This window comes from Fusarium pseudograminearum, chromosome 4 (genome assembly GCF_000303195.2).
Source record: "Fusarium pseudograminearum CS3096 chromosome 4, whole genome shotgun sequence".
NCBI lineage: Eukaryota > Fungi > Ascomycota > Sordariomycetes > Hypocreales > Nectriaceae > Fusarium > Fusarium pseudograminearum.
In genome coordinates this window covers 3,543,227-3,676,323 of record NC_031954.1, presented here as the reverse complement: position 1 = coordinate 3,676,323, position 133,097 = coordinate 3,543,227, and the positions used below count along the sequence as shown (strand labels likewise).

General features: G+C 49.0%; 50 protein-coding genes across 50 annotated transcripts, besides 8 other annotated features; 21 read left to right on the top strand and 29 right to left on the bottom strand.

Annotated features, from left to right (window-relative positions):
- Positions 1–1,954: 1,954 nt before the first annotated feature.
- FPSE_09412 (uncharacterized protein) lies at positions 1,955–2,869 on the top strand (the record flags this gene model as incomplete). The annotated part of the gene is made up of 1 exon (XM_009262529.1): positions 1,955–2,869. One exon carries the CDS (start codon positions 1,955–1,957, stop codon positions 2,867–2,869), a length of 915 nt encoding a protein of 304 aa, XP_009260804.1.
- A 1,088-nt stretch (positions 2,870–3,957) lies between these two features.
- FPSE_09411 (uncharacterized protein) lies at positions 3,958–5,472 on the bottom strand (the record flags this gene model as incomplete). Its single annotated transcript, XM_009262528.1, has 1 exon — positions 3,958–5,472. One exon carries the CDS (start codon positions 5,470–5,472, stop codon positions 3,958–3,960), a length of 1,515 nt encoding a protein of 504 aa, XP_009260803.1.
- Positions 5,473–6,774: 1,302 nt separating this feature from the next.
- On the top strand, positions 6,775–7,461 carry FPSE_09410 (uncharacterized protein; the record flags this gene model as incomplete). Its single annotated transcript, XM_009262527.1, has 2 exons — positions 6,775–6,995; positions 7,056–7,461. 2 exons carry the CDS (start codon positions 6,775–6,777, stop codon positions 7,459–7,461), a joined length of 627 nt encoding a protein of 208 aa, XP_009260802.1.
- Positions 7,462–8,939: 1,478 nt separating this feature from the next.
- On the bottom strand, positions 8,940–9,193 carry FPSE_09409 (uncharacterized protein; the record flags this gene model as incomplete). The annotated part of the gene is made up of 2 exons (XM_009262526.1): positions 8,940–9,041; positions 9,128–9,193. 2 exons carry the CDS (start codon positions 9,191–9,193, stop codon positions 8,940–8,942), a joined length of 168 nt encoding a protein of 55 aa, XP_009260801.1.
- Positions 9,194–11,380: 2,187 nt separating this feature from the next.
- Positions 11,381–11,400: a microsatellite.
- A 466-nt stretch (positions 11,401–11,866) lies between these two features.
- Positions 11,867–11,888: a microsatellite.
- Positions 11,889–13,082: 1,194 nt separating this feature from the next.
- Positions 13,083–13,823, top strand: FPSE_09408 (uncharacterized protein; the record flags this gene model as incomplete). The annotated part of the gene is made up of 2 exons (XM_009262525.1): positions 13,083–13,103; positions 13,206–13,823. 2 exons carry the CDS (start codon positions 13,083–13,085, stop codon positions 13,821–13,823), a joined length of 639 nt encoding a protein of 212 aa, XP_009260800.1.
- Positions 13,824–14,650: 827 nt separating this feature from the next.
- FPSE_09407 (uncharacterized protein) lies at positions 14,651–18,575 on the bottom strand (the record flags this gene model as incomplete). The annotated part of the gene is made up of 3 exons (XM_009262524.1): positions 14,651–14,754; positions 14,816–17,822; positions 17,895–18,575. 3 exons carry the CDS (start codon positions 18,573–18,575, stop codon positions 14,651–14,653), a joined length of 3,792 nt encoding a protein of 1,263 aa, XP_009260799.1.
- Positions 18,576–19,911: 1,336 nt separating this feature from the next.
- On the bottom strand, positions 19,912–21,262 carry FPSE_09406 (uncharacterized protein; the record flags this gene model as incomplete). The annotated part of the gene is made up of 2 exons (XM_009262523.1): positions 19,912–20,999; positions 21,058–21,262. The coding sequence occupies 2 exons, from the start codon at positions 21,260–21,262 to the stop codon at positions 19,912–19,914; spliced, it is 1,293 nt and encodes a 430-aa protein (XP_009260798.1).
- Positions 21,263–21,863: 601 nt separating this feature from the next.
- Positions 21,864–22,428, top strand: FPSE_09405 (uncharacterized protein; the record flags this gene model as incomplete). The annotated part of the gene is made up of 2 exons (XM_009262522.1): positions 21,864–22,165; positions 22,266–22,428. 2 exons carry the CDS (start codon positions 21,864–21,866, stop codon positions 22,426–22,428), a joined length of 465 nt encoding a protein of 154 aa, XP_009260797.1.
- A 274-nt stretch (positions 22,429–22,702) lies between these two features.
- FPSE_09404 (uncharacterized protein) lies at positions 22,703–23,411 on the bottom strand (the record flags this gene model as incomplete). The annotated part of the gene is made up of 2 exons (XM_009262521.1): positions 22,703–23,131; positions 23,199–23,411. The coding sequence occupies 2 exons, from the start codon at positions 23,409–23,411 to the stop codon at positions 22,703–22,705; spliced, it is 642 nt and encodes a 213-aa protein (XP_009260796.1).
- A 301-nt stretch (positions 23,412–23,712) lies between these two features.
- On the top strand, positions 23,713–24,704 carry FPSE_09403 (uncharacterized protein; the record flags this gene model as incomplete). Its single annotated transcript, XM_009262520.1, has 4 exons — positions 23,713–23,807; positions 23,870–24,201; positions 24,256–24,516; positions 24,568–24,704. The coding sequence occupies 4 exons, from the start codon at positions 23,713–23,715 to the stop codon at positions 24,702–24,704; spliced, it is 825 nt and encodes a 274-aa protein (XP_009260795.1).
- A 364-nt stretch (positions 24,705–25,068) lies between these two features.
- Positions 25,069–25,527, bottom strand: FPSE_09402 (uncharacterized protein; the record flags this gene model as incomplete). The annotated part of the gene is made up of 2 exons (XM_009262519.1): positions 25,069–25,266; positions 25,342–25,527. The coding sequence occupies 2 exons, from the start codon at positions 25,525–25,527 to the stop codon at positions 25,069–25,071; spliced, it is 384 nt and encodes a 127-aa protein (XP_009260794.1).
- Positions 25,528–25,868: 341 nt separating this feature from the next.
- FPSE_09401 (uncharacterized protein) lies at positions 25,869–26,849 on the bottom strand (the record flags this gene model as incomplete). The annotated part of the gene is made up of 4 exons (XM_009262518.1): positions 25,869–26,011; positions 26,133–26,284; positions 26,344–26,470; positions 26,525–26,849. The coding sequence occupies 4 exons, from the start codon at positions 26,847–26,849 to the stop codon at positions 25,869–25,871; spliced, it is 747 nt and encodes a 248-aa protein (XP_009260793.1).
- A 589-nt stretch (positions 26,850–27,438) lies between these two features.
- On the top strand, positions 27,439–27,913 carry FPSE_09400 (uncharacterized protein; the record flags this gene model as incomplete). Its single annotated transcript, XM_009262517.1, has 3 exons — positions 27,439–27,441; positions 27,497–27,541; positions 27,602–27,913. The coding sequence occupies 3 exons, from the start codon at positions 27,439–27,441 to the stop codon at positions 27,911–27,913; spliced, it is 360 nt and encodes a 119-aa protein (XP_009260792.1).
- A 213-nt stretch (positions 27,914–28,126) lies between these two features.
- FPSE_09399 (uncharacterized protein) lies at positions 28,127–29,751 on the bottom strand (the record flags this gene model as incomplete). Its single annotated transcript, XM_009262516.1, has 4 exons — positions 28,127–28,703; positions 28,757–29,129; positions 29,179–29,391; positions 29,448–29,751. The coding sequence occupies 4 exons, from the start codon at positions 29,749–29,751 to the stop codon at positions 28,127–28,129; spliced, it is 1,467 nt and encodes a 488-aa protein (XP_009260791.1).
- A 1,129-nt stretch (positions 29,752–30,880) lies between these two features.
- Positions 30,881–32,303, top strand: FPSE_09398 (uncharacterized protein; the record flags this gene model as incomplete). Its single annotated transcript, XM_009262515.1, has 5 exons — positions 30,881–30,998; positions 31,064–31,560; positions 31,612–31,678; positions 31,730–31,965; positions 32,025–32,303. The coding sequence occupies 5 exons, from the start codon at positions 30,881–30,883 to the stop codon at positions 32,301–32,303; spliced, it is 1,197 nt and encodes a 398-aa protein (XP_009260790.1).
- Positions 32,304–32,717: 414 nt separating this feature from the next.
- FPSE_09397 (uncharacterized protein) lies at positions 32,718–33,620 on the bottom strand (the record flags this gene model as incomplete). Its single annotated transcript, XM_009262514.1, has 1 exon — positions 32,718–33,620. The coding sequence occupies one exon, from the start codon at positions 33,618–33,620 to the stop codon at positions 32,718–32,720; it is 903 nt and encodes a 300-aa protein (XP_009260789.1).
- Positions 33,621–38,067: 4,447 nt separating this feature from the next.
- FPSE_09396 (uncharacterized protein) lies at positions 38,068–40,757 on the top strand (the record flags this gene model as incomplete). Its single annotated transcript, XM_009262513.1, has 3 exons — positions 38,068–38,295; positions 38,403–39,843; positions 39,898–40,757. 3 exons carry the CDS (start codon positions 38,068–38,070, stop codon positions 40,755–40,757), a joined length of 2,529 nt encoding a protein of 842 aa, XP_009260788.1.
- A 550-nt stretch (positions 40,758–41,307) lies between these two features.
- Positions 41,308–45,281, bottom strand: FPSE_09395 (uncharacterized protein; the record flags this gene model as incomplete). The annotated part of the gene is made up of 6 exons (XM_009262512.1): positions 41,308–43,379; positions 43,484–43,709; positions 43,762–44,145; positions 44,204–44,400; positions 44,463–44,581; positions 45,202–45,281. 6 exons carry the CDS (start codon positions 45,279–45,281, stop codon positions 41,308–41,310), a joined length of 3,078 nt encoding a protein of 1,025 aa, XP_009260787.1.
- On the top strand, positions 45,217–45,858 carry FPSE_09394 (uncharacterized protein; the record flags this gene model as incomplete). Its single annotated transcript, XM_009262511.1, has 1 exon — positions 45,217–45,858. One exon carries the CDS (start codon positions 45,217–45,219, stop codon positions 45,856–45,858), a length of 642 nt encoding a protein of 213 aa, XP_009260786.1.
- A 678-nt stretch (positions 45,859–46,536) lies between these two features.
- Positions 46,537–51,072, bottom strand: FPSE_09393 (uncharacterized protein; the record flags this gene model as incomplete). The annotated part of the gene is made up of 8 exons (XM_009262510.1): positions 46,537–46,552; positions 46,611–47,125; positions 47,182–49,267; positions 49,479–49,546; positions 49,721–49,977; positions 50,320–50,359; positions 50,652–50,971; positions 51,027–51,072. The coding sequence occupies 8 exons, from the start codon at positions 51,070–51,072 to the stop codon at positions 46,537–46,539; spliced, it is 3,348 nt and encodes a 1,115-aa protein (XP_009260785.1).
- Positions 48,961–48,991: a microsatellite.
- Positions 49,098–49,130: a microsatellite.
- A 2,756-nt stretch (positions 51,073–53,828) lies between the features above and the next one.
- On the bottom strand, positions 53,829–55,346 carry FPSE_09392 (uncharacterized protein; the record flags this gene model as incomplete). Its single annotated transcript, XM_009262509.1, has 5 exons — positions 53,829–54,066; positions 54,130–54,189; positions 54,271–54,659; positions 54,712–54,918; positions 54,969–55,346. The coding sequence occupies 5 exons, from the start codon at positions 55,344–55,346 to the stop codon at positions 53,829–53,831; spliced, it is 1,272 nt and encodes a 423-aa protein (XP_009260784.1).
- A 429-nt stretch (positions 55,347–55,775) lies between these two features.
- FPSE_09391 (uncharacterized protein) lies at positions 55,776–57,161 on the top strand (the record flags this gene model as incomplete). The annotated part of the gene is made up of 2 exons (XM_009262508.1): positions 55,776–56,133; positions 56,341–57,161. 2 exons carry the CDS (start codon positions 55,776–55,778, stop codon positions 57,159–57,161), a joined length of 1,179 nt encoding a protein of 392 aa, XP_009260783.1.
- A 71-nt stretch (positions 57,162–57,232) lies between these two features.
- Positions 57,233–58,375, bottom strand: FPSE_09390 (uncharacterized protein; the record flags this gene model as incomplete). Its single annotated transcript, XM_009262507.1, has 6 exons — positions 57,233–57,516; positions 57,573–57,781; positions 57,838–58,020; positions 58,073–58,148; positions 58,199–58,239; positions 58,296–58,375. 6 exons carry the CDS (start codon positions 58,373–58,375, stop codon positions 57,233–57,235), a joined length of 873 nt encoding a protein of 290 aa, XP_009260782.1.
- Positions 58,376–59,866: 1,491 nt separating this feature from the next.
- FPSE_09389 (uncharacterized protein) lies at positions 59,867–62,299 on the top strand (the record flags this gene model as incomplete). The annotated part of the gene is made up of 3 exons (XM_009262506.1): positions 59,867–59,924; positions 60,010–61,572; positions 61,623–62,299. 3 exons carry the CDS (start codon positions 59,867–59,869, stop codon positions 62,297–62,299), a joined length of 2,298 nt encoding a protein of 765 aa, XP_009260781.1.
- Positions 62,300–63,000: 701 nt separating this feature from the next.
- On the bottom strand, positions 63,001–63,942 carry FPSE_09388 (uncharacterized protein; the record flags this gene model as incomplete). Its single annotated transcript, XM_009262505.1, has 3 exons — positions 63,001–63,350; positions 63,414–63,861; positions 63,913–63,942. The coding sequence occupies 3 exons, from the start codon at positions 63,940–63,942 to the stop codon at positions 63,001–63,003; spliced, it is 828 nt and encodes a 275-aa protein (XP_009260780.1).
- Positions 63,943–65,111: 1,169 nt separating this feature from the next.
- FPSE_09387 (uncharacterized protein) lies at positions 65,112–66,694 on the bottom strand (the record flags this gene model as incomplete). The annotated part of the gene is made up of 4 exons (XM_009262504.1): positions 65,112–65,942; positions 65,996–66,112; positions 66,163–66,291; positions 66,350–66,694. The coding sequence occupies 4 exons, from the start codon at positions 66,692–66,694 to the stop codon at positions 65,112–65,114; spliced, it is 1,422 nt and encodes a 473-aa protein (XP_009260779.1).
- A 1,055-nt stretch (positions 66,695–67,749) lies between these two features.
- FPSE_09386 (uncharacterized protein) lies at positions 67,750–69,039 on the top strand (the record flags this gene model as incomplete). The annotated part of the gene is made up of 2 exons (XM_009262503.1): positions 67,750–67,972; positions 68,021–69,039. The coding sequence occupies 2 exons, from the start codon at positions 67,750–67,752 to the stop codon at positions 69,037–69,039; spliced, it is 1,242 nt and encodes a 413-aa protein (XP_009260778.1).
- A 177-nt stretch (positions 69,040–69,216) lies between these two features.
- On the bottom strand, positions 69,217–72,178 carry FPSE_09385 (uncharacterized protein; the record flags this gene model as incomplete). The annotated part of the gene is made up of 3 exons (XM_009262502.1): positions 69,217–69,280; positions 69,349–72,025; positions 72,082–72,178. 3 exons carry the CDS (start codon positions 72,176–72,178, stop codon positions 69,217–69,219), a joined length of 2,838 nt encoding a protein of 945 aa, XP_009260777.1.
- Positions 72,179–73,025: 847 nt separating this feature from the next.
- FPSE_09384 (uncharacterized protein) lies at positions 73,026–75,077 on the bottom strand (the record flags this gene model as incomplete). The annotated part of the gene is made up of 6 exons (XM_009262501.1): positions 73,026–73,123; positions 73,193–74,117; positions 74,309–74,636; positions 74,705–74,785; positions 74,883–74,902; positions 74,988–75,077. The coding sequence occupies 6 exons, from the start codon at positions 75,075–75,077 to the stop codon at positions 73,026–73,028; spliced, it is 1,542 nt and encodes a 513-aa protein (XP_009260776.1).
- Positions 75,078–76,712: 1,635 nt separating this feature from the next.
- On the bottom strand, positions 76,713–79,122 carry FPSE_09383 (uncharacterized protein; the record flags this gene model as incomplete). Its single annotated transcript, XM_009262500.1, has 3 exons — positions 76,713–78,222; positions 78,274–78,567; positions 78,638–79,122. The coding sequence occupies 3 exons, from the start codon at positions 79,120–79,122 to the stop codon at positions 76,713–76,715; spliced, it is 2,289 nt and encodes a 762-aa protein (XP_009260775.1).
- Positions 79,123–81,219: 2,097 nt separating this feature from the next.
- Positions 81,220–81,996, top strand: FPSE_09382 (uncharacterized protein; the record flags this gene model as incomplete). The annotated part of the gene is made up of 4 exons (XM_009262499.1): positions 81,220–81,270; positions 81,374–81,589; positions 81,684–81,805; positions 81,876–81,996. 4 exons carry the CDS (start codon positions 81,220–81,222, stop codon positions 81,994–81,996), a joined length of 510 nt encoding a protein of 169 aa, XP_009260774.1.
- Positions 81,997–83,032: 1,036 nt separating this feature from the next.
- Positions 83,033–84,940, top strand: MID1 (the record flags this gene model as incomplete). Its single annotated transcript, XM_009262498.1, has 2 exons — positions 83,033–84,206; positions 84,258–84,940. 2 exons carry the CDS (start codon positions 83,033–83,035, stop codon positions 84,938–84,940), a joined length of 1,857 nt encoding a protein of 618 aa, XP_009260773.1.
- Positions 84,941–85,220: 280 nt separating this feature from the next.
- FPSE_09380 (uncharacterized protein) lies at positions 85,221–85,644 on the bottom strand (the record flags this gene model as incomplete). Its single annotated transcript, XM_009262497.1, has 3 exons — positions 85,221–85,288; positions 85,345–85,471; positions 85,525–85,644. The coding sequence occupies 3 exons, from the start codon at positions 85,642–85,644 to the stop codon at positions 85,221–85,223; spliced, it is 315 nt and encodes a 104-aa protein (XP_009260772.1).
- Positions 85,645–86,113: 469 nt separating this feature from the next.
- FPSE_09379 (uncharacterized protein) lies at positions 86,114–86,401 on the top strand (the record flags this gene model as incomplete). Its single annotated transcript, XM_009262496.1, has 2 exons — positions 86,114–86,267; positions 86,337–86,401. The coding sequence occupies 2 exons, from the start codon at positions 86,114–86,116 to the stop codon at positions 86,399–86,401; spliced, it is 219 nt and encodes a 72-aa protein (XP_009260771.1).
- A 475-nt stretch (positions 86,402–86,876) lies between these two features.
- On the bottom strand, positions 86,877–88,084 carry FPSE_09378 (uncharacterized protein; the record flags this gene model as incomplete). The annotated part of the gene is made up of 3 exons (XM_009262495.1): positions 86,877–87,602; positions 87,655–87,959; positions 88,051–88,084. The coding sequence occupies 3 exons, from the start codon at positions 88,082–88,084 to the stop codon at positions 86,877–86,879; spliced, it is 1,065 nt and encodes a 354-aa protein (XP_009260770.1).
- Positions 87,278–87,344: a repeat region.
- A 1,039-nt stretch (positions 88,085–89,123) lies between the features above and the next one.
- Positions 89,124–89,949, bottom strand: FPSE_09377 (uncharacterized protein; the record flags this gene model as incomplete). The annotated part of the gene is made up of 2 exons (XM_009262494.1): positions 89,124–89,485; positions 89,538–89,949. 2 exons carry the CDS (start codon positions 89,947–89,949, stop codon positions 89,124–89,126), a joined length of 774 nt encoding a protein of 257 aa, XP_009260769.1.
- A 3,357-nt stretch (positions 89,950–93,306) lies between these two features.
- Positions 93,307–94,050, bottom strand: FPSE_09376 (uncharacterized protein; the record flags this gene model as incomplete). The annotated part of the gene is made up of 1 exon (XM_009262493.1): positions 93,307–94,050. The coding sequence occupies one exon, from the start codon at positions 94,048–94,050 to the stop codon at positions 93,307–93,309; it is 744 nt and encodes a 247-aa protein (XP_009260768.1).
- Positions 94,051–94,472: 422 nt separating this feature from the next.
- FPSE_09375 (uncharacterized protein) lies at positions 94,473–99,017 on the top strand (the record flags this gene model as incomplete). The annotated part of the gene is made up of 3 exons (XM_009262492.1): positions 94,473–94,545; positions 94,768–97,938; positions 97,993–99,017. 3 exons carry the CDS (start codon positions 94,473–94,475, stop codon positions 99,015–99,017), a joined length of 4,269 nt encoding a protein of 1,422 aa, XP_009260767.1.
- A 707-nt stretch (positions 99,018–99,724) lies between these two features.
- On the bottom strand, positions 99,725–100,651 carry FPSE_09374 (uncharacterized protein; the record flags this gene model as incomplete). The annotated part of the gene is made up of 3 exons (XM_009262491.1): positions 99,725–100,013; positions 100,065–100,510; positions 100,589–100,651. The coding sequence occupies 3 exons, from the start codon at positions 100,649–100,651 to the stop codon at positions 99,725–99,727; spliced, it is 798 nt and encodes a 265-aa protein (XP_009260766.1).
- Positions 100,652–100,669: 18 nt separating this feature from the next.
- Positions 100,670–100,734: a repeat region.
- Positions 100,735–101,544: 810 nt separating this feature from the next.
- On the bottom strand, positions 101,545–102,946 carry FPSE_09373 (uncharacterized protein; the record flags this gene model as incomplete). The annotated part of the gene is made up of 4 exons (XM_009262490.1): positions 101,545–102,273; positions 102,334–102,503; positions 102,543–102,568; positions 102,699–102,946. The coding sequence occupies 4 exons, from the start codon at positions 102,944–102,946 to the stop codon at positions 101,545–101,547; spliced, it is 1,173 nt and encodes a 390-aa protein (XP_009260765.1).
- A 721-nt stretch (positions 102,947–103,667) lies between these two features.
- Positions 103,668–105,315, bottom strand: FPSE_09372 (uncharacterized protein; the record flags this gene model as incomplete). The annotated part of the gene is made up of 2 exons (XM_009262489.1): positions 103,668–105,070; positions 105,120–105,315. The coding sequence occupies 2 exons, from the start codon at positions 105,313–105,315 to the stop codon at positions 103,668–103,670; spliced, it is 1,599 nt and encodes a 532-aa protein (XP_009260764.1).
- Positions 105,316–106,992: 1,677 nt separating this feature from the next.
- FPSE_09371 (uncharacterized protein) lies at positions 106,993–108,895 on the top strand (the record flags this gene model as incomplete). Its single annotated transcript, XM_009262488.1, has 6 exons — positions 106,993–107,138; positions 107,219–107,300; positions 107,350–107,452; positions 107,503–107,899; positions 107,953–108,144; positions 108,196–108,895. 6 exons carry the CDS (start codon positions 106,993–106,995, stop codon positions 108,893–108,895), a joined length of 1,620 nt encoding a protein of 539 aa, XP_009260763.1.
- Positions 108,896–109,272: 377 nt separating this feature from the next.
- FPSE_09370 (uncharacterized protein) lies at positions 109,273–109,982 on the bottom strand (the record flags this gene model as incomplete). The annotated part of the gene is made up of 3 exons (XM_009262487.1): positions 109,273–109,551; positions 109,604–109,618; positions 109,671–109,982. The coding sequence occupies 3 exons, from the start codon at positions 109,980–109,982 to the stop codon at positions 109,273–109,275; spliced, it is 606 nt and encodes a 201-aa protein (XP_009260762.1).
- Positions 109,983–111,060: 1,078 nt separating this feature from the next.
- On the top strand, positions 111,061–112,709 carry FPSE_09369 (uncharacterized protein; the record flags this gene model as incomplete). Its single annotated transcript, XM_009262486.1, has 3 exons — positions 111,061–111,848; positions 112,025–112,613; positions 112,662–112,709. 3 exons carry the CDS (start codon positions 111,061–111,063, stop codon positions 112,707–112,709), a joined length of 1,425 nt encoding a protein of 474 aa, XP_009260761.1.
- Positions 112,710–113,045: 336 nt separating this feature from the next.
- FPSE_09368 (uncharacterized protein) lies at positions 113,046–114,086 on the bottom strand (the record flags this gene model as incomplete). Its single annotated transcript, XM_009262485.1, has 1 exon — positions 113,046–114,086. The coding sequence occupies one exon, from the start codon at positions 114,084–114,086 to the stop codon at positions 113,046–113,048; it is 1,041 nt and encodes a 346-aa protein (XP_009260760.1).
- Positions 114,087–115,701: 1,615 nt separating this feature from the next.
- FPSE_09367 (uncharacterized protein) lies at positions 115,702–117,689 on the bottom strand (the record flags this gene model as incomplete). Its single annotated transcript, XM_009262484.1, has 3 exons — positions 115,702–116,550; positions 116,603–117,382; positions 117,543–117,689. 3 exons carry the CDS (start codon positions 117,687–117,689, stop codon positions 115,702–115,704), a joined length of 1,776 nt encoding a protein of 591 aa, XP_009260759.1.
- Positions 117,690–118,778: 1,089 nt separating this feature from the next.
- FPSE_09366 (uncharacterized protein) lies at positions 118,779–119,672 on the top strand (the record flags this gene model as incomplete). Its single annotated transcript, XM_009262483.1, has 5 exons — positions 118,779–118,830; positions 118,920–118,972; positions 119,089–119,162; positions 119,222–119,556; positions 119,662–119,672. 5 exons carry the CDS (start codon positions 118,779–118,781, stop codon positions 119,670–119,672), a joined length of 525 nt encoding a protein of 174 aa, XP_009260758.1.
- A 711-nt stretch (positions 119,673–120,383) lies between these two features.
- FPSE_09365 (uncharacterized protein) lies at positions 120,384–121,309 on the top strand (the record flags this gene model as incomplete). Its single annotated transcript, XM_009262482.1, has 4 exons — positions 120,384–120,498; positions 120,819–120,822; positions 121,030–121,079; positions 121,161–121,309. 4 exons carry the CDS (start codon positions 120,384–120,386, stop codon positions 121,307–121,309), a joined length of 318 nt encoding a protein of 105 aa, XP_009260757.1.
- Positions 121,310–126,367: 5,058 nt separating this feature from the next.
- Positions 126,368–126,388: a microsatellite.
- A 613-nt stretch (positions 126,389–127,001) lies between these two features.
- Positions 127,002–127,057: a microsatellite.
- Positions 127,058–127,669: 612 nt separating this feature from the next.
- Positions 127,670–128,908, bottom strand: FPSE_09364 (uncharacterized protein; the record flags this gene model as incomplete). Its single annotated transcript, XM_009262481.1, has 3 exons — positions 127,670–127,734; positions 127,795–128,052; positions 128,125–128,908. 3 exons carry the CDS (start codon positions 128,906–128,908, stop codon positions 127,670–127,672), a joined length of 1,107 nt encoding a protein of 368 aa, XP_009260756.1.
- A 3,074-nt stretch (positions 128,909–131,982) lies between these two features.
- FPSE_09363 (uncharacterized protein) lies at positions 131,983–132,799 on the top strand (the record flags this gene model as incomplete). Its single annotated transcript, XM_009262480.1, has 4 exons — positions 131,983–132,144; positions 132,199–132,280; positions 132,557–132,726; positions 132,785–132,799. 4 exons carry the CDS (start codon positions 131,983–131,985, stop codon positions 132,797–132,799), a joined length of 429 nt encoding a protein of 142 aa, XP_009260755.1.
- Positions 132,800–133,097: the final 298 nt, after the last annotated feature.

Below are 133,097 nucleotides of genomic sequence, written 5' to 3'. Positions count from 1 at the left end.
CCCCAGGTATGGAAATATCAAGTTCAAAAGACGAGAAGAAGAAAAGCAGTTAAATCATCTATGCATTCTGGTTCACATATGCGTTGCCTAAATCTGTCATTTATCTTTCAGCTTCCATGGAAAAAGAGCCCAACTCATTTCATTTCCACCTGACATTGCCATGCTTGCTTGATATTTCTTTTTTCCCTTTGACCTTCTTTTCTTCTTCCTCACCCTTTAAATTACCCAACCTCCTCGAAATCCCTGCCCCGCCGCCTCTTTGCACCTTTTCCCATTTCGATTCTTTCTATTCATCTGTTGGTTGGGTCCGTGTTGTTTTTTTAGATTCTTTTTTAGATTTGCCTACAGTCAAGGTTCAGTCTTGAGCGTGCTCGCGTTGTGCCGCGTCGATCAAACCCTCGTGAGGCGCGTATTTCTTATTCTTTTTTATTTTTATTTTTATGCGGTCTTACCTTGCGACTTGAATTCATTAATCTTCAGTCGTACTACCACGGATTGGACTCGATCTGAGTTGCGCATATTCTCGTGTGATTCGATATCAAGATCGAATCTTATTTCGGCGACTCCCACCTTGAAAGAGACAAAAATAGCACTGCGATATCCTCGGGCTAAATCGACTTGGCGGAAGTGAGCTCTGTTTACCCCTGCAACTCGGCAAACGGTCACAATCGAGTCAATTATTCATAGAACCATCTCACTCACCAAACACCGGCTACATTGTTTAAATAAAACACCAAACCGTCGACTATCGTCACTGCCAACACCCGTCAGTCAGCTCTCATCACCATCTTCAAACGAGCTCCCGATCAGACTAGACTAGATCCCTCTACCCCGGTCAGCTTCCCTCTCAGCCTTCAGTGGTGCATTTGGGTTCAGGGTCCCCGGTCTAGCTTGGTCGGCCATCTCACAGACCTGCTCTTGAAGACAACCCTAGTCGATAATCCACTGACCGTCTTGTTAGACCTACTGTCCGCTCCCTCCGCTCACCGCCTGCCCTTGTCATTCGCTGAACCTGGAGGCGCATCAGCTTTCCCTCACGTCCCCATATTCGACAGCGCGACTGGACTGGCCTGGCCCTATAACAACTTTCAGACTGTCGTTTCTCCCGTCATGCTCTTCGGTGTCGCCAGCATTGCGTCTGTTTCCTGCTGCTAGTCTTTCGTTTGCTATTGAGCGTTCTGCCTGTAGTCTTGCGGTTCTTGGCACTAAAAATCGCAATTTCGCGTTTGCTCGCTCTGAGTCTGCGTCTTATTCGTCGTCATTGCACTTGGATCAACGCTGGGTTCTTGGTCGTTCATGCGCATGCGCCTTCGTTTGCTGCTCGCCTCTCAACTCGAAATAAGTCAATTGGTTGCAAAGGCTTTCTTTGGTCGACATTGCGCCTTCTAACCCTCATTTGTCACTCGTTCCTGTCCCAGCGCTGTCGTTCTGGATCTTTCAAATCTCATCTCATCGTTACCATCCGAATCGGCCATCACCAACACGCATCGGACCCAATCACAGCTTGCCAGCTGTCGCGCGCGCATTCACTTTGACTCGCCGACCCCGTAGAGTCGCACCTTTGCAGGCCAAGCGATAGGCCCTCGCCTCACGGTTCCTGGTTTCCTCTGGCTGCCTCTCATCATTCTGCATCGTGCGAGCTGCTGCAACAATTTGCGCTTGCAGCTGTGGAGCTCAGTAACGGTTAGTTCAACCAACCTCCTTCTACTTGCCTCCATAATCTCTTACCTCCCTGCTTCTCCTTCGTCGCATGTCTTGCCTTTGTCTATGACGCCTGTCACCCGTGCTCATATTCATATGCGAGGCCATTCCCTTCCCCTTCCATGGCCCCTCTGTTGCCCTAGTCGCTAAATCAAATCGAAACTAAAGCAAAGTCCCTAGTCTCACTCGTGGATCATTCTGCATCTCGCTCATCCGTACCTCAGCCCTACCTTGGAAGTGGCAGTTGGTCTGCATGGCGTCCTCCGAGGTTGACCAAAAGTTTCTCGGCAAGCTGGCCAAAGCTGTCGAGAATGATAACCCTCTCTTGGCCAACATGCTCTTCAAGATTCTGGGCTTGTCTCTGAACCTTGCCGAACAACTTGTTGCTGCGAAGAAGCAGCGTCGACCTGACTATGAGCCATCGCCCAACGCGATACGGCGTGTGCTACGGATCATATGGCTCTCTCGAGAAGGCAAAATAATGCTCGAGCAATATGTCCTACCGATGGTCGGAAACTATGTCGAACTCAAGGTCCTTGCCTACAAGCTCCGTGCTTCTTTCTATCACATCTTTGCTCTCTTTGGTAACTTGCCCTCAGTCTCGCACCTTGGCAGGCAAACGCCGGATGTAACGGCTGCATTGGCATCGCGCATGGACAAGGGAAAGGGACGCGCCGCCGACCTGGAAGCTGACTCAAGACCTTCGTCTGTTCAGCCAACTCACCCCCTAGAAGGAGGGCCTGTGCTGCCTCCGCCAGGCTTCGAGAACATCCCTTTGTCGCCAAATTTCCTCATTCCAGCCAAAGACTACCTGCCCGAAGCCAAACAGCACTTTCAAGAGGCCATACAGCTAGCTGATTCGATGCTATGGGGATCCCATTCTCTTCGACTGTCAGTCAAAACCGAATATGCTGCGTTCTTGTATGAATGCGCCCACGACGCTGAGGGCAGTCGGAAAGTCGCCAAAGATACCATTGCAGAGGTATACGAAGCCACGGAGGGAATGGACGACGACATGTTTGGCGATGCTTGCGAGCTGGTCACTGTCCTGGGCAAGATGATGAAGCGTGGCCTCGGTACCAGCGGCGCTATGCGCAAGGCCCCAGCTATGAATCAGAACTTGGTGCCGAGGGCTGTACCTCCTCCCGGGATGGAGAACCCAATATGATGAGGCTCAACTAATTTTACATGAAACTTAATTGCCATCCACGAAAGTGGTAATACCGATGGTCGTGCAAAGACGCTTGGAGTTTGATTTTGAACCACCTTGGCGGCGCCGCCCACTCTTTTAAGCAGATACAGGTTACTTTTCCCGAATCACGAGAGACACTAAGAAGAGTCTGGGCACATCCATACCTGACGGCCCGTTCCGTACCGTGCCGCGTTACATCCCATCCCTTGTGGGATCTTGGATGTCGACAAGAACATCACATATTTGATCTGGCGCACTCCTATCACAGGCTACATTGTCGACAGGGTATCGGCGCCATCTATAAACGGATCTACTTCGAGAATGGAAAATCGTATCGACTGGCGTCTGGTGCTTACAAGTTCTTCCCAGATTTGTCGGCCAGCTTGGGGTCTTGGTCAGATCAGTCGCATCTCGGCCAAGACTGGCTGAGAGCGCACTTCGTTATTTCACTTCTGCCCTGTTATTTGATACCCCATTATTATTGTTCTTGGATTCTTGTCTGCATCTGCATCGGGCTGTTTATATGGCCCTTGATTATCTGCTTTTACATAAAGAACACTGGCTTTTATGGTTGTGCTCGTCTAATTTGCATTCGATCGACGGCTGGGGAAAAATAGAAGGGAGTTTGACGTTGAGAAACTAGTCGCATTTGCATTTACCAGGTCGCACCTAATAGATGTATCAGTATCACCAAGGTAGCATTGCACTCTTTTCTTAACAATTATACAGGATGATTCCCCTGTTTATTGATTTCTATCTCCCTGATTCGCAATATTCTATGGCCGAGTGGCTATGAGATTGATCCCTGTCTAAGTTATCAAGACCAAATTCAGCCATGCTCTATCCATCCCGTGTTGTTTACTCCCCAAATGTCAGAAAACAGAAAACAGAAAAAAGACAAAATCCCCCAGCGAATGCGTGCGTCAAATGACTTCCTTGACCAAACCCAGTTGTCTCCCTTTTCTAAGAGACTCGGCAACAGGTTGAGTCTATCCACTTCTGATTCGGTCAAGAAAATCCATGGAACAAAACCTTATCGTGGCATGAGTTGCTCAACCTCTCGCTTAGTCTGACGACTCTTCATCAACCTGCTTTTCCATCCAAGTCACGACTCTCTTGATACGTCGCTCAATCTTGCGAGCATCGGAGCGAGCCTCCTTCTCGGCCTCGGCGCGCTCGCATCGGTCTCGAATCGCCTCAAGAGGCACCATGCGGCCGGTCACGTTGTAGAAATTAGCCTGCATTTCAAGCCAGCGAGAGCGCTTGTACTTGCTGTCAATGGTGGCCAGCAGAGCACAATCTTGCGCGTTGAAATAGCCATTGGGCTGTGGGTGGATGTCGGCCGGGTACATCTCGTCGTAGATTTCCTCGTGCAAATATTTCATCTGCTTCACTTTCTCCAGATCGATAAATTCGAGACGGTACTCCAATGAATCGTCGGAGACCTGGCCTGACTCCATAGGGGAGTCATCGTTGTCCTGGACCTTTGCTTTGGCACGAGCCTTGGCATACTTGTTCTCGATGGCGACCTTGCGGTTGCGAGGACCTCGGTGCCACTTGTTTTTGACCAGCATCTGGGCCTTGCCCTTGGCCTTGGGAACGAAGTCAGTCTCTTCTTCAGTGTCTTCGACCTGCTCCTCATCATCCTCGTCATCATCTTCGTCTTCGTCGTCCTCCTCACTAGACTCCTCGGATTCTTCATCCTGGTCACCAGTCTTGTTATCGGAGGTAGTCTCAGCACCGCTGGCTACCTCGGCGACAGCACGATCGGATTCTTCCTCGGTAGCAGCTTCGCCAGCTTCAGGCTCGGTAGTGGTCTCACCAGACCCGGGCTCAGTGGTGACTTCAACAATCACGGGCTCGGGCTTAGTGGGCTTTGAAATAATAGTCTGGTTCTGGAGGATCTTCCAGCGAGCTCGGACGTCGCTCTTGGACTTGCAAAGAGTTTCGGTAATAAACTTCCACGATTCGCCGTTCTCCTTCAGGCCTCGCAGACGGTAGTCTTCGGAGATGGACCAGGTGGGGTCTTCTGCAGGAGGATTCGTGTACCGGACAGAGGTCTCGAGGTCAGTCGAGCCTTCGCCAGTCTGTGTATCGGTCTCCGTCTCAGATGGGATCTGGGTAGCTTTACCCTTGCCCCTGTTGTTCTTCTTGAAGTTGAATGAAGACTTGGCTCTGGAGGTGGTTGCATCATCAACTGACTCGGCAGCCTCTGCGTTTTCGGATGAATCAGCTTCTGCGTTCTCGGATGACTCAACCTCGCTGGAGGTTACAATCTTGACACGGAGATCCTTGGCCTTTCCTTTGCCCTTGCAACAGGGCTTGGTGCACTTCAGGGTACGGTTCTTGTTGCAAGTGTTCTCGTGAGGAAAATAAAAGGTGCCGGACTCGTATCCAGAAGAAGTATCGCCAGCTGACGAGCTGACGGGCGCCCGGAGAGCTTTGTCACGGAGAGCTTTGTCACGGAGAGCTCTGTCACGGAGAGCTCTGTCACGCGCTCGGGACGGCGGAGGGGGAGTCATGACGATGATGTTTTGGATGTCTTGGTGGAAGCTTTGGGGGGAGAGTGGAGCGACCATGACGAGAAGACAAGATCGTGATGAGGTGGTTACTCGAGGGTGATGACAGTGATGACAGTGATACTGATCTACAAATACGCGTTAAATTTTGATTCTCAGTCGGCCGCGATAAAGTTTTGACCTACGATGGGATCGTGAAGGCTGTGTCGAGTCAAAATGGAGAGGCAAGATGATGTGGCTCTAGAGTGTGGTGTGTTGACAACAAGGAGTCTATCGCACTCGGCTGGTGCCTGATATCGGAGGGAATGATAATAAAAGGAAGAGAAGGGGAAGAGAAGAGAAGAGCAAAGGCAGATGTATTGTGCCGCTGCTGTGCAAGATGATATCAAGGGCTGATGCAGGAGATCTTGGTGGTAGAGGAGAGGGAAGCTGCACGAGGTGTTGTGGTAGGAGGAAAAGGAAGGGAAAGCAGAGGAGGCGAGAAGGCGAATATAAACAAGCCTAGCGTTTTCTCGAAGTGCGGGCAGATTCGAGTATTCACAGAGCTGCACTGCTGGTGCAGAAACGATGTATGTTGCCAGTGCCAGTCAGTGCTCGGCAAGTTAATAGAAATCTGCGTCGATTAGTAGCCAAGGGGGGTATGGTTTGCTCCAGGCGGGCTTGTGATAGAGAATTTAGAGGGATCAGTGGCATATACTGCACTATAACCCAAGCGAGGCACCTTTGTCAGTGCGTAGAAGAGTCGAACAATAGCTTAGTACCTATTTGACGCTTTTCGTGCACATATGTAGTTGAACAATATGGCTGTGATATAGAACAATGTCTGGATACAATTGTTCACCAGCATGCAGAATAACACTAACACTGACATTTGGACCAGGATCAAATTCAAGCATCACCTAAAATGAATTCATTTGATATCTAGCTAGTGTTCATATTCATTGTTGTTGTTACTCCTATCTATGTATCGTGATATTACAATCAGCCTCGGAGATAATCTTGTAGGTAGCAGAAAAGTTAGCCTCCTAAGCCTTAGGGTATAGAAATGAATAAATAGTCTAAGAAACATAATCTAAGTGGCATAAGCTACCCTAATAATTTTATCTCTTATGCTCATATCGGTCAATTTTTCTAATACCCTGAGGATAGTCTATCCAGCTCCAACTGCGCTTCAGTTCAGACCCAATGGGACCATAGTCAATCGTGCTGACTCATCGCACAACCAATTCGAGACTTAGCATCGAACCATTACTTCCATCGTCACTCTTACTATATCACTGTTGACTCGCCGTTTTTCAGAGAACCTTTGTCTATCGACATTTCGAATACCATACAACTTTGAGTTACAGATTAGCATACGCGATGGCTGATATTCTGCCTCCCCTCCCAGCCGAGTATGCTCGCGGCCTTGAGCTTATCGACGCCGCTCATGCCCAAGACTCCAGAACAGCTGAGGGTCCTGATGGAACAACGATTCCTTATGAGCTCAAGTACGCCCAGAAGATGACAAAATGGCTCGCCCGTCTATGCCCCGAAGCAAGTCCTGTTCTTCAACTCGCCTGCCGAGCACAGCACTTTCGAAGGTAACTAACTATCTCCATTTCCTACTCGTGCCCAGCTTTCAACTTACGCAACTTGTATAGATGGGAGATTCCTCGGAGCAGCTACCCCATGACTCGCCCAGGTTACTTAACTTGGCGAGCAAAGCTCAAGGCCCAAGCCGCCTCTCAGGTTGCAGAGCTTCTGGCTTCTCCGGAGATTCAACCACCGATCCCTGAAGAAGCCCGGTCTCGCATAGCTGCCTTGATTCGCAAGGAGAATCTCAAGGCAGACGAGGAGACCCAGGTTCTCGAGGATGCGGCATGTCTGGTCTTCCTTGACGACCAGTTTGATGACTTTGAGAGCAAGTCAGACCTTGACGAGGCAAAGATGATAGGCATTCTTCAAAAGACATGGGGCAAGATGGGCGAAAAGGGGCGACAGTTGGCTCTCGAGATGAACCATAGTGACCGTGCCAAGGAGTTGATAGGAAAGGCACTTGCAGGCTGAGCAAGTACGTACATATCTAACGTGGAACTATGCACCCTATACCAATCGACCAATTCAATACCCGCCAATAGATCTTTTGCGGTGCGTAGCGCTCAGCGCTTTGAAACACGAAGACTTTGCCAAGACGAACCTGTAATCAAGGGATCGCGGGAGATCTAGATTCATGCCGAGATCCTGCACGAAGGAGATCGAGGAGGCGGATGCGATCCAATCGTGGTTCGCCAGAGCCATGTCGTACGTACACTGACCGATTTCGCATGCTGGATCAACCTACCTCATTGCGCCGTGTTAGTCAGGAAAACCCTTGCGCGATCAGTATGTGAGGCGAGGCAAGTCAAGATCAAGACCAGATTAGTCGTCTCACAAAAGCCGATGAGGAAAAGGGGGCACAACTCGAGATATCGCAATGCCAAGGGCGAAGAGCCTCGATGGAATTGCGCGCCCTGCGTCTTCGATAGGCGTTCACGTACGGAGTAATTTCAAGAGACACTGGGCGTGTCCGCGATTCTTCGGCCCCGGATCCGATATCGATTCGAGACATTGTGACAGCTGTAGATCATCTCAACAGGGGCGCAGAAGATCTTGGTCAGAAACAGGCGTTTGTGACACAGAAAAGGGTCCCCGTTGTGGCGTTACCTACGACAGAGACCAATCTACCGTCATGTTTGCCAGCCACTATTATGAGAAACATCATCCCTGCAGCCACCCACCAGCCCAGCACAAACCAGTCCAGCCTTATACTGAACAAATTGGTTTCCATTCTGTCATTCTCTTCCACTAAGATCTCACGTTAGTTCGTGTCACACCCGGGTGTCTCAGATTACCTCGACTTGTGTTGTTGGTTGGTAGCACATGAGATCCTGCGTGCTGCCGATCCAGCACGTCGTAGGATATCACAAACATTGCTATTAGATTCCGACCCCCTGGAACCCCAACCTTATTCCGCCTCGTTTCGTCTTTCCTCTTCTTTGACTCGTCAGCCAACAATGCGAATCTCGGAAGGGATTTCGTCCGCGGCATGCTGTTTCTTGGTGATAGTTGATTACTGATATTCGATATTCTGATCCATGGATAGTTGCTTCAACGACATTGCAATGGTGACATTGTCACCCTAGATCAATAGACCGAAGCAAGAACATGCTCGTTTTCAAGTTAAGAAAACTTGTCTAAATCACAACTCTTGTCGGTATGTGTATATGCTATATGTATTTGCGTTTCTTGTGGTCTCTTACGATCATAGCGACCAAGGCTTACCATAGTGTAAGACAATCGTTCACATCTACTAATACATGGTACCCCTCAGGGTATCAGAAAAATTGACTGCTATGAACATAAGAGACAAAATTATTAGGCCAGCTTATGCTACTTAGACCATGCTTCTTAGACTATTTATTTCTATACCCTAAGCTTAGGAGGCTAACTCTTTTGCTACCCACCAGGTACCATGCAGTGAGTTGACACTGACCATTGACATATTCTCAGTCGTTCTGCCTGTCAACCTCTTGTGGCCGCCACATTATCTGCTGTTCAAATGACACCGTCAGATCATCTTGGCACCATGCAAGGGAGGCTGTCAAACCCTTTTTTCGGTAGTTTAACAAATTATATCCGACTCCCACACCCAATTAGGCATGCCGGCTAAAATATTGGCTAAAGAGTTACTCACAGTGCAGCTCTGATACCAACTGGTTGCATTGGAACGCTGCCCTGCTTGCGACTTTTCAGCTGGCATTGTGCTCAGGCAAGCAAGGCATGGGCGGATTCAACAACGCTGCGAAGATCGTGTGGATCACAAGTCCGCGGCCTGGACAGTGTAAATATATCGATGTGATAGGAGTTCGACCAACACAAGGGATACATAGTAACTACGACTGTGTACTTGTGACTAGCATGGTTTATATACTGTCGCGGCGACCGTGGGTCGTGACAAGGTTGTCGTTGCTTTTGCGAACCAAGATCCGATAGAGCTGAAAAGAGCGCTGATGGAGATGCTCTTGTTGTCAAAATCCGAAGGGGTGGTAATAATTGAACTACCAGATGGTTGCATGTAGATCCCATCTTCAACTTTCCGCACAGACATTAATGAGCGTCGTTACTAACCAATAACCTCGGGCAGCCTATCGCCCGTATTTTCTTTTCTCGGGCTCAAGCTGCTTTACGTTTGAGATATCTCCTTGTGGCAGGCCGCCCAGGAGCCAAGACGTCGCAAGATTGTATTCGATCAACGGGCAGGCGATAATCGTATTTCGATGGGTTGAACCATGGCTACTACATGTCAAGACTAGTCTAATTGGCCTTGCAGCTCTTGGACCTGGCGCCTTTCGAATTCATAAATCAAGTTAACTGCCATATAATCCGCCAATGCCAGTGGAGGTCTGAAGCCTGGCAACAAACCATGACTACTACCTTGCATGGCTAGAGGAGCTGAACTGGGCCCACCGAGTGTTTCTCGTTGAAATCATGTGGGCCTGCCATTGTGTCTAACATCACGATGATCCTTGAATTCGATGGCTGTGCAAGTTGCCGGTAGATTGTTTTTTCAGCTGGTTTGGTATCAATCTCGTTACGAGTCATGGCCAACAAGAAACTCCCTTGAATTATATGTGCCGTCATCCGGGGAGTACGGGGTTTTCAATGGACAGATACCTTACTGTATGGCTGAATGTTATATCGTCATGTTTAGTTTCGCCTCTAGGAACGAATACAAAGTCAATGTCATTGTTGAAGAACGGCGCGAGCCGGCCAAGCCATCAAAACCTTCCCGTTGAGCCAACTGGTACAGAAAGGTGGAGTGCTCTAGGGGCTCAAGATCCTAGAACATGGTTGATGGGTTCACGTCAATCTAGAAAGATATTAAAATATGAGAATTGATCAACCGCATTGTCGGAATCAAGAATGTACCCCTGTCGCGCGCATCTCAGCTTGAGAGGGGAAGACTAATAAAACGAACATGTTTCTTTCCGAGTACCCGTTGAATGTCTTGGAATTTGGTAGACTCGCACCCAACCATATACTTTGAGGAAGAGAACTAACTGTTGAGCCACAATAGAAAGGCTGGTCGTTACAGTGTAGGTATTACTCAAATGTTAGCCACGAGGTCACAGCAACCCTCGGCTGCTGTGGGTTATGAATGCAGTCTCTGTTGCTTCTTTAGCGCAGTTGACAGAGGCTGAACAACACGGATTAATGGCCCGACTGGGCAACATTGATGTTCAAGCGCACCGAACGGCAACGCCGTCAAATCTGGCTAAGTCGAAGAGAGCAAAGATTGCCCTTTTTGATGACACGCAGTTGGCAGAATACAGGCCGTCCAAGGGTGCGCTATCATGAATGGGCGCAAGTCTCCCGAGCACGGGAGACGATCGACCGGGATGTGAGAACCTGGGACCTGGGTGAAGTCTGCGGCAGCCGAGACCAAAATATGCATACGATGCGGTACTACTGCATGCATGACGAGTGCTTTGATGGGTTCCTAGAACGCATGTAGGTGTCGCGTGTGACAGACAGGGCGAGGCTGACTCCTGGTGGGTAGTTTCTAATTGTAGACTGAATTAGATATGTGGCTTCGTAGGTTCTCTTGCCATAATGGTCAGAAGGGGATAGATGGTTGCACTTTGTGCTATCAACCGTATATTCTGAATTTTGGACTGTGGTTTGTGCTGTTGGAAGAGACGAGGACGAGTTTGTGGGCTGGTACAGAGTAGTAGCCGTACATTTACATAGATAGATACTAACTACAGTAGTGCCGTAACTACTGTAGACTAAGACACTCTAGTCCAGTACTGTAGACTCGACCGGACGTGGGTCTGCTCCAGAGGAAGGGTATCGAATCGGCGGTTTTGAGGACAATGAATTGGATTTTGAATACCGGTATACGGTATTGCACGGTACGGCACGGCACGGGTGCCACTCTCGAGTCGGCGAGGCGAGGCGAGGCGAATGAATGAATGGATGACGGATGTTTGGAATACCCTCCATTGTCTGGATGTTGTTGTTGAAGAACCCAAGAAATAAGGTCTTGTTTGTCGGTACTGTGCAGGGCACCTAGGTAGGAGAGTTGAGACAATGACAGGGGTACGCTCTAGGGTCCTCGCTTACCACTATCACTTGTCAGCTCCAATTCTACACACCCTGGGGAGTTGTGTTTCGGCTTGGCTGGGCGCAGACAAATTGGACAAGAAGGAGGAAGAGGAAGAGGAAGAAGATAAATGGTATCCATTTTTTGCACAAAAACATCACTTCAGGCGGATATGGATATTGGGGTAGGTACATACCAGGGCAGTGGAGGGGAGGCAGCAGGCATGCCCGTAGGTAGGGAAGGTACTACTGGGTACAGACTTTAAATTGAGTTCGTGTTCATGGAAACATAGAGGAGCAACAAATGAAAGGTACCGCCTTCCTTTCTTCACCTCACCTCACCTCACCTCCTTCTACCTATACCCACTACCTACCTACCTCTAGGAGGTAGCTTAGTACCTGCCTCTGAATTCCCAACTGACAACTTCCATTTTCGCCTCAGCCTTGACTTTGACCCATGACTTCCTTCCCCTTTATTGCTTCTTTCAAGCAAATCAACACGCCCTAGACACCTTTCTTTCCTTGCCTTGACATATTGCAGGCATCGTGTTTTTGCCTTCCTCTCCCAATATATGATACCTGCTTAAACCCCAGCTCATCCATACCTCATACCTCTTACTTGACCTCTTACAGCACTTTTTGTGTCCGCACCGTACTTATAGTTTCATTGATATCAACACCTAGCCCAACCCGACTGTCTGTTTATCGTCTGGTTTTGTGTTCTGCTCTTCTGGTTCTGTCTCTTACTTGCTCTACTTCCAATATCTTATTCCAACCTCTCGACTTTCAGCGCCTCGTTCCGCCGAGCCACAAAATTATACCAAACACACCACCTATCATTCGCAAGACAGTCGTTGATGCTCACATCGCTGTTGACTACCTAAAGGCTATCCTCTCGAGTCAGGATCCGATCTATGCCTAGCTTGTTCTGACTATATACTTTGGATCTACAACTACGTTTGTCCTGACGTATTACACTACAGTGCTTATCTGTCTCGTCCTCCGGTACTTCCACAACCGTTTCACAGCTTGACTTACACCAGGCTCCATCTACCACCCACTCAACTTCGAGCCGGTTGCCTGTCTCAACCAATCACTAGCCTCAGAGTTCCAACCCATTGTTTACTCTCCATCTACACTATAGTACTGGCCCCATTGTATCGCTGGAACTATCTCTGGTAGCTTCCAGGCCCGGCTTATACACAACTTGACGCTCGCTCCTCTCGTCACCGGCCGCGGCTGTTTCAACTCAACGGTCTGGTACCAAGTGAGCTAAGGTACCCGCCATCCGACTTACCCTTTCCTGACCTGAGTTCCAGTTCCTATCAGGGCTGGAAACTGGGGCTCGACAACATACCATACCTACTTAGTACCTAGGTACTTATGCCAGGTTGAGGCAGCCGGGTTACGGGAGTCACTCGTTCTCTCCTTTTACCGCATCTCTTTCGCAGCCACCTCTGATACGAGCTTACTGAACGACCTCAGTCTTGGACATCTGCAGCACAGCGGATACATTGACTCAGACCACATATCGAGCAACTGCCATGTCTTTTCAATTTCAAAGCGTACGTCTTTACTCATCAACCCCGCTTGGTGGCCTCTTGGCCTGGACCTTGCTTGTGAACCCTGCCAAACTCGTTTAGTATTGGACTAACATATAAGTACAGCCATTTCAACAAGAACAGTTCGATATATTCGAATGGCACCCCAAGTTTTTGTCCTGCCTTCGATACTTTATCGACCATGCTCAGTATAGCCCTGCAGTTCAAACTGTAGCTGCTTGCGTGAACATCCACCTCCCTTTTCAGAAGGGCAATCCACTACCCGTAACACCCACACGTAATGGCCCTTCACCTTCTTCGTCATCCTCTCGAGCATCTGGGTCCAGTCACCTCCACTTGAGTGCCCCTGCAGCTTCTTCAATCACTCTAATTCCTTACATTCGCCGTCTGATAGTCACCGGGTTTGATACGCCCGCAGTTCTTCACGGTTTCTTTGGCGACGACTGGATACAAGGTATCGGGCGCATACATGAGAGTGAGCGCAGGAATTACTTGTTTGCTGCAAAGAGTGACACTTGGTTGAGAGTCAAGACCCAGTATGACATGGAAGATGGACAGACAGTCCCATTCCTTAGACCGCTGCAAAACGTTACTGAAGACGAGATACAAGCTGCCGAATCGAATTGGAGCGAGTGGCTAGCTATGCAAGATTGGATGCTTGGGCCGAGAGCTCCGGACGACCCCAATGAACGTTTTGTGAGGATCAAGAAGGAACGCGATTAGTACAGCGACTTCGAACGGAAATGGATATGCTGTGTTGGTGGAAGATGGCAAAAAATTTACACATAAAGCGAGGTTCAAATATCAGTTGGTGTAATAACATGTGGACTATATCCTGAAAATAGATGAGAGGGATGAGTAGTTGGATCTAGGGGAGAAAGACAGGGAACCAGCACTTATACTTGGACCTTCAGCGTAGCGTTGCCTTTCACTTGGTAGTTTGGACACTTATACCAATCTTCCGACATTTGCTGTCAGATTTTATTCCTTACGCCGGTGTCGCCATCAAGTTCCTAACTATACCGTCTATCCGTGTGAGGTTCCTTCAATATATACAGAGAGCATCTGTCAGGTGGTCCTCGACCTGACTGATCTTGAGGCAGAAGATGCAAAAGGACCTATAGCACTGGCCGGTTGAGCGCCCCTTCGAAGCTAAAATGCCCACGCCTTCTCCTTGATTTCCATGCAGTGAAAAAGAAAGAAAAAGTCCAGTCACCTTTTTCAGCCGCTTCATAAATCAAACGAGACCGCCTAATGAGTCTCGCCCAGGATACACTCTCTCTCTCTTCCTACTCGGGCGTCTTCATCCCCAAGTCTTCTCTGGGTTGACCAAATAGATCTCCTGGGCCGCAAATAACACATCCTCTTTTCTTTCCCCAACGCCTTGATGAGAAATATGATGACCGTTCCCAACCCATTTTCTTTCCACTCCTCTTACGAAACAAATGCTTACTATGCCCAAAGACGGTGGTAGTAGTACGAAGGTGATGCTCGAGTCGAAAAGAAGAGGCAGGAGAGATATAAAGGAAAATTGTTGTATTATAATAGTATCAGTTGAGGAAGCCCTTGCAGGCCGCAGTGCCGCAGAGACAAGGAATGCGGTCAGTACTGCCGATTTCACGCTCGAATTTATAATCATACGTCAGCTCTTCGTCTGTGATATTGGTTAGCGGTGTGTACTTGAATCAAGGTCAAGGCAGGGGAGGGTAACGTACTCAGGGCAATATCGCGCAACGCGTAGATGACAATGCGCTTGCTTCCCTCAACTTTGATGATCTTGGCAGTACAGTTGGGCATACAACTGTGGTTGATGAATCGCGCAATGCCACCCTTCTTGGTTGCGTCGATGACAGTGTTGTCGTCAATGCGGAACAAATAGCTGCTTCCAATGCCACTTTTGAGATATCGGTTCTCGCGGATTTCGGAGATCTGCTGTCGAACTTGCTCACCGACATACTCGATAATCATGTCGTCCTTTGCAATGTTCTCCATGGCGTATAGACCCCAGTTATGAATAGCCGAACGAGCAAACTTGACGGGCTTCTTTCGCTTCTTGAGCTGGTTGAATTTGAAGACATCAGAGTCCTGACCGAGAGTCTTCTTCTGATCGTTGAGGTCAGCAACGTAGCGACGGTTGGTAGCGCGATTCGCTCGTGAGTTTCCCTTGGCGACCAGTTTCTCGGCAGCGATTCTGGCGGCATCCGCGGCTTCTGCAGCGGCGTCTCTGCCCAACTTGTTGCGGGCCTCCCGTTCTTGTCTTGCCTTCTGCACCTTGATATGGTGAGGGAGGTACTTCGACTTTTCCGAGTTGAGAATCTTCTTGACACCTTCCGTACGGGCACAGCCAGTAGGATTGGGCACGTAATATCCTCCAATAGTAACAGGAGAGTCCAGCGTGCGTCTTGCAGAGTTGAGCTCCCTGATGCGGTTGCGTGTCCACAACCACAACTCCGCATTCCCGATGTCCTTAGTATTAAACCTCCTGGCAAGTCTGGTCAGATCAGGTATATCTTGGACACTGACTGTCAAGCCCTGGAATGTTGGTAAGTCGGGCTTAGCGCCGTCCGGTAACTCAAGGGCAGGTGTCAAGGGCTCGGTAGCAAAGAGCTTCTCGTCAAACTTCTCCGGGATTAGTTCTTCCATAGACGTTTTCTCCGCCTTCTCTTGCTTAACCTTGGAAGGTTCTGTGGCTTCATCGCCGGGCTGTATCTCTGTCCCTGGTTGAATTTTCGAGGCCTCGGGCTCTTCAAATGACGCTTTCTTCGTCTTTTTTCCCTTCCCAGGCCTCTTCTTTAGAGGCTTGCTAATGGCCGAGGCCGGGGTCTCAGAACGGGAAACTCTACTTTCCACGTCGTCGCCCGTTTCTGGCTCGGGAATGATGTCGACAGAGTCTTCGCGCCCCTTGAATTCCGAATCAAGTGTTTCAAGGTTGACGCCAAATAGTTCCTCATCCGATTTCTTCTGGCGCTTAAAGACCGATTCAAGTGAAGCGACTAACTTTCGTTTTCTAGTGCTTGCTGTGTCTGCTATGGCGAAACTGGCCTCGGTCATCGAGTCATCCTCGCCTTGTTCCCAGGGTACGAAATCATCCTTGGAAGCCTCATCATCGGTGCTCATTCGGCTACGTGGGCGAGAATCGGCCTCTTCTGTCTCTCGAGCTAATAGTGCACGGGTATCCGTGTCGTCGTCGGATTCAGCATCGCTGTCAAGGCTTCTCAGGCGGTGATGGAGAGAGCGGAAGGCGTTTCGGGCAACAGGTGGACGCTTTCTAGCAAACGGATCAACAAAGGCACTCTTTTGTGCCTGGCCCTTGACCTTGGTCTTGCGAATTCTTGGAAGAGCCTTTGGTTCGAGACGACCAGTTCGGCGCTCAATTGGGTCAGCACGAGAGTTGGGTGTTCCCACACGAGAGCTGTCATTGCCGTCCTCGATGCTGGGTATCTCTTGCAAGTCGTCGGGATGCTCAATGTTCAGCTTTCGTCGCTTGGCAGCATGGTTGGCGGGGTCCAGGAAGTCCGAGAGAGCAGGCGCTGCGACCTTGGTGCGGATATGCCGTATAAGATGTTCCATCATCTCACGTCGAACAACTTCTACCGCCTCGATCACAGGGTCAAAGTTCTTAGCCCTCTGCTTTTTCTCCTCTTCAAGATCCGCTTCTTCCTCTCGGCGTCTTCTATCCTTTTCGTCACGATACCGTGGTTCGGCGTGTGTATGTCGGTCGAGGCTCGCACTAGATCGCCGACGACCGGAGCCATCCTCTCGACGAGGACGAGGTAAGCAAAGCTGCATGGTCATATCATAGTTGAAGAATTCGGTGTGGTTAACAGCGCGGAAACATCGCTCAGCTTCCGAGCTGCCAGTAAACGAATTGCGGAAGACAATAAAATAACCCGACTTGTCGACACGGATCTCCTCGAAGCCGTAACTCTTAAGTCGTTTCTTCATGTGGGGAAGGATACTGGGTAAGACTGGGACACTGTCGCCTGTAACGTAAATATATGGATCGTCCGTGAGCTTTTGTGCGAGATTCGACGGTTCTAGGTTGAGCCCTTGGACTTGCGTGCCAAGCAAAGGTATTTGTGGTGCACTAGTTGGTATAGATTGTCGCTGGGCCGATGGACCTTTCGGGGCCGTTGGGGGAGGTCTCGTGAAGGCAGGAGCTGTTCCAGATTTTGGGCCGGTCGGTGGTGCTTTGGCTGCAAGAGCGAGTCGTTCCTGTTCGATTTTCTCAAACTTTTCCTTCTCTCTCTTAAGGTGTTCTTCCAACATTCGCCGGCTCCTACGACCTTCGGCATCGTACTCTACACGAACGATGTCTGCATCGACCTTGATTCCACGGGCTCGCACCGCACGGCGAGCTGCATCAATACCAGAGACAGGCGGACGATCGGGTCGCTTAGAATCTCGATATCGAATTGTCGCAAATCCAAGATAGCTACCTGTCTCCGGGTGCATCTTATTGCTGCTTTCTGCTATCTCGCCGAAACTAGCAAAGATAGCCGTCACCTTGCTGAAGGGAATGAGCGGATTGTATCTTGTCACGACAATCTGTGTGGGTGGGCCAGGGCCAATGGAGGTCTTGGGATCGTAGGGATAGGGCTTGATGTTCTCAGGCGCTGTTCGTAGCCGTGATTTGGGTAGGTAGTAGTCGGTGTTGATATAACCGAGGCGACCATCCGACCTGGCCAGTCGGGGGTCTTTAGGAGGGGGGGCGTCATCTTCCTAATCAATTCATTAGCCATGTTCACCACAGATGACGCCCCCCCTGGGGAGGGATGTTATAGTTATACGTACTCGACCGAACTCTTTATATATTGGTTTGGCGCTTTTGCTGACGCTCTTATTGTGTACTCGATCGAGGAGCGGATCATAGGTGCATCTGAGGCCCTTGACGGAGGGCAAAGGATCTCGAGCCGGAATGCGCTCATTGGAGGGAAGTCCGTTTGATATCGAGACATTCGGGCCAGTGGCCAGTGAGTTTCGAGAGGACTGTCTCGTGGCCCGATCGGAGGTCTGATACGTAGACATATCTGGCTTTGCGGCGGCTGGAGCCGAGTTGGGAGATTCTTTGAAGGCGCTTGGAGTGAGGCTCGAAGTGGGAAGACGGGACGAAGCTGTAGTCGCCGCGGCACCGTGGCGGGTGGATGTGCTGAATATCGATGAAGCCGCGCTGCTATATGAGCTGGCCGAGTCGACGGTGTTGGGGATATCTGTGAATGGGGATTCGGTGTCGTCAGGTTGTGTTGGCATAGTATCCGACGCTGAAACAATGCCGTTAAGGCTGATATTCGCGTCGGCTTCTAGCACAGCTGTACCTGTTGTGGAGTCGATGGTGCCGTTGATAGTGGCTGGTGTCGATGCTGTTTTAGAGCGATCGCGATCCCTAACCTGGTCTGCGCGAGTCTGAGCCTGAGCTTTTACCTTGGGAGCAGTGGGGAAGAACTCCGCGAAGCTCGCGCCTGGCGGGCGAGTCATCGTGACGATGCGCTCTTCCTACTTCCTCCCCCGTGCTCCAACCATGATATACTTGCGTTGAACCGTCGAAAATACACCGATCAGTGAAAATCCTGACCTAGCGGCGATTCCAGGCGGATTGCGTGGATTGAGGTAGCGGCTGTGTGGGCGGAATTGAGGTATTGAAACAGGCTTCACTCACGCGACAGAGCGAATGTGAAGTTGGATGTGGCAGAGGGGCGTCATTCACCAACTCTGGGCGCAGGAAAGGAGTAGAAAAAGGATCGTCGACGGTCAGACTGGTAGCCTTGACCAAAGTATTTGATGCGCGCGACGAAGGTGGAGGCGATAAGTGATAGCAATCTCCAAATGCTGGAATGTAATGAAGGGGGGGGAATTGGTGGGAGAAGGGAAAAAATGGCTGACGACCCAAGGAAGTTGACGATTGATCTGGCGTCCAGTCCAGTTTGCTTTGACTTTTGGTTCAGGGATGAATAGCGTTAACTTTTAGCGGTAAGGCCATGTCAAAATGAGAGAAGCGACGAGCCACACTTTAGGTGGCTTGGAGGATAAATAGTGCTGTGATTGGCAGTGGTGTTTGGTGTAAATACACGGTTGACGGGGTATCGTTGGTTGCCAATTAACGCGTCCCACTCAAGAGGTACTGACTGACAGTGACAGTATAACCACCATCCAATCCAATCCGTTCGGGTGACAATATATGCTCGAGGTTTGTTCATCTCTTTGCCTGCAAATACCCTCGTGTCCAACAGGCATGTTATTCTATTTAAAAACATGCGTGGTGCATGTCTTGTTCCTTTCTTCGGAACCACTCACCTGTACAGTGCCTCACTCGGCAAACCTGACGATGTCATTGTGCATGAAAGTAAGGCTTTGTTCAAAACTCGCAGTTGTCACGAGACAACAAAGACAGGATATTTGACACCTTTAAATGGAAAGGGACAAAATTAGTACCACCTCTCTCTTTAATTTCTTCCCTTGGATACAACGAATGTCTAGAACAGGGTATCTTTGTTTGTGAATATTTTTGGCATGCTCCTAACCTGTAGTGCATGGCATGCAAAGAAGGGATTAAACCGTCGCTCTGCCCGAGTTCACCTGAACAATTAAACTTCAGATGATAGGTCTTTACAAAGAAATCTTTTTCATCTACGAGATGTGGTGGATGCAGCTAGTACTCGATAATTAAAAATATCCGATTGGCAGGCATGCAGTCTTAATATCATAGCCTCTGTGACTCTGTACCAATTCTTCAAACTCCGTCTCATCGACTCGAAATCCATTTCGATGAGTATTCCCGAACGCCAACTGTTATTAACAATACAATACACGAGGCTCAAAAGTCGAATTTGAGCTCAAACTCCTCATCCTCATCATCGGATATGTGGAGTGGCTGGCTCAGTGGGGGAAGGTCATCATCATCACCATCCTCGTCAAAAATTGACATGAATTGAGGTAGAGGCTTGATCTCTTGGTCCTTCTGGACGGCCTGACTGAAACGTGCTGGCGTAATAGTGAGATCTGACTGGGTAGGGCTCACCGTACCCGAAGGCTTGACTAGACGTTGTGTTCCCCCACGGACGTCAGTTCCACAACGTCGAGCGCTGATCAGAGATGATGCTGATCGGCCACGATTGTAGCCAATAGTGGTTCGTGACGCAGCCTCGCCAGTAGCGCTTTCAGCGTGTGATCTCTTTGCAGGAACGATATTCCGACCAGCAGGATTTCTGCCCTGATATGAGGAAGTAAGAGGCTTTCGAATACCCGTTGGCCGCGCCATTGTAGGGCCCTTGCTGTTGCTACTAGTATCTGAGTGAATCGACAAAGCAGAGGCAGCACGTCTGGAAGCCAGGCTGGAAGGTTGCTTGGTACGGATACCGTTGGTCTTGCGCTCAGAAGCGTCTAGAAGACTAGTTTTGGACGCAGGCTTCTTCACCTGTTCTTCGTCGTCTGATAAGTCGTTGATGTTGAAAGTTAAGGCGTCTGTCTCTCGTTTGTTCTTCTCCTCAGCCCTGGCTGCCACCTTCTTCATCGTCTCCGCGAATTCTCGATCCTGTCGAGAGATACCCTCATCGTCGACTGGGTTATAAAAGTGTTGGTAGTATCCCTTGAGCAGGTTGCCCTTCTTCAATCCGTCCAGAGTCAACATATCTTTCGGAAAGCAATCTGATTCATAGGGGAGATCCTTTGGCTTTGGTGGAGCATATTCAGGCTCCTCCTCTTGTGGTTCGATAGTCTTTTGCTCTTCTTTCAGTCGAATTTCGAGAGGTGCAAGATCGACTGGTCGTTGCTTGGGTTTCTGTGCGGTTGGCTTGAGTTGCGTCTGCTCGATGTCCTTAACAAGGTTCTTAACACCACCCAACTGCCCATTCTTAGCTTTGGCATTGGTGGTTTTATTGCCCAGAGGAGCTCGACTACGGGTTCCTGTGACGCAAAATTGTATTAGCCTACTGCTCCTTGTTTCCGGAGACGTCATCAATACCCATAGGAGTGATCATGGCCTGTCGAGTTCCATTGCCTTTGTTGATAGTCTTCACCCCGTCTTTGCCCGTAAAGGCGGCTGGAGCGTTCTCATCACGTTGAGGAAATCGAGAAGGCGTCTTTGGAAATCGTGAATTATGTCCCTGCTTCGTTGGAACCTGCTGGCTCAGAACTAGGTTCTCTTGGTCACGATGCGCCGCCAACATGATGGCTGCAATAAGCGAATCAAGAATTCAGAATATCGTCGTCTTGGAGTAGAATTAGGCAGATGCTGATCTCGTCATTAGAATTTGATTTAATCAAAGAGGTAATTACGCGTGCAAGATGAAAAGGCTCTCGGCTCATCTACCTGGACGTCAAAGGCCAGGATGTTTTGGTCGGCCTGTGCTGGCTGGCGGGGCAACAGCCACCTTTTTGGCTGCTTTCCCCTGGAAAGTGCCGGCATGTGAGCTTTGAGCGCCACACACGAGCGACCGCCACAAGCCAATGAGGCTGGACACGACGGTGACCTCCACCGTAGTTCAATTGTGGAGGAACATCACTCCTCCCCTTTCTTGATAGGTACTTAACCGCCTCATCTTACATCCGAACAACACGACCTTTGTCCCATCGCCAGTTTCCCTTCCGCTTTTTTCTACAACCAAACGTAATCTTTCGTCGCTCATCAAAATGGATCGCATCAAGGAGGTCAGTCACTAAACAGCTCTTATGGCACCTACCCCGCCATGCAACCCCAAAAGGAAGGGACCGTTGTGGAGGGGTAGACTTATCGTCGACCCATGCTAACGTGGTGATGGTGGATAGAAAATGAACCAGCTTCGTCTGGAGGCCGACGAGGCCGCTGGCAAGGTCGAGGAGCTTCAGACCAAGGTCAAGGTCCTCGAGCAGGAGAACCTGTCCAAGGAGCAAGAGATCACCTCCCTGCAGCACAAGAACAACCTCCTCGAGGGTGAGGTCGAGAAGCTCGAGAACACCGTCAAGGACTTCAAGAAGGCCGCCGACGAGGGACAGCAGCACGGAACTCAGAACGAGACCCTTCAGCGAAGGCTGCAGCTCCTCGAGGAGGAGGCTGAGGATGCCGACAAGACTCTTCGTGAGGCCAACGAGAAGTACGCTCAACCCCCTTAGCGAGACCCTTTACCGCCATTTTGGCAACCATCAAATTTCCGCACAATAAATGGTATATTGGCTAACAAATCGATTTTACAGGCTCCGACAGACCGATGTCAAGGCTGGACACTTCGAGCGCAAGGTGCAAGCTCTTGAGAGCGAGCGTGACCAGTGGGAGACTAAGTACGAGGAGATGTCGCAGAAGTACACTTCTCTTCAGAAGGAGTTGGAGGAGCTCCAGGCCGAGATTGGCAACATCTAATCGAACCCCGACCTTTATACACTTGCGCCGGATGCAGGATGTTTATTAGCATGTCCCTCAGCCATCAGTATACTCGTCCAGTTGCATGATGCTTTGGTTGAAGGGATCTTTGAGTGTTGGCCAGATGAGCGAATGAAGCAGTTTCCGTATATCATGTTACTTTTCTACTAGCTGATTGAAGCTGGCCTTTCTCATTTCTAAAGGGTATCTTTTGTAAATGGTGCGCCTGTTTGCATCCCTCTCTGTTGTCCAAATCCATCGGTTCTCAACAAATTTAGCCCGACCTTCTTGCTGCCTTTTTGGCCCTCAGTTTCCTTTCTGTGAGCTGCCTATCGAACTTGGAATCGTATCGGAACTTCTTCTTCTTCTTTTTGGGTTCCCGTCGTGCTTTTTCTTTCGTATCATCCTTGTTTTCTTCTTCTTTCTTATCTTGACTCTTGTCTTCGCTGTCGATCTGCGGTTTCTCGAACCCATCCCTTGTTACCGAAACGGATTCGACTTTGACTGTTGTATAACGGTCCTCGTCGATGTACTCTTCTTCGTGATCGACGATGTCAAGCTCAGGTTGATCAGCAATACCACCCCATTCTTCGTCTTCTTCATCCGATTCTTGCTCGACGGCACCGGCGGCTTCCGACTCTCGTAGCAATCTGTTTACGGTCTGTACGTGCTCTTCAACGTCGCGCTTTCGTTCTTCTCGAATCTAGACAATACATGTTAGCATAATTTGAATCTTGAAACCGATTAATTCGTATGGTATCGTGACGCACCTGCTTTCGCATGTCAAGCTTTTCCTGACGAGCCCTCTTTGCATTCTCCTCCTGCGCATTCTTGATGCGTTGCTGCTTGCGCTTATGAAAGCCTGTCAGGTATTCCTCTCGCGCATCGAAGTCGAAATTGACTTCTTCAACTCCAGATGTCGCCTTCCGCTTCTTGTGCTGTATAGGAAGAATATTCTTCTTGGGTCTCGGCTTGGCGAACATGGTTGCGTGTGCAGACGAGATGTCCGAAATGCAATTGTAGTTTGGATTTTACAACGAGTAATCTATTTTGTCGGTTGGCATCTTTCCAAAGCATACAGAAAATCCACCGTCGCGAAAGTTTCCAAGGGTCGCCCCACAGCGGAGGCTCACCGAGGTGTGCACCAAGCGGGTCTTTGCGTCTATCAGAGCGATTACGTAAGGCAGTTGTTACTGCATAAGCTCTCTTGATGCTACCATTATCATCACAAGCTGGTATCGACAGGCAGACTCAACGCCCAATATCCAGCAAATACCATCCGTGATGCGTCTCCAAATTCTAGCCAGCGCTCTTGCGCTCAGTGTTTCAGCTGCTGCTTTCTCCGATTCATGGCCTCTTGTCATGTTCTCTACCTCCAAGTATGACGCGCGCCCCCCGTGTCCTATACTTCGAGCTCCCTGCTGAACGATGACGATAACAGGTTCTCCGATGCGACCAGCAACAACCAAATCCAGACGCGATCTCAGGCTCTTGAGCAAGTCAAGGACCTTTTGACTTCATGTCCGACCGATAACTACGTCCTGATTGCTCAGGAGGGCGCCAACGCTGCCGACATTCGACGAACGAACGCCAACTCCAACCTTCACCAGGCCATTGCGCGCAAGGAAATCCAGGGCAAGTTCATTGTCTCTGAGGTTGTTGGTGAATCCATCGATGCGGATGCTATTCAAGATTATATTCAAACGGCGTGTTATGAGCAGGCGAAGAAGGTCGAGCCTCATTTCACCCTTATTAAGGCGGGAGACGACAAAGGTTGGTCTCCTAACAAGCTTGCCGCATAAGATTCGATTATTGACAATGTTGTAGAAGCTACCGAGAAGTGGATTTCAAACGAGCAGTGGATGAAGGATTCATACACTGTCATGTTCGTCGGTACACCCTCGACCAAGGCCAAGGCTGCCTCTGCATCGAAGAAGGTCTCTGGCTCCGAGAAGACAATCTACGAGTCCGAATTTATCGAGCCTCTGCACATGGACCTGAAGCGCGACGTTTCAGAAGGCTCAAAGGCTGGCAACACTACCCGTGACACCCGTGGCTTGTTTGAGAAGTACCAGTTCTTCACTCCTGGTAAGCACCCATTTCTCCACCAGCCTCGTATGCTGTACTAACGTTCCCAAGGTATCTTTATGGCCATTATCACTGCTATTGTTTTGTTCTCCATCCTTGGTGTCGGTCTTCGGGCTCTGGCTAGTCTCGAGGTCTCCTACGGCTCCTTTGAGAAGGACATGGGACCTGCTGCCCAGAAGAAGCAGTAAATCACTTGTACATGATCAATGAGCGCTGTTCATGTATCAATATTCCATGCGGGATGATGCTTGTATATCGGATTATGGAGTTCGGGTTTCTTTGGTGTGACTTGATGGGAGGAATAGTATCGGCATACAACGTTGCGAGCATCAATTGCAGACAGATCATAGGGACGAGGACCTAATTTTATGGGTCTCGATCCAAGTTTATTGAGTGCTTTTCTAGATGCGATTCGAAGCTGTAATAAAGATTCAACGCCAAACTCCGTCGTGACACCTCCAGTCATGAACACTAGATTCCTTTACTAGTTGTTATGCATCCTCATAAGATTTTTGCATCTAAAGACTTTTTCAGAGTAAACCTTGTTCGTCTCTATACCAAGTGGCTGGGCAGAAGGAAGTTGGCGATGCCCTCCTTGACGGCATACTCATGCCCACAGCTTCCACAAACGAGCTTTCCCTCAGACATTTGCGTCTCAAGGAGGAGATGGTGAAGATCCTTGAGAGTCTTGTCATCACCCTTGAGCTCAACTGCGGTAGGAGCCTGCTCAGGGAGTTGAGGGAAACCCAGCTGTAACATAAAAATGTCAGGAATGTGTTTCAAAACGCAAATCAAGTTTCATCCGGGTCAAAGCTGAAAACTCACCTCGGAAGCTGTCGTGCGAAGAGCCTCCCAGTCCAGACGGGGCAGCACGTTGATGATCATGTCAGGGTTCAGCTCAATATCGTCCTGGACGAGTTCTGCGTCCTTGGGGTGAAGAGGATATGAGTCCTTGGAGGACTTGCAAGCCTTGGCGGCGCAGGTGAGGAAGTTAAGACTAAGGACCTTCATTTTATCGTCTTATAAGAGGTAGTATCGTGTAAATGGGGAAGAGCCGTATAAGATATCAGAAGCCTTTTTTGTCGTTGTCTTGAACTTACACAACTTTTTTTTCTTCTTTGGCGGGGGAGACTCTTGGTGGTGAGCCACCAGCCCCACGTGACAGGGGTCCTGTAGTGGTGGTCCAGTTATACATTGCTACGAGAATGCTAGAGTTTACTAATTGGAGTTGGTTCGTCACATTGAAAGACATGGCGAGATTGGAATTATCAAACAGTATTTGAGTCTGGATTGTAAGGTATTGCATTGTCTTGTCTTGTTCTTTATGTAGGTAGTACCGGGTCTCGAGTCGTTTAGAATCGAGAGTGCTGTCGGGCGCTGCGGAGACCAACAAAGAGGACACCAGCAAAGATGACAAAGAGGCCAGCCTTCTGCATAGGAGACCAGCCAGCGGAGGCAACCTCTTCGGCAGCGAATTCAGATGTGCCGACAAGGCCTAACGGGACAGAGGCTACGCATCAGCAAATTCCGCCTTTTTGGAAGTTTATCAATGGTGGCGAGAGCGGACTGGACAAGTGCAAAACGGATGTTGCCTCTTTAGAGCTCAACGTGAATACCTTCAGGGGGGACATCAAGCTCGCCGCTCTTGGCGATCTTGACAGCCTCGACGGGTCGGTCCGCCGCTCCAGTCTTGCTGTTCTCGATCTTCTCGATAAACTCGTAGCCCTCAAGGACCTCGCCGAAGACAACGTGCTTGCCATCGAGCCAACTGGGGGTTTTTGTTAGCATTGTATAACAATTGATGCGCTGGGGATGGGTTTCGCTTACGAGGTGACGACGGTGGTGATGAAGAACTGGGAGCCGTTGGTGTCACGACCAGCGTTAGCCATGGAGAGAAGACCCTTCTTGGTGTGCTTGAGCTTGAAGTTCTCGTCCTTGAAGCGGTCGCCGTAGACTGAAGTTTTTGTTAGCCATTGACCTATTGGGTCGAGATGAAGCCATCGCATACTGGACTTGCCACCAGTGCCATCACCCTTGGTGAAGTCACCACCCTGGATCATAAAGTTCTTGATGACACGGTGGAAGGCAGAGCCCTCGTAACCGAAGCCCTTCTCACCAGTAGCAAGGGCGCGGAAGTTCTCAGTAGTCTCAGGGACAGTCTTGCCATAGAGACCCATGACGACGCGGCCGAGAGGCTGGTCGCCCTGAGTGATGTCGAAGTAGACCTTGTGGGTGATCTTGGGACCCTTGGCAGCCTCGGCCGTCTGGGCGAGGAAGAGGAGGCCGAGCCCAAGGAACAGGGCCGACGCGAAAAGGCGACGAAGGTTGAACATGATTGTTGTTTCTCTGCCAATTGATGATGGTGCAAAGAATACAGAGCAGGAGCAAAGAAAGGTTGGGAAGACGAAGCTCGGAGGAGGGGACACTTATACCACAGACCGCTGACAGGGGCCGGGGGGTAGCTGGACTGGCCCGCGCAATCCAGTATGGATTGGGGGACCTACCTAAACTGCGTGCAGATAATCACCCCCCGCCACGGCCGGACTGGGAGTGGAGAGCTCACCCAGCGTTCCAGCACGTTTCGGCGGCTAAAGCCACCGCTGAAGCAAGTTCATTCATTGGTGCCCTGCTCTTTGTTGATGGATGCAGTGACAGGAAATGATAAGATGTCTACAATTACTTCATGATCAAAATGTGTGCTATCTTTTATGTCCGACGTCCTTTGTCGCATAACTCACCTCGCCAATTGACCCCACTCCCATCCACTCGAGCTTCTCAGTGGACTCTCTCCGTCTTGTACCTCCCCAAGAGAGATTAACCCGAGTTTTACCGAATTGCCCATCTTTTTCCAATCGCATGTCAGGTCCGCTTGGAATTCGAGATCGAGGCATGCGATTGTGATACCCACGATAATCCGTCACCATGGTACGTTTGCGCAAGTCCTTTCTTTTCTAAATCAAATGTCATTAACAGCGCATAGGTCTTCCTTCTTGGCGTCAACTTCGGCGAGCAGAAGCTCGTCAAGGTAAGTCCTTAACAATCACCACCGAATGCTCTTCATATCCTTACACGATCCCTCCGATAGAAAGCCCTTGAGTCTTTCTACGCTCTTGGACCCACGACATCTGCCCGAATCATGGCGAAATACTCGATTCACAAGCTCGCCAAGGTCGGATCTCTCGCTCCCAGAACTGTCACTTCCATCACAGCCGAGTTATCACAAATGACGATCGAAACGGATGCTAGGCGATTGGTGCAAGAGAACATTCGACGACTAAAGGATATGGGATCATACCGTGGTAGACGTCACGCAATGGGTCTGCCAGTACGTGGTCAGCGAACAAGGACGCAGACGGCATCTGCCAACAGGCTCAACAGGGTCGAGCGACGAGGTTAAACGAATTATTGCAAGAATGGGCTATCTGGCTTTGGGCCTGAGAACTGGCCTGGATGTCAAAACCACAATAGACTGGCATATGGAAATGCTATATCCCAAGGAGAATAAGAAAGTCTGGCTATCTCCTTGTTGTACAAGACTTGTATATACAGTGTACGATCAGATGAAAACGAACTCTGGATCACCGTGTTATTAAGCGCGGTACTATGAACTTTACGCGTCCTCCAAAGAAGCCTCTCTCGCCTCTTCGAATTTCATCTTGGGCAGATCATCTTCCAGCGGCAGCTTTCCCTTGGCCTGTAGCCGAGCTGCAACAGTGTCTACGTCTTTCCATACTCGTAGCAGGTTACCGCCAACAACCTTGGCTGCGTCAACATTACTGACACCCTGTCGAAGCAACTCTGTAATCAAATCAGGGTACTTGGTAACATCTTCAAGACCCTTAGGCACTGATGGAATGCCATCAAAGTCGGTCCCAATGCCTACGTGATCATATCCAATGAGGTTACCAATGTAGAGGATATGCTGAGCTGCGTGTGCAAGAGTAGAATTCTGAGGGTAGAACTCAGGAATACCATTCTCCGTTCCAGTATCAACGCAAGAAATGAAGTCAGGGGCGATGTTGACCATGACAATAGAGTTACGCTCCTTGACGAGCTGCAGGACATTGTCCTTGACATTTCGAGGATGAGGACAGACGCTATAGGCCGAGCTGTGAGAGAAGATGATGGGGGCTTCGGAACCACTCCAATCCTTTCCACCACCGAGGACATCCAGCATAGTATCCTCGCTATTTATATGCGTTAGAGATATATTTGTATATATGAGATACTTGCAACATACCTGACATGTGACAGATCAACAATCATGCCCATGCGGTTCATCTCGTGAACGAGCTTGCGACCCAGAGGACTAACGCCTCCCCATAGAGGCTCAGCCTTGCGAGTTGGGTTTTCCAAAACGGCGGCATCAGCGAACTTGTTGTGGCAGTTATGAGTCAAGGTAGCATAGCGAACACCAAGCTCATAGAACTTGCGAAGGTTGGCTGCTTTGTTGCCAATCTGGTGCAGTCCCTCAATGCCGAATGGCGAGATCAGCTGACCCTTCTTGAAAGCCTCAAAGGCGTTGGAGCTGTCGACCTTTTCGGAGAAATGGCTGGGATAGGCTGCCTGCAGCCTAGTCATGACATCGATCTGATCCAACGTGAACTGAACGCCTATGGTTTGGTTAGGAAAGTTTCCATTGCTAGCAAAGAAAAGACTCACTGGAGGCATAGTTTCCATCAGAGAAGTCAGAGTCATTCGACGGGCAAGGAGCGAAGAGACTCCAGAATGCACCGCCACTTTGGCCTTTACGAAGGCGATGTAAATCTACATGTCCAAAAAGTCCACCTTGCTCAAAAGGCTGAGTAAAGTTCTCATCATAAATCTGATTGCCATAGGCGAAACGCAACACTATTGGGAAATCGACATGGCCATCTAAGCGTATCTTGTTAGTACAAAGTTGATCGCAGCCAAGTGAGAGATAGTCGTACCTATCAACGGAGTGGTTGTGAGAATATGACGTGCTCGCTCTTCAGGCGATCGGAGACCATTGCCATAGCGAGGAACGCCATTGTAGCGATTGCTAACCGGCCGATGCAACAAGCTGAGACCCAGAAGGGCAAGAAAGATAGCCAAAATGGCTCTTCGAGGTGTCAATTTCGGTGTCGAGGGGGGCTCATGATACGAATTGTTGTGAAGCTGAGAGAGTAGTCCTCCCTTGACTGATCGGTTTGAGCCCCTGGACCTCGAAGGCCGAGTGGTGTTGTATGATAGGAGAGGTTCCTGCCGCCCCATTGTGAATATGACAAATGAAACAGAATTATGCGATGAACAAGACTGATGAGAAAGGTGAGCTGGTAGTGTTGGCTTCCTAGGGAAACAGGTATGTTGAATGAAGTAGAGATAGCGACATGACAGGGATGGGATGAGACGAGAGGTTGACGCCCTGGAACCTCGGGCTGACAAATATGGTATGCTTCAGTTAAAGTTTAACTTGCAGTTTCCAAGAAAGTATTTAGAGATGGATTGAACTTACGGCCGTTGAAGCCAGAGAAACTACGTGGATCAATTAATTGACATTATATCTATCACGTTAATTCGCATCTGCCGGGTGATACGGGATGGCCTCACACGCTCAGCGTTACTTTGATAACTTCCCTGCTTGGAGATGTCTGTTAAGGTCGAGCCTGCGCTAGCCCAGGTACAGCGCCACCGCCCCATGAGATGGACAGGGGTCTTCTAGTCATGATGCACAAACATTGTGCAGTCCGCATCTGGACCACCGTTCTGTCATACCGTTTTGGACAACAAGACCGTTTTCACTGAGCGCCGGTCTTCGGAAAAAATGCATGCTTCTTTCCGGCGGGGAGTCAGGCTCTGATGATCTGTCAGTACAACTTTTTGGAGGGGCACTAACACGACAGAAACGCGACTGTACCTATGCCCAATTCTTTGACTTCCATCGACCTAGAAAGACTATTTAGGTGGCTTTAGGAAACGAACAAGACTAATTATACTAAGCTTATGAAGTTCCAGGTCTCTTTTGATCAGGTATTCCTCTAGCCATATAGAATCATAACCAACATCGTTGCACCTGAAAATAGAGGAAATGAATCCAACTTCGTATGTATATTTGCCGATGACCAACTCGGGTCCGATAATTCAGCCACAAAACAATACTGGTGACTCTATAAGCCCTTGCGATTCGGAATATCGATGTATTGAATGTAAGCCCATGCTGTCTCAAAACGAACATAAAAGACCACTCTCCCTACCAGCATTCCGACCCTTCACTGAAGCATCCCAATCAGGTAAGGGTTTATCCACCGAGGGGCAGAATAATAAGGTAGCTAGCGCGGGGCATCCATATGATTCATCCTCAGACAACTTCTTTTTTTCCCTAAACCACCCAAAAACAATCGCAATGGCTCTTTCAAACGAGGAGAGACTCGGCCTCATTAAGGAGAACCTCGCCGAGGTTCTCAACCCCGAGATCATCGAGGGCATCCTCGCCGAGGGCCGCAACCCCAAGATCTACTGGGGTATGTTCAATCCTCCCTTGCGCGCCGGCGCCAACGAAGCCAGACTGCTAACATTGGTACCCAAGGCACTGCAACCACCGGTCGACCTCACTGTGGTTACCTCGTCCCCGCTGTCAAGATTGCGCAGTACCTTGCTGCCGGCTGCGAAGTCACCGTCCTCCTCGCCGATATCCATGGCTTCCTCGACAACCTAAAGGCCCCCATCGAGCTCGTCGAGAAGCGCGCCGAGTACTACAAGTTTGTAGTCGAGTCCATGCTCAAGTCCTGCGGAGTTTCTACCGAGCAGCTGCGCTTCGTCCTTGGCAGCTCTTACCAAAAGACCTCCGACTATGTCATGGACCTGTACAGACTTTCTTCAGTCGTGTCGGAGCACGATGCCAAGAAGGCTGGTGCTGAGGTTGTCAAGCAAACCGGCAATGCGCCTTTGAGTGGCCTCATGTACCCTCTTCTGCAAGTGTTGGATGAACAGTACCTCGACTGCGACGTTCAATTCGGTGGTGTTGATCAGAGGAAGCTCTTCACTGCTGCTACCGAGTGGCTGCCCAAGCTCGGATACCGAAAGGTGCGTCCTCGATATCTTGCGACCATGGTATGTTACTAATTTGCAATTTAGCGTGCCCATCTCATGAACCCCATGGTTGCTGGCCTTAACGGTAACAAGATGAGCTCCAGTGACGAGAGTACGTGCATCCTAAGCATCTATTGCGGCATGCGCTGACAATTTATTTCAGACAGCAAGATTGATCTTCTGGACTCCCCTGAGGCTGTGACCAAGAAGATCCGCAAGGCCGAGTGTGTTCCCAAGGAGGTTGAAGGCAACGGTGTTCTGGCGCTCGTAGAGTATGTCCTGCTACCTGCCTCCGGCTTGAGAACAGGAACCCGTGAGTTCAAGGTCGAGAGACGGGATGCCGAGCCACTCGTCTACAGTGACATCAATAAGGTCCACGAGGATTACCGAAACGATGTGGTATGTTTTTTCCTAGTCTGAGGACTGCGAATTGAGTTTTGCTAACACTCTGCTTCAAGTTGACACCCCAAACCCTGAAGGCTGCAGTGACAGAAGGCATCCTTGCCCTGATGAACCCCATTCAGGCCGATTACCAAGCCTCCAAGGAGTGGCAAGAGGTTACTTTGAAGGCCTACCCCCCACCCGTGAAGAAGGAGAAGAAGGTCAAGAACCTGGGAACACGATTCCCTGGTGGCAAGGGTGGCAAGGGTGGTGATGCGGCTGAAGTGACAAAGAAGGCCGAGGACCTTACCATCAAGGACGTTCAGGAGCAGTCCCCAGCTAACCCAACCGCCTAAGGATTTACGAGAACATAGACTAAAGATAAACTAAAATGGGAAATGATTATGATTAATTAGGAATAATATCTAAGGGTTAGGTAAAAGCTAGGACCTTATGATTCTGTCATGAAGCTGCCAAAACCACTCAAATATCTAAGGTCCGAATGATACTAGATCGATGAAGGCGACTTCTTGACAAGCTTGAATACCTACTAACTACCTAAACATATATGGTTGCAAAGCGTTGTTTCAACGACTTGATTTAGAAACTAGATTGTAATATATATTGAAATACAGTTATGGAATTATAAATTAATGTCTTCTTAGACCCCCTCTCGACGTATCGTCGTTCCACGACAGAGTTTACCGCGTTTATGTCCGCTAGTATGTACCTAGTTACTCTATATACCTACCCACTAAGAGGTGATATGTTTATTGCTCATCCTCAAAGCAACAAGCATCGTAGACGGAAAAGTACCATGAGTCCCGAGCCTCGAATCCCAGAGCAGAGACACTGGTCTTGTAGAGCTCGCACTGGTCACTTGTAGTAATACCAATGGCCTTGCACTCCTCATTCGCTTCACAACTAGCCTTGCATGCTTCGAAATCGTGGTCGTAAATAGTATCAAGGAGCATGTTATCAGCGTTGGTGAAAAAGCCTGTCTTGCCGCAGGTGAGACTGGACTTGTTTGCACAGCTGGAAGTGGAAACCTCGGATGCTGTGGTTGAAGCTTGAGATGTGGTGGTGGCAGGCTCGGAGGAGGTGGTTGTGGGAGCGACAGTAGTCTGTGGCTCTGCAGAAGTGGTTGAAGGAACATCCTCAGCTTGCGAGGTAGTTGAGGGAACCGAAGTAGTGGTGTGGAAAGTTGAAATAGCCTCTTGCGTGGTAGAAGGAAGAGAAGATGTGGTCTCCTGAACAGCCGTGGCAGAATCGATGGTGGTGTCAGTGTTAAGAGAATCAGAAACGGTAGACGTAGACTCTTCAGTAGGGTGACCACTTGTAGTGGTCTCGGTCTTTTCAGAACTGGTAACCTGGGTAGTGGTTGAAAGAGAAGCCACGGTCGCAGACTCGCTCACAACATCGGAGTATGCGGCAGAAGTCTCGGTGGTAGGTTGGGCATATGCGGTGGTAGAAAGAGAAGCTTCGGTCTCGGACTTGCTTGCAGCATCGGAGTATGCAGCAGAAGTCTCGACGGTGGGCTGAGCATATGCAGTAGAAGTTGCTTGAGACTGGATCATGGAGCTTAAAGGACGATGAGGTCTGCAAGGACCAGCTTGAGCTCCAATGGCGAGACCAGCCACGATGGCAGTGATGATAGTGTTGAGTGAAGGCATGGTGGATATGGTAGATGGAAAGTAAAGTATAAAGTAGAAGTGAATAGATGAACAAGTGAATGCTGATGATGATGAGATATCCAACAGTAAAGGAGTGAACTGGAGGCTCTCTATATAGTAATAAAGAATGAACGACTCGTTTGCACAACAACAAAAGCCAAAACGAACTGATATCGCCCTTGAGGGGATACAGGCTCCTTTAAAAGGGAGTTTTACAGGACTACCACCACCGCTACCGATGCACAACCCTCAAGATTGAATACAATAGACGCCCTGTTCCGAAACCAACGACCCCATCACGCTCCTTCAGCTCGGTCCCTTTTTGGTGGGAAGAGATTAAGTTCTCCATCTGAAAGACTGTTTGAAGAAACCACTTACACAAGTTGACTCTCTAGCGCCATGGCAGACGTCGAGAGTGGAGGACGCAGGTCCCCAAAGCTAAGCATTGAAAGAAAGATGGCCAATTATTGACTCTCAAAGAGGGAGAGGGCGCCAACAAAGGGCGCTATCCCTCAAGGGAAACTCGTCTGTCTTGTCTTTCACCGAGGGTACCGGAAATAAATGGCTCTTTTGTCTTTACCATGTTGGATCGCACAGCGCTAACGTTACAGGGGCTTTTTGTACACTGGTGATCCAAATCTGAAGATGTTTGTTGAAACGTTGTCCAGATGTGTAGATCATGATCTGCAACGTTAAAAAAACATGACAGATTTACGTAGCACCCATGCAGTATAAGGCTGAACCAAGTTGTTAATATGGAACTTGGTGACATCAGGTGCTACTATATCTACTGTACGATAACAATGAGATTGCCTGGGTAGAAGCTGCTCAGACCACAATTGTTACCTGCCCACCTTAGAGGTAGTTTATTACTTTGATAACCGTCTGCCCAAAGCCGATCGGCTCAACTACCAAGACGTGTAACCAACATGCGTCAGGCAGGTGCTGTTAGTTGTTGGTCTTTGCGCAACACATAATGCCAACAAAGGCTATCCTTTCTACATTTCATTCTTGTTTGTTCTTTTAAACTGAAATTAGAATCTTGGCTTTCATCAAAATCACTAAACAAAAGTCTCTTGGACTCTTTGTCTTAGCCTTTGTTCAACCTGGTCTAGGGTCTTTCGGGCAATTACACCGTCACCTACCTGCACTACTACCAAGACGCCTCCACATCATGGGTCATGCACTCACCAACCTCCAACCTATCTCCAGAGATATTTCATCAGATATTCGGCTACTTTTGCTTACACTGCTGTGGCGAAAGAAGAGAGTATCTCCTCGAAGACCCTGCAGACTTGGCGGACGAATACCGTAAAGGACGGAAGGTGCCTGCAACGCTAAGTCTGGTCAACAGACACATTCGTGATTCTAGCCGGGACATACTCTATCATGTGTTCCTCATTGCGCCTTCGAAACCAGGCCTCGTGCGACAGCCTTCGGTAGAGACATCATTGCCTTCTTTCATACGGACTATTGCCTCAAATTTTCGTCTTGCCGTGGCCACCAAGGTGGTTATCTTTTTCTCATACACCTGAGGCGCCAAACGTTCAACTGCAAGACGCACATGAAGCTTTCAAACATGTTGCTGAAGCCAGAGGAACTCATTCATCAGAGATTTGGGATCGAAGAAAGAACCTGGCGCCTTGCCGTGATGGTTTTCTCCAGGATCTGATATTCAGCAAAGCTTACTTGAGGTGCACTCCAGAGGTAAGAGAGCGGCACGCGAACACTCTGGCGACCGAGTTGTTATTTATTCTTATCGATTTGTTACCCTGGCTTCCACACCTGGCTCTCGATGTCTCGGTTCATCAAACAGTTGATCAGATAGAAGCCCTCAAGGCCCTGGGGGTCTCCGGAGGTTTCGAATGAGTATCGAGTAACTCAAATCCATCATCTCTTCCTGTACTGGTCAACTAGGAACCTTTACGTACGAGACTTCGAACATAGTCGCCCGCCACATCGATCAAAACTCCCCTTTCATGATACAAGCTCATGATGCTATCAAGGCTCTTGAAACACATAATAAAAGTCTCGAGTCGCTCCATCTTGACCTCCGTATCCGGACTCACGTGAGTCGGGATACAAAGATTGGGCCAAAGCCAGTTCTGAAATACTTCACAGCGTTGCAGAAACTCTTTATCAACACTGACGCAGTATATAACACCCAAAGCCTTGAGTCACAGTTGTCCGATGACGTGTCACTCGCCCAATTTCCCCCTCCCAACATTGGTGTCCCTTCATCTCGTGGAACCCGACATCCCCTTCTCTTCTGAACGTTTACAGAAAGGACTGGTAGGCCTCGCGGATCCGAAGAGGCGGGATCCGAGTCTACTTTCCAAGCTCAAACAAGTGACATGCGACACCAAGAAGATATTCGAAGAACAATACACCAAGAATGTGCTTTCCGAGGTTGGGGTTGCCCTCACTTACAAATAGTTCCCGAGGCCGGATTGGAGCTACGATTAAATTCCCTTTTCAGTGTTGCTAGATGACTATTGGGAAGAGGCGGTCCCGTTTGTTGCTATGCCCTTACCAAGTCTGATGATGATTTGCAGTTAGTCAGAGCCTGACTCAACCGCAAGACGCAATGTTTCTTCTGAAACACAAATAGCAGTTTATAGTCAGTATTGAAATCTTTCCTCATGTATGTATGAACCAAAGCCGTGAATGTTTTGGAGCCAAGAAGTAAACCCCGAACAAGTGCTGAGGTGAGATGGATCCAGACGAGCCCCTGCTGCAGGACTCAACTGGTACTTTGGTTGACATGAGGATTAAAATTTAGGGGGCAACTTGCTTTTTGTTTATCTGTACAACAAAACGACCATCAGTGGTTGGGATTTCAAATGCCACATAGTAACGGAGTATCCGTACTCATTGCCATAGGAGATTGATTGACAGTACTAGACCCCTGAATTAACCCAGGAACGATGTTCTGAAACGTTCAGTGCCTCTAAAATTAGGTTTCCGTCCCCACCATTTACGAAGGACAGCAACATCCCCTCAGGGGTACAGGCCAGGGCAGTCCATAGGAGGACCTAGAGAACCCAGGTGGTTGGAAGAGCCTAAAATCCACTAACAAAGGCAAGCTGCCCAGTCAGAGGCCTCTGAAACTGACACAAATACCGCTTCCGTCCGTTTCTGTCTTTGGCTGTGGCTGTTGACGTTCCAGTTGGTCAACAGAAGAGTACATTCCGTACCTGGCTGACGACTTTCAGATTGGCGATGACAAGGGAAGGAAACTTGGTCAGTGACGTTGAGTTCCAACGGGGCGTTGAAATATACAAGCTGGATCACCGCTACATAACGAAAACTTATTGCTCTGGCTGTGCATTGACTTTGATCCATGTCCAATGGATAGCTCTTGGGAAAGAAGAATGGATACGGAAATCCGCATGGGCTCAATCATCGTGTTCAACGTTGTCCGTTCCATCGTCCCTTCCTCCTGGTCTAACTAACCGTCCACTGTGGATTCGCTAAACTCGGCTGCTGGAAGGAAGGAAAGAGAGACATGATCCACCCTCTTGCCAATTCCATCATGATTCTGTCTACAGAGGAGTTGTTGTCGCTGCTTTACTCTGTACCCAGTACTTAATTACCAGACTCTTTCTATTCTCATCTTGGCTCTTCAACTTTGTCTCCTACATATCATCACCAAAACCAGCTTCCTTCGTCGTACTGATATGCATACGAAAGGAGTCCTTGCTCATTAGCCCCCAGACGTCACCACCAATACTTACAGCGGATGTCAATGCCAACCAAGCGCCAAAGCCCGAGCCAGCGCCAGCCACCTTCAAGCTAACAAGACAAGCCATCATCCCAATTTCACCCACACAAACCCCAGTTCGCAAGATTCCGGTCCAGTCAATGCCCTGCTCGTTTCTCCCCATTCAGCCTTGCTTGTCCTTGCCAGCCGGTGTCAGTGTCAGCCCAAGCCAAGGGACAGAAAGTTCGACGAACCAAAAACCAAGCTCAAAAACACTGCACCGTACTGTCCATTTTTCTCTCTATCTGTTCATAATACGCCGCAGTCTTAGTAGCTTAGGTGTTCATGCTTACCCCCGATTTGGGATCCCTGATTCTCGCACAACAATAAATCCAACTTCTCAACTCTACTGCCCCTGCATCGGCAGTAGCCGTCTCACGAACCCAGCCTACGCAAGACAGAGACACGCAGCGGATACGACAAACGGCGATCATCTGTCTGCACAACACCACACCAACGGCCACCTCCTTCGACCGACATTACCCCTAAATCCACGACGATCGCGACGACATCCTCCGTCACGCCCGCCTTCACGTCGACCGTCACATTGCGAATCACTTATTCGCAACCCCCCCACCGCTACAGCGAACGAGCTTAGGGCTCTGATTCTTGCTTCAACACAAACAACAACGGGAACCGCATAACCACGACATCAATCGAAGGGGCTGGACAAGGCAAACCATCATGCCGGGGTTTGCTGATTCCTTCTGGTCGAGCGACTACGCTGCAGGACTAGGTGTTCTGTTCACCAAGCTGCAACAAGGTGTCCATGAGAACAGACAAGTTCTGACTATTGCACGTCTGCGTGCCGAGGCCGAGGAGACTTATGGCCAGCGCCTTAGCGATATTGCTCCTGCTGCTGATAAGGTTGCCGGTGGCTTCAGTCGTGATGATGGAGCTACCGTTCGTAAGGTATGTGAACATATCTCACTTCTGAGAGCGCTTGTTGCGTGTGTCGCAGATTTGCAATGCGATATCAGCGCCTTTTCGACTGAGCGTCCTAACTAACGAGGTTATAGGCTTTTGATGGCATGCGAAATGAGATGCAAGATGCTGCCCGTAACCATCGTCGCATCGCTCAGAGCATCCGCGACCTCGTCGTCAATCCTTTCTCCCGTTGGTGCGACTCCCACGAAGCTCGTATCCAAGATTCCCAAGATGAGTTGCAGGTCCGAATCAAAGCTCACGACCGTCAAGCCGAGGCTGTCAAGAAGCTCCGATCTGTTTATTTCAACAAGTGCCGATTAGTGGAGGATCTCGAGGAGGAGAATAAACTGGCTTTCCAGGACCCCGAAACCAGCCCCAAAGCTGGCCAGAACATCCCTGAAATCAAGGTCCAGCCACACAAGGAGGAGGAGCCTGAAGAAGAGGAACTTTATGAGATTGGCGACGATACTTATCAGCCCGAACAAGTCAAGAAGATTATTTCCCAAATGCTCTCCAGCATCAAGATGGGCGAGACCAAGGTGCCAATTCTGGGAACGTATCTCAACACTTCTTCCGGTTCCGATATTGTCGAATATCTGCAGCGTAGCATGGGCAACATCAACGTCGCTTATGCCGAGCGCATTGGTCAAGATCTTGTTAACAACGGTTTCCTGCGACTCATTGGAAATGTGGGCAGCACATTTGCCAACAGCTCCAAGATGTTTTACCAATGGCAATCCAAGGCTTTCACAATGGCTGGTGTCCCCGAAAAGAAATCCATCAACCGCACTTTCTCGCTTGCCTCCACCGGATCTGAAGGCGCCGAATCTCCCGTTGGAACAGTCAGCGAGTACCTCGCCAACTGGAAAGTTCTCAATAACTCTCACCCGGGCGAGACCCCGAGCCAGCGCATGCAACGGGAGGCACGTGAAGCTGACGAGAAGTACCGCGAGGGCGTTCGCAAGCTTGATGAGTTGCGATGCGAGCTTGAGGAGGCGATCCATCTCCACCTCAAGTTCCTCGAGCGATGTGAGCTTGACCGCCTTAAAGCCGTTAAGACGGTCATCCTCGACTTTTCGGGCACCATTGGAAATGTCATCCCCAGTCTGCAGTCTACTGTAGACCAGATGATGCTCTTCCAAGAGACTATTCAGCCCCAAAACGATTTGCGGTATCTGGTTGAGACTTATCGCACTGGAAGTTTTGTGCCCAAGGTTGTGGTATACGAGAATTACTACAACAAGGTGGATGAGCAGACGTTTGGTATTGATCTCGAGGCTCGTGCTAGGGCCGATAAGAAGCGAGTGCCAATGATTGTCACAACTCTCTTGACCTTTTTGGATCACCATTACCCTGATCTCGAAGGTGACGAAGCCAGGCGGGGTGTGTGGCTGTTGGAAGTTCCGCTGTCACAGTCACACAGTTTACGTGCCAAGGTCAACGACGGCAAGCCTGTTTCTCCTGATGTTTTTGACGATTTTGATATCCCCACGATTGCTAGTCTGCTCAAGATCTACCTTCTGGAACTTCCTGGTAAAAAGACCTTTCCACAGACTTGAAGCGCAACGCGAACTAACATTGTGTCAGATTCTCTGGTCTCCTCTCATGTTTACGAAATTATCCGAACTATTTACTCCACTCCCTCTACAGATGCTGATGAGTCTTCCCGTATCGCTGCTCTCCAGTCTACTCTGTCTCAACTTCGTCTTACCAACATTGCAACACTCGATGCTTGCATGAACCACTTTACTCGTCTTATCGACCTGACCTCTGCTGATGAAACCTATGTTGCATCACTCGCTAGTGCCTTGGCACCTTGCATCTTGCGACCACGGACTGAGACGTCTCTCACCATGGAAGAGAAGCATGCGTACCGATTGGTTCGAGACTTGTTTGCCCACAAGGATGCGATCTTTAGTGCCCTCAAGCGCATGTCCATGGTCACCCACTCGACTTCCGTAGGTAGCAACAACAGACCTCGAGCCATTAGCACCGACGAGAGCAACCGCAAGGCCCTCATGGAAGAGCGGAATAGGGCTCTGCTTGAAAAGGCCAGCGCAAGCCGAGGCCGTGATAAGAGCCCTGCCCCAGGCCCGCGCGGTCACCGCCGGGATCGTAGCACAGGTGGACCAGAGACCCGGTTCCCCATCGCAAGCCCAACAGCAGCGTCGGCTGTTGACCGACACCGTACCAGTCTTGGTGGAGTGATCAAGCGACAGAGTCTTGAGGTTCCCGAGCCCGATAGCGCTACACCTGTCAACGGCGAGGCAGAGAAGGACAAGTCTGATGCCGACTCAGACAAACGTGATAGCCGTGACAGCACAGGACGGACACCTACCAAGTTTGTTGGCGGTAAGCGAGTTCCTGTGGTGCCGTCCACTCCATCAACTCCGCCTTCAGACTCGACTCGTGGGGTCCAACTTGAGGATGCTCCGATGGAAGACTAGATGTACGCCACGGAACCGAGTTACAGCCCATGGTCGAAGGACAATCTTTTGGTCCAACCGGATGCAATTACGCCTCCATCTTGAACGGAGTTGGGAATTGGTACATAGCGAGGCTGAAGTTATAGAATGGAGAGGGTCGGGTTTGAGGCAACGTCGAACGACTCGGCCACATGACCTACACCGTCATGTGTATGTGTTAATGGAACATGAGCAAAAAAGAATAGTCATTGCACTTTTTTCTTTGATCTTTGGTTTCTGGATCTGGTCTATTTTTGTATTTATGCTGTATCATGATATGACGGCGATTCCCTATTCGTTAAGAGACTTGTTTCAAATACGTCTTGACATCCTACAGTACGAGATAGTTAGAGCGAATACATTACGACTTGATACGAGGAATGAAGTCAAGATATTTTGATGCTTATTATTTGTTCAGCTTGGTTTCCCTCTTCCTCCTCGTGTCTGAGTATTCCTTTTATGCTATCAAATGCTTGTTCGGTCTTGTAACCGACTTGTATCCATCCCATCACTTCCTCATGCCAGGGTCTCCCTATTCATCTTGAATCTCGACGGCGCGCGGGGCCTTCTTTTTCTTCTTCTTTTTGGCCACAGCCACGTCGGTCCCAGACGCAGGGGGCTCGACGCCGCGAGCACTGCTATCATCCCCGCCTTCATCTAGAGCCACAACACGGGGTGTCTTCTTTTTCTTCTTTTTGGGCTTGGCCTCTTCACCCTCTGCTCCTTCGGCGGTAACGTCCTTCTTTGGCTTCTTCTTTTTCTTCTTGACGACAGTACCTTCAACGTCAACACCTTGCGCCACGTCGATACGTTCGTTTGCGCGCTGCATTTCGAGACGGAGTCGCTCGACTTCCTTCATAGCCTGTTGCATCTCGACGTCTTCACGCTGCTGCTGTTCGTAGTCGAGGCCAGTTGACGGTTGTCCCTCCAGGCTGAAAGATCCAATGCCGCTTGAGTCCACGCCGAGTAAGCCCTGCTTTATCTTGGTCTTGGATACCCTGGGCTTGGAAAGACTGTCTGAGTTGTTCTCTGAGTCATAAGATCGAAGACCTCCACTTGCGCTGCCCTCGAGGGTTTCGTCGGCGGCGATAACAACCTTTTGTCGTGGTTTCGGCTGCGGTCTTGGAGGCTGTGCAGCAGGAGTCCCGGCTCTTGATAGATCCAATTGCATGATAGGTATAGAGTCTATGTCCAGATCGGGGCCGTTGCTGCTCTGAAGGATGTTGTGGATAGGAGTTGACGTGCGGGGAGTCTCGTTGCTGGGGATATAAAAAGGATCATCTCTGTTGCGTTCAACACGTTCTGCCTTTCTCCTGGCAACGATATCCGCGTCCAGGTAAGTTTCCTCGTCGGCTTGTTGATAGGAGCTCACGTAATCCTCTTTGGGTTCGGCTATCCTACTAATGGCCGGCGCAGATGATTCGATGCTGGTAGGCGGGGGCCTTTGGTGGTAGTATGTTTCGAAGTCATCCGACTCATCAGTCGCTAGTGTGATAGAGTCGGCTTCTGATAACAATTTGGCCAAGTTTGCATGGATCGGTTCATCCAGATCCAGGCCTGATGGCACTGGAACGTTTAGTTGGGCATCTTTGGATACCGAGTTAAGTTCCCAGCCGTTGAACAATGAGGGGATAGCCTGGGTTAGAAGTAGCGGCGGGTCTTGGTCAACATCATCTGTTGAGGCTGGCTGAGACGAAGCAGCCTCAGCTGTGAGCTTCAGTAACTCTGTGAACTCGACCGCTCGCTCTTGAACCTCAAGACTAGGGTGCAATGCCAGGGGCTCAAAGACATGGATGATGCGTGCCATAAGGAGTGATATCCTCGACTTCCTTTCTGCTGTCCATGGCTCACTCTCGTCTCCAACTATAGTCGCAAAAACCTTGGTGACGGCTTGCAGGGTTGTCGTTAAAACGTCAGGGGTATTTGTCCGGGGAATAAGCTGTAGCAAGCCGTTCAAACCTTCGTCTGTGACAGCTAGCTGTGAGGCGTATTCACCCATTATCCAGGCTACTGATTTTAGCGCACCCGAAGTAATGCTATATCCTGGTGGTGTGTCGGTATTGAGCTGGCTGAGGATAATCTCTGCTGCTCTCACAGCTGTCGATCTCATCACTCGAACCTTGACAGCAACGTTGCGCAGCTCGTCACCAATTTTCTCCGAGACATTCGCCCTCGCCTTGTCCGTTGGTCCTGAATCGTCATCAACCTTGCGAGGTGCCGGTGCCATGCGGACAAGTTGTGTTAGAACGTCGATATACCAGTCAAAATCCAAAACACTTGAGTAGTTGTCCTTTGAGCACATGCCTAGAATCCTTCCGATGACGTCGATTCGATAGTCGTCAGGCAAAGGAATCGATTCAGATTTAGGCTTCGGGATTGACTCTGCGTACTCGTCCTCGGATTCATTGAAATCGGTAGGGGGTGTCCCCGGCTGAGACTTGTCCCGGCTTGGCATGGATAACTTGAGCTGCTTCATGAGGCGGCTGACGATGGACATTAAGTTATCGCCAGTCACCATGCCTTGGACTAGGTCGAGAGCTTGGATTCGGATAGTGATGTCGGGACTGTCAATACACTCCAGAATCACATCCTCCTGCTGAGATACTAAATAAGGATGTGTTGTAACAATCTTGTTGAACGCTAGTAGAGCAACATATTTGACTAGATCTGGTCAGTTCTTATTCCGGAATTGACACTGCTATACTTACGGTTGGGATCGCCATCTATCATGATCATGCCTCGTAATTTGTTAACACATAGTGTAGCGATTTCATCGGTGCCAGAATCATCGGAGTTCCCTAGAATACCACCTTGAATGATTCCGTTGATACACTCATACAGTAGAGACATGGCGGGGGTCGTCCTAATAATATTGGTCAGAGGAGGCAATAACTTCCTCACTAGCCGCGGTTCTAAGGGCGTTAAAGTAGCGAACTATTTGGGAGTCAGTACAGTAACGAATTGATAACAACGACAATGCACGCACAAGTTTGATGAGTTTGATGGCCATCCAGTTATTACCACCATCAACCAAAAGTTCGAAGAGTCGAGGAGCCAAGGGCAGGAAGTCATTCGGTCTCCGCCAACCAAGCTCGCAGACGACATTGACGATGGCTGCTGTGACGCTTGGATCCTCGTCAGGGTCCATGAGTCGCTCCTTGATCTTGGGCCATGCCGCGCGAAGAGCTTCGGGGTATACTAAAGCGAGACGATAAAGCGTCACCAGCGTCTTTTTTCTAATATTGGAGTGACTATGGCTTAGTCGTGGTAGCAAGTCTTGAAGCGTTGAGAGAGCCAGAGATGGAGTAATAACGTGAGGAAGAGTCGCAATGGGGAGAGATATAACTGTCGGTGTCGTCGTGCCAAGGTCCTGAACAATCATGGTTAGCGAAACTGATATTGAGGAGCACAATCTGCCGTCAACGAACCTTCTTCAGCAGATTAGTAGCCAGCATCAGAACCTCGGTGTCGGGCCTAAAACTCTGGACAGCTCCCAGATATCCCACTCGTTTCTGGTGGTACTTGGGCGACGACATGACCTCGAGCACATGAAACGACGCCCACGACATGTCATGCCCAACCATTTCCAAGTAGATGAGCTTCAGAAGAGCCGTCGCCTTAAGATCTAACCACCTAATATTAGTGACTAGCCTCATCCATGTGGCTCTACCAAGGTATCAAACGAACCCATATCCTGGCTGCGAACTTCGGCGCGGCACTCCTTGAGACTCTTCTGGATGTACTCCTTCTCATTGCCCTTGTGGTTCCGTAGCCCCCGGATGAGGTCGTAAAGTGACTTTTCAAACCTGCGCGCAGCATAGTCAGCGCTTGTCCAAGATGTTGATATTCAGAGCTTCGTTTCGGCCTACATGTTGAGAAGCTGCCCCGCGAGCGTGGGGCCGACCGTTGGACGAGGTGCTAATGTATTTAGGTGATAGGGACGTGGTCTCAGGAGCTTCGCAAGGGAACGATCGAGCGGCGCATTTCGTATATAGTATTATCGGTAGGAGGAGGATGCTCTTGTCAGCAGCGAATGGGGTGGGTATCGCGTGCTGTCAAGATGCGATGTTATGGGTTGGTGTTGAGTACGTATCTGCAGTAGCATTAGCTCAAACATGACGGAATCAATCCCCTACCGCCGACCACCCACCGCCCTTGACTCGGCAACCAGGACGGCCCGAGCTGGGGAGTCTCTACAGCAGTGTGGTCCCCTAAGAGCTTAGCCGGTTATACTGAGTTAGGTGGGGTCGGGGACTTGATTGTGACCCATGGAAACCTACTCTTGACTCAGTCTAGCAGAGCCTCAACACCATCATAGATTTTATTACTTGACTATTTTCCTCCTCGTCTCGACGATCCATTCTTTAATTTTGGACCATGGCCTTTATAAAACGGTGACGTTTCGATATCAACAACTCAATCGTACTTTTGGCCTCTTCTAATGGCCCTTCGTTTCCTTCCCCGTCGAGCCGCTGTCGCCCGCTCATCGGCTTCCGTATCAAACATCACGAACCTCACTTGCGCCCCAACACATTTGCGCCGCTCTTTTATCTCTTTTCCCTCCTCAGAACCTCAAAGGCTGACCGCCCACCGCATTCTGCCATATCCTTCTGAACCTCTTTACGATCTCATTGCCGACGTCGACTCCTACTCTTCTTTTGTTCCATACTGCTCCCGCTCTCGAGTAACTCGCTGGTCTGATCCTGACTCAACCACTGGGCAGCGGTATCCCACACTCGCCGACCTTCATGTTGGTTGGGGGGGATTTGACGAAGTCTTCACAAGCCGACTGCGCTGTGTGCCAGGCCAATCTGTTGAAGCCGTCAGTGGAGAGACTGTTCCTGGAGGGACAGGGCCTGATGCATCGGCCGTTTTCCGGAGTTTAGTGACACGCTGGTCCGTAAAGTCAATTGCTGGACCGCCTTCACCACGTACCGAGGTTCATCTTGCCATTGACTTTCAGTTTACCAACCCCCTCTACGGCGCTGTAAGTGCGGCAGTGTCGGACAAGATAGCAAGCATGATGATAGAGGCTTTCGAGAAGCGAGCGTTTGAAAAGTTGAATACGCAACGAAAGCTCTAGAATCACGTAAGCATCATCCTTGCGTTGGCCCATCTCAATGCCCCTCCCCTCTTCATATTACCTACTTCGATATTCAAAAGTTTTTATGTAGGTATGTATAATGTCTCACTCACACATAGACATGGTAGCTGAGCAATCACGACCCCATCACAATAAACAAGTCAATACTCTAAAATTAAACAAATAATTCTGCATACTCCAATCATTCTACATAACGTGTGTCTAGAACAGCCGTGTCTATCCAACGAGCTGGTCCACCATATCCAAATCAAACGTGAAGCAAAAAAAGAGAGGCGTCATCTCTGCGCCAATACCCGAACTTTGATCACTCCGGCTCTGTTTCTGCCAAAAGGATATCAAGTTCCCAACAATGGATCGTTCGTTCTCTCACCCCTAGTATCGTCTTTCGAATCGTAACATCATACTCCGATCCACATGCATATAGGACAATTTGTGACGCCTTTGCGATATGAAACGCTAACCATGAGTTGGGAAAGGACCAAAATTCCGCTCTCGTTTTTTCCAACTTGTAAAGCAAACAAAATAAAAACAAAAAAATAGTTTTCCAAATCAAGCCGGCAGCCGATGCCGGTGAGGTATCTGCTAACAAGTAAAAACTTTAATAAGACAAAACAAAATTGCATATTCATCTTCTCATGAAGCCATAAGCGGTGCCTCTCATTTCCTGCTAGACCTAAACATAATCTATTAGTATTTTGCATGATTTATCCAAAGGGGAGCCAGGAACTTACCTCTTCTTCTGGGGCTTGCCGAACAAGAATCCAGCCATACCTGAACCGTGGTCCTTGGATGTCTTCTTGGACTTGCTTGACTTGTTAGGCCCAGGATTGACAGTAACAATTTCAGGTGGTGGCCCAGGACGCATGTCTCCATGCCATCCCGGAGGTGGTGGCATTCCTCCTGGTCCTTGCATACGGCCATGTGGAGGTAAACCAGCTGGTCGCATACCTGGGGGCATGCCCGTGCCCATACCCATTCCCATGCCCATGCCCATGGGGCGTCCACCAGGCGGGATAGGGATAGCATGGGGGTGCTTAGGTCCAGGCATCTTTGGTCCCAACTGAGGTAGCTTATCCATCGGCCACATCGTCATAGTAATTGACCAGTCGGGTTGGACCACCCTTTCCCAGACAGAAGGCAAGATGATCTCGCCATCAGGGGCGATGAGGTCGTAATGGCCTTCCATGACATGAGGGCCCAAGACATCAACCTGCATAAAAGCCTGCTTGATAAGATCTTCCATACCCTATATGAATGTTAGCGGCGAGGCCTTTTCGTGTGGACAGAATGTGCGTTACTTACCTGCCAAGTGGCGCATAGGTGGAAAGGGAAGCTGAACTTGCGACCTACGGCGTCTTTGAATCGAATTGGAGCCTTCTCCGCGGTCTTGTTGCTTTCCTCAAGCTTGGCCTTGGTCTCCTCTTCGATCTTTGCCTTGAGCTCTTCAGCGGCCTTCTTGGCAGCGGCCTCGGCGGCAGCAGCTTCTTCAGCCTTCTTCTTTTCATCTTCGATCCGTTTGAGAGTGTCCGCTTCGGCCTTCGCGCGGGCGTCCTCTTCAAGCTTCTTAAGCTTTTCAGCCTCTTCGGCGGCCTTCTTTGCGGCATCTTCTTTAGCTTGCTGCTCAGCTCTCATGAGACGCTCAGCTTCCTCCTGTGCCTTCTGTGCAGCAGCGGCCTTAGCTGCCGCCTCCTCTTGCAAGGCCTTCTCGAAACGCACGCGCGCAAGCTCTTCAGCCTGTTTACGCTCTTCCTCCTCTTTAATTCTCCTCTCCTCAGCTGCCCTCAGCTCAGCTTCGAACCTCAAGCGAGCCTCTCGCTCGGCTCTGACTCGCTCTTCAGCTTCTCTCTTACCACGCTCCTCGGCTGCTTTCAATTCAGCCTCATACTTTAGGCGAGCTTCCTCTTCGGCCTTGGCTTTGGCTTCAGCCTCTGCCTTGCGCTGTTCGGCAGCTGCCTTCATCTCAGCTTCGTACTTCTCACGAGCATCCTTCTCAGCTTGTGCACGAGCTTCAGCCTCTGCTTTTCGCTGTTCTTCGGCCGCCTTTGCAGCAGCTTCAAACTTCCTCCTGGCATCTTCTTCGGCCTGGATCCGAGCCTCAGCCTCAGCCTTTCTTCGGTCTTCAGCAGCCTTCATCTCAGCTTCAAATCTGAGTCGGGCCTTCTCTTCAGCCTCTGCCATGGCTCGAGCATGCTCTTGCGCACGCTTTTCCTCGGCCTTTCGCTCGGCTTCCATTCTTTCCCGGGCTGCCTTCTCTGCCTCCAATCTAGCTTTCTCGATTTCTTTCTTGGCCTCTTCCTGAGCCAATCTCATATCTTCCATTCTTCGATGGAAGGCCTCCTCAGCTTCTTTTCGGATTTGTGCTTCTGCCTCTTTTTGCTTCTCGGCAGCCTTGACCTTTTCCTCCATAGCTTTGAAAGCAGCGATCTCGGCTTCCAATCGAATCTTTTCTGGGTCTTCCTTGGGAGGAGCTGGCGTCGCTGGTTTAGCAGGTGGCTCAGTGGGGGCAGGAGGTGGTGGCGGCGAGCGATGTTGTAGCTGCATCCCGCTCATTTGAGCCTGCAGACTGAAGTGATGAGGCTGTACGGCACCGTAGAAACCGTTTTGCGGTGGTGGCTGTTGTTGATAAGGCATCATGTCGAACATGCCTCTGCCTTCTCCACCATATCCAGGAGCACCGTAGGGGCTGGTTGGATCACCGTAACCACCGAATGGCACCATCTGGCCATTGGCAGGGTATCCTGCTCCCATATAAGGTGCCATTTGATTCTGGTAACCGGGCTGTTGGCCTCTGCCGTACATTGCGCCTGGGTGAGGAGGGCGCGCCGCTGCCGATGGATGTCCATATGCACCACGGCCAATGGGCGCGCCATATCCATAAGGATCCTCCAGATTGGCGGTGGGTGGCGCTGCACGATCGCGCCGCTGTCGACGGACAGGTTGTCTGGGCTCCTCTTCAGGTGAGTAAGGATCCTGGGGAGGACCTGGTGGTTGACGAGTCTGTAACTGATGCGACTGGTGAGGCGGCAGTTGACGAGAAGGTGGCTGGTGGTGAGCTAGCTGTTGCTGCTGCTGAGGGGGAAATTGGTGTTGTTGTTGTTGTTGTTGTTGTTGTGCGTATGGGTGGTGAGAAGGGAGTTGGTGCTGACGCGGAGCCGGTACGTGATGGCGATAACCCTGATCGTGATCGCTTGTTGAAGCCGAGTCAGACGGGCCAAGACCGTCGTCGTCGTCGTAGTCGTCTTCGTCGTCGTACAGGTCGTCAGAACTATAGCCCTGGCTGCCTGTTTCTTGAGAAGAGTCGTCGCTATAAGTAGTGTGCGATGAAGTAGACGTCTCAGTAGGGCGACTGGCTGAAGTTGGGGCTCTGGAGGAGGGGCGTTGTTTGAGCCTATTCAAAACAAAGGTAAGCCAAGTGACTAGGCAGAATGCGCAAGAAACAAAGCGTTGATGTAAGAGAGACAAGTAAATAAAACTAATGGGGGCGCAGTCGAGACAACGAGAAGGGTGGATATGAGAGAGTGAAGAGGGGAGGGAGGGGAGGAACGCAGGCGCATGAAGATATGGGAAGGACGGTTGGTAATGGAGGGAGGGACACTCACATTGCAAATACTTGGGTGGGATGCCCTCTGCCCACGACAATCAGTAAGAGAGAGCCGGAGCAAAGGCGCTGAAAGTAAGGTAGGAAAGAAAGAGGGCAACAAGCACAAGCAAGCGTTCAGCTGACCGAGCAGAAACAATGCCGAGCAGCCCCCAAAGCAGCAGAGGGAACGATGTGGGAAACGGAGGACGAGGTTTGTTGTAGCCGCAGTGCACCTCAGTAGGCAGAAAAAAACACACACACAACGGGAAGCGTTGGTTTGGTACGAGGGGCGAGGAAGAACTGAACTTGCGCAACAGGCGTCGAGTGAGGGGTCGTAAATTTGAATTGGTAAGTGCGCCACTTAAAGATGACGAGGGCGTGACAGGCGAGAGGTCGGCTGGTCACGAAAGCAGCGTAGTGAGACGGGGGAAATGCCTGCTTGTGAGGTGAAACTGGGTGCGGACTTGACAGAACGAGAATCGAGTGATGGTTGCTTATGGAGGGTACCAAAGTTGTATCTAACGTAGCGAAGCAAATAAAAGTGCTGTACGGCGCACGTTAAGGATCAGGCGCAAAGAGCCCAGAGTAGTGTGGGCGGGGTGATGTGGATTCAGGCGGCGGCTGCGAGCAACGGTAGGATGGAAGAGCGGCAGAAATCGATCGGCGGTGAGGGGTTCCAGATCGTTTACTGATGGGTCACTGGACAAAACTCCGGACACTATCTGGGATAGATGTTAGAAAATGGATGCAGACATTATTATTCCCAAATGTTGAGCGTGGAGAATCAGCTGTTGTCTATTGCAAAACAAGCATCAACAAGAGACTTCCCCGGAGCGATTCAACTGGAACGACGAACGAACGACCGTTGTATCGCAACGGTGAAAGCTTGTTGAACCAGAGCTGTGGGTGTGTGTGTATATATACACACTTAATTATTGGGTGTGTTCGTACCGTCTAAGTCTTTCAAAAGAAAGCCAACTCTTGTGGTCACAGTATGCCAATGTGAACCTCATAGGCTGGGGAAAATGCTGTCTTCGACTAAAACACAACAATAAGTTAGTAAAATTGGGCACGAGGTGAAACCATTGTCGAGACGAAAATCATAAACGACCAATATCCTGACTGGCTGGGATCTCTCTCCCTTGCATGAGCCCCGAGCAGCATAGCGGCACAGAAATATTTTTCTGCGAACCCAAGTCCCCATTTGGCACAGCGGTCTAGGCAAGATGTTGTGTGTGGTCTTTGGCTTTGCCCTAAAAAGATAGTATGGATTGGACATCAACACAGCAGTCGAATAGCGACGTTTCTGTATCGTGAATCCGAGCCATGTGTTTCTCAACTGGACTTGCTGGGCACCAAAACCTCGTTCTTGTCTTGTCAGCCGCCCTTGACCTGGACCTGGACTAGGCTGGACTAGGGAACCCTGGTTCGTCGCCCTGTTGATGGAGTCAATGGGGACCCTGCTCAAGCGTGCTGCTAGGGCTCTAGCGCTCGTTGGGCAGGATGCTTGGGCTAAGTCCATCAATTTGAGTGGTTGTGTTTGGAGCCGTTGTAGTCCTTGGCTCACCAAACTCCCGGTTTATCCCAGGCTTCCGCAACCCGCCCGTACCCATTTGTGCCTGTCAAGTCGTTGTTCCCTGTGCCCGTTCGCGCTCGTCTTTGTTGTAAGTCGGTGCTAGGGCGTTAAAATTTTGTGAAAGCGGTTGCCCAACCCTGTGTGGGGGCTAAAAAAAGACGAGTGAGTCGTCAGAGCCCAATGATATCGACGTCTATGGGAGGACCTGGAGTTGTCGCAAGAGTGGTTTCGATGTTACAATAGGTAGGTACTGGACGTGGACGTGGACGTGGGCGTAGACGTGGCATCGGCGGGAGAGAACCGGACCACAACGAGGTACGAAAGGCCTTAGCAGCATTGCCATTGCATTGCGTAGCATATGCCGTAGGGTAGCGGGCATCGTCATGAATGTCATGCAGTCATTGACTTGCTTCCTGTTTCTGCTAAGCTACTGCCGGGGCATGTTTGCTTGCTGTTTTGACATGACCAGTCGTGATCACATGGGCCATATTTTCTGGAGTTGAGCCCACCCCCAGATGCAACCTAGACGAGACAGAACAAGACAGGATGGAATGGGAGGACGGGATGTTCATGCGGAGAGAGAAACCATTGCTGAGGAAAGGAATAAAGCAGACGCCAAGTAGAAAGCCATTACATACCGTTTCGATATTGGTATCTTGAGATGTCGATGCTTGATAGATCTGATAGAAGCGGTTCGATGTCAAATAAATATCGTCCAAGATTATTCCCGTCAACAAAACAAAAGTATGATTTTGTGTGAATCGGCAGTGGACAGTTACCAGCTTGTTTAGCGGGTACTTGGGGAAGGTGGTGGGGTGGGTTTAATCAGAGCTGCCCGAAGCGTGCAAGTCAACAGTGACTTTCTGTGTAGACACGAATCGTTTCAGCAACAGATGGGTAAACAGACGAAATAAAAACCAAGATTTAGGTAGGGCAGTGAATCAGTCAATCGGTCAGTCAGGTAGTAGTAGGCTAGGGCACACAAGACGAAAGAACTTCTTTCAAGAGAAAATGTTTTCTTTTCCAGTCGCACGCACAACGAACGAGCAGAGAACGAAAAGAAAAAGGAAGAAGGAAATCGAGCAAAATCGAAAACAGCAGCCAAACAAAGGCAAGAAAAGGAAACTTGCGTTTCAGTTTAGGGCCAGAACTTGCTGGTTTGGACTCTGGCTCTGACTCTGACTCTGACTGTTCAGCTGGGCTGAAAAGGATCCATGGCGGTGCGCTGCAGCCCAACGTTACGCAACCTCCAGTCAAGATGCACAGATTCAGTTGCGTTGCCGTTCCTGTTGCTAGGGAGGCAGACGCCGAATTCCAGTGGATATGTGGCTAAAAGCCGTTGATTCATTGTCGTCGAATGATAGACTTTTGTTTCTCTGACCGCTAGAATGATATCGTTGTCTGTTAGCGCCGAGGGAGGCTTTGAGAACCGACAACTAAACACCACAGAGTAGCAGTCGGCAGTATCCGTCTGGAGCTGTCACGTTCCAAGTCAGGTATCAGACACTACCAAACCTTTGACAGCAGTATCATGAAACTCGGTAAAGCAGCAAACAGGTCGCCTGTTGTTCCGCCTGAGTGACCTGGATGTGACTGTCGTTCTGTTCGACAAAGGCTGTGCAACGGCATTAGCCAATTATCCTTCAGTCTTTGTCCATTTGCAAAGCGAAGAAATCGGAACGGACCGAGGCGCAGGTGTCGCTACCCGGAGCAGTCAAATTTCCATAAGCGGTGATACTGGATACTGCTTGATGCTCAATCATTAAAGCAAATACACGGCAGATAAAAGGACGAGGAAGAAACCTGAGGCACTGGCAAACTGCAACCTCCTTATATCCCCATTTACTGTCATTTTTAGTTTTCCTTTTGCCCTTTTCCCTTCCGTCAACCAGGACGAAGTGATCTCCTCGCCCTGCAACTGTCCTCTTTAACCCGCTGCCCTCCATTCTGCGACTGGCTGACAAGAGAGATTTGCGCCCCATCTTGAGCGTTGAGGCCCGATAGTAGGAACCTAAAGCCAGCTCATCATGAGACAGCCAAACAAGGTAACTAGGGCGTCGCAACAGCGAGTAGTTTGCAGACAATAGCCGTTGTCTCGACTCTAGAGAATCATAACATGTTCAAACTCTAACCGAGAGTTGCAGAACTTAGCCAGCATGCAATCTCCATAAACTGCTTCTCACATTCACACATACTAGCCTCAACTTGATACCACCCAACTAAGAGTATTGGACATTGAATATCAGCACTTACGCCTTCCCGCAGAGCCTCCGCCATCCAGAGGTGGCCAAGTGTACAGTGGCGAAGGTATTTCGAGATTAACGACATGTTGAGTTTAATTTGACACCCTACAGCTCCGTATTTCACCATTTGTTCATTGAATGTCGGTCAAGCAGCCATGGTCGTTCCGGGTCCTTAGCAGTGATGTTTGCTTTTGGATCAGTTCAAAGCAGCAAACCCTAAATTAGAAGCGACATATAGGGTGTATCGGCCATCCTCCCCGTTTGCATCATGTCGGTTCTTCTGCAAGACTCCGCTGTTCGTTGGCGATCCATAAAAAGCGGCCATCACGAGCCGCCAGGGGAACAAACATGATGCTACGCATTCAACGTGGAGACAATCCACTCTTGATTTGCGTGTCTCGATGTCGATGTTATTAACCACGATGCGACAAAGCTAACCGAGGTACCATGCTGTAGTCCCAATGTTCAACACTGGTAGAACTCGACGCTCGCATATAGCCATCACGTATGAAGGAAGGCAAGTCGCTGATGAAGATAGGTAAATTTCTGCCTAAACGTCCAACGAAGTCAGCAGAAGCATTGAGAAACCCCAATCCTGCGAACTCAGCCCATCTCTCCTGTGAATAAACTTGATCATCTTCCGTTTAAGACCTGGGTGGACCCCACCAGCATGTCCTTGTATGGCGCCACGTGCTGTATGCCCAGCAATGCCCAACTCAGCGTTGCTGCCTCCACTTGTAAGTCTTCGAGGGCCTGGAAGGACCGCCATAGCCCATGCTGTGCATGCTCTGCCACTTCAGTCTTCGTAGGCCTCAGACTTGTCGACAGTAGGAAACGAGCTAATCACGCACCTCATCCGATGGGAGGCATCCTCTTGGCAGGCTTGTGTGCTTATCTTCACCTTGTGCACACTATTTTGGGGTCACAGCATCTACAATGCAGCATCCTAGCCATATCATTGGGTCTAAACCCTTGCGTACATGATCGATCACCGGACAACCTCTGAAGACGACTTGTCAAGCAGCTCCCGCGCAGCAGCAATCTCATCTGCATTGTACCCCTGCCACAGAGGTTCCTGAGCTCCGTATCTGCGGACGATCTCTGCTAGCTTCTGGGTAGCCGCCTGGTTCAACTTCTTCAGGGTATCTTGATCTGGTAGGGAGAATTCGTCTTCTTCAGGCTGCTGCTTCTTGAACTTTGTGGCTTCAGCCAAGATTTTGTCGGTGACCTTCTTCAGACCGTAGTATCCTCGCAGGTAGTCCTCGCAAAGCTCAATACTTCGGCAAAACCGCTTCACTGAGTTTGCAAGATACTTTTGAGGGGATCCATCACTTGTCTCGTTGGCTGCCATCAATGTCACCTCACCCAACTTTGCGTGCAACTATGGAGCCATGTCAGATGTGGTTCGTCATGAGGAAAGGGAAGTAACATACGTTCCACGCATTTGGTGCTAGTACAATGACCTCTTCTAGGGCATAGATAGCTTGGGAGTACAGGCCTTGTGAGAGGTAGAGATCCGAAAGCTCTGCCCAACTCTCAGCATCTGTAGGGTTGAACTCGAGCAACGATACTAATGACGAAATCGCCTCAGGCGTCTTTCCCATAGATCGCAAAAGAGCTACTCGTCGCTTGGCGATATACTTGTGTCTGTCAGTACAACGTCTTGGTGTCCGCAAAGCAACATGCTTACAATGTTTGTTCCATCCTGTTGCAGGATATCCTCGTATTCCTTTAGGACTGCAGACAGTTCGTTGTTGTTTGTTGCCTCTGCCTCTTTAATAAGGCCCTTAAGTGCCATCACACGCTCGTTCTCGCCTCCGAATCGCAGGATCAATCTTTCCAAGCACAGATGCGCTGAATCGTCGTCGCCAGTTTGAAGACATGTGACAATAAGGTTCTCATATATGGTCCATAGCTCGACAGTCTCAGCCGCTGAGAAGAGAGACACAAGAGGCGAGGCTGAGAAAGCCTTGGGGTTGCCCTTCAGGATGGTGGGAGCTTGTTGCGCCAGATGGAGAGCTTCGGCTGGCGATAGCTGGGCTTGCGGTCGAGCGAGCAAAGTAGCCATGTTGTCGCTATGGGGTGAATCTGGTCGTTTCGATGTGGTAAGTGATAATTTAGAGGTTGCGTAGTTGTATCACTTTGATGTGGGCGGCGAGAGTGTTTGGGTTGATGGTTAACTTCACAATGATACAGCTCAATTGGACACAGGAGGCTTGATGCTACGTGCACCAGCTTGACCAGCTCGTTCATGATTGGCTGCCTGTCACGGAGCTGCCGGGGTCGGAAGATTATAAAGTCCGGCTAAGTTCAATGTGCCCTTTCATTGGTCAGCTAAAAGCCCCCACATCCAAGACAAAATCCATCTTTCCACAGAAATTTTTCTTGACTTTCGAGCATCCTTCATCCTCACTTCGACAGTGCCAAATACAAGTGCTGTGACAAGCACACTACTTGCGCCTGCGAGTGCATGCTTCAAGGACATAACAAGTCCAAGATGGCGTCTTCAGCGCCAAGTGGCGAGGCCGCTGCGAGCCCGACACTCGAGTCCATTCCTGCTCCTGTTCAGGACATGGCCGCGTTGGACGTCAAGGATCCGGTCACCGAGGCCGTCACCGAAGCCATCGCCCCCGAGACCGAGGCTGCTGAGGTGCCGCCTCACCGATCGCATGATCCCACAAACAACTTGAAGCGGAGTGATCCCTTCCAGTTTGGTAGCCGGTATCTGAGCGAAGGAGACGATGTCTTCGAGTTCAATGCCTGGGATCACGTTGAGACTGACGATGCGTACAAGGAGTATGCAGAGCAGCAATACGCAAAACAGCGTCAAAACCCTGTCTCGGACTTTGAGAAGAGTAAGTTACCACCCAAGTTTTCACATCGAGTTTTTTCTCTCCCAGGTGTCTCCTGATGATACAACACCAATGCATAGTTCATCTGAATCTACTGAAGACAAACTATTCCTTCTTATTCTTTCGCTCCCATCTGACTCACACCTTATCAACACACTTTTTCACTTTTGCAAACTCAAAACAAGAAGAGTTGCTAACATGAAAACTCAGGAAAATTTAGTCAGGACCCCGCTAGATGGTGGAACTTGTTCTATAAGAACAATGCCGCCAATTTCTTCAAGAATCGAAAATGGCTTCAGCAGGAATTTCCTGTTCTAGCCGAGGTAACCAAGGAAGATGCTGGCCCCAAGCTTCTCTTGGAGATTGGTGCCGGAGCTGGTAACACGGCTTTCCCAGTCTTGGCCGAGAATAAGAACCCGCAACTGAAGATCCATGCCTGCGACTACTCAAAGACTGCCGTAGAGGTCATTCGCAAGAATGAAGCGTACAATACCGACTTCATCCAGGCTGACGTATGGGACGTCGCTAGTGATAGCCTACCGCCTGGACTCGAAGAAGGTTCCGTAGATGTCGCCGTGCTTATTTTTATCTTCTCTGCTTTGTCACCTGATCAATGGGCCAAGGCCGTTGATAACGTTTACCGAGTTCTCAAGCCGGGTGGCCTGGTCTGCTTCCGAGACTATGGAAGAGGAGATCTGGCTCAGGTTCGGTTCCGCAAGGGTCGATATCTGGATGAAAACTTTTACATTCGAGGCGACGGCACCCGTGTCTACTTCTTTGACAAGGATCAACTTTCGGATATCTGGACAGGCAATAATGCCAATGAAGAGACCCCAGCAGCCTTGGAAGGTGGCAGCGATACCCCTGAAGGAACAGATGCCACTCAGAGCACAGACGCAGAGGAAGCCAAGACAGAAATACCCCGATTCGAGGTGGAAAACCTTGGTGTTGATCGACGATTGCTGGTCAACAGAGCCTCAAAGCTCAAAATGTATAGATGCTGGTTACAGGGTAGATTCAGAAAGAAATAGAAGAACATCCTGAGAAGAACATTTGATTTTCTTCCTGTGATAATGATCCCTGCATTGAACCTCGTTTGGTCTTAGTAAAGCAAAACATCGCATAGCTTGGCTCGATCGTCAGCACCAAACCCGATGCCATCCAGGTACGCATTGAGTCCACCATATTTGCTGTCCAGGTGCTTTTGAAGGCCAACAATCATATCATCAGCAGTGTGAAGCCATTCATCCGTCAAACCGATTTCCCGGATTTCGATAAGACGCTGCTCTCTCTCGGAAATAAGTGCTTCGTCGCTGAGACCATAGTCATACTCGATGGCGGAGGTAGGCACATCCAGAATCATGAGCACCAAAGCGCAGATGAGACCTGTGCAAAATTTAGTCTTGATGCAAAACGAATAGTCTGTTTCTGTCTCCCCTTACCTGTTCGGTCTTTGCCTTGAGTGCAGTGAACAATGGAAGGCAGAGCTGATGGGTCAGCATAAAGAGACAAAGCCTCGTGAATTTCCTTGGTGGACTGGTCGAGTGTATCTAAACCCAGCCCTACAAGCCCACGCGGGATCATAACTTTCTCTCCGATGATATTGATGGCTTCAGTACGATAACCGCATAGGAAGAGGAAAACGACACGGCTATAGGAAGGAGTTAGTGTTCCTGACATGCATGTGATTGTCTCTTGAATGCTTACAAGAAATCCCACCATGATAACTGACTCAAGAGAAATAGCTCGAATGGGCGGCCAGTGACTTTGACGTCTCGGTAGTTCAGACCAGAGATTTGGAGTGGCTCGGCAAGAGCTTCGTTGGACTGAACAAGCGCAGGAATACTGGACTGCTCTTTGCGTTTTTTGGCTTGGTTGAGATGTTCAGTTCTGCACGTATCAGTACACTATCATTGTATGTACAACATGAGGAAGATCTTACTTGGTTCTTAGATCAATAACTGTCTTGACGCCAAGACCATCTCTAATGAGTTTTCTGTCTGGAAGGGTGGCATCGTCTCAGAGTTTCTTAGCAATGTATATATCCATATAATCATGTTATCCATACCTGGTCTTGCCGAACGGTAGAACAAGCCCTCGCGAATTCGTCTGACATGTGTAAGTCACATTTCCTGCAATTTATCGGGGACATCAATGTGCGTTACCTTGTACCCAAAAAGTCATTGACTGTCTTACCAACATCACGAAAGTTCAGGACATTCTGAAGACCAGCGGGAGAAGTCATGGTGATGCCAAGAGACCTGTTCTCCCAAGACTATGTCAGTACGGCGAATTCAAGGGTCTCGGAAGTCAGCAATCGTGTGGTGGCTTTCGGGCTGTGCGAATAGACAAAGAGAAGGGGACGGAAGAATAATTAGTGTGTAACACAAACTTGAAACCAGGGTTTTTGCAGGTCGATCAACCGAGCCAAAAGCGCCGCAAGAGATCGGAGGGTTCAAAGCAACCACTAGGAAAGGGCTAAAACAAACTAAAAGAGCGACAAGCAGTGACGATCCCAATATCACTACCGAAAACACCGAACAACCATTCCGAAACCAAGACAAATGAGAGAGACAAGACGCACCGTTAGTTCTCAGGTGGGCGAGATCAAGGTTTCAAGCACAGGACTTTGGTCTCTTCTCCTATCTAATCGAGGTTGAAAAGAACAAGACGCCTGTTTTGTCTGAGTCCTTTTCCGTCTAGGGTCTCTTCGTATCCAAGATCTGTAGTTCGATGCCTTAGTTTAGTTCATGCCAAAATAGTGCCAATGGGAAAGATGTCGTCCATGAATAGGCGAGACTAAAATGTTGATAAGCAAGCCTGATACAGTGCGGATTAATAGTGTATGTGTACGACAGTCACCATGCCTGTGATGATCCAGGTAGCTGTGTTGAGACATAGAAACCTGGCGGAGCTGAAGAGGTTACAAGAGTACAGTCGAGGCTAGATCTCACCATGACAGCCATTGGAGCAAAGAGATTCACCTGCACCCAAAGCTGAAGAAGCACGAATAGCTTCGTCACCGTGCGAAGCTAACAATTAGCGTCTACACCTGAGATCATCGCCAATGTCGATGTGACGTCATAACTAGCACTATCTGGGGTAGCGTATCGCAGGGCCGGGAAGGGAAAGAGCTACGGAAGTGACCCTGACGTATGCTTGCCTTTGAAGGAAAAGAAGGAAAGCACCGTCTCGGGGCCAACGCCATTAGAGTGAGGACTCCAACGCCGGCGCCACGAGGGTCTCATTTCACAGCATCATCGTTTATCTTTGTAAATTGAATAAATCTTGCTTTTACCCGTATTCCTCTGTATTGCTCCCTTTTCCAAACTCTCCCACATTGCCGACTTGAAATCAACCATCCAATATACATACTTATATTTACACAGCCTACGCACCATCACCAAATACCACCTAAGTATTGTATTAGTACTTAGCACTCGTACCCATTATTATATTCCCTGCAAAAAAGACAACCAGGTCCACAAGTCAAGCAATTCCCACCCGAAGACGAACAGTCGGCATACCCATGTATAAGGCAAATACGGTCGATTAAATCCCAAAAGACATACAACATCAAGTCGGCCAAGACCCTTGAAGACCCAACAAGGCCTCGTGGCCCTGCAAAGACTCTTTCTCCTACGCGCTGGGCGCATCCCGATCATCATTGCAGCATCCACACGCTGCTCGCTCCAATACGAACAGCTGAGCCAGCACTCTTTTGACTCGCGTTAATATGCCCACCACATCCCAGCAGCCAACCATGATCCATTCGCAGCCGGCAGCGGCTCCAGGTATGTACCCAAGTTCCTTACGGCTGACACTCGTCATCCACCTGCGGCGTGGCCCAACCCATCCTGACACTTATATGATACATAGGAGCCAACAACTCGGGTCGTCTCAAATACGCAGATCCCCGAGATCTTCCTAGCTATCCATCCGCTGGTCTTCGTCCCGACGGTGCTGCTGCAAGTGCTGCCGCTTCTCTTGGGTGGTCTAATCAGAAGCCTATCGAACTCTGGAAACCCGACAAGACGTCATCAGCATCCGCAGCTGCCGCTTTGGCAAAGAATTACAAGATGGCGCCATCATGGGAACCAGCATCCAACTCTGACGGCCACAAGGCCGCACTTCTAGCTGTTGGCTCAGCCAACGCCGCATTAAACCATACACCAAGCCATAAAAAGACACACGAAGGATGGGGAAATTCTGCTGCCACTCAAGCTGTGGGCTCTGCCACAGCTGCGTTGAATCGAGCATCAAGCCAGCAAAAAGTCCACGAAGGATGGGGAAACTCGGCTGCTACTCAAGCATTCAACACAAATCGAGCCAACTCTATGCGACAGGCCAACCTAACGTCGCCCGACGCTTCACTGCAAGGGCAAAAGTCTCTTGCTGCAGCGAAAGGAGCCATGTCGACTACAAGGCGACGAGCTAAATCTACACCTTCAGCTCCAGACAGCCTTGCTACATCATCCGCACAGCCCAACAAGCGACCCGATGCCCTCAGCGGAGCTACCCTGGCACATAAGGCAAGCATGAAGTCCAAGCCAGCAACTGAGAATGCAGGTGCCGTGCCGGTCACTACCATGACCCGTAACATGTTCACGTCTAACCCTCCGGTCAAGCCGGAGGTGGATGAACGACAGAACAATGAGCAGCTTCATGCATCGGCAGTTGCAATGGCCCGAAAGATGTATCTCTCGCAGCAAAAAATCATAGACGAGGCCAAGGAGAATCACGGACGAGATTCTGATGTGGCACAGCCGAAGCCGTATGTCAATCTCCAAGATGCTGCATACAAACAAGCGCAAGAACGATTGGCCAAGCTCGAACAGGAGCACCAGAAGAACCGAGACTTCCAATCTTACTATGGAAATGATTCAGCATCTCCAAAGCGACGGTTTACGTTGACCAAGCTGCGTCGTCGATCTTCCAGTGACGGTGATATCAAGAACGACCGTCAGCAGTCCGAGAAAATCCGTCAGCAAATGTCGCTCTTCTCCAACAAGCTTACAGAAGTCGACCAGAAGAAGCGCCAAGACGATCGCAATGCGCTGCTTGCTGCGGCACAACGTAATGTCAAGGCTCAACTACAGGGCATGGACGAGAAGGTGTATAATGAGACTGGTCAAGTCAATCCTACTTTGATGAGTGAGTGGGAGGTCAAGGCTCATCAAATGGCGAATTCTAGCCACGAAGCCCGTAATGAGAACAAGGGCAAAATTGACATTGGAGGTGGAAGGTTCATGGATCCTCACGATGTAGACGCTATTGCAGCCAAGAGGATGCAACCTATTTTGGACGACATCAACGAGAAGGCTGAAATTGAGCGAGAGCGCCTTGCCACCCTCAAGATGGAAGAGGAAGCCAGGAAAGCTGAACAGGAGAAGCAAAAGGCTCGTGAGCGTGAGATCAAGGAAATCAACAAGAAGCTCAAGGGTATGTTTATTGGAGTGTCTATGCATGATTCTAGCTAACTTGTCGAACAGATCAAGAAAAGCAAGAGTATAAGGCAAAGAAGGCCGAGGAAAAGGCTGCCAGAGCGGAAGAGAGGCGTCATGCTAAGGAAGAAAAGCAAAAGGCCAGAGGTGACACAGCGGTCTCTGGCGAGGAAGCCATTGACGACGGCGAAAGCACTCGAAGTGAGGATGCTGCCTCATCCCCTATCGTAGCGGTTGCGCCCGGTTCGACTGAAGCGGATGCGCCAGCGGCTATCGACACAGAAACGGGTGGCACTGAGAGGGGTCGAAGGAAGCCCAGTGACGCGGCATCACCAACGTCCAAGGTCAAAGGATGGATCAAGAACCGCTTCTCGCGGGGCAAGTCACTCGGAGAGAAAGACCATGAAAGCCATGGCGATAAGAGGGGAAGCTTCGTCGGTGGTGCAGCTCTCAGAGACCCTGATACCAACCACAGTGCCATAAGTCTCGACAACCGGGCAACAAGCATGCGAGACGTTGCACTCGCTGGTCGTGGCACAAATGGCGAGCCGAGCGACCGTGACATGCTGCATGATTCACGTGGTGTGAGTCCTGTAAGCAGTGACTCGGATGATGACGAAGGTGTTGCTGCCATTACTCCTCCTCCAGCAATCAAGGACCCTGTTGGACGACAAAGCCACAGTCCCTCAAGAGACTCCAGGTTTAGGGAGAACTTGGACAATTGAATAAAGACTACGCCGAGATAAAGTTACGGATAATGAAATGGGTTGGATAGGTTGATAGGATAGTGTTTGGCGCATAAATTGGGTTTGTTGGCTTCCTGTTTTCCTGTTTTTTTTAACGTTGGAACGGTTATTAGCAAAGCGTTACGGTTTATTATTTGCCACCACCATGGATAATATATTGTACTACGGGTAAAGGCTGTGTTTGATATACCGGGTTTGAGATATCGTTTTATCGCTGATTGTTTCCTGCATCTTGTCCTTGTCATGACGCATTGCATCGTGGGAGATGCAAAGATTGATGTCATAGTCATGTCTTCGAAGCCGCTGCTTCCGCAAGAGACCGTACAGTTAATCAAAGGGTGTGGGATATTAAGACATCTACCATGTCTTGTACGAGTGGAATGTAAAGTTGTCACGAAATTGTTAATACAGATTGTTAATTCTTGTCTAAGCAAAAGTAATAGAAACATTATGCAAGTCTCTCTTTATAGTGATGCAAGCCAATTTCTAATCCAAACGCCATGCAAAAGGGGGAATCATTCCGACATAAGTCCATATAACATGAGAAGTGGTGAATCTAAGCGGGCAAGTTTAGGTGAGCTGGAGTGATGTACAAACGCTGAGTTTGACATATGATGGCTGATTGTATGTGCGATTTCTTGGGTATGTAGGGGGAGATGATGATGTGCGTGCGACTACTATTAGAAGTCTCTAGGAGGTGTGTTCTGGGCCATCTCGACGTCCCTTCGGTCGTTGATGTCGCTACGCGATCCTTCGTGGCTTGGGTTGCTGGAATCAGCAATAGCTGAAGGCACGTATTTGGGGTGCCTGGCGTGACGGGGCTTTGTACGGATAGCAGGGTAGAGGTCGATGACGAAGGAGATGGCGTAGAAGGTGAAGATGAATGAAATGACCCATTCAAGGATGGCGGCAGCGTTTCGCTGCTTGATGCGGCTGGTAACACCAAAGGCGATGATGAGGGCGACTTCGACCAAGATAAAGGTGAGCTTCACCCAGAAAGAGATGCGAAGAACTCGGTGCTCGCGGTAGTCTTTTGGGTTGGCTGGTTAGCAACTTGTTTCGTTGGGATAAAGTAGAGTGAGGCTGGACTTACTAATTCCGAGTCGCTGATACTCCCAGCAGATAAAGACAGCAGAGATCAGGTAACCTCCAATAAAGAGAGCCAAAAAGGTATGGTGCAGTCTGGTATATCTTCCAGTACGGAAGATGGACAAGCAGATAAGTCCGACAGTACCAACTGCGGCAAAGGCGATCGAGAGCCAGGTAAGAACCTTCTCCATGAGGGTCGTATTAGGCGCAAGACGCCCCTTATGTCGTAGCCAGCGTTCCGATAGAAAGGCGGTGTCGAGGAAAATGGAAGTGAGAACGCATCCGGCGATGAAGAGCGGCCAAAGACGGTCAGCACCGACGTTGGAAATGTATGCGACGTCGGAGTGGAGAGACTGCGTAGGATAGCGACGGCCATGTTGGTTGATTTGCCATTCTAGTAGCAGGCCAAGCAACATGCCCAACCAGACTAGACCTGAGAGGACGGGAAACCACTGTTTTTGTTAGTTATGTTTTGTTTGAGGAGGAATGTGGTACCAACATACCCAATATGAAAAGACGCCTTTTACAGCCATTGTGAGTATATGCTGTTCGATGGTTCATACAAGGTTAAAAACAAGAGTGAGTATATGTTGTGGCGATGTAATTCTTGGTGTTTTGATAAAAGTCGGCTGATATGACGGTCAAGAGTTGATCAGTTCAGTACTGTATACGGCGAGCAGTCGCGCTACAGTGCTCGGCTTCAAACCAGAATAGAGTGAAGCGAAGAAATAAAGAGAAAGAGAGAAATGTTATAAAAAGGAATAAATCAATGTTACGTGCATGGGTATTAATGGTGTTATAATACTTGGCAATGTTATGGGTCCCTGTTACGCAACTCGGGGTCGTCCCTAGTTAATTCCAAGCTTTTTCGCCCTCCCCTTGCTTCGGCACTAGACTAGTGATAATGTTTTAGTCCCCTAGCTATATGATCGTCATACATAAAACTCCACTGCAGAGAGGCAGAGAGGATGGTAGTGACATAACTGAGAGATCTCGGGTCCTCGGACTGGTCCGCGGGGCGCTTCCCTCTTCAAATCTCCGGGATATGAACCTGGTAGCCCTTCCTCAGCCTTGCTATCACACACAGTCACGGTACCTAATCACGAAGTGGCCAAGAATGGCTGTGGTTTTGATGACCTGTTAATGGTGCTACTTGGCATTGACGCGGCGATGCAGGGGTGACGCGGCAGTTCAATTACTACGACAGATCTTGTGGCGCAGAAGAATAGAAGAAAAGATGATTACCTATTCAAGTGTCTGTCGCTAAGCTAAATTCCCCATTAAGACTAGGTCTTTAGGTTCTGATCCTTTGTAATCACGAGTTAGTAAAGAGAGAATAGAGAGACGAAAAAGAGAGGGGAAAAAAAGAGAAACGACAGGAAAATGACATCATTTGTCAGTTACATCATGAGACATCGTCACAGCCCAAAATAAGCCTCAGCCAACGACGTCGACATGTGGAGCCCGTCTACACCCTTTCAGCTTCTATTTCTAATCACTTTGTTTATAATCTCTGCACGAATCATGAGCAACACGTTACAAGGGCTGCTTGAGTCAATCAATATCCAACCATAATAAACTTGTAACATTCAAACAGTCCAACGTTGACTAAATCTCTCCAGTACAGTAAGTAGGCACTGCAACTGCAAGAGTCAGACTGCATAGTAGGTAACTAGTTACAACAGCATTATGAATCAAAGACTTATTCCCAGCGACGGTTACCGTTGTAGTGGTTGTAAGGACTGCGGTTTGGTGAATGCCACTTCGGTGGGAATGGCGCAGGTTCCCTTGGCCAGGCCTGAGCATAAGCCCTCATGTTTTCTCGACGAAACCACTCCAGATCATTTGCTCTCTTCTCCTCCTCATCTTCTCTATCCCTCCACACCTTCTCCCTCTCCATGTTGCGGTAGGCACCATAGGGGTTGTGGATGTACTGATCGTTACTGGGTTCCAGTGAGTAATTGTCCTTGTCAACGAATTGAGGATCTCGGTAGTTACGGACAGAAAGACGATGATAGTGAGGCTTGTCATGCTTGTACTCATCGTGTTTGTAGCCATCGTCATGCTTGTATTCGTCGTCCTTGTGCTTGTTGTCATGCTTGTAACCATCGTCATGCTTGTACTCTTCGTCCTTGTGCTTGTTGTCATGCTTGTACTCCTCGTTCTTGTGCTTGTACTCGTCATGATGGTACTTGTGGTAAACGTGACCGTGCTTGTGTCCATGCTCATGAGCATGAATATGGCCATGACCATGCTTGTGGCCGTGATGGTGACCATGGTGGTGCTCGTGGTGGTGCTTGAACACCTTGACCTCCTTGTTGTAGCTCTTTCCTTCGTACCCCTTCTCTCGAGGATCACCGTAGGAGCCCTTGTTCTCAAAGTCGTCGCCAGTGATCAGAGGAGTGTATATGAACTTGCTAAAGGCTTGTTGGACGCTACCCTTGGTGCTGCCATCGTCGGCACCCTGCTTCTCCATGATGATCTTGAGGTCCTTCTTGCAGCTGATGCGGCGACCGATCTCATAAGTCAGGGCCTAACAGTTGTCTAAGTACAAATGGGAAGAAGAACCGGCAGGGGCTCACTCACGTAGTTGGCAGATCGAAGACTGTTAATAGAAGTAAGGACGGGGCGATCAACCTCACCCTCAAGGTGCTTGGTCTTGTGCTTGAGTACCTTGAGAAGGCGGATCAGGGCATCAGCATACTATCAAAGCATTAGCACAATCTTCTCAACAGTCGAGAGCAAAGACGTACACCCAGGTAACAGTCAACGACATAAGACTCCTGGCCGCAGCTGAAACACTTCTTGAGTGTAGTATAATCAATCTCCTTGTCATAGGTATCAAGGTGGTGCTCGAGCTTGTAGATGTGATAGACGACCCCCTATAGTTCACATGTTAGAGCTGCCAAACACTTGATCAAAGTAATTAACTGAACGTACACTCCAGCAGGACTCGTCGTTGTCACAATCCTTAGTCTGAACAACATGGATCACCTTCTCGACCTCGTCGGTGAGTTTATGGAAGTCCTTGCAAACTCGCTCCTTGGTAAGGATATGGCAAGGCTTGATAGGATGCTTATGATGGACATGGTGGATATGCTCATGGGGGTGAAGATGCTTGTGCTTATGCTTGTGCTCTCCATGATGGTACTTGTGCACTCCATGGTAATGCTCTCCGTGATGTTTGTAGTCGCTTTTGCCAATCTCCCTGGCGCTGTCAGGGATGGCTATGCCAACAGCAGCAGGAATTGCGCAAAGCGCAACGAAAGGCAGGGAAAGTCTCATTTGAAAAAGACTTCAGGAACAATGAAATGATGCAAAGAATGTGTAATCAAGGTCTATGAAATGAAGATTGATGCCGATGACTTGAATTGGACCAAGATGAAGGCCCAAATGCATTCTTAAATAACATCATCTTCTCTACAGTCACCTCCTCTTCTTATCGAATCTGTATCTGAGCTATCATCAAAGAATCATCGACATTTGCCCATGAAGCCTCAATGGTCGGAACTTGGTCCATGGTCAGCCTTTTGGAGGGCGATGACCTGCTGCTCTGAAAAAAGTACCGGCGATGCCATCAACTACAACATGTCCTTTTGAGCACAAGCCCATCTCTGTCAAAATTTGAACCGCGTAATGGTTCGAGTTTCTACAACAACGGGCATTCTGAGGCTTTCCTTTGAGTTATCCCCTCACGGCACCTCCTTGTTGAAGCTTTTGTGAGGTGGCGATGATGAGTAAAACGCCCGAGAAACATGATCAAAGTATCGGGGGCGCAAATATTCGATCATATGCCCAGCAATCCTTTCTCGTGACTCGTGGAGAGCAACTTTGCTCTATCAGTGGCATAAGTATAGGCTTTGAAGAGAGGCCGAAGGGGCTGTGGCATCTTGCCACCTGTTGCTAGGCAAAACGGTCTCCAACTTACAGCGCGATCACGTAACTAAACGCGACGCGAGTCCAACATTCCTGCGATTTTAATGTTGGTGAGGTGATGAAGAAGAAGATGTAGTTTTGACGTTGAATGTGTAAGTCGAGAGGTAGAGGTACGTACCTGGGTCGGCATCCCAAGCTCCAATGTTCCGATCTTGAATTCCCGATAACGATAAGCTTGCATCCAGCTACCTCCAGACGACTAAACATCAACTCGACTCTACAAAACCAACGTTCAGCACTGAATCACATTCATATTTAGTGCGCATCGACGCGCCACCGCCTATCCAGCCGCCTAGGACCATCTCGCGATCTAGCACCCTCGTAAGGGTCCCCAATAATACTGCAGCTGGCTATTCCAGCTCCTCACACCAACTCCTCGATAGTCGCTTTGTTCTTCATCCAACATGGCGGTTTCACCAGTCGTAACACATACGGTCGAAGCCGCTCAGGCACAAACCCTCGGGCGCGCGATCTCTTCACCTCTTAAGAACGTCACTTCCCAGACCTCTTCTTCCAATGGAACGCCAATGCCTCCTGTTACTTCTACGCCTGCGCCAACGAGCATTCCCACCACACTCGATCTCGCTGAGCAAATGAACGATGAAGAGAAGCGCAAATATGTAAAGGGTACGGGATATTCGACAGCTTGCGAAACTTGACTCTAACAGTATCTAGGCAAGAAGCTAGGTGAAGGTACCTACGCCGTTGTCTTTCTGGGCCACCTCCGTTCAAAGCCCACCACCCTCGTCGCCATCAAGAAGATCAAGGTCCAGAAAGAATACGACGAAGGCATGGCTCCCGACGCCGTCCGCGAATTAAAGCACCTCCAAGAGCTTTCCCACCCAAATATCATCTCCCTCCTTTCCGTCTTCTCTTCCAAGGACCAGAACCTCAACCTCGTTCTCGAATACCTGCCTCTAGGCGACCTGGAAATGCTCATCCGCGATACCGAATCCGTCCGCTACGGTGCTGCAGATATCAAGACTTGGATGGGCATGCTCACTCGCGCTGTCTGGTTCTGCCACGAAAACTTTGTGCTCCACCGTGATATCAAGCCAAACAACTTGTTGATCGCAGATGACGGCGAGGTTAAGCTTGCTGATTTTGGTCTTGCGCGCAGCTTCGCAGACCCCCATCAGCTAATGTCCTCGCGCGTCATCACCCGTTGGTACCGACCTCCCGAGCTTCTCTTTGACGCAAAGCACTACAGTGGCGCTGTTGACGTCTGGTCCGTTGGCGCCGTCTTTGCTGAGCTCATCATGCGTGCGCCCTATATGCCTGGCAATACAGATCTCGACCAGGTCCGCCTCGTTTGCGAGCTCGTTGGAACCCCAACAGACGACAATTGGCCTGGCGTCACTAAGTTTTCTGGCTATGCTGTCCCCGAAAAACACCCTGTGCGCGGGAAAGACTGGTACGAAATGCGCTTCGGCACGGTCGGCTCTGACGGCGTGGACTTGCTCATGAAGACTCTCATCCTTGACCCCAAGAAGCGCATCACCGCCCGCGGTATGCTTGAGCACCCTTGGTGGCACTCCGAGCCAAAGCCCACGCGCAAGCAAGACCTTCCTCGAAAAGGCGGCACAGGAGCTGATGACAAAATGGGCGCTGATCTCAAGCGACGTCCAGGCGTGATTGACGATGATAGAGGGTCCAAGGTTGCTCGCAAGCTCGACTTTGGCGGCATGAACTAAAGACAGGCAGATTTAGCGCGGATATAATAGGTGTAAGAGCATATGGCATGAACTTGGTGGGCATTCTTTGGCGTTTGGTTTTGTACAAGAGTATGAAGAGCAATATGCGACATCTAGTAGAACAGTACAGTTATCATGATGCAAAATGTGAATTTTTATTAGACACTTCAGATCAGTTCAGTTCATACTCATAAACTTGAGACTATGGATATCCCAACCAAACGCTTCATCCTTGACATATCTTCATAACATCAACATTTTTTACCTCGTAAATATATCCAGACAAATAGTACCTACTCCGACTCTTACATGAGTATGCACTCAAGCCCGTACATGGCTCTCTCGACGCTCTTTCTAACCTGGTACCAATCCGCTCTTCTCTGCGCATACTCGTAGACTTCCTCAGCACGAAACACGCCACCGAAACGGTCGCCATCCGCGATGACAGTGGCCATCTCGCGCGCGTGCCGGGGATCGATGAGGAAGATTTGGCTCAGCTCGCGCAGGGCGGCAAAGTAGGCGAGCAGGTCTGCGTTGCGCAGAGTTCTAATGTACTCATAATAGATATTCATATCGGCGATGAGGGTGATTGCGCCCTCGGTACTGATGCGTTGACGTTTAAGATGTTTGCAGATGGCAGTAAAGAGGCGCAAGCCGACCTCGCCGTTAAAGACATCAAGCATAGACTTATCCGTCGTACCGACCAGCATTTTCGTGTGTGATGATACAAGCTCGACAATACGTTTGGCTGTGGCTGTGGGGCCGATGTCGGGCTCTGCAGCGGGTGCAGCTGGTTTCTCAACGACGTTGCTGGAACCGATGTTGAAGCCAGATCCAAATGCAGAGGACGATGATGGAGCAGATGGGTCAATTGGGTTGTAGTCTGTGGGCGGTTGAGTTGTGCCCTGGAGGTATTCAACCTCATCCATCAGGACATCAATACCCTTGTTCAAGCCAGCAGCAACACTCTCGTCGAGCATTTGCTCAAATTTCTTCTTAGCCAGGCCTGCTGGATCCAAGAAATCGTTGCGGTCAGCAATCTTGGGAGTTGCGAGCTGTTGCTCGTAGAAAACATCAATCATCTGTGAGATCAGGTCTCCAACGTTGACGAGCTCGATAAAGGTAACAAGAGGCGCCACGCCCGCCTTGTTATGGTCGCTGACCTCTCTTGGATTGTAATGCGACAAGTGATCAACAGCCATGTCAAAGCCTGTCTTGACGTGTTTCTGTCCTAGAATGCGGAGCAACACCACGAAAACGGTCGCGCATTGCTCTCGCGCCTCGCCTCCGGCTTGTCCACCAAGACTAATAAAGACTGAAGCACGCCCAAGACTGGTTTTGGCAGCGTGCACAAGATTAAGCGCCACTTCGATACTGAACAGTGACTTGATTCCCTCAAGCTTTGACGCCATAATGGCTGCCTTGGCTGCGAGTTCGTCTGTAGGGGCTTGAGCAGGTAAGGGGCTTCCTCGGCCTTCGATTCCCAAGCTGGGGGTCTCAGGCCGTGAAGGTTGGGGGCTTAGTGTCGCAGCGCCATTTAACTCTTTAGAAGCTGGCAGGGCTGGCTTTGCTGCTGAAGGTTTGCTTATTGCGAAAGGGGAACCCTTTGGGAAGCTGGGGAGGACAGTAACGGGCATCATGACAACTTTCTTGAAAGAGCTTAAAAAGTCCTTCTTATCGGCCGAGCGGTTAATGTTTGACATGTAAAAGGACTCGATAGTTGAATCTTGTTCGGAAAGTTTCTTTTCCCAACTTGCGACTTCCGTCTCAGCATGATTTGTGAAAAAGTCCAACTCAGCTTGGAGATATAGGTCGAGGTGCGGTTCGAAGACACGCAATGAGAAATCCTTGGCCATCTCCTTGACATCTTTTTTTGATCCCTCAGGAGGCGTGAGGGACTGAAAGAAGAGCAGTGTCTGCTCGAAGACACCGGACACAGCTTTGAGATAAGCTGCCATGCTCCGCTCATGGGCTTCATCGAACAATGGTGTCGCATACTCCATAATAATATCCTCCCTCACCTTTTCCACGAAACTCCAAAAAACGTTCGCAGGTTCGGGAAAGATGCGTTCCATGACTGAAGCTTGCTCGTTGACCTTGGCAAGTATCATCTCAAAGAACAGCCGTGAGGGTTCGAGTATGATGCTTTCATCTTCCGTTGCCTGGTTAAGACAATCCATAGCGTTGACCACCAATACTTCGTCATCGTTGAAAATGGGGTGCTTATGGATAAAGAGATCGACGCCCCCTGTTGCGCCATCAAGAGTATGCAGGACATGTGCATAGCGATGCATTCGACCATCCACATCCCAGAACTCGTAACCTTGCTCGAACTCTCGAAGAACCGCACTTTCGAAGATACCCATCATGCTCGATAGTTTCTCCTCTCGCTCATGACAACCAGGAGACCAATCGCTATGACCAAACCTCTTAAGGTTGGCAAGCATTTGCGCTTGTTTCTCTGGGTCACGGAAGGCCTGGAATATGATGGGGTCGGCATGAGACTTGGCCCGCGCAAGATCAAAGTAGAACGGTGCCAATGCACCATAAATCCTGCCATACTCATGCCTTGCACCGCCTCGAATACTTCGTACTTTCTTGAAGACATCCAAGTATGCCGCCGGGTCTTCAGTGGGGTCGCTCGAAGCCCCCACCGCCATTGTCTCGAACCCATCACGAATATCAGCCACGGCACGGTTCTTGGCCTCTTCTAACGACGCATCGAATAGTGTTGTTGTTCCGGTGGATTGCGCAGGGACTGCGATTCCCTTTGCCTGCTTGGCCGCGATGTTGGCAGATTCTCGTCTCCGTCGTACCGCTTCTTCGAATCGACGTCGGGCCTCGACTTCGTCCCAGCAATCCATGCTCTTTAATCTAGAAACCCATCGTGTGTCGTCGTACACCATATCTCGCATGCGGTGTGATACCCGGGCAAAGCGCATTTGATCGGCGACGGGGAGGTAGTCGAGGATAGCGACCAAGATCTCTGTCCATCTTGTTAGTCGCAGGAGCTTGCTTTCGTCACGGCAGTTTGATTCGTACCCGCAGGAAGACTAGCTTTTGTATCAAGCATCTCAGTCGCTTTGAGAGTGCTGAGGATACTGCCCCGGTTGGCAGCACCCGTTTTGGACCTATACATTGTTGGGGGAGGTGTATGTGCTGTGTTTTCGGTTGGTGTGATGCGTGGGACCTTCAGTCACGTCTCCCAGGCGCTGTTCTCCTCGTAGTCGTTGCTTGTTGACCGCGTTTTATTCGATGCCATGAGCCGGCGTTCAATCCATTCATCCAGATGTAGTCTAGCATGTGGCAGCCGGACTCTGGGTATAAAGCGATACCGACATTGGGCGACCAATCGAGCTTGAGGATCGCTTATTAGGGGTCGTTTCCGCCGTTTGTTTGGTTGGATTGATAAATCGGGCTGCAAGAACTCGGAATAATGAGTTATTTGAAAGATAATGTACCAGGTTCAAGTTGGGTGATGTTATGTACCAAGAGAAGCTGCAGTTCGGTCCGTGTTTCTGGCTCTAACAGGGGTATCAATCTGCAAATGCCCCGCATCAGCAGCGGCACTGTAGGTGCCGTAGATATTCAAACAGCAATCCCCGCCGCTAAATGCGAATGGAACCTATGAAACATCCACTAACAAGACACAGAGGTTACCCTGTATCATGTCCTTTTTGAACTTCTTAGATAAACAAAGTGCAGGATATTGATTGTTCTATGTTATGTTTATTTATAATTGTTAAGTAAATCATATCGTAGTGTCTCCTAGACCTTTCAGTGTTGGAATACTATTTTCCGTCCCTTGATACTATTCCTACCAGTACAACTACCTATTCTATGCCTTTCCTTCCAACAAAACTCCAAAAACGCCCACGGAATATAGCAACCAATAACCATTCCAAGAGGCACGGTACGACAACTCGAAAATAACAACTCCCACCGCATGAAAATGCCCACTATACTATATGTCTCTTATCTGACATTTACTCGAGAAAAGTGAAAAGATGGGTATGCAACACGTTCATAGCGCGAGTGGCATCCCGTGCACTTATCACACAAGAGATGTTGATCTCGCTAGCACCTATTGAACCACATTAGCAAGGTTTTTTTTTCATTTTAGGAGATGCGTGTTGTTGGAGTAGATACATACCTTGTGAAATCATCTCGAGGTTGACGTTGTGCTCACCAAGAGTAGAGAACATGCGTCCTGCGATACCAACCATGTTCTTCATCTCGGCACCAACCAAACTCAGAATTGCCATGTCGGTGAGGATACTTACATCGCCGCAATCAGCAAGCTCCGCGGCCGCATTAGCGAAAGCCTCGACCTGCTGGCTGCTAGCATGAATGGCCATGGAAACGTGCACCTCAGAGGTAGAGATAAGATCGACGGAGATGGAGTAATGGTTGAGAATAGAGAAGACACGAGCGAAGAAACCGTGTGAGATGGATCTCTTGTTAGAGTGTACGTTAATGACACTGATATGGTCCTTGATGGTAACGGCAGTAGGACGCTTGGGCTTTCGGTGTTCTGCCTCAGTCTTGGGGGTGGGAGAACCGCGAGTAAGCTGATGACTAGCAGAGCGCATACGATCAGGAACAACAATGGTGCCGTTACCACGGGGGTTCTTGACGTTCTTTATACGAATAGGAATAGGAGGCTCGGCGCGGATGACTTGGTCCATGGTAAGATGGTGAATGACCTCTGAGCCGTAGAAAGTCAACTCAGCTGCTTCCGAGGGGGTGATGGATGAGAGGAGGCGTGCTGTGGGAACCTTTGAGGGGTCGGCTGAGAAGATACCATCGACCTCCTTCCAGACTTGCAGCTCCTCAGCCTTGACGCCCACAGAGAGAAGAGCGGCACAAAGATCGGTGTAGCCACGTCCAATGTCGCCGTCAATGAGACTGCCGGGGACATTTCCAAAGAATCCAGTGACGACCGGGACGCGGTTCTCACAAGCAGCAATCTTGCGGGTAAAAGCCTCAGTAGCTGTACGGTAGAATCTGTCATCGAGACGGCCTGCGGCGTCATAGTGGAATGCGTCGCAGAGATCGACATATTCAGATTCGACTCCCTGAGTTGGGTGTTAGTATTTGAACAGTGCAAGAAAATGTATGGCAGCTCTAGAAAGTCTTTCCCCGAAGGAATATGCATGCCAGTGCCATAAAACAAAGACAAGAAGCAAAGCTCTCGACGCTGTAAAAGTGCATGTATTTCAAGGGGGTTGGAAATTCGCGCAGCACACAAGTCAAAGTGAGTACTCACCACATCCTGCAAAAGAGTCGTCATGAATCGACAACTCAACTTCTCGCCAAAGCTGATGACACGGTCCTTTGCTCTTGAGTTGATTTCGAGGTTGAATCGCTTAGCAGCCACGATGTACTCAACCAGCTCCTGACACTCATCCTTGACGGTCTGGATGAGCGTCTCACGAAGATTTTGGTCCTTGATGAATGATTCAGCGGCAAAGACATGGTCGTTGCAAATATCGAGCATCAATCCGCGTGCTTGCTCAACCAATTCGTTCTGCTGCTCTTCGTCAGAGCATATAGCAGCACCGACACCTCTCAACTTGACATAGACGGCCAGAAGTCTATTTTATGGTTAGCCTTTGACCAATTCATCGTTCTTCTGTAAAAAAAAATTGTTATAGAGACTTACCTGCTGGTGGTACCCTCTGCCTTCTTGCCTGTGCTTCTCGCAGAGCATACTACGATGACTCTGTTTTGAGACAAGGTGGCTCTATTGACAAAAGTCAGACATGATAATTCTGAATCATCTCCCCGCAATCATTCATTCCTCTTCTCCAAATCTCATAATTCACAAGGTCGTTTCATACCTGACGATGTCTTTTGCAATCTAGACCATATTTGTTAGCATCGTGAATAAACACAACATGAACAATACCTTTCCGAGTATTAACGGGGGGGAGGGAATAACAAACCTTGTCGGGGAACTTGCCCACGCTGGTACCACCGAACTTCTGGACGACCCAGCCAAGGTCTGGCGAATTATTGTATGAGAGGCTTCCCATGACTGCAGTGTAGTATTATGTAAGGATAAAACAAAGAAACTTGGGGAAATAAGTCTCTCAACGTGGATCCGGTTCAATGGCTGTTAGGTTGGCTTTGCTGCTGCTGCTGATGGTGAACTGAACGGTTTGGTGGTGGAGTTCGCTTTTTTCCGGCTGAGTAACAGAACGAGCGAGGGAGAAAAAAGTTTCTCAATTGAGGCACTAATAAATTAAGGTACCGATGTCCGTTTGTACAACACAGTGAGTTAAAGTACCCACGGACAAGCGCCGAGTCGCCTCCGTACTTCTCAAACGAGAACGAATCCACTGGGGAGACTGCGAGCAATATGAGATGTGAGATGGGATAGGGCAGTCGATTGGGGGTAATTGGCTTGTATAAGATGATAAACAAAGCTGGTGCAGTGTTGTCAACTTTTTGTAACTGCCTCCGGGATTAGATCCTTTGACGAATTTTAGAAAACTTGCTGAAATACGAGAGAGAGACAGGTTAAATCAGCTTGGCTGATGTGATGCCCTTGAGGCTATAATAACATCCAATGTCGACTGGATATGGATATAGCCGTCCGGGAACGGAGCCAAGGTTTCGAGATATTTGGATGCGTCCAACAATATCAACCCCAAAATATCTTTTTTCCTTCAGAGACTTCTTATACAGCGTATTAATTTGCAAGTTTGGAATAAAACTCATCGACGACAAGAGAGAATCCTTATATACAACAACATTGCTGGCTTCTTGCTCCAGTACACAGTCATCAAAAGCAAATGTCCGGAATAAGCCCCGAATAACAGCTCACCCACAAGGGTAAGCAAGCTACTGCCGTATATTTTTCTTCCTCTGTATGACTCGGCCTTGGTTCTCAGTTCCGTCTTCGGCTTTGGCCTCTTTTTCCTTGGTGGGTTTGTCGACTGAGTTAGTTGACCCCACTGCGCTAGTAGTACACCCCCACATTGTACAGAGTAACCTGAGCTGTCCCCTGTAATGCTCTACCAACTTCAATTTACTTCCCTCGCCTTTATATGTCTAAACCAGACCTTAATCAACTGCAAGTTATAGATATGTGGCAAGCTAAAAAGCTACATCAAGAAATAGTCCCGTCTTGCATCTCGTCCTCATGGTTAAGAGAGCACTAGTAGCACTCATCAACCAATCAAAGTTAAAGTTTCGACTTGACAACTATTGAGTCGAAACAACATTTGTTGAATTGTCAAATTAGTTTTAGTTACTTCATAATAATAATAGCATACACCATAATCGAACAGTCAGTCTGTCCTGTTCTTTCTTGTCCCACCAATCCTACATCCATCGGGTTACCTGAACGCCAATACCCAGTTATTGCTATGCTGCGGCTCCGAATCCCAAGCATTGTAATCTGATATCAAATCCAAACAAACACATCCTCTACAAGGCCTCTCTTTCCAATCCACTGGAACTCAGCCAGTCGTACATCTCACCCCAGACCCATCATCATGTCTTCGTTCCGTCATCCCATCGTCTCTGATTCGAGAATAAGACCTTGGCGGAACTGCTCGACACCATTAAATCACCAAAGGGTATAATATATCCCAGCTCCGGAACGCCGGTCTCCGTATAAGCTCGACAACACATGCGGGCCTGCTGGCCCTCTACTCCAACTCTCATAGCCCGCCTGGGGCGAACTCCGATCCTGTCAACATGTCGTGCTCCTGGTTTTCTGCACCCGTGTAGTCAAACTTATCCAAGTTGAATTCTTCCTCGGGCGTTCTGATCCCGATACCACTGTCGTCGTGCATATCGCCACCACTCATGCTCATCGAGTTTTGGTTCACCTTGTTGGAGGCCGGAGGAAATGGTGCTCGTTCTCCTTGGTTCTGAGACGCATTGTTCAAGTTGAGTTCATCGCTGCCACTGCTGTATCGGGAATTTTGTCGGCTCGTGTCTTTCGCTGTTTGTGGAGGAGGAGCGGCTGTGTTGATCCCCGTGGTGTGGCTGCTCCTCTGCGTCATGAATCCTCCCGTCTCCGCCAGAAAGCATGTCATTTCATCCAGCCATGTTTTTGTCACCCACCACGCACCGAAGCTCTTTCCCCCACCAAGCGTGATGTCTCGCATCACTGCTGTGCCAATGCGCTCGATACACCAAACGATTTCCGTGGGCGACGCGTAAGGAAATCTGCTGGGCAAGCGTCGAAGAAACTCAACCCAGCTGTCAAGCACATTTTGACCCGAAGCGCGTGTGTTGCCGTTATCCGGGCGACTGTTGCCTGCGTTGATTTCTCCGTAGACCGTGATAGTCTCTAATTCCCAAGGCACCTCGGGATTATCCAAAAGAGATCGAATCTCATGAAGGAGAACATTTACCACATCGTCCATGCCTCGAGTAGGTACGCACTCGGCAATCTTTCGTAGTCGTATCATGGTAACCCAATCCGAGAACATCTGGTTACGATTATCTTGGCTGGAAAGCATATTTGCTGCCGCGTGAGCCGTCAAGTTCACTCTAAGTGCACGGTCGAGGAGGCCAGCAAAAAGCGTCGCGGGGCCTTCCTTGGCTCGTATTACGTGCTGAGGTTGGCCTTGGAAAGACTCCCGGATATGGGGGACAAGTTTGTCTGATATGGTCCGAAAGGTATCTAAGATAGGCTTTGGCACCACTTGGAGGGTGAGACTCGATACAATCTTCATCATGCGTTGGTAGAGCACAAAATCACACGCCTCGATCCAAGGCGCCATGGCTGGGTTCCCAAGCAGTTTTTGCACAGGCATTGTTAGTGTTCCTTGAAAAGAGGTGTATAGGTGGAAGAAGTTTTTCTCCTTGCAGTACCTTATGCACTCAACTAACGATGTGCAGTGTGACCTGTACAATGCTGACAGAGACATGGCAGCATCAGGATCGGTTCCTTGAGGGAGGAATTGTTCGATAGATGGCAGAGGAAGAGGATCACCGGGATCAATAGGCTCGTCGGTTTCGGGAGGGAAGGCGAGTTCGAGTTGGGTCTTTGTTGTGGAGTTGAGACTCTCCAAGCTTCGAACTTCATGCTCATTATATAGGCTGTGAGACGGGGAAACGAATTGGCGCGTGTTTGCGTCTGGCTTGGCGTTGGTACCGATGTGAGGTGAAGGCAGTGCTCCTTGACTTAAATGGGTATTCGATGGTGCGGGGAGTTGGCTATTCCTTGTTTAGCAAACGCGTGTGGCATTAGACGGGGTGACGGCATACTTGAAGTCTGGAGTGAAACTTGTACTTTCAATCTGAGGGCGAGCTATCTGGGCTGGAGCTTCATGTACCTCAGGCGATTCCTCTTTCAGAGTGAAGTTGACATAATGGTACTTAGATTCTCCACGGACACCTAGCCGTCTTGTCTTGAGACCAGGGAACAAAACGCGAACAAGCTTGCCAAAACTGGCAGGATTGAGTACAGTTATCCTCTCGTTGGCACACTTCGAGGCGTAGTTGGCATACACCCGTCCTCGTGGGACAGATCCTTTACCGCTGCTACAAACTGAGTTAATCCTAGCACGGTCAGTCAGTACATGCCCAACCTTATATTGATACACTGTGGGCCTACCAAAGCATGGCAAACACCTGTCGCGCTCGCTCCGAGCTAGGACCTCTGTCATTGCCGTGCAACTCCTTGGCCACATCGTCAAGGCCACGGTGCTTGTTGACATGATACAGTTGTCTCATTTCATGCTCGTTGTTGGCGCTCGATCGAGCCGACGTGTTTTTAGGAGCTCCGCCCATAACCATTCGAGAATCGGCCTCATCGTTTTCATCGCGTTCTATCAGTTGACTGTCGCCTTCAGTAAAACTGGCATTGTTGTTGTACTGTTCAGCTGGAAGGGGGTGCCTTTGCGAAGGATGCCGTTGTTGGTATTGCAAGTGATGACCCATTGGAGCACTCATGGAAGTATCCATTTGAAAATCTTGGCCGCCTTGTATGTGTGTCGCAGCCTGCATTAGCATTTCGTCCGGTGACATCTGATTGCCGCTCATGTCCTTGACATGGCCATGAGCATGCGCGTGCATATGGGCATGATCGCCGGGCAACCATTGTCCGGAGTACATGTCCGACGTGTCCACAAAGCTTGATGGTTCGAGGCTGTTGAGAGATGCCGTTGAAGCTTGGGACAATGGACGTCTGGCTGACCGAGCGGAGGGGCGGGCTGATAAAGCTTGAGTCTGCCCAGCAGCTGAAATATTGTCCACTGAGAAACGAAAACTTTGTTAACGATCGCGAAGTTTCGTCAGAGATGAAGGGGCAGAAAGGTTTTGATTAGAATTAGGAAAGCAAGAAGGCTTTATGTTTTGCTGAGAGTGTTGTAATCGCGTCGTGATTGGGGTTTCCAAGATTAAGTTGTTGATTCGGAGGTCGGAGGGACGAAGGAAAAACAGGGAGAAAGTTCACTTACCCTGCTCCATAGGTAGTAGGTACTTAGATGAGAGACGGGGACGTTGTTGATTTAGGTTGAGTCGAGAGGAATTTGTGGGCTACCAAACAACAAACATTGGCTGGGGGGTTCGGATGCGCCGCTTCAATAACAATGAAACTCGAGGGAGAAAACCGCAGCCACAGACTTGGGAACAAATAGAAAATGCTGCGTTGGATGATTTGATGAAAACAAGTCACAATAATACCGCGCAAGGGGCTGCGCGGGCTATCTTTGGCGCGGTGCTCAAGGTAATGGTATGTCTTTGCTGCAACTGTTGTTGTGCTTGTGTTGTCGTTGCGAGGTCAACGAGAAATAGAGTCTGTGCTGAGCAGCCTATAGAAGTACGCTGCTGTATTAGGTAATCGCTGTGGAGGCTACCCACATGTTCTATTGGCGTGTCTCACGAGAGCTTCATCGGATTGGATGTCTGGTACTCATTTCGAGACCGTAAATTAGCCGAAATTCCTGCTATCACGGTATACGAGCATTGACTGGCTGCGCGTCCTATTCTGTACGATCGTGTCTCGATCTGTGTCTCTAACGCTTGAAGCTGCTAGTCTACTCCCGGTCAAAAGGTACTCGCCGCAATAATTGGACGGCCCCTCAGTTATGAAGGACATGACGGTTGCCCTGAACATATGTCTATCGTGCATTGCAGCGTGGATGAGGACGGGCAAGAACTGATTCAGCCAAGATCAACGTGCTTGACAGCGGTTCAGTTGTCTGGGGGAGACGTGAGATGTCAAGAAAGCACATGCTCTGCCGTATAAGACCAACCGGTCGGTCGAGTATATGATACGCTCACGAGATCAATTACAGTCACAATCCTCTGCACATGAGAAACACATAACACAAACAGTGCATACAACATCCCAGAAGCCGCTTCCGTTTCCGCTTCCGTGAACCATTATAACAGAAGACGTTTCGCTTTTTTACATTGCATTAAATGCAGCGGCTATGGCGTTGCATCTTGGGAGTTTGTTGTAAACTTGCTACATAGTACAGACGGGTATGCACCTCTTTAATGCCCCCTTTTAGTGTTTCTTCCGTTCAATCTGGAAAATGATGTAATTCTTTTATTTTAGTATTTTTCTTGTTAGTGTAGATACATGTGATGATTCGTATTAGCGCTACATAACAAAGTACCTACGAACCATGCGTCATAGCTATAACCAAGTCGAACAATGACGAGTATGAGGTGACTTTTTCGGTCAGAAAATCAATCTGATAGACTTACCTACAGTACTTTACAGAAAGCTAAATGTTCATTGTGATAGCTAACAACAGAATTGCTAGAATAAATCCCTATCTTAGTACTAATAACTGCATCACCTGCACTGCATCACTCACCCTAAAGCATGTTGCTGATCAACTTTATCAACTCGCAAAAAATCCCCGAGTCTACAGGGTCACAAGCCACTGACACACTGTTGCGTTCAACTGACTCCGCGTCAATTTTGTTCCCGCTTCGGTTCGCTTCACAGGCTAGATAGGTGTCTTCCATTATCTTCCCCCCCATCTCAGCTGGAGCTAGCGCAGTGATAAAAGCTGCTCAGGGCTGCCTCGCTGTTAGTCTACTTCTTCCATTTAATCCAACTGTGCTCCTCTTACGTATTGGACGCTAAGTCAGCTATTTCACACCAACCCCTCCAACGTCTTTTTTTACAACTCTACCTTCCTACCATCACTCAACTTTTCGACATTACCACTTATTGATACATCATTACCAACAATGTCCGCTCAAGACAAGGCCCAGCAATACCTTGGTCAGCTCGACCGTGAGGTGAGTTCTTGACGACGCTGCGACTGTGTTCACATCCGTAGTCGACACAAATTGCGCATTGGCTTGATCCAGATCAAATGCTGACAACTGTCTCGTTATTCAGCTTTCCAAGTACCCCGCCCTCAACAACCTTGAGAAGCAGGCTGGTGTTCCCAAGGCCTACGCCGTCATCGGTGTCGGAGCTCTCTACTTCTTCCTCATCATCTTCAACCTCGGCGGTCAGCTTCTTACCAACTTTGCTGGCTTCGTCATTCCCTCCTACTACTCGCTTGGTGCTCTCTTCACCCACAACAAGGAGGATGATACTCAGTGGTTGACTGTACGTGGCCTTCTTTTCCTAACCGCCGGAGCGGATCCCGAGATTCGCCGGGTTCTACGTGGCAGCAGAGCAGGGTTGCTAACTTTTTGTCCAGTATTGGGTCGTTTTCGCTCTCTTTACCGTCATTGAGAGCTTCGTCCAGGTCGTCTACTGGTTCCCCTTTTACTTTGTCTTCAAGTTCATTTTCCTCCTCTGGCTCTCTCTCCCTGCCTTCCGGTAAGTCCTAATGCGGGTCTACACCTGCCCCGCTCCATGTGGGATTTTGTTCCAATACTGACTTTGATAGGGGTGCTGATCTCGTTTTCCGATCTTTCCTGGCCCCTACCCTCGGCCGATACTTCCAGCAGTCCGGCTCTACCGCCTCAGGCCTCCGTGCCAAGGCTGATGGCCTCGACAAGACCGAGTAAACGGTCACCGCTGTGTAGCTTGGTCGCTAATCCAAATCTCGCGTGTGCCGCGTGACCCGGACCAAGTACTTTCGGTTATACATGAATGGAAAATTGTTGCCTTTTAGGAATCGAGTAGCTCTCAAAGCAATGCTGCACGGTTTGAAGGTGGATGAGAAGGATCAACATCAGGGTTGGGAAGTATACAGGTTAGAAAGAGACGCTGCACTGGGCAGCTGCTTGAGCGCGAAGGGGTGACTCTTGTCATGGCCCTGTTTGTCTGATGAATGAATGCCAAAGGTATTGACTAGAATTATACTGAAAGACGCTCTCTTTGGAACGTCATGAGAACACGTTTCGCGATTATGTCGTTTTTGCTTACCCCACATCGCCTCACTTTGTGATCTACAGTGTTGAAGAAAGGTCCCCTAATTTTTCAGACATTCTCTCATCTACGACTGTCGCGTGCCCGATTACTGAAGCTGCAAATTTCAATACATATTTGAAAATATGGTACAGTTCGTCACTAATCGTCAATCTTTTACTGGTAGTTCAAGCCCAAGCGTGTTCGGTCGACGATCTGATCCGATCTGGCGTGACCTTGACGTAGCGCTCAAGTTGCTAGCCCACGGATAGGCCTTATTTTTAGCATGGCCCAAGCTTTTTGTAACCGTTCGTGGGTTCGCCCAGACTCGAAAAGTCCCGACCGCCATCTGTTACCGCTGAGCCGTTTGTGGCGGTGCACAACCCCTGGAACGGATGACTGCGCCACATTTCTCCTTGCTGTATCAAATTAGTTAGTGGTTATCGATGTCAGCAATCATTCTCATCGTGGGCTGAATCGAATACCTCAATCTTTAATACTTGTCCAACCGTCTTCTGCCAATCAAGACGAAATCCCCCGAGATACAACTTTGGGAGATCTCACAATGGTCATTTGCATCTGATACCAAGCCTCATGCTACGAAAAAGAACACTCGTTTCCTGATTGCGCGTCGCTAGATCGAAGCCGTACTCAGCAAAAAGGCGAAGGCCCCTGGAGGGAACGCCAACCATCATGATACCCAATGCATCCATATCACGACTACCGATATCAAGGAAAGCGTATATACTTACTCTAGTGCTGAGTCTTTTCCTCTGCGCTTTTGGAAATGCCCATGCCTCGGAACTATTGCATGACTCTATATTCGACGCCGAAGCACTTATCGAACGAAGCGATGCATCAAATCTCATATACGAACCTGACTTTGGCGCATTTGACCGCAGTATTCTCGGTCGTGCGCCAGCAGAACAGTCGCTCCTGACCAACAACGGCCCGGATAGTCGAAAGTTAAGTCCCGGCGCAACTGTTTGTTACGTCGTGGATAAGAAGACATTATTTGGCAAGGACAAGAGGAACGACGATGGCCACGAACCGAGGAATGCCGAGGACGATCCTGGTCATCAAAACTTCCGTCGCGCAGAGTCTAAGACGGTCTACATATCTGTAAATACCTGTTCGAGGCCAACCATGAAATCCAAGGACAAGGACAACAATCCTGAAACAGCACCACAACTCAGTCTCTACACTTCAATGTCAAGCAAGATCAAGTGTCCAGACTCATCTAACTATAACAAGACAAACTCTGACCTGGAAAGGATACCGTTCGACGAGGGCGCGGCCATGGTTACTGTTAATGCTACTGATGCCATCTACATTAGTGTTGCCGCTCCCAACATCACAAAAAAGCATGATGGCGACTGGGAGTATCAGATCGCGATATCCTTTGACGAGTACTATCATAACTATGACTCTCAAAACGGCACCGCTCGACTGTTGTTGATGGATACGGACTCGACCTCAGCACTTCTTGTCACTAGCAATCTGACTGAGGATTCAAGTGAGACTCAGCAAATTATGAAGAGGCCGCCCCCTTACCAATTATTCGTTGGCGACGAAAAACTGAGATCAATTGACGGCCTGCGACACTCAGCTTGTGGTCTTAAACAGAGCGCCGAAATTTGGGCGAATAGTAATAGGACAGGGCGACACAATGACCTCGTTACAACAGGTGTTACAACACGAGGACCAGGTCAACTACCCAAACAGCAATTCTTGATCGCAGGTCTCAACCACAGTTCCTCGTACTTGGGTATCCTTGTCAAGATGCCAGAAGGGAACGGCAAGAGGGCCGAAACAACAGGTGGCGGGGGTACAGTCTACCGGGCCACCTCGTTTGAAACATCATCCAGTAAGTTGAAAATACTCATTGTGTTTGTTCGCATGAAACTGACTCTACCAGGCTCAAATTGCAAGATGGTCACGAATCTTGACTTCTGCAACGAGACTCAATACGCTGTTCCAGGCAACGACAAGAAGTTTAATAACACAGCCCTGGCAAAACACTATGATGACTACGCCAGAAAGATGTATGCCAACTTTGAAAAGGTTATGATGCAGATGCCCTGCGAAACAACACCCGAGTCGCTCTACTCACTTGTGCGAAATTGCGATGAGTGCCGCGCCGCTTACAAGCGTTGGCTCTGCACAGTCACCATCCCTCGCTGTGAAGATGTCATGGGTGGTAGCAGGTTCAGTGTCGTCCGCAACGCTTTCCAGGCTTTCCCAAACGGGACCACGCTCCCTGATAATTTTCGCAAAGGACTCAACTCATCTGCAAACAACTCTTCCCGTAATGCCTGGATCGATGAAACAGTCAAGCCCGGCCCTTACAAGGAACTACTGCCTTGTCAAGATATCTGCTACGACGTCGTCCAGTCCTGCCCCTCGGCCATAGGGTTCACATGTCCGCAACCTGGATTCCCAAGTTTCGACGTCAGCTATGGAGAACGGAATTCCGATACTTCTAGCATCACATGCAACTATCCGGGCGAGGCGAGAACAAAGATCAGCGCGGCGAGGGTTGTTCGTCCTGGCACGTTTATGCTTAGTGCAGTGTCATTGATGTTATGGTTGGCAGTATGAGAGGTGTGCTTCTTGGGTATGTTTGGAGTTTAAGATGGCGTTGACTTGAACGTCTTGGCAAAAGTACTATGATGAACTGCCATGTTTATGATTGATTCATCTCGGAGGTACCTTTGTCGAGGTTTATAGACTTTGTTTGTGTTATATGTAAAATAAGGTCGTTTTAGATATTGTAATTCTATTGAACGATTTGGTATACCAATACTGCAAGGAACAGCCCTACGTGGAAACTCATCCGCTTCCTACCTAATGGCTCAACTACATCTCTACATTATTATCTCTAGTCCTTTTTTGCTTTTGTTTCAGCATCGTACTCCTTGATCGTCGTTTCCAATTTCTCGATAGTAGCTATGAGAAGCAAAGTCAGCCGATCTTCCTTGTCGCAACCATCCTTCAAGACTAACCATCTCGTTCGGCGCGGATCTCGTCTGTCTCAAGCTTCACCCATGACCAGTAAGCAAGCTGGTATGAGAAAACAGCGATAAGAAGTGTCTTTGCGATCGGCCGTGTGAATGTGCGATAGAACTGAGACTGCAGCGTTGTTAATGCAAGCTTCAAGTGTATAAACGAACTAGTGTGCGTACCGTTGGGCTGGGTTGACTCTTGCTCGCGTACATTCTTCGGCTGGTAGAGTAGATAGCCCTGTTGAAAGCGCCCTTTGGCGCAATCGCAGGCCGTAGCCTCGCCAATGCTGTAGAAATCATGGTGTTGATGTACAGTGAATTGTATACTGGAAAAGCAATCGATAAGCTTCATTCGCAAAAGCACAGCCACATCTGAGTTGTGGCGTGAGGTGCGTTGAGTGGGGGCGGGGCCGGTGGGGGAAGGAGACAGTCCTTAGTTTCCACCTCCCATGTTCGCTGGGCTGCCTGTAATAAGGGGAAAGGAACACATGTCCCCAAAATTGCTAGCAACCCATTTAACTTACAGGGCCTCTGAAATCTGTCCCCTAGGTAGCCGATCTCCGAACTAGTACTTGAACACGCGCAATTTCCATATCCGAAGTAATTCAATTTCTACGACTTATTACCTCCTATATAACCAATCTTTATACTCTCGTCTCCTCGATTCCTTAACTCGTCAATACTTGAACCCATCAGACACAATGGTACGTTGCTAATTCGCGGAACCCTGGCTCGACAGTGTCTCCCTCATGACGGAGATGGAGCTAACATGATATCCTGTTCGCAGGCGCAAACTCCCCAGCAGCGACGACGCAACGAGGCCTTTGCCAAGGTCAATGAGAACAAGATGGGCAAGGCTGAGCAACAAGTCAAGAAGCGAGTCGAGAAGGTCCAGAAGTCACCTATCTCTATGTTCTGGCTCAGTAAGTACCTACTCAAGCTAGCAACGCTTTTGTTGCAAAGCGACTCAACATATTAACAATATCCTCTAGGCATCCTCGGTTTTGTCATCTTCGGCGGTCTCGTCTTCGAGGGTCTCTCCCGATTCTTCGGTTAAGCCTTTTCTTCGATTAGCCTCTCTGTATTACAAAACATAAACACAAAAAACCAAAAACAAACGATACACAATACCCCAACCAAGCCTCGCTCGAGCGGCGCCGGCACTATAATTCTTTGGAGATGTAAGAGGTGTTGGCGGGATTTGCGCCGTGCAATCTATATACGAGCGTGGGTCACCAGTCCGCCGTCCAAAGGAGCTTAAAAGGGGGCAGAGCCTGTACTGTATTTCACTGTGGGAGCAGTTGTCTTGATATCACATGGAACTTGACTTGAGGAGAATAGGCGCAAACTGAATTTAATATAAATCAATTTCTTTTCTAAGATCAAACAAAGGGTTTCTTTCTTTGCCTTTTTGTCTACCTGACGCCATGCCATGAACCATGCGATCAAAATACCAGCCCTTAGTATAAGGGAGTTTGCTAAAGTCTTAAGCTTCTCTCCTCAGCTTAGACCAGCTCCACGTCCTCAGAGAATTAGGCACCAAGACCACGGCGCTTGCTTCCACCCTCATTCTTCATCTTCATGCCAGCCTCGAATTGCTTCTGAATCTCGGCTTCGGCCTTTGTGGAATCAGACGTGCCCTTAGAGGTAGATCCATGAGCCGTAGGGGCAGCAGCACCCGCCTTCTTACCTCCCAAGAGTCGCATGAACTTGGCCTGTCGATCAGAGCCGCCTTCAAGACCATCGACCTGCCACTGCTCGGCTTGAGCAGCGGGTTCTTCCGAGTTCTTCTCTGCCTTGGCCTTGGCCTCAGCCTCTCGCTTGCGCTTCTTCTCGGCCTTCTTAGCCTTCTTGTCAGAAACCTCGGGCGCTTCATCCTCGTCCTCGGACTTAGACTTAACGGCCTCCTCCTTGGCCTCCTCAGGCTCGACAATCTTCACCTTTTTCTCCTTCTTGTTCTTCTTGTCTTTCTTAGACTTCTTCGGCTCCTCCTCTGCTTCCGAAGGAACCTCGGCAACGGAGATGCGGCTTCGTTCGGAACCAGCGTTACTCAATCGACGGTGCTTCATGACGATCTCGTCGGCAGGAGTGTCTTCGGGAACTTCGGTAGGCTCCTGGTTTACGGGGACGCCACCCTTGTTCTCAGAGGCTTCAGAAGCCTCTGAAGCACCAGACTCGGAAGAGGTATCAGAATCGGAAGAAGAGTTGTCATCGTCATTGTTGCTGTCCTGTTCAGGCTTGGACTCGGCAGCGTTCTTCTATGGGGAGTTGTCAGTATGTAGGCTAGTAAGCGTTCAAGGACCACCTTACCTCGGCATCGAGCAAAGCCTGGTACTGGGCAGCAGCCTTCTTCGCTTCCTTGAACAAGTTGTTTGCTTTCTTCTCCAGCTTTTCGACGCGAAGCTTAAGCTTCGTCTTCTTCTTTGCGTCGCTAATGACTCGCTTCTTTGCGCCATATTTCTCCTTTCGAGGGGTGCCACCAACGGCCTTCTTAGCCTCGGCATTAGCCTTGGCCTTGGCCATCTTTTCCGCACGTTTCTCTGCTTTAGCAACTCGCTTCGCCTGGCGCTTCTCAAGCATGGCTGCCTTGCTTTGCCTGGGCTTCAGGGTCTTGGCTGGGTAACGCAACGTTAGACAAGAGCTGACATATTCGACGAGTAGGTACAAGTGCCGCAGAAGGACGTTTCAAGTAGAAGATTAACATACCCGGCTTAGTCTTGGCTGCGGGGTGCGACGCCATCGTGCTGATTTGAGAGTCTAGAGGAAGATGTTTGTTGCAGGATTCGATAGAAACTTAGTCAAGAGAATATGATTGTCCAACTTCTGCGCGTAAAGAAGAAAGAATCGGTACAATTTCTTGTGGTCAAGTCTTGTTATGATGGATGGCGCAAAAAAGAATTGACGATAGCTTCAAGGAATGCGATTTCATGGCAGAATCACTTTTTCTGCCGGGCGGTAAGGAAAAAAGGTGGCAGGGGTAGGCACGAGTGGAGGCAGGAACCACCGATTTCCCAATTAGGCAATCGCTGGTTTACACGCCAATATTCTGCTACCTGGCGACATATAGATTTACGTACTCCTGAATTCCATGTTACAGGGACATCTAGATACTTCTTGAATACCTAGTAGACAAAATAATCTTGAAGTGAGTTAAGTTGACTGAAAAAAACCCGTACATAAATAGCAGTGAGACTCAGGTGGTGATGAGCCTGGTTGAATAGCAACCAGTTTCTCAACAGATTGTTCTCATCTGCCGCTGCATCTCATGTGAAATGGTATCAGCAAACTCACTTGTGTGTATAGCGACCATCATTGGGTGAATGAATCAAGTATTTGTTTGATTGTGTGGAGCTTATCCTCCTTTCGCCTCCATCTCTCCAACGCCAGTAATATAGTACAGCAAGTAATAATATCTTACAACATGATCTATGAATAAAAAAGAAAAAAGAATGAGAGAAGAGGAATCTCCGTCTCTTTATCTCAGAATTAAATTTAGCTCTTCGCCCTGTATGACCAACCCTGGTCGTCTTGTATTATTTCGTCTCAAGTCTCAGCCGCTTCCAATAATAGAATTCCGGCTTAACAACCACCAAAAATTGCACGAAAGAGCGGGGTATTGCAAAAGGAACACCGGAGAAGAGTACGTGTCGTATTTCGTATTGTGACATTAATCGTGAAACATGAAACTTTGTAGGTATCTTTGTTGCCTCGCTGTATACATTGTTAGTTGGCGCCTTTCGAAGAAACAAGGGATAACCTTACCATAGCTCCATCCCAGTCTATTGCTCTGGGCTTGGGTTATACAAGTATGAATCGTCATAGTACATCTCATCTCCTCCACTGCTCTCGCCGTAGGGTTGCTGCGTCCATTGCGTATTGTAGGACGGTGAAGCCCCGTATGCCGCTGTTGCAAAGCTGTCGCCTGCGCTGTGCGTTCCTCTCCTACTGCTGCTGTGTCGACTCTCAGCCTCTCGGCTTCTGCCTGCAAAGGGACCAATGTTCATACTGCCCCAAGGAAGACCTGAGGGTTCTGAGTAGGAACTGAAGTCATTGGCAGAAGGAATTCGATAGCTGTTGCCAGCATATTCCTGGTTTCGAGAATCCCGCTCTGTTCTCTCCTTGTTCTCTCTTGCCTTTTCTCCTAGACAGTTCTATTAGCGTCTTGTGTATTTGTATGATATCAGAAATCTTACGGAATTTGCGCTGAGCGATCCGATTTTGGACTCTTCGTCTCTCTTCAGGATCTGTGATGTCTGACCAGTCAAGATCATCTATTGGGGTTGACTTTGACTTTTTGGAAGAATGCGATGACGAGCTACCCTTGTGGGAGCTGTGGGAGCCATGTGAGCTGTGTCGTGAGCTTCCGCCCATCTTGCTCTTTTCAGGGGGTTGCGAGTGCTTTGCTGGAGACTCTTTCTCCTTGCTCTTGCTGGTCGAGGGAATTGACCTCTTTCCAGGTGATGTTGCAAGTTTTGAAGAATGGGAGTGCTTGTGGCTTGTCTTCTTCTTTGGAGACGTTTCTTGATTTGTGACTTCAGGGGAAGGACTCTGGATATGAATTTTTGGTGTTTGTAGATCTGGCGGCGATTGTTCGGACAAAAACATCTACTCCAAGAAGTTCATATAGGAGGAATTTTCAACAATTCGAGATTGTAACTGTTGATACCAGTGCCAGTATAGCATCTAAGATGTATAACTTTGATGTATGAACTAGAGTTTCTGTTCAAAAGGGATTGGTGCGTTCAAGAAGGTATGTAGTTCAAAGAGTGCTGATATAGATCACGCCTGATTCTTGGATCGTGAGGATTTGATAGTGTACAATGATCAGGCAAATGGACAATGGCTTATCTTGTAGTCGATTCAACTCTGAGGCTCTTACAATAAGACATAAACAAAACTCGAAAGCGAGGACAAGGCCACATACATGTATCTATAAGGCAACAACATTTTGAGAAGCCTAGCTAAACTAGGGAAAGACACCCTTAACCGTCATAGGCTGTACCTTGGGAATCCAGTAGCTATGACCCATGCGACAGCGGGACGGGGGAATCGGCCAGGACCGGGGTTCGGCTTGACTGTTTCTCAAGAATTGGGTGTGAGGTAATGGAGGGTCAAGATGAACAGCGGAGTTAGGTAGGCGGAATTGACGTATGGAGATTACGAGGAAAATGCGTATGGGAAATTTGGCCATTGGTGGAGGTGAGTTTACACTCAGTCTGATAGGTAGACTACGGCAGTCGCTTGACTAACAAGGAGGATTCACATCAGCCCTGGAACGCTCTACAGGGGGAGAGACTTATGCTTAGAGTATAGTACCCGAGAAAGTCTAAGCCTAGGATGGTGTTTGGGTATCGAATAGGATGCGAGCAAAAGGGCGTGAGGTAACAGGATGTGGCAGAAAAGTTGTTTGGCAAGCGATATCAGATCCGAAATCCTCCTTGGTGACTGAGGCCATGAGGTCTCGTGGTGCACAGAATACGTATGTGTATACTATCACGGCCTACGAGTCGCGGAGCTGGTTCATATGCTGTATGTCAGGTCAGGTACATGCAGATGTCTAGACCCATGACGGCGTGGGAGTCATACTCGAGAAACCTTGTAATCACTCACCTGCAGTACCTGAGTTACAAACGTTCCCTGGGTTTCTCTAGGTAGACTATAGTCTGGGGTCCAGCTAAGTTAAGTTAATCAAGACGGATTGGGAAGCACAGTACGTATGCGCCCACGTACAACATCAGAGTCAAAGAGTTGTTTGATAGTAGAAAGAGAATACGTATGTATCTTCTGCACGCGAATCCTCTGCAAGGTCCCTTGTCTTGTGCATTCGCAACCTACCATGCCCTGTCATGCAGGATTCACATTCACCCACCAACCTTGACTGTCAACTTTGAGACCTGGTGACTAGTGAGAAAAGCCGCGTTGCCAAGCCACTCGCCCTGAAATGGTGAAGTAAACGGGTATCATGGGCCGAGAGCGAGAGCGAGATATACGTCGGAGACGAGGACGGAGGAAACAGAGGAGCGCAGAGCCTAGTGTCCCTAGTAGTTTCCTGCCACGAGGGAATTGAATGATAGGAATGCGCTAGAAAACAGCCCCTTCTCAATCGAGGGCATGCTGTGTTGTGGCTTATACGATACAAACAGGTACAACTGGCTTGAGGGATATTGAATTAATTACCTTGTGACCCAATTCCGTTTTTGTGAATCTATCGATTCAAAACTCAATTCCAATACTAAACAATTAGAGAACTCGTTTCACTGGATCCTTGCAATTATGTCACTGTCGATCCGAAATTCCCGGATCTTTCGTGCTAGGGTACCTTTCATAGACGAGGATGACAGGGGTCTATAAGAGTCATCGCAGTTAACTTGGGAACCAACTACTGTACAACTATAGGTTGTTAGAAACAGTCTCTGTCCCGACAATTTGGACACCTTTGGCTGAGATCATCCATCAAGACACTGTACATTATCTGTATCTTGCACACCGTCCAAGTGCTTCATCATGCGGCCGTTGGAATTATCGGGGAGTTCCTGAAAGGGTTGCCTTGCGTAGTCTAACTCGCTGCCTTGAGGCTTCCGCATCATGACCTGTCTAATATCCATGCATAATTAGACAAGATATAAGGACACGTCGCTATTGTAATTGCTAGGCAGTCATTTAAGTGATGTCAAGGCTGAGTCTATCTTCTAAGTCCGAGCCGAGCACCGATACTGTTTCTCTCAGCCCTACAAGAGTAACAGCCATCACAAGCTCACATTCACACGACATCCTTCAGTGACATAACTCTGTAGAGGACTCAGTGCACTGTATCACTGATGCGAAATGGGGATATTCGGCCTCTCAAGCATAAAGAAAGAGTCATACTGTGGGAAATGACAAGTTGACTGTACTGTAGGTACATCCATGTCTCTCAAAGGGCGTGCGTGACCCAACGCAATTTGACGATCTGCCGTCGCTAGAAAACTCGTAGGAAACATCGGTTTATCCAGGGTTGATTATCAATCAAACGAGTAACTCTCAGCTCGTCTTGGTATGTTCATACGTTGTATCGGTGATATCAGATGATCGGCGTCAATCTTCTGGCGATACAACCTTGCTGCGAGCTAATTTAGGCAGCCTCTGCAATATTGCATCGCGTTAAACTTCACCTGAACTTGACACCGGGGAGACGGGCTTTCTATTTGCATTCATCCGCCACAGTCAATATGCCAAGCCAAGGTTTCTCGATAGCTGAAACTCTAAGGCCATAGGTTGGGGGCCACCGTCAGCAATTCGTCAACTAGTTAATTGGATGGAAAAGTGAAAAGATACATCAATGCGAGGCCCAAAGGAACTGATCAAGGTATTTTGAACAATTGAGCAGAGAAAGATTTGTCTAGTGCAATTCACAACTAAGAAGCTACCTAGGTATCGGTGAACACTGATAAAGTGTAGGTGGTACATTCGAGACATCTAGTACAGGATAAGGGTAACGTACCCAGTTTCACAACCGCAACAATAACCACAAACCCAGGGTCCCTTTTTCGTACAGAGAAGATTCATGAACTCCTACCGTGGCTGTGCGATCCTTTACTCTAAGTGGGGATACTGGGAATATTGTGGCACGATGATCAGCCCCCCCATGTGAAGTTCACCAGTCAAACAATGGCAGCACTCAAACATGATAACTATCCAAGGAGAGCCCTTATAGTACGGATGCTGAGAAATAAGAATTCACCAAGCAAAATGGGTTTCTCACGTGCCTCATCACGATGAAGAATCGATAATACATAGTGTTTAGGAACATAATATCATATATCATTGCATCTTGGTCAAGTCTCTTTTCACCACATCAGATAACCGAAGAGCGATGCTTGAGTGAAACATGCTTTTGCTTAGCTGTTCATAAGCCCCAATCATATCTGCTAAAACTACAGTAGTAAATTGTACATGTCGTATCTTTTGGCCGCCGTGCAACTATTACATCTTGGCCAACATCTCGGCCTCACGCTCAGCTCTTCGCTCCGCAGACCTCTTCTTGAACCGGGTCTCGGCCCTTCTGCGCTCACCACCGTCAATCTTGCGACCTTGGCGGTCCTCCCACATTCCCTCCGTAACCTTCACAACAACTCCTGAAGCGCCAGGTAAAGGCTGGGCGTAAGGTCCGGCGATCGTCTGGGCGCCCACGATCGTGTATCCGTTTGGTCGTACTAGTTCTGACTCATTCTGCGCTGCAGGCTTCTTGATCTTCTTTGAAGGAGTTTCGGTAGCTCCTTCCTCCGCAGGGGCGATATCGTGGGGCACGTTGACAACCCATTTCGCGTTCTTCAAGGTATTTGCAGGTGGTGTCGCAATCCTCAGAACAGCCTCCCCGTTCTTCACATGTCGGAAGTCCCCACCAATTCCCAGAGAGCCCTTTCGATATTTCTGCATCCACTGTAAAAGGTACCGGCGGTTTCGTGGTGGTTCGATGCCCAACTCCTTGAGTTCTGGTGAGGTGAGGGAGAAGAGAGCGTTCCATGAGGGGAACTTGTTGGCGTATTTGTTGAGGCCTCGGCCGATCAGGGTGAGAAAAGTCGGCACATCGGGGACGAAAGGTACGGGCTTAGGGATCGGGTGTGCAGGCCGTGTCTTGTGGAGTTGTCGGATTTGTCCTGTCCTTGAAAAGGCGCTGCCGCTTTGCAGAAGCAGGCCAAATGTTGACCTGAGTCGTTCGCCCTTCATTTTGCTAGACATATGGCGTTAGAACTTGTAGGATGATAACGAGTCGGGCATGACGATCGAACTCACAATGTCCAATGGGTTGAATGGCAACTAGTCCAGCCGCTCTCCAGAGTCAACGTCAAGGTCTCACAAGCCGATGAACGTTGATCTCGAAATTTGACGATGGACCCCGTTATGTCAGCACGTGGCTGTCACTGCCACATCCAAATGTGGCGCATATAGAACAAGGCTTCTAATTGGTGCTGGGCAGACGCTAGGCTCACATCCCTCCTCAAAGGCCTTCTTTATTGTTGTTCCTTTATCCTTCCTGCAACTTCATCAAACCAAAACTGCCATCGAAAACAGTGTCAGATTTGACGGCCGTGTCATTTTTCATCCAGAACCCTTTGAGGGTAAATGGTAGAAACAAAAAAATTCTAGTAATGGCTCGGGCAAAGCCAACAGCGAGGCGTCGTGCCCCACCCTCTCGCGTTCACTTACAAGTTGGAACCGATGGTGAGTACTCCCTTACTCTCGACTGCCGATAGTATGGGAGACGAGATTATTTGATCACATCACAAAGTCTCGGCTATTATTTCCATCGAAAATTTCATTTTCAACACCAAAATTCTGCTTATGTTCATATACTTTTTGACTACCTAATATAGTCATCCGCCAGTGCTTCTTTGTTCTTCTTCATTTAACTTCTTGGACCTATTTGCTCACTTTGATCGATAGATCTGATACCGGCACCTTTGGTGGAACGCTTCGTGAAGATTGCGACCTCTGAGAAGGAATCTTCACCGCAAAGCCCCGAGCCCCCTACCAAGCGGCGCAAGCTGGATACGTCTATATTGGTTGCAAAAACCAAGCTTACTGTGACCCGACAATGCACAGCTTCTTCCCAAATATCTGTTTCTTGCAAGGGAGTTGAGAAGCTAATGAGTGTTCATCTAAGAGACACTCGGCTCTCCTTTTTCTCATCCGAAGGCTGCCCAGTCGACCCTTTCCGCGCGACCATCAATCTCCGAAGACTGGAAATAGACAACCACTTACAAATTCTAAGCAATTTATTCCAAAGCTCCAAACTATCTCGGCCTAACGAACTATGGACTACAGTCGACATGAAACTTGAGTGGCGGGAAAGGCAGGTTAAGATGTCGTTTTCCTACAACTTTTACTGGAACGATTCTCCGTCACTTGACTCGCACCATAGACCAGCCGCGGATCGCAAAGAGAGCCAGAAGCTCATCAACTTTATATTGCGTGGTTCCCCCTCTGCTGGTCCGCCTCTTTGGTCAGGATGGTCTCCTATGGACTTTTACGATGCTGCTTTTGTCCCTCCAAAGGATGATAAAGTAGCGGAGACTATTCACATCGCTGCCATGAAGTCAACATTGTTCCCGTATCAAAAAAGGTCGTTACAATGGCTTTTGCAGCGCGAAGGCGTGCAGTGGTCTGAATCAACCGGCGGCCTTGTCCCATACATAGCTAGCGATCGAGAGGCTGTCTACGACTTCGAGAAATTTGCAGACCTGAATGGGGAAGAATACTACTTGAGCGAAACACTTCATACAGCTACTAGAGATCTGGCACTATTTCGAGAAGCGGAGGCCTCGATCAAAGGCGGCATTCTGGCGGAAGAGATGGGACTAGGCAAAACCCTGGAGGTTATCGGCCTAATCATGCTTCATGCAAGATCACGGCCTCTGGTGCAGAGTACCGATGAGGCCCAAGCCAAACTCACGCCGACTGGTGCTACATTAATTGTGACACCCCCATCGTTAAGAGATCAGTGGGTATCTGAGATTAGTCGGCACGCCCCTAGCTTGAGCGTCGAAGTTTATGAAGGCCGGAAAAAGATCTCAGACGATGATGAAGAGCATATTATTAACGAGCTTGCTGGTCACGATATAGTCATTACAACTTACTCAGTGCTATCTTCCGAGGTTCATTATACTACTGCGCCCCCAGAGCGCTCGCGGCGGCATGCTCGAGTGTACCAGCGACCGATCTCCCCTCTTACCCAGATTTCATGGTGGCGGATATGCCTGGATGAGGCACAAATGATTGAAAATGGCTACAGCCAGGCGGCTAAAGTGGCTCGTGTCATTCCCAGAGTCAACGCTTGGGGCATCACTGGTACTCCTGTAAAGAACAGCGTTGAAGACCTTCAAGGGCTACTGTTGTTCTTGCAATATGAGCCATACTGTTATACGAAAAGTGATTGGGACCATCTACGTTGGAACAAGTCTGGATTTCAGCGTTTATTCAACAAGATTGCTCTCCGACACACAAAATCAATGGTAAGAGATGAGTTGGTTCTACCTTCCCAGAAACGTTTTGTCATCAGTATGCCTTTCACAGCTGTCGAGGAGCAACACTACCAGTCTATCTACCGGGATATGGCAGAAGCTTGCGCTTTGAGCCTTGACGGAGAACCGCTTGTGGAAGACTGGAAGCCGGGTGATCATGCAGCAAACATGAGAACTTGGTTGGTGCGGCTAAGACAAACTGCACTGCATCCCGAAGTTGGAAGCTACAACCGCCGAATACTTGGCCACAACAAGAACCGGCCGATGAGAACTGTTGAAGAGGTCTTGGATGCAATGCTCGAACAGAGCGAAAGCGCCATTCGAGTGGACGAGAGGGCTTATTTGTCAAGTCAGCTCACACGAGGCCAGCTGTACGAAAATAGCCCACGAGTCAAAGAGGCTTTGGAAATATGGAAATTGGTTCGCGAGAAGACTCGAGAACTCGTTTCTGAAGCACGAGCAGAGCTTCAAGCTCTGCTGATGGACAGGGGAGGTGGAGGTTCTGCAGCCGCCAACGCCGATGACCTTGGTATGGAGTCGGAAGATGATGAAGAAGTTGAGGGTAAGGGACAACTAAACGAGAGTCGGCGGCGACTCCGATCTGCATTGGAGATGGAGCATAGAGCTGTATTCTTCTGCGCGAACGCATACTTTCAAATTCGAGAGAACCCAGAAATGGTTGAGCCGGATTCCGAACAGTTTTATCAAATGAAGAAGCTTGAGGATGATGGTTATGAAGAAGCGAAAGTCATCCGAAGAGAGATTCTACGCGAGTCTCACCGCAGAGCAACTCGATCGATGACCAAGCTGGCACAAAAGGCATCTGAGCAATCTTTCGTCGAGATCCCGGACCTCACAGTCAGCGACGAACGGGGTATCGAGAGCCGCCGCATCATCGATGACCTGGAGACATTGTGCGGCGAGCTAAACGATCAAGCTAATCTAATTGACGAGTGGAGGGAGCATATTATCGGGTTACTCCTGAAACCCCTGGTTGATGAAGAAGGCGACGCTGAAACAACCGGCGAAGAATATGGCGAGTCAGCTGAGATTCAGGACGAACTTATGGTATACGTCCAAAGTCTTGGAGCCGTTATTGCTGACCGACAGGATGCTCTGACGGGACAGACAAACGAACTGGTCAAGCATGAAACCAGGACATCGCTGAGACAGGCAGAAAGCGGCGAAGGACCAGCTCCAGAGAAACTAATCGAGCTTATGATGTTGCGTGATCAGAGGAAACCGAACTCGACATCAATGCGAAGTATTATCAGCAGGTTTCGGGCCTTGACTTCAAAAGTCTCAAAAGATACAACACGAAACATTTTGGAGGGCAGAATTGTAGATCGACAACTCAGAGCGACACAGGAAGCCATGAACACACAAAGCAAGCTAGCTCTTGAAGCGGAGGTTGACAACTTCAAAACCATTATGAACCTACGGTTGGAGTACTATCGTCAGTTGCAGGCTGTTTCCGACAGCGTTCTCCCTTACGAGGGCCCTGACGTTACAGATGTAATTGAGAAGAAGATGAAGAAGACTGAGGATGATTTTCGTAAAAAGCTTTCTGCAGCGAAAGCCAAACACAGATACCGTAAGCAACTTGCAGATCTTCCATTCCCATTTAACTAGCTAACTTCTCTATTAGTTCAACATCTCAAGGAAGCAGGAGACAATTCCAACGAGCCACGGATGTGTGTGATCTGTCAGACTCCGTTCACGATTGGTGTTCTTACCGTATGCGGCCACCAGTTCTGCAAAGAATGCATAAAGCTATGGTTTAAATCGCACCACAACTGCCCTGTGTGTAAAATGGAACTGAAGCCTTCTAATTTGCACGATATCACCATCAACCCTCTGCAGCTCAAATTGCACGGCGACGACTCAGACCAGGTGCATGGCGGCACCGAAAAGAACTCGCAACGAAAGCAAAGCGGACTTCAAAGAAAAACAGGGATTTACTCTGAGTTCAACACAGATAAACTGGCTGAGATCCAAAACATCAAGTTGGATGGGCCTTCATTTACTACAAAGGTTGACACTCTTGTCAAACATCTGATGTGGCTAAGAGAATCAGACCCGGGCGCAAAGTCAATCGTTTTCTCACAGTATAAGGGATTTCTGGAAATTCTGCGAAATGCTTTTGCTCGATTCGGAATCGGGCACGCGTCAATCGACGATTCGGGCGGCATCAAACGTTTTAAAGAAGACGCTTCGGTCGAGTGCTTTCTCCTCCATGCCAGAGCCCACTCGAGTGGTCTTAACCTTGTCAACGCAAGCCATGTATTTCTTTGTGAGCCCCTCCTCAATACAGCCCTTGAGCTCCAAGCTATCGCGCGTGTGGACCGTATTGGCCAAACACACGAGACAACAGTGTGGCTTTATTTGGTGTCCGGCACGGTCGAGGAGTCGATTTACAACCTCTCGGTGCAAAGGCGAATGGAGCACATGAGTCGTGCCAGTAAGGGAAAATCGAAGGAGTCTACTCCAGAGCTACTCGATGCGAATATCGAGGCGGCTAACACACTTGAGCTTGAGCAAGCCTCTCTTACACACCTGATGAGCAAGGACAAAACGGCTGGCGAGAACGTAGAAGAGGATGACTTGTGGCAATGCCTGTTTGGGCACGCTGCTCGCGAGGGCAACGAACCCGAGAGGGATGCAAGGACCTAGGAAAAGGATGCCATGGGGTATCTGGTAGCAGATGCAGCGGATGGAAGAGATAGCTGCTAACTAGACACAGGTTTGATGAGCGGTATGCATTTAACTATGGCCCAACAATGGATTTGATGCACATTACAAGTTCAGAGAAACTATATGAATGTATTACTCATTCGATCTTTCCAGAGATATGAGTTTAACAGTAACAGAGAAACTATATAAATGAGATTGGCGGGATGACATGCATATTTGCGCTTGCTCGATTGTCTGCTTTATGGCTTTGCCTGTTTTTATTGTTTTGTATCAAATAGGGGATGGTTTTTTCGCCACAAATATAAATGAGGGTACGATTTATATCTTTTTTATTTAACATACATCCCATCATGACAATGAGGAATTGATCATGAAGGATGCATTCTCAAGACATTGCAGCAGTACACAAAGTGCTATATCAACACCGTCACATAAACCTTGTTCGTCAAACACTGAAAACATCATTATCATTTATTTGATGTTCCTTGTAGTACATATAATATACAGCAGATGCGTTTAGCCCATGCACTGGTTTTTTTGACGCATTGGATCGTCCCTGATGATACCATCGCCCCCAGTCTACCTAGACATTTGCGCCTCCCACCCATGGAACTGAATTACATGGCTTCGTTACACAATGCACGCACATTAGAGCGCAATGTCTGTAAACAAGGTATTTCATCTCCTTATTCGACTCGCTTGGCCTTGGCGCTAGCGCTAGACTTGACGCGTCGGGCAACAGGGCGGTTGATGTGGTGGTCAGGGATCCAGCTCTCATCGTAGTCCTTGCCAGAGGCGTCGACAACGGGGACAGCCTCGGAGCCGGAGAGGGGCTCGGCAACATCGACGGTCTTCTTGGCCTTCTTGTTGGTGCGGGGGCGCTTGGCCTGGGGGAAGAGGGCCTCGATCCAGGTCTTGTAGACGAAGTAGAGAGTGCCGGCGAAGGCAGCAGAGAGGAAGAGGTAGAGGAAGATACTGAAGGCGTTGTTAGCTTACTCATGGACCCTGATAAGAAGGGAAACATACATCTGGGGGTCGAGGAAGCTGGTGGGGGCCTCAACGATGGAGGCAGAGCCATTGTGGACCAAGACCTCGTGGAGGGCACCGGTAGAGTCAGAAACGAGAGCCTGGAGCTCAATGCGAACCTCCTGAGGCTGCATGTCCTGAGCAAAAGAGAAGGGAAGCTCCTTCTTCTCGCCGGCGGGGACCTCGATGTTGTACTGAACGGCCGTCAAGTTGCGGACGATGCTGGCATAGCGGGGGCTGTCCTCGGGGAGATCCTTGAGGGTGTTCAGGGAGCCAGAGACAAAGGAGACCTGGATGGGGTTGGCATCCTGGTTGGTGACCTCAATGACAGCCTTGGTAGGGCGACCATTGACGAGCTTGACGCCGAGGATGTCGGTTTCAGGGAAAGTAGTCTTGATCTCGGCCTTGAGGGGAGCCTTGGGAGCGGCATTGGCATCAGGGGCGTCCTGGACGAGGGAATATTGTTAGTCTTTTTCGTTTTCTGGTGCAATTGAAGCTCGGGTGAGCTGTCGCGCGACACGTACCTGGGCGACGGCGCCAAAGATTTGAGACGCCGCGAGGGCGAGGAGAGAGGCCTTGAAGAACATGTTGGATATAACCTATAGAGAGAACAGACGAGGAGATGGGGGATGGAGAGGGAAAGAAGAAAGAGAAGGGAGAAAAAGAGAAGCTGGTGGAGATGATGGAATATGGGGAATACAGGTTCCAGCTGTGGGTGTGACAATCTGGCCTCAGCATAAGGAATGGATATGGGAGGCGACATAGACATGCATGGGGCAGGGGTGCTAAAGGGTATGGCGATATTGTGGAGTAGCAATTAGGTCGGGCGAGATTCGAATTGCTTCTTTAGTGCCAAACCAAGCTAAGCTCAGTAAGGTGTTTCAGCGGGGAAGGGCCCTGGAGCTGGAGCTTGGATTAGGGGACTTTGCCACTATAGTGGGAGAGCTAGGGGAGCTTGGATCAATTGGAGATTGGAAGTGTCTGTCCATTCTTCTTGAAGCTGTGACAATTGGACTGAATCACGCCTGGCAGCATCTGTAGATTAATACTAGGCAATTGCTCCATTGTTTATAGAATTTGAGATTCAAAAGTGGTTTAATTGTTCCCTTCCATGACCGACGGGAAATGTGGGACATCTCCGGAGGTCCTTCGGCCCCGCTCCGGGTCGTTACACTGCTAACTCAAGTCAACAACGTCCGATTGCCCATTAAAGCGTTTTTTAGTAGTTGTAAGTATAATAAAGCCATTAATATGTGTTGGCGAGTTATCCTTCTTAGTGAAAAAAATTGATGCTCCTAACCGTAGTATAACAGAAATTCAACAGTAAAACCCATTAATACATTTCAATTGAATTGCATGGCTTTAGCACGAAAGAATGCGCTATTCTCATTGTACATTATACAGTAAAAATACATGTCTATGTCTATGGATATGAAGAACATGTATGCACTCATATGTATGGTTAATAACCCCAGCTGGTCTAAGCTGGAGAATCCTCAACCTTCTCATCCTCTGCCGTTTCCGCCACTTTATTTTCCCACGCCTCAAGCGGTGGTGGTTGAAAGAGCTCACCGTTCAAGGTCGCCTTGATAGTCCTACAAGCCACCATGATCCAAAGTAATGTCTCAACGACTGAAAATACAGTTCCAAGAACCTTGAAGAATCGTGAAGGAAGCTCTTGCGCCAAAGTCGTGGTGGAAACTGTAAAGACCCCAAGAGGGAAAGTAAACGCCCACCAAGAAATACTGAACTTAAATTCGCGCCTGACAATAGTAGCGAAAGCGAAGAATAGCCATGCAATCGCAAATCCCCACATTATAAGAGCTGTGAGGATGCCAGTGAGATAGAAAAATTGCCCTGCGATGGGTGCCATGGGGATGAAGTCGTTTCTTTCAAAGATCTTTAGAGCAACTTTGCCGAGTAGCTGAATGGCTGCTGCGCCTTGGCCGAGAGGTCCGATGGCGATGAAGGCTGTCACAGCAGATTGGCTCGGGAGCACATCGTGAATCATGAGTCTGTTGTAGTACATAGCCAGGATGAGAACTGCCATAGGTACACTTGTTCCCCAGAGAATATAGCTGATGACAACAGTCCAGATAGCGTGTTGGTCGTTGGGAAGAACATTGGCTACTATAGCCCCGGTCCCAGACGCGACAATGTCGGCGATGACGGGGAAAAGCCATGTTGGATTCGTTTGCTCGAGTGTAATCTAAGTTTCTTAATGTCAGTATTGAGAGGTTATAAGAAAGAACTGAAGAGTTTAGCTTACACCCTCGGTGCGCATGATACAATGGGGGATGTAAAGGTTGCAGGATATGGCCATGACAATATCTATCCACCAAAGCGCCCATGCAAGGTGAGCTACTTTATCGCCCCATGTTGGGACGCATACAAAAACGATCATGTTGATTATAGTAGCGAGTCCAACGGGGATTGTTCCTAATCAATTGTTAGTCTAATATCTTGTCAATTGCTTACGGTAATCACTTGCCAAGGAAAACAGCCTGCCCAGGATGTCGTAATGTCGAAGACCATATTCCTCTAAAATAGGTATATCTCACAATCGATATACAGCTGAACAAGGTGAAAATGGCAATATTCAGGCAGAATATTATAACAGATATGTAGAATAACCATCGTCCTTGATAAGGTAGGTTATGTAGCAGAATAGACGTGATGCCAGTGCCCATGGTCACAGTGAACCAAGAAGGCCCAAAGTTGACAACGATTCTCCGCCATCCTTGTCGATTCTTGCCATATTTATCGTATTTGAGTTCTTGTGGATTAATAGGGGCCGCTTGGGGTAATATCTCAGAGCCTGGGTATGTGACCTCGCTGGAGTCTAGGTCTGGTAGGTATTCTGGGGGCGTCGAGGGAGTCATGATGAGACAGAAAGGAACGAATTGAGAAGAGTCCTGAACTCGTTGCCTCTAACGGTATGGCTTTATTGCGCCTACATTACACTGCAGAGAAGAACCAACCTTATTTAAACAAATATGGTAAGAAATAGTTTCGTTATGTGACGTCGCGCAATCGGCAGTTCGGCTCAACGTTCGACCCACGACGACTCGTCATGTTCTCTGACTTCTCAAAAAGTCTCCTTCTCTTCGACTCATATTGTTAAAAATTAGGCGTTTGACGACTCTCTTTATACGAATTCCGCGGAGAAGCTATATCCAACTTGGCGGTCGTCCAACCCCGTGATGATCAATTACCTTGTCAGAGGTTGAAGTTTGTTTCGAGTGGGAACGTTTTGGACGAGAGCCTATAAGGCCTTGGACTGTTAGTCAGAGAAATTCAACGTCAGTTCATCTGAACTTGGCGGCAAGAAATGATTTGTGCTGTTGCGCTGAGTCTTTAAATCAGCATATACTATTGCATCGGAGAATTCGTAATTCAATATATCATCTATCCAATCCTGGCTGTGTCGTAATTTCGAATCCAAAGCGCCACGAGTATAATCATACTCATCAGAATACCACCAACTTTAAGCCAAACTTTGCTTATATCGGTCCCCCCTTTTTACCATAACCAAAAGTTCCAAACAAGCGGCCCATACCCGGCAAGCCGAAAAAAAAGGAAAGAAGACATGATCTGATGCAATTATAGTTCATGCTTGCCAAAGTGACTATATTTGGGTGTCACATAACCAGGCATCGTCTCCCTCTCCTCCACCGCCAAGTGCGCACCTGCGATGCGCAGAAGTTGTGCACAGGGCTCCTGGCCTGACTTGACGGCGACATAAAGCGGCGAGAGGTTTGCCTTGTTACGTTCGTGCACACTCGCGCCCAGTCGTAGAAGCTCCAGGAGAATGTCGGTTTTGCCAGCCACCGCCGCAAGATGCACCGCAGTGTTGCCTGCATAATCCGCTTGCTTGAGCAACTGCGCGCCTTCGCCTTGCAGAAGCTCTTTAACAAGTTTGAGCTCGCCGTTCTCGATCGCGTAACCAAGTGCTGAGAAAGCTCTTTCGCTTGCCGTGAGGTGGGCTGCGGCAAAGTCGAGCGAGCCCGCAGGGTTTGAGAAGCTCTGGTGGGCAATCTCTGTCATCTCACCTCGCAGTGATCGGGAGAGTTTCTCCTGAATTTCCTTGGTGGATAGGTCGGTTTGGGCAAGGAGGTATGATACTTTGGCGAGGGCTGCCTCGGCAGTAAGATCAAGACCAAAGATGACGCCTGCGCGGCCGAGGACAGTGCCTGGAGCGTACACGGGAGAGACAAAGCCGTTGACACACTGACTGACATTCACGACGACGATGCCTCGCTCAACAGCATCCTTGATAATTCGTGTAAGAGGGCCATCAGAGCCACCAGGGATGTTACCCATTCCAAATGTCTCTAGAATGAGACCACGAATATCAGGTAGGTGAAGAACAGCATCGATCATCTCAGGCTTGATACCGGGAAAGACACGCAAACAGGCAACGTGGGTAGTGTCAAGACCCTTTGTGACATGAAATTTGGCGATAGAGGTAGGGCGAAGGACGAGAGGCCAATTGACGCTGATACCAAGACCGTTGACCTTGGCGATGGGTTCACTGTTGGGACTGGCAAAAGCCTCGAATTCTGTAGCAGAGACCTTTGCGCTGCGGTTACCGCGGTAAAGACGGTGGTGGAAGAAGAGACAGACTTCGGGGATAGTGAAAGTTCCCGCGATGATGAGTGAGCCCAAGAGGTTATCGACACCGTCGGATTGGAGGGCGAAGATGGGCGCCTGGGAGCCAGTGAGAATGACGGGCTTTCCAAGGTTCTCCATCATGAAAGAGAGCGCAGAGGCCGTGTAAGCGAGAGAGTCTGTTCCATGGAGGATGACAAAGCCGTCGAATAAATGGTAGTTTTCTTCAACACAAGAAGCCATAGCGTCCCAGTCGTGAGCGGAGATGGAGCTCGAGTCAAGCAGAGGACTGAACTCAATGATACCATAGCGAACATGACGATTGTATGCTGTAGCAGGGGTGCGAAGACTGTCAATCTGGATCTTTGCTCCGTCACGAACGGCAGGTAGGGTGCCTGTGACATATCAGTATGTGGAGTAAGTGAGTGAGACTGTCAAAATTACCTGGGTTAGAGAAGTCGTTGAATGACGAGCGAGGGGCCATGGCATTCTCTAAAAAGTTGTCGGTTGGTTGAAGGCCATCAGGGCCTTGCTGCATGCAAATTGTTCCTCCAGTGCCGATAATGAGGACCCGAGACTCTGGGTAGCTGGTCTCGGGGACCACCTTGACGGGCAGACCGGGTGAGCCTGCTCTGCTCATTTTGAGAGTATATGTATATGTATATAGTGAAAGAGTCTTGGGAGATTCAGACCTGGTAGTTTGCTAAATGACTTAAAGTAACAGGGTGAGTATGTGTTTGTTGTATTGACCAAGTTGCTAAGATAAGAGCGGAAGATGAGATAACGACGTCTATGTCGATCAAATGGTCTAGCAGTGATTTACAAAAGAGCAATCAAGCGTTGACAAGAGACAATATGTTAATGAGGACAAGAGGAGAGAGAGAAATTTTATCTATGGCACGCGCAACGTCCGGGTGATTTATTTAAAGCAAAAAACCTTGTGGACAAAGAGGAACGAAGGCCATCAAGTGGATCCGTTGGAGGTTATGAAGGGGTAACAGAAACTCGATATCTCGCGGGGACTGGCGAGTTAGATGGTGTACATTGCCAAATCTGCGATAGGCTGAAAAATAACAAGAGAAGGAAAACGGCATGTTGATTGGCGTGGGAGAACAAGGTAGTATAGGATTTATTTGTAAGGGATCAGTGCTTCCAAGGTTACCTATTCACATGTTATGTTGGAGGTTACCGATCATCTACCTAGATATTGTAAGTCGGATTTGTTGATGGTGTTTTGGGATTGGGAGTAGTCTGGCAGGTGACTGGATGAGATTTCAACAAGACGGAACAAGACGATACAGATGAAAAATGAATATATTCAACCAGTATGTGGCCATAGGAGTACTATATATGCCGAGGCTTGTACACTTATATATAAATTGTATTATCATCTTACCCTTTACCCCAGAGAAACAATCTCCCGACGCGGGGGAGAATGAATTCCAGTAAGTAATAATTACTGATTGAGTGGACGTGCGTACTCTGGACTGTGGCATGTGGGCAGACAGTTTTCTTCCATGGTAAAAGGCTAGAACAAAGTGGATACCGTCTGTTTGCCTACTACATAATTTTGGCCTCCACTATCAACTGTCGCCGTCTCCGATTACGGGGGATGTATGCATTTCATTTACTGCGCAGCTGTAAACACTTGAAGACGCTAATTACAGACGCCAACAGCTACGTCAGGTCCAATTAAACAGTTGATTGTCTTTGGGAAACAGTAATGAGAGCACAACAACAAGTGTGTGGACTCACATTCAGTGATTACATGTGACGTATACACCAACACGATCGCAAATGGTCCCCTACTGCAAGAGAATCGTAAAAAAAGAGAGAGAATCTTGATAACGGCGATCAGCTAAACCTGTATTAATGACAGGATGGATCTAGATGCGCAAGGGTTTGCAGATACGTATTCTTGAAAAGTCCATCACCTACAAACGCTAGTCCTCTTCCAACTATTCTGCCATCTGTCTCCCACTCACCGCCCATGTGCGCCTCTCCAAACTCTCGCCTTGGCTTTATTGTCAGTGCATTGACAATAGGATCAATCAACGGGGCGACAAACATCCCTAATAATAAAAAACACCCCCCCTCTCCCTATTGATCCTGCATCAGCGCCAATTGTTCGACTTTTTACTACTTATCAATCCTAATCCGTCGAAGCTCTCTCGATTTCTCACCTGTGATCCACGATCAAAAAGCGATGCGATTCCTTTAAGAAGTCCTTCTCGCCTCATTCTCTTGACGCGCGCATCTGTCGTCAACCTTTCGAGCCGACTTCAAACCCAACATCGCGCAACATCGACTCGACAAGATGGAGAAACTATCAGAAACAACGCCCAATGGCACTTCGCCTCGAACTTTTGCCCTTAATCATTCGAGACCACGATCGAGTTTCAAGGGCTGCTCGCGCATTTCCGACTATGAGCTCCTGGGCAAGTTGGGAGAGGGAACCTTTGGGTATGAGTTCACCATCACCGCAAACCTCCACGATTGCGAAAGTAATAAAAAATCGATCATTTATACTAACAGTTGCTTAGTGAGGTTCACCGTGCCCGACTGCGCAAAACTGGCGCCCTTGTCGCTTTGAAGAAGATTATCATGCATCATGAGAAGGATGGCGTATGTGCCTGTACCACCCCACCGAGCGAGCCACACTGACAAAGACAAGTTCCCTATTACCGCCCTTCGCGAGATCAAGCTACTCAAGCTCTTGTCACACAAGAACATTCTCCGACTAGAGGATATGGCTATTGAGCACCCTACTAGACAAAGTAAGTAGACTTGACTGCACCTCACCGTTCTCGACTGACCACCCCATCAGCCGATAAGCGCAAAAAGCCCATTGTGTACATGGCTACTCCCTACATGGACCACGATCTGTCCGGCCTCCTCGACAATCCGTCAGTCCAGTTCAAGGAGCCCCAGATCAAATGCTACATGTTGCAGCTCCTCGAGGGTCTTCGATACCTACATGACAGTCGCATCTTGCACCGCGATATGAAGGCGGCCAATTTGCTGATTAACAACAAGGGTATCCTGCAAATCGCTGATTTTGGTCTTGCCCGGCACTACGACGGAAGAACACCAGAGTCTGGAGTCCCCATGGGCGAAGGCAAACGAGACTACACCGGCCTAGTTGTCACTCGATGGTACCGACCTCCCGAGCTTTTGCTACAGCTGCGGCAATACACCCCCGCTATTGACGTATGGGGAGTCGGGTAAGTACCGCCCGAAAACCTTGATGCTTGCTTGATTCTAATGACTAGTACAGCTGCGTCTTTGGCGAAATGCTATACGGAAAACCCATCTTGGCGGGCGAGAGCGATGCCGCCCAACTAGACATCATCTGGGATCTCATGGGCTCTCCCAACGAAGAGAACATGCCCCGATGGAAATCACTGCCTGGTGCTGATCATTTGACTCCTCGACCACGAACAGGGAACCTTGAGACCCGTTTCAGACAGTAAGTCACATCAAACAACAGGACATGTCCCGTTACTAACATCGCCTTCAGATACGGCTCAGGAGCTGTCTCATTACTCAAGGAACTTCTCCGACTTGACTGGCGCACACGAATTAACGCAGTTGATGCTTTGCAACACCCGTGGTTCAAGATGCAGCCTCTGCCACTTGAACCTCATGAGATCCCCACCTACGAAGAGAGTCACGAACTAGACCGCAGAAAGTTTCACGACCGCAAGGCCGCTCTGCCTCCAGCCCCTAAGGGAGGAACTGTTGGCGTTGGCCCTGACGCGAACGGCGCTACAGCAGGCTTCAATAGCAATGAGCCTTATGGAAATGGCCGCAACGGTGTGAACGGGGGCAGGTATCGCAACGGACCCGATGATCGTCGTCCCGCTTGGCAACGAGAGCGAGGTGCTGGATTGCCTCCACGGCCACCCCCCAACAACGACGACGCGGACTTCCGAGAGCGAGGGCCTCCCCGCGCCAGAGGTCCCCCCGGACCAAGAGGACCAGACGTCGACACTTATATCCCCGCATATAACCGCGATGATCCAGGCCGACGAAGGGACGATCGCCCACCACCACCACGAGATGACCGCCCACCCCCCAGAGACGACCGACGACGCCGTAACAGCAGAGAGGATCGTCGCTTCGATAGGGACCGTGGCACTATGAGCCGTAGCAGATCACCAAGACACGACCGATCAAGAGACCGAGACAGGCCCGACCACAACGGGTATCGGAGATAGAATCAATCGACAACGGTCACGATGGGAGATGTTAACGGATACAGACGACTCAAAGATCTAGGCCAACGACAAGGACCTGGACCACAGCGGAGACCGCGAGCGCCATACGGAGTTTCATAGAGGAACAGGCAGGATTTTAATCACATGTCGTTTCGGGCACAGCAGGAACACGGCGCAACGGAATGAAACAAGGAGAGAGAACATATTTGACAAGGCCAGCCATATATCTGGCGTTTACATGAAGCGAGGCATCAGAGATGTACCCAAAGGGTCCGAACATTCTAACCCTCTGATTTTAAGAAACACGAGATATGAGATTATCCCTAGGCTAGGAAGCTCGTGGCTTTATTTTGGTGTACCATAGCGTTCATATACGATCAATACTCTGAATCATCATCCTCCTCGTGAATCGTCTGTGAAAGCAAACCACTAGTTGGCCGCCGTCGTGAGCTAGATGAGTCCAGCCACTGCCATCCAAGATCCGTGTCTGAGGATAGCGAGTCTCTCCGACTGCTTGTTTCGAGCAGGCTTTCCTTAGAAGCTGATCGTTTTGGGCCGGGGTCGTTATTCTGCATTCCAAGGTAGGATGTGATGATGGATGAGAAGAGGGCTATGGTGACACCAGCCATGATGCCAACCCCTGCAGCTGCACCGAACTAGAGAAATGTTAGAGTAGGGTGAGATGTTTAGGAGCTTTACTAATCTTACAAATGTGTAAAGTGGCTATAAGTTGTCAGCTTGTTCTCTGGTGTCTAGTTGGGGGTGGTGAACATACCTCTAAGCCAGCCAAAAATGCCCAAACAGAACGCACCCCAGCTACCGTATAAGAAAAGAGGTATATAACAGGAGCAAAGACAGTAAGAAGGACATTGGTAACCAAAGACAATGGAATTAGAATAAGACGAAAGGGGAAGCTAACGATTGCAAAGATGCGCAGGAAGAAAGCAGACCAGTCGAATGAGAAGAGCCAGGTGAAGACAGCGACAATGATATCAAAAGCGAGAATGAACGGAGAGATTGTCGGTGAAGCTTGTTCGGCATGTGTCGCTGCCACGACTGTGGAAGTTGGGAGTGCGTGATCGGACATGTTGTAGCTGGTGATGAGAAGCTGTGGTGTTTGGTATGAAATGGATGAGGTTGTCTAGACAGGGGAAATTACATCATAAGACGAGGTTGAAAATGAAGATGAAATACAACGTTAAGGAAGGAACTGTGAAAGCGTCAATATCAAAGGCAAGAAACACGTAGAGCCTGAATATGTTGTCCACCAAGGTGTAAGGTGTAAGGTGTCTATGGCTCTAGATAGGTAATGTATAAAGTAAAGGTCAAACCGACCTCCCTGGAGCTCCCTTGAGCTGTTGTGGATGAGAGCTCATGTCTATCGAGATTGAGTGGAGACCTGATGAGCATGGGAGCTTCCATGGTATGTCGTGTTAATAGGAGCTATTGAGTGACTTTCCCACTCCGCAACGGCACGGGTAGGATGAGGTACTGTTGAATTGTCACCTATCAGACTCCCCACCACGACTCAAACATCCCACCCGTTCTCTTCCCTTTCCTTCCTCCATTTCATCAATCTCTCTTCATCTCCACCCCCGCGACCAACGACGAAGACAGGCGACGACAGATTGAGATAAACGCCTCAGAACATACTGCAAAACAACATCTACAATATCTTTTTTTCTCTCCTTTTCCAACTCATTTTCACAATCACACAGCGAAACGACATTGTCCTTATTTTTGGACATTTAAATTCATACGCCCTTGTTCGCATTAGAAATCCGAAATCTGATCTAGTTATCCTCACATCACGCTACACAAAAGACCCCGTCCGTCCTCCGTCTTGTCACCCCCGAATTCTCACACACCAACCCTGCCGTGTCAGGTCAGGCCGTTTCCTGCTCGTCCACCTCTTTTCAAGACACAATACGCCCAATTGGCGCTGAGCGCGCAACGTACAGAATTTCCCAACAAATCACTTTCTTAGTCGCCTACCTTGCTGCGTCATTCAGTCCAGGCTTGATGCTTGTGTCATTGTACCGATAAGATATCGACAAACCGAACATTTCCACATCCGCTGTTTCAAATTTCAGACACAACCCTACGATCGCCAACGCTTTCAAGAGTCAAAGGATATCCCTTTGAGGGGACAGGAGGTAACAAATATGGGTAACAACACGTCTTCGTCCTCCAAACCGACCACGCCGACTACTTCAGCTCCGGGTTCGGCCCACGGCGGTCATCTTCATGGCCATGAATCCCCCCGCCATCATCTGCGCAAGGATGCCCGCAATATCATCACCGGACACACCCAACGCTCGGCCGCGCCGCCGGAGCCTTCTATGGCGCAGGCCCAGGGTTCGACCGTGATCAATCGCCCAAAGAGTTTGCCTCCCACGGCGGTGTCTTCTCTTAGCGGCTCCCCACACAGCAACTTTACGGCGGTGCACAAGACTGCTTCATCCTCCGATGCTAAGGCCATCGCCGAAAAGCAAGGTACCGCAACGCCCGAGTCCAAATCTCATCACCGCGATGAACCGACCAAGCCCCTCGACGTCCCTATGGAGTCCTCTTCTCTACGGTCACATCAGTCCGCTCACGTCCACGATTCTGCGTTGATCCCCAACAGCAGTATTACAGATATGTATCTGACTCGACCCCCTCGCCTACCTCTACCTATCGACGAGGAAGTACATACTCCTGGATCCCCCATCCTAGCGCCAGAGAATGATCAGGAGGGCGATATGGAGCCCATGGACTCCTTGGACGGAATCACCCGCAAGAGCTCTGCTCTCAGCGCTACGACAGTGGATGAAGAGGACGGTGAGGAGTTGCGAGTTGACAAGACAAGACCTGTTGTCCAAACCAAGCTGGAATGGCTCAGCGGAGGCGACAAGATTTATGTGACGGGTACCATTTTTCAATGGAATCGCAAGCAACGGCTGCATCCCATGTAAGTGCCATGATGTTATTTATTGACTTCTCTGAGACATGGGGCGAGCACTGCACCGTCTGTGTTTCCGTGGCTGCTTTGTGGTCTCGGGTCGTCGTTGTACAAGATCGTCCCTCACGCGATTCAGGAGCCGTGATGATGTGTTTACAAAATGTAGTTGCTGACGTATCATCTAGTGAGGGTCGGCCGGGCTGTTTTTCGACGTCAGTTTACGTTCTACCAGGCACCCACCATGTCCGCTTCTTGGTGGATGGTATTATGCAGACATCTCCCGATCTACCCACCACTGTAGACTTTGGCAACAACCTCGTCAACTACATCGAAGTCAGCCCCGAGGATGCCCACAAGGTTCCCGCACCCTCGGCCGCTGCCTATGCCGAAGCTCAAGCCGCTGCTGCTGCTCAGGCGACTGCGCAGGCTGAGGGACTGGCCCCTGGAGCCCCGAAGCCACCGCCCCAACCGAAGGGCAAGCTTGTGCCCCCTCCAGAATCGTATCGTAGTCAGATTCCGAAATACCTTGTCGACTTTGACCAGGCTGAGGATTCGCAAGCGTACCAATACGCAGTCAACGCAATCGAGAGACTACCAAACCCTCCTGCTTTGCCAGGCTTCTTGAGCAAACCGATACTAAATGCAGCGACTCTTATGAAGGACGACAACAGTGTTCTCAACATGCCAAACCACACGATACTAAACCATCTTGCCACTAGTAGTATTAAGAACAATATTCTTGCTGTTTCTGCTACTACTCGGTATAGAGATAAGGTATGTTCAGCCACGACTAGGATAAAGAGTGATGCTTACTTGGCGTAGTATGTGACAACGATCGTCTACAAGCCTACAGCTTCCGACGAAAGTTGAGTGAGGATAAATGAAGCACATGTGAAAGGGTACGGAATGGATGCACAAGCTTCGGACTACTGCATTGTCAAACATGCTGGTAGCAAAGTTACGATATGATGTTGGAACGATTACTATGTATGAGATATATGAGGGGATAAGTTCCAAAGATAAGCTAGGACGAGAGTTTTGCCTTGAGGTTGTAGATGGATACAAGGCGGGTGACTGAAGCACACCGACAAGAGGCATGTCAAATATACTTGACACCAATAAAGGGGGTAATGAGGTACTTCACAACTCAACTCCTGTAAATACACCCAAGAACATAGTTCATGATAATTTTTTTATTTGGGAGAATCAATCTCTCCATTTGATGAATACCTCATCTGTCCTAAATCTCTGCGTACAAGTACTCTCCTCCAATGACGTTCTGAATCCCGTCTCATATGCCAACAATCCAGCATGCGCAATCATGATTCCATTATCGATGCAGAATCTCTCGTCGGTCGCATACACGGATCCTCCTCGTTCGCGCGCCATGTGTCCCATCATCTCCTGCAATCTCTCGTTGCAGCCAACGCCTCCCACAATGAGAACTTGTGAGGATCCAACGTGCGCCATGGCTCGCTCTGTGATCTCTACCAACATGGCAAATACTGTTTCTTGTAGTGAGAAGCACAAATCTTCGGGTGTGAAGTCTGCGCCAGCTTTCATCTGCGCAGCGAGGGCATCGGCGGACGCTAGAATGCCGGAGAACGAGCAGTCCATTCCCTTGACTGCATAAGGGATGTCCAGTAGTTTGCTTCCCTTCTTGGCCAGTTGTTCAATATTGTAACCTGGCGCAGGGTCGTTACTGATCTCGAGCGTACGGGCAAATCGATCGAGACAATTTCCAACAGCTATATCCAGCGTCTCGCCAAATATCCTGTATCGCTGCTCCGCATATGCAATAACCTGCGAGTTACCACCCGAAACGTACAGAACAACTGGGTTCTCCGCGCCGGTGATATATCTTCCCATCTCAATGTGTCCCACGCAGTGATTCACACCCACAAGGGGTCTATCCCAGAGCAGACTTAACGCTCTGGCAGCCACGGCGACTGAGTTCAACGGGGCGCCCATACCGGGTCCCTTTGTGTAGCAAATGCAATCGACATCTGCGGGTGTGATTTTCGCTTCGGCGAGGGCTTCGCGGGCAAGACGGACGAAGTGTGCGCGGTGATGGGCTGCTGTGTCTTTGGGGAGGAACCCTGTGCCTGGAGGGGAAACGAATGTGTCGCGGAGGTTGGAGAGGATCTTGGTTTCGGTTGGTGTGTGGAGGATGACGCCGATACCGAGCTTGTTGGCGGAGCCTTCACAGCCGAGAGCTATGTATGAGGATTTGTTTGCGAATGCCATTTTTGATGTGTTGCGGCGATGGCAGTGAGTGAGGTTGAAGATGGGAGGATGAAAAGGTGGGGGTTTATCGAGATGACGGTGTTGCTGTCGATGAGGGTCTACCTGCACAGGTGAGTTGCATATGCATATAGCTTTTTATCAAATCAGAAAGAAGAAACGAGTAAATAGGAATTATGCTTTATATCTCTAGAATGCTACTCGAATATCTATCTGATCTTCTGTTAGTGATGTCAAGACTGTGATAAGACTCTCTAATCGATAGAGGGGCAGATCCTCTTTCTCGCTGTCTGACAAGGGCAGCAGTTTACAAACCCCTCGGCTCGCTTAGACAGTCAAATTCGACAGGCGTCATGTCATGACACAGCCACATTTCCCTTTCATCAGAGTGCCTGAAGGGGGCGGGAGGTTCCGTTTTTTACTCAACCTTCAGGGTCCCAGCTAAACCATGAACGGTTGGCAAAACCGAAAAAAAGGTACATGACGGTAGATCTTTGGAATGGTTGTGAATAGAGAGACAAGACATTTCATTAAAGCAGCTCTTTATCACTGGAAAGGACATAGTAGTCTTTTGACTTGAGCTTATCTGTCAGTGATACGTGGAGTTTCTCAAGATTATGAGTACTATATCTAAAGCACGGCTCTAATTACAAGCTACTAATATTAAAACCATCATGCAATGTAGAAAACATAAAAAAGATATCGTGTTTTTTCTGTGTTTCTCAAGGCCCACAGGTAGCCACAATCTGTCAGGAAAGAAAGTGTTCTGCCGTGGCTAATCAGATTTCGTGTAAATCCACAACGTCCGGTTCGCCGGCCACTTTTCCTTCACCCGCAGCCCGCCCTCCACTTCAAAGCCTCCTCCATCACTCTCATTCTGCGCTCAGGATCTTTTCCCTGTCTATTCTGTGCCTTCTGTTTTCCCCTTCCAAAAGGCACAGTCTACGACTCTCGTTTCTATAACTAGCCCAGTGCTCTTTGTTTTACGTTTTCTTCTTTCTTACACGGCAACAAGACCCATGTTGATACGACATCAGCCAGGTCCTCTTGGCCAAGCTTGATCACCTTTTACAACCTCGCAACCTGGCTTTCCAGCGCCAGTTTATTCTACACACAACTCATCAAGACCGTATACTTGCGTTCTTCTGCTTACGATTATCGTTGTTCTGCCAGCACCAAGAATTCGTATTCGCTAAGTCGGCACATCAGATCCCCGATCCTTAAGAGCTTCCCCTCAGACTACAACATGACAACCACATGACCATCTCTCACGCTCCACTACGACTTCTTCTGCCACAGTCACGAACGGATACGTCACGAAAGATGATCATTATGGAACTGTTCTTGTTGCGGTAATAATGATACCGTTCTTCTTTTTTTCATTTTACTCGACCCGGGCCATCAAGCAGGCTATCTGTCCCTCGTTCAAGCCCGAAAACCGACCACCTGCTCCGAAACTCCTTGCAATGCCCTCGTCAGCGACTAAATAATATACACGGCGAGTTATATGACCGCCGGGTTTGTCGACTTTGCCCGGCGGTCCGCCGCTCTGTTCTTTGATAATGGGTATAAAACAAATAACCGCCTTATTCATACAATCCTCCTCCCCGCACTCCTCTTATGACACACCCTGGGCTGCTTGAGCCTGTTGTTGTGCTACCGCTTGCGCCTTGGCTTGGGCTTGTGCCGCCAGGTGCGCTTGTGCTGCTGCTTGAGCGTGCGCTTGAGCATGCGCATGCGCTGCCGCTACTGCTGGCGATGGCAGCACTCTATTACCTGCCTGTGCTTGCGCTGCTGCTACAGCTTCTGGGGGAACTGCTGGGCGTCCTCTAAACATGTAAGGATTTAGCGGGATCGTCGCTCTGAACTTGAGTGCCCGGGTGTCGAAGGGATCCACTTCGTACACAGGCGGTTCTTCGTCGTCAGAGTCAGAGTCATATTTCCACCGATCCGACCTATCCTCACCAAGTTCCCGTGGTGGCGTCACCATGCCTCGCCGGTCAATCCACAATCGATTCAAGCGACCGATACGACGACGGAAGGCTGGCTGGCTACCCTTCGACTGTTCGCCTGATCCAGCGGTGAACTGGAACACAGATGGTTCACGTTTATCCAGCTGCATAGCGTCAGGAGCAATCTCATCTACTTCCATCTCCGAAGATGTCGACGCTGGAGGCGTCATCAGATACTGGGTCTTGGCTTGTCGGAACTTGACTTCCGTACCCTGTTCCTTGACCGGTGACAGTGGCTCTCGAGTGAGATCAATGTGGTTCTGGTTCCACTTTCGGTGATTCTGTACCTTCATTTCTATGTCGAGTCGCAGTTCAGTCTCCTTCTCTGCCAACTTGTCGGATAGCAACACAAGATCAGCATCAAGCGTTCTACCATCAGATCGTACAGGTTGCCGCAAATGGGCACCAGTGGGCTGTCGCACAACGGGGGGCTCCACAGGCTTGCGTTTTTGAGGCTGTGATGCGAGTTAGTGCCAAGTGGAACTGATTCGGATACGGCAAACATACCTTTTGGTTGACCAGATCCTCGTCCTCGCCTTTGATCCCCAGTCGAAGCTTCATGTCTTTGAGTCTTGCTCGTTCCTCAAAGATAGCACGATCCATGGACATGACTTCTCGTTTCACCATTTCACGTTCATACGCCAGAAGAACCAATTGCCGACCATCTTCGAGTTCACGACGCAACTTCTTGAGGGTTTCTGCAATCTTGTTGTCACGAGCTCTGGTCTTCCGGGTTTGGCGGGCCTCACGTCGTCTGAAACAGACAAAGGGATCCGTGTCGTCGGTCTCTTGGTGTGTCTCAAACTTGAGGCTGGGGTGTAATGGCTTGTTCCCGGCTTCCTGCCTCCTCGACTTCCAGTACTCGTACACGGGCTTGGCATGCTGGAGAACGTCTGTCGAAACAGATTGATTGAGGTGAGTCAGGCCTGGCAACATCATATCATAAGCAGCAACGGTATTATCGACTGCTGCGAATGGGGTTTGTTCTGCGGCGGTGTCTTCGAACACCTCCATGATGTGTTCAAAGTCATCTTCCGAGAGAACTCCCGTAGCGGGCGGTTTGCTGTTGTATTGCTTGAGAAACTCATCGTCCTCTGTGGTCATATCATAGAGGCAGGTTATACATTCCTCGACTGTTTGTGAGAAGCGAATGTAAGAGGAGGGCTTGTGGAAAGGAACAGGATAGAGATCATCATAGTTGATGTCGCTCTCCTGGGGAGGAGGGACAGGAATTTCTTGGTCATTGCTGGTTCCCGCCTCCTTAAGGATAGTCTGAAGATGGTATTCCTATGGCAATTGTAAGTATTCAGGTTTGGGTGGATCATAGTGGCACTTGATTGGACGATAGTACCATCCAATCAGACAGAGCCATAAAGGTGAGTCAAGTTGTATCACGTGCATATGCACGTGATATCGTGAGAGGTGGCATATAGAGAAAGCAACTTACGTTTTCCTCGGCCTGCTCGACACCTGTCGCAATTTGGTTATCGGTTGTAAGGGCTTCGTATTCGTTGGGATCGATCTGGTCTTCGCGGAGAACTGGAAGTGTCGTCTTGACATTCAACTTCTTGACGCGAACCTTGCGTGATGACATGTTGGCAGGGGGTTAAAGGGAGGTCGGAGGAAGGGCGTCTAGGAGGCGGAAAAACCGCGAAAAAAAGCGATCAAGTCATAAAACGGGGTCTATTAAGTTGAAATCGTGCCCAAACTCGATGTAAAAGGTGCTGTTGTAGCTTTTTTTCGATGGCAGCGTAGTCGGGCTCGATGGGGTGACGTTGGGGATTTGTTTTGGCGCGCAAAGATTTTTCGCTGCACGGTGTTTTTGGTAAGGGAGGAGAGGCCTTTGACTGGCAGAGCGGGACAGCTGGGTTTGCTGACAGTGTGCAGTTGAGAGGGGACGAAGTCACTTTGCAGCGTCGGTTGGCATGCGCAGTACTTGGGACGCTTGGACCATTGCTTTTTTATTTTTGGGGCAGGTTGGAACTACCGTAAGATACGGCCGTGCGTGGTTCGCATTGTCTGGCCGGCGCTCATTAGTGGTGCACGCTGTCTAATAGCGCATACTTTCAGTGAATGCAGGCACTGAAATTGCAGGAATGCCTGTTGCTGGCCGGACGACAGCGTATAAAACGGAACTTTAGCCAAACGGCAATCTGCAAGTAAGTACTTGATGTTCGTGATTGTGTGGTTGTGTGGTTGTTGAGAAATTAATTGTCTATAGAAATCTCTATTGTTGAAAATAAAACAGGTTCTTGATCTGAAATTATTTCTATTGTCTTTGATTGTCTATTAATTCAATATGATTGTTGACCGTATTACCAATAGCAAAAACGGTACACGTGCCTACCGTAAAATCATCAGGAGCTGACCTGGAGGCCCGTTCATTCCTCCCCCGCCCCGCTAGGCAATTACCCCTCTACGCACCTGCCCCTTTGCGCAGAAGAGCAGAGCCAAAGATGCTCAGCTTGGTTGGTCGGTCTAGAATTACCTTACCTAAACTTAGTGGCTGAAAGTGACAGTGACAGTGAGACTTGCCATACAGCCTTATCACCAATCTTTGTATTAACTTGACACAACAGGACAGCTTATTTTATATCCTCTCGACGTCCGCCACAACAAAGCTTGATCTCGTCCCGAACCAACCTTTTACTCGTAACTTTCGAATTCGCTTCACGTTGCCACCATGGGCAACACCACCAGCGCAGTCCTGGACAACCTCGTCCAAGGATCCAACTGTGAGGAAACCTTGCCCTGAGAACCAACCTCAACGCACGGTTGGGGGAGTCTTGGTGTGATATCATATGCTGAGATGTGCGATTTCTAGTCGACAGAGAGGAAGTTGATCGTCTGCGAAAGCGATTCATGAAACTGGACAAGGTGCGCAAGCTTCCCGACTTTTTGGCTCATGATGGAGCTTGGTGATGGTGGCGCAAGGCTGGAGCATGCAATGTACTCAAGGATGAGAACTAGCTAACTCGAAGCTCTTTTCTTAGGACAACTCCGGTACGATCGAGCGCGATGAATTCCTCAGTCTTCCTCAGATCTCTTCCAACCCTCTGGCAACACGGTCAGTTCCCCTACGTCCCTCCCTCAATATCTACAACAAGCTCACCTAGCTTCCTTCAGAATGATTGCCATCTTTGACGAGGATGGTGGCGGTGACGTCGATTTCCAGGAGTTCGTTACAGGTCTTTCGGCGTTTAGCAGCAAGGGAAATAAGGAGCAGAAGCTTCAATTCGCCTTCAAGGTCTACGACATTGACCGCGATGGATACATCAGCAACGGAGAGCTTTTCATTGTCCTCAAGATGATGGTTGGCAGCAACCTCAAGGACCAGCAGCTGCAGCAGATTGTGGACAAGACCATCATGGAGGCCGATCTCGACAAGGATGGCAAGATTAGCTTTGAGGAGTTCACCAAGATGGTGGAAAACACCGATATTAGCATGAGCATGACTGTTGGTAAGTTGTCTGGAACCCGCCGATTTCTACGTTCATGTTGCTACATGTATTGCGGACAAAATGGAGTGTTTGGGAGGTTGAGTTAAAGCTAACAGCACATGACAGACCAGTTCTAAGCGACCGTCTATCAGCAAAAGAATGCGTGGGGGGTTGTGGTATAAATGTACAACGTCGCTATGAACTTGAGGTTCATGGCTGGCTGCGTTCGGGCATGGATAGGGTGAGGGGGCTGGAACACCTAGCGAATCTACAAACACAATTACAATTACGATCATGAATTAACGCCTACTGTTACGGCATTTCAGCACCTGTATATGTTCTCGGCTTTCGACGTACTCTCATGGCTACTATAAAGCGGACTGTGGAGATTCCCGGTATCAGCGCATGCTCAGACAAGGGTGATGTTATCAATGATGGGGGAATTGCATCTCAGTTGCAATGTTCAACTGGTTATGGCTGGGCTTCTTGTGGTTGACTATCCCACTTTCCTAGTTCTAGGCTAACATAAGTTTGAGTACTCGAATTTTTTCATAACTAACCTTTACGATGCAAGCCTTGGTGATACAATGCTTTTAACAGCACAATCTGGGGTTTTGGGTTGGCCACGAGTCTTCGACTTGGCCATGATGCTTGCGAAAGTCACACCCGTACAGTTGACCCCATGCTAACACAGAGGCATCGCATCTGCAAGCACAACTTGTCTATGCCTCACTTGAGTGGCCAAATTTTTAAAAGTCGTACTGTCAACAGTCACGAGAAGTCAATGAGTCAGGTCTGGAACATCTAAAATTCGAAGATGCGTTATGCGAGATGGAGTTCGCTGCACCATGGTTGACCACGGTCGCAATCAAGGCGACATATACGATACAGCGATTACCGAGTCCGTACTGTATCATCCCTACACATGCAGCTCACTTGGCGATGCAGTCGAGTGTGTAACAGGTATGTATGGTTCCTTACAGCAAGTTCTTGAAAGGCCTAGATACTATGGGAGAATACAAGGGTGCCTATACCTCCCAAATTCCCACCAGATCAAGGTTTGATACTATCATCCGAGGAAACTTTCCATGGACTGGGGGCACCTACGCAATACTTTGGACATGGAACCAATATCCAACAATTTAGATCCGTTAAGAAACCAAATTACCAACCTCTTCGTGTGAAGTGTACTCCAAGGCGCAACCTCTATGACTAAGTATTCGTTACAACGCTGAGACTATAGGCTATAGAAATTGAAGTATTTAGCTACTATCTTCGGGTAGGAAGGTAATTGGCACTCAGCTGGTAACAATGCAAGAAGTGTCAGGCCAAGTAGTGGTTTTAAACTAGTCATTACAGTTGAGAGCATCCAAGGCTTGTCAGTTTTCACTTCACAACTCGGCTCCTTCTCAATATAGCATTCCACATGAGTGCTAACTTTCAAGGTTGTCCAATGTTCTCTTTGTGATGATGGTTTCGAACTCGGATGAAAAGATACGCTGTGCCCCGTATTGTACATTCTGCCGCTATTGCAACGGATGAAGGTATGTTCGGATTCCATTTCTAAATGCGCTGGCCTTGGAACATATGAGATGAGATTCCATATCATGCTACAAACTAACCAGGGCAGTATAACATCATGGACTTATTGGACAAGTTTATACGAAGTATCCAGCAGGTCTGCAATATCGCGAACATTATGCTTGTGGCTTGCCTTTTTACTCAAGTTAGGAACAAGTCTACTTTACAAACCCAAAAGACCATTGACTACTAACATATCCCAAGTGGCATGTCATTCGCATCATCTACTATCGAGTTGCATGATGAAGAGTGCTAAATAGGCCACTTTGTGCAACCATTTGGCAAATCGGGTGCTATGCTGTAAGACATCAGGACCTCCGAGAGAGTTTATACTTTATGTATGGCGACTCGCCGTCGAACTTGAAAGGGATGTGTGATTGACAACAGTATCCCAGAAGGACAACAGCAGGTAGATAACAGCAGTCAAGTCAATAAAGCCACAAGGCTCAACATCAGTACCAGAGCTTATATCTCTCATAGCTTGACAGATCGTTTCATCCTTTGTATCGCAGATATTGTGTTTTAGCCCGGCCCGACTTGACCACAATACTTTAAGCGTTCCACGTGTCAGATAGTATACATATATATGTTACAATCTGCCGTTGTGCAGCCTTTTACATTCTCATCAACAAAGACCAACTCTACGTAAAACTTAAACGAAAATACAATACTGCTTTCAAACTCATTTACATCGGTTCTAGCTAGTTGTATACTCCCCAGAGCGGCCAAGGTTCTGAGTACCTCGTAATTCTAGTTTACTTCACAGTCGCCGTGAAAGTCCACAGTAGCTTCATAACAGTACATCTATGGCGGATACTTGCTCTCTGAGATATACTCTTTAAGATGATAAGCACCGTCAAATCATATGGCGGATATACTTTCTTGATTGCAGTAAACATCCTACTTCATGACTACAATCTCGGTGATGTCGTGGGCTGAAAGTAGTGACCAAAGAGGTGGTAACTATACTTACAGGGGCCGGATTATGATGTTCACATTGAACCTTGCACATAGTGAGACAAGGCGCATGTCATGCCACAACCCTGGGAGCCGCTGCTACTGTGTTGACATTCAGGACCCTCATATTTGAGACCAAGTCGGGAGCGGGCGTTGCCGGTCGATCCCATGACTTCGGGCCCGGTCGACGCAATAGATTCGAGTAGTAGCTTCCAGTGCTGTCTCCAGCTTTCAATGTATGCCGATAGTTGTCGGGTCTCATTCGGAGATATGCATGGGTTCAAAAGTATCGAGTATGCTACAAAGGGGTTGGAATGGCAACCTTGGGAGAAGCAAAGAGTGTTATGTCTTACAACGCCACAAATGACACGGGAGGAATCAATGCCAGGATGATGGTCTCCAGAGAGTCGGTAAAGTGCCACACTCTACCATATTCGGAGCATGGAAATCCATGTCTGAAGGGTTGTCCTTACATGCATCTCGCTGCACACAAAGAGAAAAGAGAGACACGGCAACTGGATCAAGGTTACACAAAACACCCAGTTACATGTTTCGTAGTCTGGATTGACTTTAAACCTGCAAAGTGTACACTGCCACACATGAAGCGTACAGTAGGTCACAGTAGTGAGTCTGAGGCAACAAGATTGTTGGCCAGAACCTAGCCTCGCTTGTCGATCAGGATGTAACCCCATCTCGGTAGGGATGTGGGCAGATGAGATTCATCTCACATAGGTATTCAAATAGGTTAGGTTATTTTCTTGGGGATGGTTTGTTTTGTCGTCTCATTCCTCCTCCCTTCTTTGTCTTTAGTGATCAAAGGGGGTACATCTTGTAATGTTAGTCGAAGCGACCTGTCATATTTGAATCATGGTGTCGTAGATTGTGGGCGCCCCGGCAGTTTGGGACAGCGAACAGACGTCGTCGGTTGTGTTAGGGGGGCTTTAACGGCCGATAGACGAAGGGTTGGAGATAAATTCCGGGATATGATTCGTGAGGGGGAGCGCGGCGTGTAACAGGTGTGTAGGTAGTTTGCCGATCTGATCTTGTAGAGGGCTTGTAAGCGACAACAGGCCCGCTACACTAGGTGACATTATCAGTGGAATCGACTAGGGATCTCAGCGATGTCGTTCGACACCTTTGCGGTTCTATTATCGGGATGTGGTGGACGTCGAGAGTACATCCATCATTCAGCCCTTCTCTCAAGGATCATGAAGATCCAAAAATGCCGAATTACAGGCATGAACAACCTGCTCAATTCGCCAATTTACTACTAGCATCCGCTCAGCTGGAACGCCAGACATCCACAGTAAGCGGCACAGTACGGCGTAGTCAGAGCATTGCATGGGTAGCGGATATGGAGCTTTCGCTTGCCAATGATTCAGCCAGCTTCAGTTTGTCCGTCTCGAGGAAAGGTTTTCGAGGGAGATGGAGACGAAGGCGGACTGATGCCCAACGATTCAGCGGTCAGGCGTAGACGTGTGGAGTTGAGCTTGACTTGAGATGTCGGTCACGCTCGAGTCCGCTATCTGTAAGCCCCGAGGCATGGCACGGACAGAAGGAATGGTTATGATGGCTGGGAGCAAAGCAAGTGCTGGGGGTTAGTTCGGTTCCGATAAGGGAGCATTTGGACCGGACCCTGGCCAAGCCTCGAATGGATACGTTGACAGATCAGATGACAGCGGCAAGTTGCTGCCCGATGCATACTATGTAGAGGTTGACATATTGAGCTGGGTCTGAATGATGGATGGAACTACACGCCCCCAGCCTCGAAGTTAGGACGTAGAAGTACCACTTGTTCACGGTCAATGCCAAAAGGGCGGAGTTACAAGTCAGGCTTCGATATAGTTGGGCTCTGATGTGACGCGTGCGTGTGTCTAAGCCTTGATGCTTCGTTTTTTGAGAGCATTCTCGAGAATATGATGGTTGACGTTTTAGAAAAAAATGTTGTCGTATCAAAAGCGTGAGTTGCTATTCGACAATTATGTTTCAGCCTCGTTTGGCTGCAGCGCATTGGATCGCATCAGCAAGTGGCAACATGATCGACGATAGGGCGCCCACAGCCGTTGGACATCAAGGAACCGCAGATCTTGGATGTAATTCAAGTATATTCATGACTGTGGCGAGTGCGTGAGAATTGGGAAGAATCAATTGGGCTGATATTGGGTAGGGCGACATGAAAAGGCCAGTCTTTGCTTTTCGGTTTGCTTCCATCTCGTTTTTGTTTAGGGCGTCGGCCAAGTCAAGTTGAGTGAAGAAATGTACCTCACAAGAAAGAGCGTGCAGTAGTTCAGGCGGGGTACAGAGCACGGTACTGTACTGCCTATCGTACGGATGAAGCGGCTGTCCGTGTCGTCCCCACGTCAATTGATCGACTAAAAATTGGTCACGCTGATGGAAAAAGAAGAAAGGTTGGATGTTGGATGTCAAGATGAAGCCTGAGCCTGAGAGACTGAGGATATCCCCGCCCTATAATACGGCAACTATAGGCAGGTAGGGCGCCCGCCTCGCTCTTTCTTCAACTAAACCAGCTGAACTACAACAGCCACAAACCAATCACAGTCTGAGAGCCCAAAAGTAAAGAGTCCGTTCGCTACCAACTATTGCAAGTCTAATAAACTCTGCTGTAACAATAAAATAAAAACACGTCAGTAATGGACTCGTACATGTGGCTTTGCGGCCTTGAGTTTACGTATTGTTGTTGTTAGCTCTGCTACATCGCTTCTATAGACTCAACTCAATCAACTACTAGTCTAGATAGTAGTAGGTTTTGCACGAGTAAACAAATATGATGAGCCAGTCATGTGTCGTTATGTCTGTTGCAACTGCACTGCACGCACATCAAAAGTCTAATTTCAAATGTATGCAAGACAAAGCCATCAGCAAACATGTGCAAATCCCGTTACCAATCGTGTATCTCTTGCAGCCCAGAACCGAAACTTGTGTGACCTCCGCGCCTCTTTTTTCGAAGCAAGGATATGCTTGTCAACTCCTCAACAGCCCAAGAAGAAGACGAGGAACCAACTACTAAGAGTCTAGCTACCAAGATAGATCCACTGGATTTTCCCGGATGTAACTGAGCATGATTCCATTCCATCAAGTTCCGATGATAATCAAGTCTTGTTGTTGTTTCTTCTTGACTTGTCCTTTCGTAAGTATTACCCACTGTGGATAAAACAAATAGCTATGTACCTCGACAAACCCAGTCCCTGACTTGACTCGCGTATTTTGACAAAATCACACACCCCCAAGCCACACGCGATTCATTGGCTTCCAGTCACCGCTTGTACCTGCATGAAAGCCACTTTCCGGGAAGTCAACCGACTCGACTCAACTGGACTCGTTTCTGTTCCTGTTTCTGTTACTGTTTCGGTACGTATCTTTTTGTCCCTCAAAACAAAAGAAAGAGGACTTAGTTATGCAGCTGCAAATGCGCCTCTCTGTTGCAGCTCAGCTCAGCTTAGCAAGGCGCCCGCCGATCCTTCGGCATGTTTGTATGAAGTATCAGTAGTATATATATTTCTTTTTCCTTTCTTTGGCGGTAAACCCATTGGGCTGGGTGCATCTACATTTTGTGAGGCTTTTTTGTTCCGGGGACTCTCAAGGCAAGCTATTCGCCGTTTCTATTTCTGTATGATTACATGCATGCAAGAGATAGATGCACTCTGCGACTTGGCCGCTGATCCTAACCAATCTCTCCTGACAATGTGGTCCTCTTGTTCATCAACACCGCACAGGACAGGACAGTCGGTGAACTCGATAAAGTCACCGAATGTCTATCGGTGTGTTGTTGTTCACCAGCATAACGCGAGGCGAAATTAAGGCACAGATGCATTCGTGTCCTCTTCCTTCGCCTAGGGCAGCATGGACAGAGAGACTGAGTGGCCGCCATAACAACAAAAACTTGAGGTTTTAGGTATCTTGCCTGTCAACGTGTTAGCGTTCGATATACGACAACAACCAGCCACTCCCGTGTTCGTAAAAGACAGCCGACAATCGAATTAGGTTAACTCAAACAAAAAGGAAGCAGCTAGAGAAATAAAGAAACGAGCTATTAAAGCTACTTTAGATAAAAGTGTCAATAAACCTTTCGATAACCCACACACCAAGGTTGTGAAGCTCTGATACTAAAACATTCGCCTAAGCCAACTATTTTCTTCTGAATGTTGTCACTATATACAACCAATTACTCAGCTCTACCGCGGGGATCAGAAAAAAGCCCGCTTTTATTCGCAAGCAATACCCTTGATGAGGAATAACCCGAAGGCAGCTCCCGTCAATTTAATTCCCCCTTGCCCCTGGCCTGGCCTGGCCTGGCACAGCTGATGATGCTGGTACTCAGGTACTGTACTTTATGCCCTTGTTTTTTTTTTTTCTGTCTTGGCCAGACCAGGCCAGGGTACCGTAGACTCCTCCAACATACATGGGTCGGACTATGGACAATCCATGTCGTCGCTATCAACCGGCCGATCTACTGTCCATCTTCGCCTTTGCCAGGCAGCCCATACCTTGGCTAACAACTTAGATTGCGGGGGAAGAAGCCAAGCTCAGGTACGGATGCAGCACTCCAGAAATCCACCATATATGTGCTCCAGGCTGTGTTGTTCAGTTTACTTGAGGTACTCCACGGAGATAGGCGAATTTGTCGGCGGTAATAATAATAATAATACACTAAGTACACTTGCTTCTATGTATGGCTTCTATGTCAAACATGTGCCCCTGGTATTTCCCATCCAGCTCGCAATGAAGCCCGCGAGGACTTCTAGATCCACCCTTTTCATACAACCTCCCAACATCAAACAACCCAAACCCAAACCCTGATGACCATGACCCTTCTAACGCAGGGGCGGGTAGTAATAATAATAATAATACAGTGCACCCAAGTCCATGTTGGAGCCTGATAAAAGACAAGAATGGAAGAAAAACAATGACCAATCCGACCCAACCCAATCCAATCCTGCCCATCCCATCCCAGCCCAGCCCAGCCAAAACCTGACTTCTGCACTCTATCTGTAGGTAAAACGCCTTGTCCCCAAAATATCATTAACCACGCGCCCGATAGTGCCTATTCCGCTTCCAATCCTCTTTCTCGTGACCAACCATGTATCCATTTTCATAGCACAGAGTGGTGAATAAATCATACCCTCTTTTCCTGTGAACCCCGCCATGCAATCGTGATTGTAGTTACCGTGCCTTGATACGCTACCAGTTGATACTGGCACATCACACGCCGCAGAAATGTCAATGAAATCATAAACCAGCCCAATGGGCTTCCACCCTTCAAACGGAAGTGGTGGTAAGCATGATGCGTGCGCAACAAAATAGTTCGTATACCGAGATGTGAAAACAGAATAGTCGTGTGATACAAGGCAACAAAAGCCTGGCACAAGATCAAGAACCCATCAAGATTTTGTTCTCCCAGCAGGCATCCCGTCGAACTGCTATGCAGTAGTCTTGCCTCTGTAGCTGGTCTACAGGAGGGCAATGCGATGAAGCTGCTAAGTGACGATGCCTTTCATAGAAAGGTGGTTGCTCGTTTCAGTGAACTTTCAGGGTAGTTTGTTGTGAAGAAACCTGTTGCGATATCTCGAAAGGCATTTTAGCGATTACCGCTTCCGCTGGCTTCTTCAGAATCTTCGTATAGATCTAGGATGTCCTCAAGGACTATCAAGTTATATTAGCACACCTGCTCAAGCTTAACAGCGTATCTGCGACTGCTCGTACCTTCTGTTATTTGATCTTCCCACACTCCATACTGGTAATCTACCAGACCGTGGCGTTCGATACCGTCGCATAAGCGAATTAATTCGTTTCCCATCTTCTTGATCATGGCCTTGGACACAAGGCTCTGCGATCTTGAAAGTTGTTGAGAAGAAGCCATAAGATCGATCTGCTGCTGGCCCAACCCTAACCAGGCGTGGTTAAAGTCGTTCCATAGCTGAATACGATCAGCATGAAGGTTCGTGTCATCAAGATTAAGGCCTATTTGCAGTTGTTAGTTCTTTTTTCTTTCGTCTCCACCTTGGTCCAGGGAGGGCCGTATATAGTACATACCAAGATCAGCGACTTGAGACAAAAGCCAACTAGTGACACTAAGTAATGTCTCAGATGCACTTTCAAGAGATCCATTAGATATGTCCTGGAATATGCTCCCTAGTTGCCGCTGGTAGCTAACCCATTTTTCTTCGAGAGCGCCTTCTGCGTAATCGTGGTCCTCTGCCATGGAAACATCGGCGCTCGCTGTCGGTTGGGGCATCGCGTTCACGTTGGACATATTATTGCTTGCATAGCTCATGGCATTGCTTTGTTGATAAACATTTGCGGATCCGCTTGAGCTCTGTGCTGACTGATGGAGGCTCGGGCCAGCTGCGCTCCCCGTTTCGGATGCAAAGTAGGTCGAGGCAACGTCAGGTGTCATCATCTGCAGACCTGCAGGTTGCCGTGAACTAAAGTGTTGCGCATCGTAGACGGGATTTTGCGGGTTCGGTTGGGCAACGTTGTACATCATTGTGGCCGCGGTACCGTAGCCACCGAAGCCTTGCTGCTGCTGGCGTGAGTCGTGGCTATATTCCGAGCCGTATGCGATTGCTGTTCCAGGCATGTTTGCTGTAGGGAAAGATGCACTGGGTTCCGAGTAGTAGCTGCTGTAGTTACCCGCAGCTCCCATTCCACGCCCTGACGAAGAGGGAGTTGCAAGGGATGCAGGACGATATCTGTCGTTGGAGGCTCCAGCAACTGAACGGCGCTGCTGGGACGGATCGTGAAGTGAGTATCTTTGGTTGGGGTTTGAATGAACCGATGGTTCATTCTGCCTCCTTAATCGGCTCGTGTCGTCCATGCCCCGAAGACCTTGGATAGCATACGACCCTGCCGTCGCTCCCAGCCGATGGGTGGTCGGTAGCACTGGTGACTGTAAGGCAGCCAGTTTCAATAATCTGAAGTAGTTGCTGGGTGATAGAGGCTAGGTTGGTGAGAAAGGGTGCGAACTCCTTTTAGGTTTGATGTGTATGTCTCTATGTATGATAGATGATGTATAATGGAGCTGTTGACGATGCTGGAGGGGTCACCGCGGGGTCGTTAAACAGATAAAGCCCACTCGGGGAGTCGTCGCGATGATCAATAGTCGGGGGTGTGTTGAGGCAGGGAATGGATAGCTAGTCGGATGGAATGGTAACCAAGTTGAAAGAACAAAAGTCTTTGCAAGCAGGGTGCCGCTGGCCTATTATTCTCAAACAAAGCGTTGTGCTGTTTACTGATCAGGCAAGGGAGCTGATGGCTCAGCCGGGGACCTGGGTAGCAATGTAGTTTATCAAGTCGAATCCCAATCGTAAGCTAAAGCTTAGCGCGTTCATGCCCGGTAAAGAATGGATGCCGAAAAAGATGACGAAGAGCAAGGCGTTAGGCCTAAGTAGTTTGGTCTGGGGCTTTGGGCCAGGGCTGATTGCGGATGAGTTGTCAAACGGTCGTCTCGCCGTCTACAAGGAGGATCCTGGTGAAAGCCCCATGTAAGAGACCTTGAGCATGACAAGCTCGAGCCCACTGCGATCTGCTGGGGCCAATACCACGTAGCAGGGTCTTGACGAGGGATCAGAATGGTGTTCTTGGGAAAAAGCTTTTCACTAAGCCGGTACGGGCGTTTGCAACCGCCTAGTCGGTGTCGTGACGAGCTTCTGGTCACGCTGAGGAATATGTAACCGATAATAACTACTGGGAGACGAGAGTATGATATCAAAGGATCGACTGTGGGTCGCGGGAATAGATGTGAATCGCAGATGACGAAACTTGTAAATGGCAAACAATGGATAGCCAAGGGATCTATATAGCGTCTTCGCAAAAGAAGCATACACTCATTGAATGTGCACTACGATATGCTAAGGGCCCACCATCAAAGACAGGGGCTATATGCCTGATGAGACTATAGAAGTGGATTGGGAAGGGGGTTTGTGATGAGAAGAGGGAGGGGGTGTAGATGTGAAGGGCAGGCAGGGCAAGATGAGGCGTATTGTTTTAGACTATCAGCTAAAGACGCCGTGTGAATGGCGTCAGGGCACCCGACGTCCATCTTATATGACCCTTGAAGAATGTCGACATGAGGCGAGAGTCGTGAATACATGTGTAACTGTGCCATTGGGTTTGAATGAATGGGAAACAAAGCATGAAATATGCTTAACATGCTTGGCAGAAGACAAGATGGTTGAGAGAGATGTGAGGCAAGGTCTAGGGAGGATTTTGAATGGCCCAAAAGACCATCAAGGCGGTCCAGAAAGCAAGCAGAGAGCTCCTGGCAACCGCTCTGGAGATTGTAGAAGGATCGGCGTTGTCTATCTCCATACACCACGTAACAAACACCCCTGGCCCAAAGCCTTGGTAAGAGGTACCAGGAAAATTAGAAGGAGGCTTTCATCGACGTGGCTTGTCATGGGGTGAGTCCAGAAGCTGTGGAGTGGACGCGCATCGGAACCTGGGGCGTCATGGGTGATAATATGGACAAGTACCGAACCACAAATAGGTTAGAAGGGTGTGCGTGTAGTGTACATCATGCTCCTACAGTAATTGCTTGTGCTGGGCGCTGAACAGCGTCTTCTCTGCCGTTTCCACTGTTGACTGTTCCGAGGATCGTATTCTGCTCTTTTCTTTTCTCTTTTAATAGCTGGGTATCAATGCATTATATAAGAGATGAGCCAGTTTCTTAGGCTGCACATGCGGTGCTGTTATTTCTTTGTGGTGGTGGATGTTTCTCTGAGCATCCAGTAATGAACCTTGAGTCTGTGTAGTAGTCAATTGACACTCTGGTTAATGCTTTGAGTAGCCTGAACCCTGGATCTAAGCTGCAATCCTCCATCATGAATGCCGAAGGGGTGATCAGGGCTTAAATGTGCTTCTGGTTCATTCGATAGCGTTAGGTGGGTTGCCGGCCGAAAAGACGAGGGAAAAATCTTGAGACAGAGACCCGCCATGCTCAACTGTGACTAGCACATTATTACTGAGCGAGCACCCCACGATTCATGAGTTTTATCCATGAATTACAGAGCCTTCATATTTGAATCACAAGCTTTATATCGTCTTTCGGTTGCATTTATATAGACCAGCAGAGTGCTTGGTGATGAAAACAGCTATTCGGTAGACCACCACGTAACATAGAGAAGGATAGACATGTGAATGGCAAGATGTCGAGTTGCAGTAGAGCCGGAATAATCAGAAGCTAAATTGTGTTGCGTTAGTTTGGTTAGAGGAATATTCTACTACCTCGAGATCGTGTGAGAAATGATAAATTTTGGTCAAAGATGGCCAAGTTATTTTAGAGCAACCCGTTTGTCAAAAACAAGCCCTGGTCCCCAGTGCAACATGGGGAAGATTGTCACTGTCAATTAAGTTGCTGTATCGATCGCGGTATTGGATGGTACCGAAGATGATCGTGCTGCAGGGAACTGTCCGCAACAATTACCAGACACAGGCAAAGGCATTCTTGAATGTGCCAGCATTATCAATTGTCGGGTTCTCTTCAATTTCCGCCCTCCCGGTTCCTGAACAAGAAAAGAGAGACTAGTGGATAATGTTTTTTGTATGTCAGTCAGTAGCAACTCAGGGCTAAGGCTGGGGACCATGGGAACCAGGGAGGATTTCGAGGGTGACAGGAAAAGCAATGGCATACCATGGCTCAAGCAGCAGGAAAAGAAAGGAAAGGAAAAGTAACACTGAACCATATTGAGGCATAGTGTTGGTCCCCAACCCACATATGGAGGTGGTTCCATATAAGCAAGCCGAAAATAATCGCTGGCCAATGAGTGACGGAGGGCGATGGGTAACTCATCCTTGTTGAAGTTTTGGTGCTCGTGCTTAGATTAGAGGTACACAGACTGGCTCTCGTGTCAACCGGAGAGGGCGATATTGGTATGGGACGTGCCAGCAACAATGCTGAAGCTTGGCCTGCTCTTTTCTTCCACTCTATGGATGATTCGGGATGTTCAGCCGCAGGTACAGGACCCTCATGATGGTATTGTCATTAGGGACAGGCGGTCACTTCGATTGATACTCGCAAAGGAGCCAATAGTAGTGGATTGGATCTTTCAGTGGGTGAGCGTGTGTGCATACTTGGATAGGTACATAGTAGCTTAGATGGTAAACAAGACGACGGGCTTAGGCCGGGTATTCGATGACACATGTCGACGAGGAGTACTTGGGACCTTGAACCTGGTTGGCTTGCGTGTATGTGCGTTGGAGAGAGAGAAGAACGGTGTTGACAACGAGAATGGAGTCCGCAGTCGGTCAAGGCGGTTATTCCCTAACGAGATACCTGCCTACCTAGGTACCCTAAGAGGAAATTCTCGGTCCAGACAGGTGCGCTATGGACACGCAGTGCAGGTGCGAGTCAGGACAGCAATCACTGAAGTCGATACAGCGGTCAAGGACGTTGAGATGGACGTTAACACGTTCCAATTAGCACAGAAATAGACAGTTAGTAGACAAGTACTATATTAGCTGACAGTCCATGTGATCGACCTAATCCGTCACTCAACAGCCATGATCGTCTGTGGCACAATCAAGATAGTCGTGAGGCTTACAGCCACATGTGATATTAGTGGTCCAGAGCGCCGTAATGCGATATCGAAGGATGGTTGGATGCATGATATCTGGGAGTATTTTAATGCATTAAATGTAAGTCTATCACGCGTACACACGTCAATTTAAAAAACACATGTGAGCTCAATTTCAGGTTAACGGTCACTAATTCTACAGCACGTACCTGCCTAAGGTTTTAAATGTAGGGGATTGAAGCCACTAAAAAAAGGTCAAAATTAGGGTATCACTTCCACCGCCACACTTTAAGACTCCACGATCCAAATCTTGAAGACAACAGTCAAAAACTTGATCTCCAGCAACACAACGTCATGGATTACGAGACATACAGTGCATCGAAAACCAATGATCATATCTAACCGCAATAACTGGATTGTACTGGATTGTCAACGTCTTTGATCTTGATTAAAGCTCTGATCCATGATCGATAACTCTATTCAAGTTCAACA